Raw genomic sequence first — 141997 nt, 5'->3', positions numbered from 1 at the left:
GTGGTAGCACGCACCTTTAATCACAGCACTTGGGAGGCAGAGGCAAGCGGATCTCCATGAGTTTGAGGCCAGCCTTATCTACAAAGTGAGTTCCAGGACAGCCAGGACTGTCACAGAGAAACTCTGTCTCAAAAAAACCAGAAAAAAAGATACATAACTTTGAATATATAAGTAACATATATAATGTGTTTATAAATTATAATAAGTATGGTTATAATTACAAAAATAAGTTGGACTTTAAAAGTTATCAGCTCTAACATATAAAATAAAACATTTCTTTAAAACAGGATGCTTAGTGCAGGCTTAGAATGGCTTGCCTGGTGCCTCTGGTCACGTGACTAGAAGTGGAGCTGAATTCTTCACGTGGTGATGCCACAGCTTTTATTTGACTTTTATCCATTTCCCAGACTTTAGCTTCAGTACTTAGGTAAATCTGAACTTCATGCTGTCTTGAACAACTCGTTGCAGGAGATTACCAAGTTTATGTTTCTGGTCCAAACCTTTGCAGGCATTATAAACAAAGAACAGCCTCGGAGCAAATGGTGGATGATCAAAACAAATAAACCACACACACACACAACACACACACACACACACACACCTTGGCACACACACACACACAGACAGAACTGGGAGGCCAGCAATGCAACACAGTTCAAATCAGAGCTATTGCTAGTCCCTCGAAGGACTCACGACATTTAATACTCAGGCTTTGTGCCAGTCCTGTTAAAAGCAAACCCTCTAACGTGGTGAAAAGAGAATAACAAGCATGGGTCAGTCTGTGAGGCAAATGAAAGCAGAAGTGGCAATATTGAGAAATACAAAAAATATGTGCTTTTCTCGGGATGTATCATTATGTACACAAGCTATGTACATACATAGAATGAATGCACTATCAACAAACACAAGGGGATGTGTAAAAGTTTTTTTTTTGTTTGTTTTGAGACAGGGTTTCATGTATACCTGGCTGGTCCAGAACTTGCAATGTAGGACTGGCTGAGAACTGGCTGTCTTTGAACTCACATAGATCTGCCTGCCTCTGCCTTCTGAATGCTGGGATTAACGGTCAGTTCTCCCTTCCTTCCTTCCTTCCTTCCTTCCTTCCTTCCTTCCTTCCTTCCTTCCTTCCTTCCTTCCTTTTCTTTTTTTGGTTTTTAGAACCCTGATTGTCCTGAAACTCACTTTGTAGATCAGGCTGTCCTTGAATTCATGGAGATCCACCTGCTTCTGCCTCCCGAGTGCTGGCATTAAAGGTGTGTGGTACGTGTTTTTAATCCCAGTATTCCAGAGGCTAAGGCAAGTGGATATCTGAGTTGTAGCCCAGCCTGGTCTACAGAGAGTTCCAGAACAGTCAGGGATACACAGAGAAATCCTGTCTTGAAAAACTAAATAATGATAATAATAATAAATTTTTGAGATTATAATGAAATTGCATCGCTTCTCCTTCTCTTTCCTCCCTCTAACTTCCATTGCTCTCTTTCAAATTTATATCATTTTACTTCTTTGTTGGTGTGCATGTGTTCCTAAATATATAAATATAACCCATTTAGTCTGTATGTTACTTGTATGGATGCTTTCAGGGCTCACCATCTGGTATTGGATGACTAACTGGGGAAGACTGTTTCTCCTGCTCTCAGTATTCTTTAGTTGTGTGTCGTTCTTTGGGTAGGCTTGAGGTCTCATGAACTTTCCTCCGTCCGTGCTAGCATGACTAGGCAGCTGTGTTGGTAAGACTTGATGGGTGTAGCTCCTGACATGTCAAGCAGACACCATCTGACAAACTCCATGCTCCTCTGTCTCTTACAAAACTCCTCCCCACTTCCACAATGATTCCGAGTCTTAGGTGCAGGAGCTGTGTTACAGGTGTATCAGTTGGAATCAGTCTCCACAACTCTGCAATTTGGTTGATTATGGTTTGAAAGGAAATGGGGGAAATGGGTAACTCTAATTAGGGAGGGGGAGGGAGATAAAACAGAAGATGAAGGAGGGTAAAAGAGCAGAAGGATGTCTGAAAAGTTAAAAGGATTTATATTATTAACTATCTCCCTAAAAATTATAACTCAATGTATATCTATACGTATATATACATATAAAGTTTAAATGAAAATTTTCTAGGCTCTTGATGCTCCCCGCAGGAGCCACAGACCATTTAACAAAAACCCCAACACTGGCCTTGAGAAGCCCTCTTTTAAGTTGTTGGCCAGGGTTGTCCGAGAGACTTCCAAACATTACAAGCTATTGCTATTGCCCTTGATTACTCCTTAGAGGTGGAAGGTTAAGTCCTTATTGTTGAAGAGAGTGTGCACTTCAGACACAGGGCCCAGGGGCCCCTGAGCTGGCACTGGCCTGAAAGCCTCCTCTCTGAGGACTGGCCATCATGGTACCAGAAAGCTCCATGAAAGCATCCAAAGGAAGGAAGCCACCAGCAGTCCTAGCCAGCTGTGACCCACAGCAATGATGAGCATGACAGAATAGTCCTAACGGTGCAGTAGAGGCACGCATACCTTGGCGGTAACCACCAGCTCTCTAGTTGAACTTGAGACCCACTCAACAAGAGGGAAATCAGGCCTGGCCCTGGAAACCTAGTCAGCTACCCAGGGCTAGTGATGGTTAGGGATCTTGGTGGAGAACATACAGCTACCATTTTACTAAACCAGCATAATCCCTACCTAAGTACTAAATATTTATCCTTTTACCCATTGTTGTCCTCACCCCTATTCAGGAAACTTCTCTTTGTGAGACTCAGACCATTTATAGAAAGTGCACATTTCCATAAAGGCAGTGGAGGAAAAACAATGTCTGCCTTACTTATTTTTCAGGAACTCTGTATAATTTTCCTGGTTTTGCTTATAGCGTTGTCTCTCTTACCTGAGATTTTGCTTTCCACACTTTTAACAGCTGGATTTCAACTTGATCTAAAAACATTCATTGGGATCTAGAAATAAGCACATTTTCAGTTTGAAACGGTGTCGCTTTCACTAACCTGCCACATTCTGACCATCCTGGGACCTGAGTCATCTCAATGACCTGAGTGTCCACACTGCATGCACAACCCTCCTGATGGTCACTTGGCCATCTCGGTCATTGTGCTACTGTTTCAGTAGTGCAGGGCTTGTGCAAAGCACAGGTCCTTAAGCGTGGGGCCATGACCTCCCACGGAATCATGGAACTGAATGCTTATATTCCAGCTGACATCGATGCCGGGACAGCTGCTTAGAGGCCAGCTGTCATAGAATACGAGAAGTCTTCATTTCTCCCCGACTTTCACTTTCTGCTAATGCCCAAGACCTCACTTTGAGTCACACAAGGCCTCAACCCACCCCTTCCCATTCTTCCTTTTCCCCAGCTACCTGTTTCGAATGCCAGAATTCTTCTAAACTCAAAACTCATTATTTCAACTCTATTTATTTGTCTTTGCATCGCCAAAAGTTTCCCCTCCCATCTCTCTTCCCCGCCCCAACTCCATACGCTCTTCCTCCTCTCTTTCTCTTCAGAAAAGGCAGGCCTCCTATAGATATCAGCCAGCATAGTATAGCAAGTGGTAGTGACAATAGGCACCTCCTCTTCTATTAAGGTTGGACAAGGCAATCCCATGGGAGGATTGGGTGCCAAAAGTAGGCAACAGAGTCAGCCCCTGCTCCCACTTAGGAGTTCCATAAGAAGACCAAGCTACACAACTGTAACATATATGCAGAGGACCTAGGTCAGTCACACGCAGGCTCCCTGGCCGTAGGTTCAATCTCTGTGATCCCCGATAAGCCCAGGTTAGTTAATTTTGTGGGTTTTCTGGTGGTGTCCTTGACCCTCTGGCTTCTACAATCCTTTCTCTCCCTCTACTGCGTATCACCTAAGCTCCACCTAACATTTGGTTGTGGGTTTCTGCGCATGTTTCCATCCGTTGCTAGGTGAAGCCTCTCTGACGACAGCTGGGCTAGGCACCAATCTATGAGTATAGCAGATTAAACATTTTGATTGACTTAGTTGTTGTTGTCAGTTGTAATTGGTTCTATCCTAGGTCTCTGCGGTAACCCTCCTCTGAGTTCTGGCCCTCAGGGGTGAGCTCCCTTTCGTGGTGTGGGTCTCAAGCTAGGCTACTCGTTGAGTTGGTCACTCCCACAGTTTCTGCACCATCTTTACCCCAGCAGATCTTGTAGGCAGGGCAAATTGTAGGTCAAAGGATTTGTGGCTGGGTTGGTGTACCAGTCCTTCCCCTGCAAGTCTTTCCAGGTTACAGGAGATGGCCAGCTCAGGCTCTGTATCCAGCATTGCTTGAAGTCTTAGCTAGGGTCACCCTCATAGGTTCCTGGGAGTTTCCATTGCATAGGTCTCTAGCACATCCTAGAGATGCCCCCAGATTCCACTTGTCTCTACCTCCATCCTGCCCAACCTGGTCCTTCCTATTCCTACCACCCCACATGCATTCACTGGTAATGATTATTCTATTTCTTATTCACAGTGAGATTCATGCTTTCCCTCCTTGATTCCTCCTTGTTACTTAGGTTCTCTGGGTCTGTGGATTGTAGCATGGTTGTCCTTTATATCTAACATCCACTTATGAGTGAGTACGTACCATGTTTGTCTTTCTGGGTCTGGGTTGCCTCACTCAGGTGATCTTTTCTAGTTCCACCCATTTGCCAACAAATTTCATGTTGTCCTTGTTTCTGATAGCTGAGTTATACTGCATTGTGTAAGTGTACCACACTTTAAAATCCATTCTTCAGTTGAAGGACATCTAAGTTGTTTCCGGTTTTGGTTATTATGAATAAAACTGCTATGAACATAGTTAGGCAAATGTCTTTGAGGTGTGGCGGGATGTCCGTTGGGTGTATGTCCAGGGGTCGTATAGCTGGATCTTGAGGTAGATTGATTCCTAGTTTTCTGAGAAGCATTAATTTCCAAAGTGGCTGTATGAGTTTGCACTCTCACCAGCAATGAAGGAGTGTTCCCCTTGCTACACATCTTCTCCAGCATGAGCTGTCACTTGTGGTTTTGAACTTAACCATTCTGACAGGTGTGAGATAGAATCTCAGCGTTGTTTTGATTTGCATTTCCCTGATGGCTAAGGATGGTGAACATTTCTTTAAGTGATTCTCAGCCATTTGAAATTCCTCCATTGAGAATTCTCTGTTTAGATCTGTACCCCATTTTTAAAATGGATTATTTGGTTTTTTGATGTCTAGTTCATTGAGTACTTTATATATTTTGGAAGTCAGCCCTCTGTCAGATGTGGGGTTGGTGAAGATCTTTTTTCATTCTGTGGGCAGTTGTTTTGTCCTTTTGTCCTACAGAACTTTCAGTTTCTTAGTGCCAGCTCCATTGGCGTTCTGTTCGGGAACTTGTGCCCTGTGCTAATGTGTTCGAGGCAATTTCTCATTTTTTCTTCTGTCAGGTGCAGTGTATCTGGTTTTATGATGAGGTCTTTGATCCATTTGGACTTGAGATTTGTGCAGAATGATAGATATGGATCTATTTGCATTCTTCTGCATGCTGATATTCAGTTAGACCAGCACAATTTGTTGAAGATGCTTTATTTTTTTCCATATAATTTTGACTACTTTGTCAAAAACCAAGTGTCCATAGGTGTGTGGATTTACTTCTAGGTCTTTAGTTTGATTCCATTGATCAGCCTGTCTGTTTTTATGCCAATACTGTGCAGTTTATATTACTATCACACAACTCTTTTTAGAGACATTTTTTTATGGCGTCTCACCCTAGGAGTTAAGTTGTATCATAACCCTGTTGTCAGTGGCTTTCTTTAGACTGAGCTAGGTGTTTCTAGGCTCTTAGTGTCTTATTCAGATAATTAATAAGAGCACACACAGAGTAAAATAGCAAGAGGTTTTATTTAAAGAGACAGTGCAAAGTATACTACAAGGAAACTAGTGTGTCCAGGAGCAGTGGTTATTGTCCCTGACTTCTTTTATGGGCCTAAGAGGAAGAGGAGAACAATTAAAGAGGAGAAAGATGAAGACAAGGAGGAGTTGGTTTCTAAAGGTTGTAGTGTGTGGGTGGCTCTCTGTTTTGATTGACAGGTTTGGGTTCTGTAGGTCCTTTCCTACAGTGCATTTAGTTTTAATCATATGCACACCCAATTATGCAGCGGCAGAAAACAATAAACAGGATTCCCCCCCTCCCCCCGCCACACATACACAAAGGTTTATTCAGAAGATACAGTTTGCTCTACTGTACAGACATCCAAACTGGTTCATGCTAGAGCATCCCCTGTCTCTAGTTCCCATTTGTGTCCTGGGTCACATGTGAAATGAAAGTAATTATGAAAGGAGAATCACCAAGAGGTTACTAAGGGAGGGGAGACGTCTTGTGGTGTTTGGAGTAGTGTGTGCTCATTTTGATGCTGGCGTGAGATCCCAGGCTGGGCAGTGCACTGTTTAAAAGGGTGCAGGTAGGTACAATTCAAGTCAAATGGACCCTTGGGTTGCTGTTTCCCCACACTTTCCTGCCTCAACCTTAGGTCATCTGTAGGTTTCAGAGTCCTCCTCAGATTGGAGCTTACTTAAATTAAGAATGATTTCCCCCTCAGAGGTAAGCTTTGTTTCACCTCACAGCACCAGGTTTGGGGTGTAAAGGTTCTGCCAGTTCTGGAAAGGTCTCCCTGGCCATGCTGTATCATGGTAGATGGTGCTGCGGCAGGAATCCAGGAGGGAAAGGTCACATGATGAGACAGGAAGCTAGAGGAGGTGGAGGGGCCGGCCATTTAAAATAATTTTCTCTAGAGACTAACTTGGGGTTCCTTGACGATAATCTTAATTCCTTTAAGGATGGAGCCTCCAATGACTACCACTAGGCCCCAGATTTGATTTAATTTTTTTAGGTTGTGTATGTGTGTGTGTGCCTGTTATGTGTATCTGTGCACTATGTGCATGCAGTGCCCTTGGAGGCTTGGGTTCCACTGGGATTTGAGTCACAGATGGTTGTAGGCTGCCATGTGGGTGCCTGGAATTGAATCTGAGTCCTCTACAAGAACGCCAAGTGCTCTTAATCAGTAAGTCATCTCTCCACCCCATAGACCCCACCACTTAAGCATCTGACCCCTCTCAGTGCCACCTCACAGACAACCAAGCTTCTGACACACGAGTCATTGTGGGACATGCTCAAATCGCGGTCAAACCACAGAACCATTCTATCCAAAGTTTCTTATCTCCTTTCTTCCTCTATTCTTCCCCCCGCCCCCCATGTTTTCCTCTGCTCCTCAGTCAGTGCTGAGGTCAAATGCTAGGTCATATTTGCATAAACTTAGAGGTGAACTCTCCTTTAAAACTTTCTGTGCTGGCGCCATTGCAGTTTAGCATCCTTTGGTGCTCACTGTGGGCCTCAAAGTCTGGCTTCTCTTGCTGGCAACTGTCTCTCTCTGGCTGGGGTTTCTCTAGCCAAAGTCACCTGAGTGATACCTTTGAGAGCCATGTCTGTTTATCCTAGATACCCAAGCCCTCCAGATGTATTGCCCAGTGTGTGTGTGTGTGTGTGTGTGTGTGTGTGTGTGAGAGAGAGAGAGAGAGAGAGAGAGAGAGAGAGAGAGAGAGAGCAGGGACCTCCATCTTCACTATCATTAAAAGACTGACCCATTTTCTCTAACAATGTTTCTGTAGCAGTCCAATCCTTTGTTTGCTTTGTCCAGGAGCCCTGCGGCTAGTCTCCAGTTGTCCTGGGCAGGCTTTAGCTGCCTGGAGGAGTCTTTGCCTGTTGGAACAAAGCTTTGGTGTGACTCTCCAGTGACATCTCACCCTTTTTTTCTTTCTAGAAAATTTTGAAGACTGTGGCTTCCTTTTTCAGGTTTCAACTTCTCTGCAGACAAAAAGTCAACAGTGAACAATGGGAATTCTCTGAATGCATAGGCCCCAGCTGTTAATGGCTTCATTCTGGCCAGCTGGGAACCAGCGCCTGTCCCTGCCCTACCCCGGCACAATCACCATGCAAACAGCAGGCTCACACTCAAGCCCAGCATAGCCCACATTCACTACTAGGAACTAATAGGGGTAGACTGAACATTTGTGTGTGGAGAACCTTCTAAGTCTCAGCAAGTTGAATGCTTTGTTTGTTTGTTTGCAACATTTCATTACACTCAACAAAAACAGCCACTCCATGCTCCTTCTGTATGAGGACCCCTGAGAGTCCCCAGAATGAACCTGGCCTCATTCAGCTTCTTCTTGCAGTGGTGCAGACCTGGTTCCACCACCCGCCCCCCCGCTTCAATGCCAGCATTATGCCCAATATTATCTGTCCTAAATTTATAACAATTGCAAAGCACATATAAAATATGTCCATTTAGATTGAACAAAGAGAATGGCCTATATTGCTAAACAAATGTTGAGAAAACTTGCCTGGATCTCTGTCTCAGGAAAGACCAGATATGGTCACGTCCTCCCCATCATGGGGTCATCACAGAAATAATGTTCCAATTGGCCAAGAGTCAATAAGTTCCGGAAAGCCTAGGTCCTGTGGCCATTACTATTCAGCCCCAGGCTAGATCTGCCATCAGCTACTCACAAGATACTGATAAAAGCCTTGAGCCTCCGTGTTCTCCTCCACAAAACAGAATTGATGCTGTCAGCTCCTTTAAAGGGTTTCTGTTTGTACGTGTATTTGTGTGTTTGCATCAATGCAGGTGTGCACGCACATGTGTGTGTGTGTGTGTGTATGTAGAGACCAGAAGTTGACACCAAGTGTCTTCCTCAATCACTCTCCATTTTGTCTAAGCAGGGTCTCTCATTGAACCTGGAGTCTGCCAGCTCAGCTAGTGGAGCTGGCCGGTTGGCACAGAGGACCCCCTACAGGAGGGCCACCACCCTTGCTTGGCATTTATGTGGATGCTTAGGATGCAAAGTCTGGCCGTCACCCCTGTGCAGCAAGAGCCTCACCCACTGAGTCATCTCTCCAGCCCTGATAAATACATAAAAAGCCACCGTGGTAAAGTACGTAGTATGGAATTGAACAGCTCTTCTAGTTAAAAAAATTTTTTTAATTACTTATTTATTCTTATTTTATGTGCATCAGTGTTTTGCTTGCAACTATGCCTGTGTCAGGTCCCCTGGAACTGAGTTACAGACAGTTGTGAACTCACACGTGGGTGCTGGGATTTGAACGCATGTCCTCTGGAAGAGCAGCCAGTGCTCTTAACTGCTGAGCCATCTCTCCAGCCCCAAGCAATTTTGCTTTTAGGCACGTGGCATTTTGCACAGCTGAGGTTTGGTGCCACCAGCTCAGAAGCAAACACTAACAGCATCGGCCTGTCGGGACAGCCCACATTCAAACCACACCCTTATCCCAAGGGACCAGAAGTGGAATCTCATTATGATTTGATTTGCATTTCTTTCACATATCTATGCTTATGTATATGTGTGGGTGAGTATTTGCTATATGACATGTGTGGAGGTCAGAGGTCAACTTTTGAGAGTCAGGTTTCTCCTTTGTTGGCCCCTGTTGAGGTAGGGTCTGTCTTTCTTGTTTTTCTGCTGCTATGCTGTGTACTGCAGACTAGCTGGCCAATGAGGTTCTGGGAGAACCTTTCTCCACTTCCCATCTAGTCCTAGGAGTGTTGGGATGCATGCTACCACCTCTAGTTTTTTATGTAGGTCCCTGTGAACCAAACTCAGAATGTCAGGCTTGGGCTGGAGAGATGACTCAGCGGTTAAGAGTGCTGACTGCTCTTCCAGAGGGCCCAGGTTCAATTCTCAGCAACCACATGGTGGCTCTTGACCACCTATAGTGGGATCTGTTGCCCTTTTCTATCTGATGCCTTCTTCTGGCATAAAGTTGTTCATGCAAATAGAGCACTCATATTTTTAAATTCATAACTGTGTATTGAAAAAAACATTGTCAGGCTTTACCGACTGATTGCATGGTTTACCCACTGAGTCCTCTCTCGGCCCCTGGACTTGCATTTATTTCTCCAGTTACTAGCACTGACCATCTGTCTTCAAACGACTTGGTCACTTGTAGATCTTCTTTGGAGAAAGGCCTGTTCTCATCCTTTGCCTGTTGTAAACTGGAGTCTTGTCTTGTCTTACCCTGGGGTTGTTCTGAGGACTAAACAAGACAGTTCCTTAAATGTTCATAGCGTGATGTCCAAAGCACAGTGGCTACTGCTAGCCGGCAGTCAGCTCTAAAACTGCCTTGATGAGAAAAAACATCACTTGACAGAAAACAGAAGGCAGAACTTTCCAGCAGGCTCCTGCCCCTGCTCGCGTCATAGGGACCACACACCACTCACTTGACATTTCCTGCTTCTCAAGCTTCTGGCTAGCGCTACCTAGCTTGGCCTCTCCTGGGTCATACAGGGAAGCGTGGCGTGTCAGCTTAGGGTATGATTTGCCAGAGTCAGAACAGATAGGAACTTTTGAAACATGGTTAAACTTTGTAAATAGTCTGAGGATACTTCAGCCTGCTCCTCTGCTCAGCACAGTATATACAATACACTTGATTTTGTTTGAATAAGAAAATAAAAAAGCGAGAGTAAACTAAAGGACTCTCAAGTTGCTTATCCTGGGAGGTTCATGGTGACTCCCACATTATCTGGCCCTGGGAGACTGCTTGCCCAGGAAGGATTTTAATGGCTCCTTTTAGATGGGGGCTGTGTCGTCATTCTCCCTGAGGTTGCCCAAGCATCCCGGACCTTACTGCTCTGGCCCACCTACCCATCTTCCTTTCCTTTTGCCTATGGGGTAGGCTGGGAGATGCCCCAACAAGTCTGCTTATCACCCCGGAAACACACTCAACATTCCCTTTCTCTAATACTTGATTCTTGAAATCAAATCAGTATCATTGCAGAATGGAAACAACACTGGCGAAGATTCAGGAAACGCTCCCCACAGTATCCAGCATTGACGTAAACAGGGAGCTCTACCTAGGAAGGAAATCGGAGTTCCATCTTTTTCATGACTGGTGGCCATTTGAGAATGCTCAGTCACCATAGTCAAGAGTATTCCCTCTTTTCAGATCTGGAATCCAAAGCTCCTTCCTGCTTTGGTCCACCTTCACATGCAGCTGTGTGATCCATTCCGCTCCAGATCCCTGGGTCCTCGCTGCAGTCCTGTGTGTTATTTGCCTGGTCCCGGAGTACCAGCAACCCCTGAAGTACCATATCTGTTCTCTGAGCGGACCCGGAAGGTCACAGAGAGATTCTGCTGGGACTTGACTCTAATCTTCTGCTGGAGTAGGAGAAGGGGCTGGGCTCTGGAATAGTCACGATCATCTTGCTGTCTTTGACAAAAAGGAAAATTTCCGGTCTTGCCTAAGAGTAGGCCACCTGCAAAGGCCTGGCTCTTTGGAAGAATCAGGGACATTTGCCTAGATATTCTCTACCCAGTCAAAGGGCCCCATGGCTTCTCAGTTGAGAATGTGTGCTTGGAAGAGTCCCCCCCTCTTGGAGGTGAGAATTCAGCCTTCCGGGAACTCCACTACCTGGGAATTAATTTTGGATTTGATTCTCCGCCAGTTCTGTTTTGCGGCAGCAAGTCTCTGTGCTGTCCTGAAGGTCTTCAGCTTCTGTTGGTCTCCTCAACAGAGCAAGGGAGAGCAAAGTCCTTTCAAGTAGTGGAGATGGTGCCCCCTGCTGGCAAGCCGCCTAACTTCACGGCAAGGAAGGCTACCCTTTTTGGGCCTTAAGTCTTAACTGTCAGTTGTCCCTTTCTGAACCCTTGGTGGTGATTTAGCTCTCAAGCCTCATTTTAGAGTCTGCTTCCTGAAACAACTTTTGGTAGAAACTTCTGGAAACTAAGCTTTCATTCCACCATTTTTTTTTTTTTTAAATATAGGCTCCCTGGGGCTGTGGGACTGAGAAAAACAGCATTGGTCAAGACTCCCCAGAGAGGAGACAACAGAGGCCAACACTCCTGACAGTCGTGGAAACAAGGGCTGTGATCTTAGGGGGGTATCTGGTGACATGCCATAGGATCTGCCAGGCCTCTGTTCAGGACTCCTTCTCTCCCTCCCTCCCTCCCTCCCTCCCTCCCTCCCTCCCTCCCTCCTTCCAGCTGATTATGTCTAGGGCGTCCTGAGTAGACATCCAGGGTCTCAGTTGCCTCCTGGGAGCTGCATTCTGGAGACAGTACAGACCCTGAGAGAGCCAACACAGCAATGGGAGCATCTGCTCAAGGCTGTCTATGTGGGACCACGAGGTCAGCAGGGCCGGAATCACAGGCGTCTGGGAATGGCAGGTAGGGTTATTCAGGCAAGAGAACTCCCTGTGGGCCTGGGTAGCCGAGGTTCAGATAAGTCTGTGGAGTACATGGGAAGATAGGAAGGCCAAGGGCTCCCCATTGTGTCAGAGGCTCCCCAAGTCTTGGCATTAGCCTGAGGTGTGTCTTCTGATTCTTGCCTGCCAAGACTTCTCACTCCGGCAGACGTCTCCAAGCTGTCTGTGCCCTGCCTGACCTGTGGGCCTTGTCCTCACTTTTTTTCTAAAAGGGCAAATAGTGCTTGACTTTGGAGACCAGTCAGCTAGACTTTTATGGTGTTTGTTTAGGACTTAAGCACAAGGAGATTTTTTTTCCTTTTACCCATTATTTGAGAAATAGGATACATGACTTTGTTCCTCCCTCCGGCAAAGTGTTGTTACCTGACATGATCTAGAATTACCTGGGAAGAGAGTGCCAATTCGGGATTGTCTAAATTAGATTGTCCTCGGGCCTATCTGTGGGGGAATTATCTTGATTCCGTTAATTGACATAGGAAGACCCAGCCCACTGTGGGCGGCACGGGGTGGGGGGACTGAGTGAATGAGGGTGAAGAAATGAGTTGCGCAGGCGCCTGTGTCTATTAATCCTTGCTCTTTGCACTTGACTGTGGATGAGTTGTAACCAGTTCTCTCATGCTCCTGTGCCCGGCCACGGGAGATTGTAACCTGGAACTGTGCGCCAAATAAACCCTTTCTCCCTCATGTTGCTTCCGTCAGTGTAGTTTATCACAGCAATGGGAAAGAAACCAAGGCATGTGCTCTGCGCGTGTCTAAGCTATTCCTTCAGATCCCCAGGCCTAGGGCCTCTCTGTCTCTGTCTCTCTGTCTCTGTCTCTCTCTCTCCTTGAGACAGGGTTTCCCTGTGAAACAATCCTGGCTGTCTTGGAACTCACTCTGTACACCAGGCTGGACTCGAACTCACAGAGACCCATCCACCTGCCTCTGCCTCCCGAGTGCTGCAATTAGTCATGTGCCACCACCGCCCAGCCCAGGGCTTCTCATAGGAAAGACTCAGGTCGAGCTGCTGGGCCCTGACCCTGCTTCAGGGAGGGGTCTTTCAGGTTTCCACACAAGGTGAGATTGCAGGGTTCTCCGAGCTTCTTAAGTACAAATCCTTCATGAGCCGCTAAGGCGACTAGGGACTTGGAAGACTAGATTTGTCTGCCACTGTACAGCTGTCTCCCTAATTCCAGGCTCTCTCACCAGTTTGGGGTAAACTTCAGTTCCAGACGTGATCGACAGAGAAGACAGTCACCCAAAAATGAGAAATCAGAGGGTGTATGGATGTGTTTCCCACAAAGGCATCCCAATTTCTTTCCCAACGCTCACAGTTTCAAACTTAAAAAAAATTGATACTATTTATTGAGGAATAGATCTAGATTATAATGGAGTATAGAAAACTAGAACAACTATCCTACAAACCACAACACCTGGAAATAATCTCTGAGAGCCTGAAACTACTGGAGTTTTTCATAGTCACACACACACACACACAACCACACACACACACACACACCATTACTGCCACATTATATAAGGACCATTGTTAACACTCCCTTTTTATTAAAACCATGGTAGCTTTTAAATTATAGTCAGATTATTAAGAACCCTTTGAAAGAACATCTCTAATCATAATCTAGTCATTATTCAACAAGGAGCCTGTGAAGATTAATGCTATCACTGTCTTGGTTAGTTCTGTGGGGTTGTATTGTTTGTTATTGTCAACTTGACACAAGCTAGAGTCATCTAAGAAGAGGAAACCTTAACTGAGAAAATGTCTCCATCAATCTGGCCTGTAGGCAAGTCTGTGGGGGACAAGGTCTTGCTTTACATTGATGTGAAAGTGCCACCCCTGTGCGGGTAGTATACAGAAGAAAGGTAACTGAGCCAGCCACAGGGAGCAAGCGGTAAGTAGTGTTCCTCCATGGCTTTGCTTCAGGTCCTTCCTCAGGTTCTCGCCTTGGGCTCCTGCCAAGACTTTCTTCAATGATGGACTTCCTCCCCAAGTTGCTTTTGGTCATGGCCTTTATCACAGAAAGAGAAAGCTAGCTAGGACAAGCTCTATATCTACCTAGGAGACAAAATTGTGAGCACGTCCATCGGGGAGTTTCTAGATTAGGTGCCCCAAATGTGGGCAGCATCCTCCCACAGCCTAAGGTCCTGGGCTGAACAGAAAGGAAGATGGCAGCGAAGGTGCAGCATGCATTTCTCCCCGCATCCTGACTGTGGACACAGTGCGACCAGTTGCCTCTGGCTCCGTGCCATCCTTGCCACGAGGGACTGGACCCTGCAAAAGCGAGCCAGTATAAACTCTTGCTTATGCTGCTTTTGACAGATGTTTTATGGCAGCAATGAAGGAAGCCAAAGTGCCTGTGTGTCTGAAGTGTTGAAGGTGGAAGGGACTGAGGACCAAACAAAGCAACTGGGCCTCTGCATCTACGCAATTTACTTTTTAGGGGCCACTGGAGAAGAAAAAAAGCAAGGGTCATGAGTATTGTCTTGCCTTATTTCAATAAAACAAATACTTTGATGAAAATGATATAAAATAACAGGCTGGGGAGTTCAAGTGTGGTCTACTTTTAAACAATATTTATTATTATTATTATTTGGTTTTTTTGAGACAAGGTTTCTTGTAGCTTTGGAGACTTTCCTGGAACTCACTCTGTAGACCAGGCTGACCTTGAATTCACAGAAATCCACCTGTCTCTGCCTCTTGAGTGCTGGGATTAAAGGTGTGCACCACTACCGCCTGGACTATTATTATTTTTTAAAGTTATTTATTTATTTATTATTTATACAACATTCTGCCTCCATGTATGCCTGCATGCCTGAAGAAGGCACCAGATTGATCTCATTATAGATGGTTATTAGCCACCATTTGGTTTCTGGGAATTGAACTCAGGACCTCTGGAAGAGCAACCAGTGCTCTTAACCTCTAAGCCATCTCTCCAGCCCCTATTTTTATTATTTTTAATTACAGTGGATGTGTGTGTCTTCAGGTGGGTGTGTACAATGAGTTCAGGTACTTGTGGAGGCCAGAGGTGTTTAATCCCCTAGATTTGGAATTACAGACTATTATGAGCTACCTAACATAGGTGCTGGGAACTAAACTCAGGTCCTCTGGAAATGCAACAAATGATCTTAACCCCGAGCCATCTTTCCAGTCCAAACACAATCTATTTTTGAGGCTCAAAAGATGGCAAGGATGTATCCATATGAAGATCAGGAATACAAGAAGTCTGGGCTCTTGCTGGCCAAGGCTGACTCATGACTCAAGAGTCCAGTGGAGGTAGGATCACAGCTTGGGTTGCTATGCCAACAGACCTATGTCTCCCAGGCTGCACATAGTTTGTTTACTTCTGCTGATCAGCCCATGAGCTATTTGTTTGCCATCCTTCTCCTCCTCTGACTTCCACAATGGACATGTGAACAGAGACAGCCATTGTGGTCTCGGAACACGATCTGGAAAATGAAAAGAGTGGTCCCTCCACTGGCAGGTTTGGGCAGGTCTCAGAGGCCAAGTATGCATGGGCCCGGACACACAGCAAGGGCCAAATAAACAGTGAGCATTTATTATGCCATATTCATTCATGTGGGATGCATGCCACAATATTTGCTGAGTTCCCAAATGAATGGACAATGCGTCCTGTCCTAAGCTCTGAGTTCCTTAAGGGCTGGCTGGGCCAGGTTCCTGGCAAAGTCTCACTCTGTGTCCTGGGGCAGGTAGGTTTGGCTTCGCTGAACATGCTGCTCTTCTATTGTCAATAGCCAGTGAGTCCCATGGGCTAGCTGTAGACCAAAGACCATGGGCCACACAGAACTTATTGGGGCACGCTAACTTAAAGAGGTTGTGACAGCCTGCACCATATGTTTGGGGGCTCAGTTTTGTAAGCTAGACATCTAAAGTTAAAATGTTGATGGGGTTGGTATTGTTCCAAGGAGTTTCTCCTTGGTTTGTATATGTTTGCCTTATTCTTGTGACCTTACGTGATCATCACTCTGTGAGTGTGTGTGTGTGTGTGTGTGTGTGTGTCTATCTGTCTGTCTGTCTGTGTCCTAATCTCTTAAGAGCACACCAGTCAGATTGGATTTGAATTCAGGTTCACTCTAGTGACCATTTAGTTATAAATCAACTCGTTAAAGTTTCTGTCTCCAAACTGAGTCATCTTCCAAGGTACTGGGGATTTGAGCATGGGACTTTAGAAGGATGCAATTCAGCCCATAAGACAAAGGTTTGGTTGTGACAGAAAGCAAATGGGGATTATGTCATCAAAAAGGAATATGAGAGGCTGGAAAGAGGGGTCAGAGGTTAAAGGGCACTGGTTACTCTTCCAGAGGATCCAATTTTAATTCCTGGCCCCCATGTGGTGGATTACAACTGTCTATAACTCCAGTTCCAGGGGACCCCAAGCTCTCTCTGACTTCCGTGGGCACTGCACACACAATGGTGCACAAACATACATGCAGGCAAACACTCAAATACAAAAAGTAAAAATAAATAAATCTTTTGAAAAGGGCGATGATGAACAAAGTCTTCTACAGAGCCAGACACCCCTAGGGAGAGCTGGTGAGGAGGAGTGGAGCAAAGAAGAAACTGTTGGTGGGAATGTGAAGTGGCAAGGCCATTGTAGAAAGCAGTGTGCCCTTGAAAATCCGAAAGAGAACTACCCCATCTGACCTAGCTATCCCATTTCGGTTGTACATCCAAAGCAAGGGAAATCCGTGTCTTATAGAACTACCTGCATCCCCAAGTATATTGCAGCATTGTTCAAGATATGGAATCAGGGCTGGGTATTCATCTTGATTGCTGACCTAGTATGCACAAATCCAGATCCCTGGTACACATAAACACCAGGAGTGGAGGCGCACACTGGTAATCCAGTACTTGGGAGGTGGGGGCAGAAGATCAGGAGTTCCAGGTCATTCTAAGCTCCATAGTGATTTTGAGGACAGCCAGAGGACCATGAGAGCCTGTCTAACAAAAACAAAACCTAAACTAAACTAAACTGGAAAATCCATGGGCTTCAGAGATGACTCAGGGATTAAGAGTACTTACTGCACTTTAGAGAACCCAAGTTTGGTTCCCAGGACCCATATCAAGTGGCCCACAACCACCTGGATTCCAGCTCCAGGGAAACTAATGGCCTCTCCCAGCCTCTGTAGGCACCTGTATACACAAGTCTCAAACACACATAGAAGCATAAATCAATAATAAGCTAAAACAATGCATAATCATCCTAGGTTCGCTTCTGTTGCTGTGACAAATACACAAACCCCGTGCAGCTTTGGGACAGGAAGGTTTTACTTGGCTCACGATTCTGGATCACAGTCCAACATCAGGGGAAGTCGAGGCAGGAGCCTGAAGGTAGGCCTGGCTGCTATCCAGTAAAGTATTTCCTTTAATCAGGGAAGTCACAGCCAAGGAAATGTGGCAGGAATCAAAAAAGATATTGCTGTCAGGCAGGCCATGATCAACCTTTTCTCTCTCTCTCTCTCTCTCTCTCTCTCTCTCTCTCTCTCTCTGTCTCTGTCTCTGTCTCTCTGTCTGTCTCTGTCTCTGTCTCTGTCTCTCTCTCTCTCTCTCTATATATATATATATATATATATATGTCTCTCTATGTAGCCCTGGATGTCCTGGAGCTCGCTATATAACCAGGGAGCCTCGAACTCACAGGATTCCTCCTGCTTTTGCCTCCCTCCCAAGTACTGGGATCAAAGGTGTGAGCAACCACATCTGGCTCAGCTAGCTTTCTTATACAGCCTAGGACAGTTTTGCCTATACTGGGTTGGTCTATACTGCGCCAATCAATCATCAAGAGAATTCCACATAGACCCACAGGCCAATCTGATCTAGGAAATTCCTCAATTGAGGTTCCCTTTGTGACTATTGTAGGTTGTGTCAACTTTACAATTAAAGCTAACTAGGATATTAATCAACCTACGTAGCTATTGATAGATGAACGGATAAGCAAAATATAATATACACAGAAGAATATTCTGCCATAAAACAAGGAAACCAACAATGAGTATAAGCCTAGAGGGCATTATGTTAAGTAAAATAAGCCAGGCACAGAGGACAAATGCCACATGCTCTCACTCACATGTAGAACTTAAAGTTGAACTCGTAGAATGAGAGAGAGTGAAGGGTATTGGTAGGGGCTGTATGAGTTGGCTGACTTTCAGCTGCACAGGGTGAAAAGACACTTCGTGTTTACAGTATAGTGGCTATGGATCATAACAACACATTGCATCCAAAATTACTACTGAGAGAACAGATCTTAAATAGTCTCATCATAAAATGACACACATTGGAGGCAATGACACGATAATAACCTAAATTTAAACATTTTACCATACATACAAATATCAAAATGTCATATTGTATGCTACAAAGTTATATGACTTATATTTGTGAATTATACCCTAGTAAAGGAAAGAAATATAACCGCATAAATGACATAGTAAAGAATAAAGCAAATATACAAACTATACCTTGCTTTGAGAGGAAGGTGGACGGCAGGAGCGTAAGTAGGGGCTTCCCGAGTCACCTGCAAAGCATTCCTATTCCTCTTGTTCTGCAATGCTGGTCATGGAACCTGGAGCCTCACACATGCTAGGATTTACCGCTGAGCTGCCTCCATCCCTACACATCAGTTTCCCTAGGAAGGCTGGGAGCTTGCTCCTACCTGGCTCCTCCCCCAGAAGTGGGCAGGGCTTGTGATACCCCCAGATTCGCTTTCCTAGTGGGGCTTTTGACCCTTACTCTGTGTGCCCACAAAGGAGAGCTTTCCCACTCCCTGAAGAGAAGTTGTGGTCAGCAGAGCTGAAAGATGTCGGGAAACTGGGATGATTATTAGCTCAGAGGCCTTTGGGGGTGATCGGACCCAGACCCCAACCCTGTCAAAGTCCTGAAAACCTCCAGACAATGCCTCTCCTCAGTTCCCTCCCTCACTGTGCCTCCCTCCAGCTTCCACCAGACTGACTGGAGGCTCAGCAATGGAGGTGCCAGCATCCGGGGCTGGATGTTAGTAGTGGGCTCCTTGCTTTGTACTCCTGACTAAAGGAGTGGAGGCAGCAATGACAGGAGAGGCTTACCTCCTGTGGGAGGTGCCTGCTTCTGCCATGTGCTCTGCTCTATGAACATGCTTTGGGTGCCACAACCAGGGCTTGCTGGCTTAGAGAACAAACTGCAGGCTATTCAGTTTTGAATTGCAAGTAAAACAATGGAAAGACCATCTGCCATAACGTTATGATAAAGACTGTTTTATCTGTGATTCATATGGAGTCGACATCTTGTCTTGTATCTATCGGCGAGGCTTGTCTGTCCTCAGCATGATTCCTGCTCTTTACCCTGGTACCCAAATCTAGGCACTTCCCCAAACCTGACCCACATCCTGGGCTCTTGGCATCCACAGGTCTTTGTCTCAGGGAATGTTTGCCTCCCAGCTGGGGGAGGTAGGGCCTGGAAGCCACTTTGCTTTTGTGGCTTCTCTTTCCTGGGGTGACTCACAGCCATGGTTATCTCATTCGTTGCCTCAGAAACTGCTCACTTTGAAGCCTCCCCTGCCAGTCTTTTGTGTTAGAAACATTTTCTTTGCTGTTCTTTTTCCATACTTAAGTAGTTACCTTTTTCATGAATGACTCTTCACTGTTCTCTGGCATATCTTGGGGATGGGGGGGTGATTTAGGCTAATGGCCCTACTCTGTTGACCCTTCAAGACTGCTGGCTCCAGTTGGCCTCTGCATTCTTTCCCTGGGAGACTCTGGATCTAGAGATCTTTCTTGGAGTTGGGAATCAATGGTTACATCTTCTTGGACCTGCTTTCTCTGTGACCCGAATGTTGTCCAATATCTCACCAGTATGGAGGGGTGGGATGGACTAGCGGCTCTGGAAGATGGAACTATACTCTTCAAAGGCTACCACATGGTTGCCTCCCCTAGGTCAGTTCTCAGAGGGGCTGGTTGACAATACTTCCTGTCCTGGATCCTCTCAGAGACTTTGAACTTAAGTGGGTTGGAGGCTCCTTGGTGGCTAGCGCTTCCAAAGAGCAGTCAAACCCTGAACTCCGGACCTCCACAGGGCCTCTTGGCTCCATTTACTGTCCTGCACTCTACAGGCTGAGAGAGGATCAGACTTCACCTTCCCTTTGTATGGCCTAGGACCCAGGTCCTCAGTAAACTCCAAAGGTCGACGGTATCTCTAATTTACCCCTATGTGTATGTGGGTCTGTTCTCAGGGACAGTGTTTAGAGAGAGAACCTCTGCTTTCTGAATTCTGCCCACCCAGAGACCAACTCGAGCTGGGGTTCAGGATTGAGAGTTCTCTTAAAGAGTTTCTAACCCCCTTGATGTGGCCATGGAAGGCAGATTAGGGACAACGTCTTAGCTGGGGTTCCTTCAATCTGGGAGGAGGAAGAACTCCAGATCTCAGACACAGCAGCATCTGATTCTCAGGCGGCATCTGGGAGGGTCATCACCGGCGAGAACCACAGGCTTCTTCCTACATCGCCTGGGGGCGGGGGCGGGGGCAGGGGCGGAAGGCTGCAGCGTCCTCGTTTAAGGACCTAGCCACTTCACAGCTTTGGGCCAGCTCTGGTGAACTAAGTACACAGAAAATGTGGAAGGACACAGTTTCCCCACGTGCCTCCCTTTGGCAGCATTTTCAAGATTACCCAAGGCAGAGGGTGCTGGGTAGGGTACCGGAATGAAGGGATGAAGGGAGCCAAATCCGTTCTCCAGGTTAATGTGAAGTGTTATTTTCCTGGTGGGTGTTAATTTAAACATGTCTCTTCCTACGCTTTCTTTAGAAACGATCGCTCCTTTTTCACACAGAATAGACAGGTCTCTGGGCAGCGATGTGCAGCTCCCTGGGGTGCGTGGGGCGGGCGGGGCAGCTCTGGTTCAAGCCGCCACCGAGGCCGAGCGCGCTTGTCCTCCTGCGCAGCTAGAGAGGCCGGAGGGGTTGGGCCGAGCTGGCGCGCGTCCGTTGCCAAGGCCGCGCGGCCCTAGAGACCGGGCGTGAGTGGCGCGCGCAAGCGTGGTGGCGAGCTGCGGTGCACTGTGGGATGGGAGACCGGCGCGCCGGGACGGCGGGCATCTCGGGGCACCGGGCGGAGGCGCGGCGCGCGAGGAGGGGTGCGGGCAGTCGCGGGCGCCAGCGCCATGAACGCGGCAGTGGTGCGGCGGACGCAGGAGGCTCTGGGCAAGGTGATCCGGAGGCCGCCGCTCACCGAGAAGCTGCTGAACAAGCCGCCGTTCCGCTACCTGCACGACATTATCACTGAGGTGGGCGCGGGCTTGGGTGCGGGTCAAGTCAGGCTCAGGTCGAGGTGGGGTGAGGGAAGGGATAGAGTGCGGGACTGGACGAGGGCGGGGGTAGGGTGCCGGACCGGTTAAGGGTCAGGGTAAATGTGGGACGGGTTGAGGCTTTGGGGTAGGGTGTGGGGCTGGGTGAGGGTCGGGGTTAAGGTTAGAGTTGGGTGCGGGACGAAGTGAGTGTCCGGGTGAAGGTACGGGTGGGGTGAGGGTCGGGGTAGGATGCGGGTCTGAATAGGATGCGGGTTGGGGCGAGGGTCAGAATAAGGGTTGAGTCAAGGTGAGTGTTCAGGTAGAGTGAGGGTCACAATCAGGGCTCAGGTGGAAGTGAAGATCAGTCTCAGGGTGCAGATCTAGATTGAGGTGAGTGAGGGTCAGGCTCCAGGTGCTGGTGGAGCGAGAGTGGGGTGAGGGTGGAAATGCAGGTCCAGGTGAGGGTGAGGATCAGTGTTGGGCTTCAGTTGGAGTCAGGGTAGCATAGAGGATGTCAGTGTGAGGGTCAGGATTGGTTGCAGGTTCGGGTTGGGTTGGAGGGTCAGTGCCAGGCATGGGTCTGGGGCCAGGCTGATGGGGAGGGTGCTGTTCAGGGTCTGGATCCAGGGTCTAGGGTTGGTTGTAGGTTTGGAGGGCCAGGCTTGGCTGGCCAGTTACAGGCCAGGTTGTGGGCCCGGACCAAGGTGAGGGTCCAGGCTAGTGGCTGGGTCAAGTGGTCTGTGTGGAGATCTAAGGGTCAGGGTCACGGTCTGGAGTCCAGGGTCAAGCTGTAAGTTAGGAGTTGCTGGGGCCAGAAGCTGAAACTGGGGTGGGGATGGATGCCAGGGCCGACATCAGTATGTGGGCCCTGGAACAGGTCTGGGATCCAGGGTCAGGGTGCAGTTAGGAGCTGGGGTGTATGTTGGAGGCCTGGAATTGGGTTCTGTTTATAGTTGAGTATAAGGTAGGGTGGAGGTCCTTGTCTGGGGCCTGAGTGAGAGCTTGGCAGGGCCATGGTGGCTTCCATTTTGGAGACTCAGGCCTACAAGGTCTTGGGACCTGCCTTGCTTTGCCACCTCTTACAAGGAGGCTTCTGGGCTCCCCCAAAAAACACTCATATTTTTTCTTCCCACTTGCCATTGTGTCTCGTTAGAGCATGTCTTCCATTTGTTAGCGAATCTCCTGGGAGCTACCCTGGATGAGGTACATAGCATTGTACAACAGTCACAATTGTGTGGAGTTTGTCAGGGCTTCTGGTAGCTCCAGAGTATCGCTGCAGGGTTGAGCACAAATGTCATGGTCCACAGGGTACTCTGGAACTTGGGGTGTTGTTGGGACTTACTAGTCAGTCTCCAGAGCTCAAGGTCTCCCCTGGTGTTGTCCCTCCTCCTCTCAGCTGGTTGAGCATCTTTGTCCACCCTTTGCTTGACTCTTTTTGGCCCTCCTACCTTAGCTTGTAATGGGTGCTGTCAAGGAACAGGGCCCCGTCTGTTAGTAGTCTTAGGTGTGCCCAGGAATACTCTAGAATCTACTCACATCCCGAGGAACTCTGCTGGCTGGTCAAAGAGACTGGGGCTGTGGGAGCCCTGGGAAGCAGGCAGTTGCTGTCCTCCAACACGAAGGAGCCAGTCTGGCACCGGCCTGTCACAGTGGAGAGACTGCCAAACCTGTGCTTTTTTTCCCGTACTGTCAGCCCATGGCTTTCCGAGTGCACCTCATCCTGAAGTCACTCAGGAATGGAGTGGGGCTGGTGGGAGGTAGGGAGGGAGAAGCAGAAGAGATATGCAGGTAGACAGATAAGGTGTGAGGTACTTTTCTTCTAGACTTTTCTGGATCCAGTTGTGAAGCCAGTATGTTCTGATACAAAGATAAGTATACTAGCTGTCACCTCCTTGTTAGAGTTGACCTCCTTGGAAATATTTTCAGATCACAGGTAGAGAACCTCCTGGTAGGTTCTTTTCTCTCCCTGAATATCACATTCAAGTCACCTTCATGGGTTAGCTGCGGCTAGCTGGCTGTTTCTTCATTAAGTAAGCCTCTTAATGGATGTCTCTTGTCACAGTTACTGCTCACAGTTTAAACTGCCGTTGTCCTGAGGGTGGTCCCCATGGCAGCTACCTTTGCTAAACCTTAGATCAGGATGCCCTGGTGGTCCCCATGGCAGCTACCTTTGCTAAACCTTAGATCAGGATGCCCTGTGGTCCCCATGCCAGCTATCTTCTCTAAACCTTAGATCAGGATGCCCTGGTGGTCCCCATGCCAGCTATCATCTCTAAACCTTAGAGCAGGATGCTCTGGTGGTCCATGTGCCTGCTTTCTTCTCAAAATGGCCCGGCACAAGCCCAGCCCAGCAGAGTAGTGACTCTCCTGTAGTTTGTTGTGAGATGGACTCTTCCAGATTAATTAATAACTAGTACAATGCAGCCAAAGTAGCTGTAGCCCCATCCCCGAGGAGGAGGTGGCATTCACATGGGGCTGTCTTGCTGCCGATTTTTTTTTTTTTTTTTTTTTGGAGCTGCTGATGTTTTTAAATCTGCCTCCTGGTAACGTGTTACTGTGTACCATTTGCCTGGTCATACGAGTCCTTACTAATCACCACCTTCACATTCCTGATGGCTTTTTATTTTTTTACTTTTGTTTTAAATGCTGTTGCTACCTGTCTTACTGACTGTCTAGTAACTTACTCCTCCGAGAACCCAGGACTCTATCCAGATGTCGGGGCATAGAGGAACAGAAAATCATAGTGCTTTGCTAGAGGTGACTAGGTTATAGGTTACCTGTGGGGAGGGGCACGATAGGGAGAGAACACATGTGATTGGATGGAGGAAAGCTCCATGGTGGTGAGAAATTACAGACTGTTCTGGAACTGGTTTTAGATACCCAGGCTAAGTAGCTGCTTTCTGGAGTTCATTCCACCAGTGTGTTCTAAGTGCCCTGGCGAAGGTTTGTGTGGTCAGGTCCTCTACTACATAAAAGCTGTTTGTGTCTCCTTGAGTGCTTCGGTTTGTAGTCTCAAGTTGCTGCAAAGAGACTGGAGTCAGGCCTGCTGTGACCGTGGCCTCAGGCTCTTGCCATCCCACGTAACTTTGGTCTCTCTGATGGAACCTGTCAGCCTGGACTTGGTGGTTGTTTTCTTTTCTTTTTTTTTTAATATTTATTTATTTATTATGTATACAATTCTGTCTGTGTGTATGCTGCAGGCCAGAAGAGGACACCAGACCCCATTACAGATGGTTGTGAGACACCATGTGGTTGCTGGGAATTGAACTCAGGACCTTTGGAAGAGCAGGCAATGCTCTTTAACCTATGAGCCATCTCTCCAGCCCCTGGTGGTTGTTTTCTTTTGTTTATGTGTACATTCAAGCTCTTCCTTGCCAGTCTCTGGCCTCAGTGGGAATCTGTCCCTGGTACCTCTTGGTCTCCCTTCTCAGTACCAGCTCAGCGTTGGTAGTCTTTGCTGTCTCTATAACTGACTATTCTCTGAAGCCTGGGCCCCAAATTTAGTAGGTGTCAAACCTTTGTTGAGGAAGGGGATGAGGCAGTTAGAGCTGTAGGTGTGACCGGGTTCTTACCTCTCCTGGAAGTGGGGTTCAGTGGGTGAGTCAGTGCAGGGGCTGTCCAGTGAGTTGCATATGATGGTTCCTTCTGCCTTCTGCAGGTGATCAGGATAACTGGCTTCATGAAGGGCCTCTACACAGATGCTGAGATGAAGTCAGACAACGTCAAGGTAGGTTCTGCTGTGAGTTCCTTTTCTCCACACCCTTGCCTTCGGGAGTAGAGCATGTTTCACAAGCTGCACACCATTATACAGTTTGATGGGTAGAACGCAATGCTGATTTTGAGTTACGTAGACTTCTCTTGTTTCATTTTCTCATTCGTGGTAACAGTATGCTATACTAAATTGATCTTCTGAAAAGCAGAATTGGGGGCTGAAGAGAGAACTCAATTGGTTAAGGGCTGGCCATGCAAGCATGCAGACCGCTGTTATATCCCCCAGGACCTGTGTGAAAAGCTGGGTATGACAGTGTATATTGGAATCCCAGAGCTGAAGAAATGCTTGGTGACCAAGTAGCCTAGTGAGCAACACCAAGTAGATATATCCTGAAGAATGAATTGGCACCCAAGGTCGATCTCTGGCCTCCATATGCGCACACACACTTGTGCTTGTGCAACAGCCCCAACATTTATACCCATGTGTCTGTGCACTCACACATCTATACACGTACAGGAAGAAAACAAAAAAACAGAATTACAGCCAGCTTTGCTGGTGCATAGCTATAATCTCAGTACTTAGGTACTGAGTCAGGAGGACTACTGCAAGTTCAAGGCCAGCATAGACTACGTAGCGAGTACCCACAAGGCAAGGCTACAGCAAGTCCCTATCTCAAAACATAAAAGTAAAGCAAGGGGGGCTGGAGAGATGGCTCAGTGGTTAAGAGCATTGCCTGCTCTTCCAAAGGTCCTGAGTTCAATTCCCAGTAACCACATGGTGGCTCACAACCATCTGTAATAAGGTCTGGTGCCCTCTTCTGGCCTGCAGGCATATACACAGGTAGAATATTGTATACATAACAAATAAATAAATATTAAAAAAAAAAAGAAAGAAAGAAAAAAAAGTAAAGCAAGGCAGACTCAGTCGCCGGACATGGTGGGGCACACCTGCTTTCCTAGCACTTGGGTGGCTGAGATGAGACATGAGTTTGAAGCTAGCCTGGGCCACACAGGCCATATCTCAAAAACAAACAAAAGACCCAAAACAGATGGAGTGTTTTCTAGGTTAATGCTAGCCCATTAATGGCACCGAAAGCTTGAATGAGTAGATTTTGTTGTAAACAATGAAAGTTCATAAAAGCTTATAAAAAATCAGAAATCCTGAACTTGTCATCCATCTAAAAATAGTTTTTCATGTAAAGAGGAGCCATTCTATGCCTATTGAATATACCGAGGGTAGTACAGATGCCTCAGAGTATTTATTTCAAAATCGAAGTTTTACTTTAAAATATTTTTTGAAAATTTCATATATTTTTACAGAGTATTTTGTTCATATCTGTTTACCACTGCCTCCCTCCTACTCCCCTGGTGTTCCCTACATTCCCTCCCTCCCAAGTTCATGGCTTCCTTTTTAAGGAAAAAAAACACAAAAACTTCTCTGTGTGTGTGTGTGCACGTGTGTGCGCGCGCGTGTGTGAGTATGTGCACGTGTGTGTGTGTGTGTCGTTAATGTGTGAGCACAGTGCCTGTGGAGTCCAGAATAGGATGTCAGATCATTTGGAGCTAGAGTTACAGGTGGTTATGAGCCACATGATGTGGGTGTTGGGAACTGAAACTTGGGTCCTCTGTAACAACTTTCTACACTTTGAATTACTGAGTCATTTCTCCAGCCCTAAAATATTTATTTTAATATTTGTCTCTTACTTGGAAATATTTCAGGATAAAGATGCAAAAATTAGCTTCCTACAGAAGGCCATAGATGTGGTCATGATGGTCTCAGGAGAACCCTTGGCAGCAAAACCAGCTCGAATCGTGGCTGGGCATGAACCTGAGAGAACCAACGAGTTGCTTCAGTTGATTGGCAAGTGCTGCCTCAACAAGGTAGGGGGAAGCCTGCCTCTGGGAGCCTTCCTGGTAGGCAGCGTGTCCGAGACTGGTGGAGCTGGTGGGGAAGCTTTCCTCGTCCATGCTTGTGGAGCAAGTGGAGCAGCTGTGTGAGTGAGCAGGTCCTGTGCTGCTCTCTCTGGTTATTTGAGAATTGGTTGATGGGACAGAAAAGTCCGCTTACAGAGAGTTCTCCAGTACCCTGGAAAACTGGGAGGGCTGCAGAAGCCAGAATCTGTGTTTGATGAGACTTGAGGTAGCTTTCTGTTGTGTCAAATCCAAGTGGCAACCGTCCTGGTCGTCATGCATTTGAGTGTGTGAATACATTAGTGCTCTAGTTTGAATACATTAGTGATGTGTGGCGTCACTGTCACTACGCTTTGTTTGCGAAACTAACGTTCTGTGCCCATCAGGTAAGAATGTACTCTCCTGTTCCTCCTACCGCAGTAACAGCTGTCCCCTGTGTCACCACGAGTGTGACCGTCCACGTCTCTCATGGATGTGGTAGTATTTGTTCTTTCAGTAGCATGGCGTTCTCAGAGTTTACCCGCTTTATATTGGGGTCAGTTTTCTTCCCACCTAGTTAGCAATACTCTGCTCTGTGGGTAGACTACATTGTTTGTCCACTCGTCTGTCAAGGGACGTCTGTGTTGCTTCCACTTGCTGGCTGTCGCAAACAGTGTCTCCCTGGGCACAGACCAATTTTTTTATTTTTTTATTTTTTTTTTGCTGTAAACCGGGAGGGTGGTGGCCAGGTCATGCTGATTATTCTATGTCTGACTATGAGGAGCCGCCTCATTGTCTTCCGGAGGATGGCACTACACTCTCTGCATCCCCAGTGACTCACAGGCTTTACTTTTCCCTCATCGTTCTTATAATTTAAATTTTTTGTAATAACTGCACTAATAGATGTGTGGGGATTAGATCCTGGGATTCTGTTTGAAGACATTTATAGTGCTGTGTGGGTTACTGGAGCCACACACATGTCCACACTGACAGTCCAGGTAGATGGGTGACAGGATTATTAGCTTGGGTGTCCTTAGTAGTGGCTGTCAAATGGGGGGGCTTTGTCACTACCGTTTTATGTTTTATCCTCCAAATGTCCTTTATGTCGGGAAGAAAATCTGTCTAATGAACTGTCCTTGAGTGCTGCATTTTCATTGGTTGTCCGTGCTGACATCATTTCCCCTTCCCTAACATGGCCAACAAGCTCTCCAGTGATGAGGCGGTGAAGAGAGTCTTAGCTGGGGAAAAGGGAGACTCGAGAGGACGAGCCGTACGGACCTCCAAAGCACCCGAGTCCGACAACAAGGGCGTGAAGGAAGAAGAGTCCAGAACTCATAAAGAGGTGAGTGGTAGGCAGCGCATCTTCGAAACAGCAGGTCTTCATAGTTTAAGTAAAATGTGAAACTGACGTATGTGTCCATACGCTTTTCTTCAGGACAAAAGGAACTCTGAGGTGAAGGAGAGAAGCACAAGCGCAGAGCACAAGCACAAGGAGGAACTGAAGGATGAAAACAAACCACGGGAGAAGGAGAGGGACAAGGAGAAGGCCAAGGAGCCTGACAGAGACCGACACAGAGACTCTGACAAGGACAGAAACAGAGAAGGAGAACGGGAGAAAGCCAGAACGCGGGCCAAGCAGGACAGGGACAGAAGCAACAAAGACCGGGACAGAGAAGCCGAAAGGGACAAGGAGAGAGACAGGAGGAGTGAGGGCGGGAAAGAAAAAGAGAGGCCGAAGGACCGAGACCGCGACAAGGGGAAAGACCGGGAACGGCGGAAAACAAAGAACGGGGAGCATTCCCGGGACACTGACAGGGAGAAAAGCAGAGATCCAGACAAGCCAGAGAGAAAGGCATGGCCATGATTGCGACTTCCTTTTTCCTTTTAGATGTGTTATTATTTTTATGATTATGTATGTGCTTGAATGAGTGCATGGGCACCATGTATATGTAGGAGCCATTGGGCCTGAAGGGGGCATCACATCCCCTGGTGCCGGAGTAACTGGAGGTTCTGAGCTGCTGTGTGGATGCTGGGAAATGAACCCAAGTTCTCTGCAGGAGGAGCCAGCTCTCGTAATCCTCCAAGCCCCGAGGCCCACTCAGGGAGAGAGTGGCTTGCTCCCTAACACAGCATCTGTCCTCTTGCTTTTTTAAAGACTTTGTTTTTATTCTTAGTTTTAAAAAATTGTGCGAATGCATGTAACATTTGCAGGAGGCACAGGTGGTTGTGAGCCACCTGATGTGTAGGTGCTGAGAATCGAACTCTGCGTCTCTGCAAGTGTTAGCAGGGACTGCTGAGCCATCTCGCTGCTGCTGAACCTGTCATCCTAGGAAATTTAACACTGAGTTGTAGCTGCCTTTGGTTCCTTGTAGTAATTCAAAGAGATACCTGTTTTGTGTCAGGTGTCTTAAATTTTTTTTAAAATTTATTCATGATTTATTAATTGTTTTGTATGGTGCATGAAGTGGTTGTAAACGTGGGTGTGTCCGTGCCACAGTGTAGAGGCCAGGGGACAACTTTTGCGGAGTTGGTTCTCCTAACCTTTATGCTGGGTTCTGGAGATCTAACTTAAGGTGCTAGGTTTGCATGAAAAATGCTTTTACACACTAAACTGTTTTACTGGCCTAGTTTTTAAAAAAACTTTAAATGTTTTTGCTACTTATTAATAGTAGTTCAACCATTTAACTCAGCATTATTCAGGAAGTTTTCAAACATTGAAAATACCCTTGAGCACATACTCTGGGCGGTACTTCCGTTCACCGTTGAATTCCTGGTCTAGTTGAGTGCTGGCACATAGTAGGTGTGTAGTAGACCTCAGGTGAAGGAAGGAGTCAAGCATGGAGTAGGGAATAGAAGGCTCTTCTGATCTTGAATCTTTGGATGGTGCTGATGAGTTCATAGCAGCTTTTGGAGTGTCTGGGAATTCAGAGAGGGAGCCAGGAAACACTGCTGCCAAATGTCTCCTGTCCTCAGAGTATAGCATTTGACAGTTCCCTGCTGGGCCTATGGAGAAAGCCTCTCCCTGACAGTGAGCTGATGTGCTGTTGGCCTTGCTTTGTCTCGCTAGATGATCCCAAGGTCCCTTGTCTGCTGCCGTTTGCAAATTGTGTCATTCGCCACATATCCAGGCGTGGTCTCCCCTGGAGTGTGGACATGACTGAGCTTATCAAGGATTCGAGCTACTTTCAAAGTTTCTTTATGCATTATAATTGTCTTAAGACTCCCATTTTCCTATACTTCCTGTTTAATGACATTTACAGGTAAAATCGAGGTTGGCCAGGAAACAGTCCTGCTTCTCATGGCTTTCGGAATGCAAGTGCCTAGTCAGTTCTCTCCGCGCTGTGACAAATAGCTCACAAGAAACGGTTCTAAGAAGGTTGGGCTTCTGTTGTTTGTGGCTCCAGGGTGTAGTCTGTCCCAGCAGGCCCTGGAGAATGGAGTCCCAGAGTAGTTTGCCTTCTGTCATAACTGTTTTGGGACCCCAGCCCGTGAGTGATGCTGCCCATGTTCTGCAGGTCTTCCCAGTTCAGTTAAATCTAGGTCGTCCTTCATTGCGTGTCCAGAGAACCCTCTCACAGGTGGCTAGAGCCCAGTGTGCATGAAGCATCCTAGAGAGGCTGAGAGTCCACCTGCTTGCAGCTGCTGACCGGAGGGCAGCCAAGATGTAGGCTGGCCCGAAACCAACCTGTGGCAGTCATCTTGCTCTGTGCTGCAGCGAGGTGACTCTCTGGGGGAGGAGTGGACTTTGTAGGACCAGCCGTGCCGGTGTCCTGTGACTGCCTGTCTGGGTGTCAGTGTGTTCCGTTTTCTAGATCTGGTGTGGTAAGGCTGTGTCACTTTGTCGGTAACTGTGTTTCGTGTTCTGCTGGGCACTTACTTGGGTGTTTGCTATTTAAGTCACATTTTAACTTCCCACACACATCCTGGAATAACGTACCCAGTGTCATAATGTACCCGTGTCATGGTAACCTGGGTTCCTTGATGACTTTGGGAAATGAGCTGTTTCCTCTCATTACCTCTTGTTAGTGGCCTAAGGAAGTACTTTTCACTGAGCTGTGTTTTGAGAGGCACAGGTGTATTCTGCTGTTTTCCAACTATGCGAGGCAGTCCCTCACACAAACAGCCTTCCTCGGCCTGACTTCAGATCAAGCATCCACATGTCCTGCTCACTGAAGCTGCTGCTGTTCCAGAGAGGAGTGTTTGTGTAAGAGCCAAATGCAAGTGATGGTTTCATTTCAAAGGATGGAAAACCACAGTCAAGTGAAGTTTAGTTTGCTGAGATCTCCTGGTGTTTCTTTTCGCCTGACTCTTTTGCTATTGATCTGGGGGTGCCTTTATTGTGCTCTGTGGGTCTGGGAAGCCAACAGTGAAGTTTCCTGTGGCCAGAAGTGCCATGCAGATGTGACACCCCTCACAAAAGACCCCCTGGGGTTTTGCTGCAGCCACTCCTACTCTGGCCAGTTCCCAGACTTTTACTGTCTAGAAATCTCTCAGGCTGCCTGGTGGACTTCTGTGAAGAAAGGTGCAAAGGTGTGCAGTCAGCAGGGCTCCAGGGCGGGTGCAGTCAGTGGGGCTCCAGGGCGGGTGCAGTCAGCGGGGCTCCAGGGCGGGTGCAGTCAGCGGGGCTCCAGGGTGGGATTCCGTTCTCAGAGAACTAGTTTAAGGAGTAAGATGGAATTTACAGTACTCACTTGGTTCCCCACAGCATTTTCACTGTAGCGGTGAGGAGTCCTTCCATTCTTCAGTTATTCCATTATCAGGAGACACCCAGAAGACAGGAGTGGGTTTACAGTCACGCCACTCCTCACTTTTGGATCCCGGGTGTCCTGTGTGATTTCCTGAGAGGCCGTACCTACCTGAGGGTGTCTTTAGATCTCTGTAGTTTTTTTTGGAAGACTCTGGAACTTCTCGGTAGAATAACATGGTTCTCAGACCTGGAGCGGCAGTGTGCTCCTGTGTGAGAAATCTTGTGCCATGTGCTGTATTTCGGCGCTTTGCTTTTCGTTGTTAATATTACAGATTTTCTAGTTCCAGGACAGGCTCCAAAACCACAGAGAAACCCTGTCTCGAAAACCCAAAAAAAAAAAAAAATTACAGATTTTAACAGTTCTTCTTTTTATAGTCAGCAAGCTCAGGGGAGATGCCTAAAAAGTCGGATGGATTCTTCAAAGATGCCAAAGCAGAGATGGAGGTAACGTTTACAAACCAGACTTTCTGTCTGTCTGTTAATGTTTGCTTTTCTGTTGCCACGCTAAAACACTGACCCAAACCTACCCGGGGGAGGTAAAGGTTCGTGTGGTGTATACTTCCACATCACAGCCTATCATCAGAGGAAGCCTGGAGGCAGGACTGCAGCAGAGAGCAAAGGAACACGGCACACTACCTTGCTCCCAGACTCAGTCGGCTTCTCTATAGTCTGGGCCCACCTGCTGGGGATGGCACTGCCCACGTCAGTCAGCAGTCCAGAAGGTACCCCACAGACATGCTCCCAGACCATCTGATGGTGCTTCTTTCTTTCTTTGCTTTTTTGAGACAGGGTTTCTCTGTGTAGTGCTGTCTGTCCTGGAACTTGCTCTGTAGACTAAGCTAACCTCAAACTCAGAGAGCAGCTAACTCAAACTCAAAGCACTCTTTGCTTCCTGAATGCTGGGATTAGAGATTTGCACCGTTACACCTGGCTCTTGATGGAAGCAATTATTTTTATTTCTTTATTTATTGAGCTCTACATTTTTCTCTGCTCCCCTCCGTACCTCTCCCCTCCCCCCTCCAGCCCTCCCCCAAGGTCCCCATGCTCCCAGTTTACTCAGGAGATCTTGTCTTTTTCTATTTCCCATGTAGATTAGATCTATGTAAGTCTCTCTTAGTGTCCTCATTGTTATCTAAGTTCTCTGGGATTGTGGTTTGTAGGTTGGTTTTCTTTGCTTTATGTTTAAAAACCACCTATGAGTGAGTACATATGACAATTGTCTTTCTGTGACTGGGTTACCTCACTCAGATGGAAGCAATTCTTTTTTTTTTTAACTTTTTTTTTTTTTATTTTTATTCTTTTTTAATTAAAATTTCCACCTGCTCCCCATTTCACATTTCCCTCCCCTCCTCCCAAATATTGCCCTCCCCCCACTTCCCTCCCCCTATCCCCACTCCTCTTCTCCTCCCCCCACTCCATTCCCCCTCCCTCTCGATACTGAAGAGCAGTCCAAATTCCCTGCCCTGCGGGAAGACCAAGGTCCTTCTATCTACGTCCAGAAAGGTGAGCGTCCAAACAGGCTAAGCTCCCACAAAGCCAGTTCATGTATTAGGATCGAAACCTAGTGCCATTGTCCTTGGCTTCTCATCAGTCTTCATTGACCGCCATGCTCAGAGAGTCCGGAATCAACCCATGCTTATTCAGTCCCAGACCAGCTGGCCTTGGTGGGCTCCCAATAAATCAGTTCCACTGTCACAGTGGGTGGGTGCATCCCTCGTGGTCCTGATTTTTTGCTCATGTTCTCCCTCCTTCTGCTCCTCATTTGGACCTTAAGAGCTCAGACCGTTGCTCCAAATTGAGACTCTGTCTCTACCTCGATCCATCGCCAGATGAAGGTTCTAAGGTGATATGCAAGATATTCATCAGTATAGGATAGGGTCATTTCAGGTTCCCTCTCCTTAGTTGCCCAAGGTACCAGCTGGGGACATATTCCTGGACACCTGCGAACCCCTCAAGAGTCAAGTCTCTTGCCAACCCTAAGATGGCTCCCTTAGATAGGATATATACTTCGCTGCTCCCGTATCCATCCTTCCTATATCCCAACCATCCCAATCCTCCGAGCTCCTCCCATCCTCCCCTTCTCATATTTCTCATCCCATTTCCCCTTTGCCCCATGCCACCTCACCCGCAAGTTCCCAGTTTTTGCCCTGGAATCTTGTCTACTTCCCCCTCTCCATGCGGATGACTATATGATTTTCTTTGGGTTCACTTTCTTATTTAGCTTCTATAGGATCACACATTATATGCTTAATGTCTTTTATTTTATGGCTAGAAACCGATTATGAGTGAGTACATCCCATGTTCCTCTTTTTGAGTCTGGGATACCTCACTCAGGATAGTGTTTTCTATTTCCATCCATTTGCACGCAAAATTCGAGAAGTCATTGTTTTTTACTGCTGAGTAGTACTCTAATATGTATATATTCCACACTTTCTTCATCCATTCCTCCATTGAAGGGCATCTAGGTTGTTTCCAGGTTTTGGCTATTACAAACAATGCTGCTATGAACATAGTTGAACAGATACTTTTGTCATTTGATGTGGCATCTCTTGGGTATATTCCCAATAGTGGTATTACTGGATCTTGGGGTAGGTTGATCCCAAATTTCCTGAGAAATCGCCACACTGATTTCCAAAGTGGTTGCACAAGTTTGCATTCCCACCAGCAATGAATGAGTGTGCCTCTTTCTCCACAACCTCTCCAGCAAAGGCTATCATTGGTGTTCTTGATTTTAGCCATTCTGACAGGTGTAAGATGGTATCTCAAAGTTGTTTTAATTTGCATTTCCCTTATCGCTAAGGAGGTTGAGCATGACCTTAGGTGTCTTTTGGCCATTTGAATTTCTTCTGTTGAGAATTCTCTGTTCAGATCAGTGCCCCATTTTTTTATTGGGTTCATTAGCATTTTAAAGTTTAGTTTCTTGAGTTCTTTATATATTTTGGTGATCAGACCTTTGTCTGTTGCAGGGTTGGTGAAGATCTTCTCCCAGTCAGTGGGTTGCCTTTTTGTCTTAGTGACAGTGTCCTTTGCTTTACAGAAGCTACTCAGTTTCAGGAGGTCCCATTTATTCAATGTTGCCCTTAATGTCTGTGCTGCTGGGGATAAACGTAGGAAGTGATCTCCTGTACCCATATGTTGTAGAGTACTTCCAACTTTTTCTTCTATCAGGTTCAGTGTGTTCAGACTAATATTGAGGTCTTTAATCCATTTGGACTTGAGTTTTGTGCATGGTGATAGATATGGATCTATTTTCATTCTTCTACACGTTGACAACCAGTTCTGCCAGCACCATTTGTTGAAGATGCTCTCTTTTTTCCATTGAATACTTTTAGCTCCTTTATCAAAAATTAGGTGTTCATAAGTTTGTGGGTTAAAATCAGGGTCTTCTACTCGGTTCCATTGGTCGACTTCTCTGTTTTTATGCCAATACCAAACTGTTTTCAATACTGAGGCTCTGTAATAGAGTTTGAGGTCAGGGATGGTAATGCCTCCAGACGATCCTTTATTATATAAGATTGTTTTGGCTATCCTGGGTTTTTTGTTTCTCCATATAAAATTGATTATTGTCCTCTCAAGATCTGTGAAGAATTTTGATGGGATTTTAATGGGGATTGCATTGAATCTATAAATTGCCCTTGGTAGAATTGCCATTTTTACTATGTTGATCCTCCCTATCCAAGAGCAAGGGAGATCCTTCCATTTTCTGGTATCCTCCTCAATTTCTTTCTTCATTGACTTAAAGTTCTTGTCAAATAGATCCTTTACTTCCTTGGTTAGGGTTACCCCAAGATATTTTATGCTATTTGTGGCTATCGTGAAGGGTGATGCTTCTCTGATTTCCATCTCTGCTTCCTTATCCTTTGTGTATAGGAGGGCAACTGATTTTTTGGAATTGATCTTGTATCCTGCAACGCTACTAAAGGTGTTTATCAGCTGAAGGAGTTCTTTGCTGGAGTTTTTGGGGTCGCTTATGTACACTATCATATCGTCTGCAAATAATGAAAGTTTAACTTCTTCCTTTCCGATTTGAATCCCTTTGATCCCCTTATGTTGTCTTATTGCTATTGCTAGAATTTCAAGCACTATATTAAAGAGGTATGGAGAGAGTGGACAACCTTGTCGTGTTCCTGATTTTAGTGGAATAGCTTTGAGTTTCTCTCCATTTAATTTGATGTTAGCTGACGGCTTGCTATAAATAGCTTTTATTATAGTTAGGAACGACCCTTGTATTCCTAATCTCTCTAAGACCTTTATCATAAAGGGATGTTGAATTTTGTCAAATGCTTTTTCAGCATCTAATGAAATGATCATATGGTTTTTTTCTTTCAGTTTATTTATATGATGGATTACATTGATAGATTTTCGTATGTTGAACCAGCCCTGCATCTTTGGGATGAAGCCTACTTGATCATAATGGATAATTTTTCTGATGTGTTCTTGGATTCGGTTTGCCAGTATTTTATTGAGTATTTTTGCGTCGATGTTCATGAGTGAGATTGGCCTGTAGTTCTCTTTCTTGGTTGTGTCTTTGTGTGGTTTTGGTATCAGAGTAACTTCAGCTTCATAAAAGGAATTTGGTAATGACTTCTCTGTTTCAATATTGTGAAATACATTAAGGAGTATAGGTATTAGGTCTTCTTGGAAGTTCTGGTAGAATTCTGCATTGAAGCCATCTGGACCTGGGCTTTTTTTGGTGGGGAGGTTTTTTATAACAACTTCTAATTCTTCGCGACTAACAGGTCTATTTAGATTGTTCACCTGGTCCTGGTTTAACTTTGGTATATGGTACTTATCTAAAAAAGTGTCCATTTCTATAACATTTTCCAATTTTGTGGCATACAGATTTTTGTAGTAAGATCTAATGATTCTCTGAATTTCCTCTGAGTCTGTGGTTATGTCTCCCTTTTCGTTTCTGATTTTGTTAATTTGCGTATTCTCTCTCCGCCGTTTGATTAGTTTGGATAGGGGTTTATCAATCTTATTGATTTTCTCCATGAACCAGCTTTTTGTTTCATTGATTCTTTGGATTGTTTTCTGTGTTTCTATTTTGTTGATTTCAGCCCTCAATTTGATTATTTCCAGTCTTCTACTTCTCCTAGGTGAGTCTGCTTCTTTTTTTTCTAAAGCTTTCAGGTGGGCTATTAAGTCTCCAATGTGTGCTTTCTCCGTTTTCTTTAAGTGGGCACTTAATGCTATGAATTTTCCTCTTAGCACTGCTTTCATAGTGTCCCATAGGTTTGAGTATGTTGAGTCTTCGTTTTCATTGAATTCAAGAAAGACTTTAATTTCTTTCTTTATTTCTTCCTTGATCCAGGTGAGGTTCAGTAGTTGACTGTCCAGTTTCCATGAGTTCATAGGCTTTCTGGGGATAGCATTGTTGTTGAATTCTAACTTTAATCCATGGTGATCTGATAAGACACAGGTGGTTACCGATATTTTTTTGTAACTGTGTAAGTTTGCTTTGTTACCGAGTATGTGGTCTATTTTCGAGAAGGTTCCATGAGCTGCAGAGAAGAAGGTATATTCTTTCCTATTTGGGTGGAATGTTCTATAGATGTCTGTTAAGTCCATTTGATTCATTACCTCCCTTAATCCTCTTATTTCTCTGTTAGGTTTCTGTTTGATTGACCTGTCCATTGGTGAGAGAGGAGTGTTGAAATCTCCTACTATTAGTGTGTGTGGTTTGATGACTGCCTTGAGTTTTAGTAACGTTTCTTTTACATAAGTGGGTGCTTTTATATTAGGGGCATATATATTCAGGATTGAGATTTCATCCTGGTGAATTGTTCCTGTTATGAGTAAAAAATGTCCATCTCCATCTCTTTTGATTGATTTTAGTTTGAAGTCAACTTTCTTAGAAATTAGTATGGCCACACCTGCTTGTTTCTTAGGTCCGTTTGCTTGATAAACCTTTTCCCAGCCCTTTACTCTGAGTAGATGTCTGTCTTTGTGGTTGAGGTGTGTTTCTTGTAAGCAGCAGAATGTTGGATCCTGTTTTCGTATCCAATCTCTTAGCCTGTGCCTCTTTATAGGTGAGTTGAGTCCATTGATATTAAGTGATATTAATGACCAGTGGTTGTTAACTCCGGTCATTTTTCCTTTCTTTCTTTCTTTCCTTTGGTAGTAGAGTTTGTGTGTTTCCCTTCTTCAAGTTGTGCTGGTGAAGGGTCTTTAGATGTCTGAGTTATTGTGGGCATTGTTGGACTCCTTGGTTTGTGATTTTCCTTCAATTACTTTCTGAAGGGCTGGATTTGTGGCTACGTATTGTTTAAATTTGTTTTTATCCTGGAAAACTTTGTTTTCTCCATTTATAGTGAACGAAAGCTTGGCTGGGTATAGTAGTCTGGGCTTGCATCCATGGTCTCGTAGTTTCTGCAGTATATCTATCCAGGACCTTCTGGCTTTCATGGTTTCCATAGAGAAATCAGGTGTAAGTCTGATAGGTTTACCTTTATAGGTAACTTGACCTTTTTCCTTTGCAGCTCTTAATATTCTTTCTTTATTCTGTATGTTTTGTGTTTTGATTATTATATGACGAGGAGATGTTTTTTTTTGATCCAGTCGATTTGGTGTTCTGTATGCTTCTTGGACCTTCAAAGGAATATCTTTCTTAAGGTTGGGAAAGTTTTCTTCTATAATTTTATTAAATATATTTTCTGGACCATTGAGCTGTACTTCTTCTCCTTCTTCTATCCCTATTATTCTTAGGTTTGGTCTTTTTATTGTGTCCCAGATTTCCTGAATGTTTTGTGATGAGAATTTGTTGGTTATGCTGTTTTCTTTGATGAGAGTGTTTATTTTCTCTATGGTATCTTCAGTGTCTGAGATTCTTTCTTCTATCTCTTGTAATCTGTTGGTGGTACTTGTCTCTGTAGTTCCTGTTCGTTTATTCAAATTTTCCATCTCCATCCTTCCCTCGGTTTGTGTTTTCTTTATTACTTCCACTTCGTTCTTCAAGTCTTGAACCGTTTCCCTTACCTGTTTGATTACTTTTTCTTGTTTCTCTTGGTTTTCTTGGGTATCTTTGAGATATTTATTCATTTCCTCTACCTTTTTGTTTGTAATCTCTAATTGGTTGTGGCAGTTTTTCACCTCCTGTTTAAGGTCCTCTATTATTTTCATAAAATTCACTTTTGAGTCGAATTCTTCTAATTCTTCTGTATTAGGGTTTAGACTTCTCATTTCGGGATTCCTGGATCCTGGTGATGTCACGTTGCCTTTCAAGTTGTTGGGGGAATTCTTGCATTGGCGCCTGCCCATCTTTTCCTTCAAATGGAGCCAGGAGAGGCCTGATGTCTTGGACCAGTCCTTGCTGTGACTAACTCTCTAGGTGTATCTCCTCAGTGTAGGGGCAGGAACCGTTCCCTTCCAGGTGAACTCCTCAACACCAAAACATGGATGCGTGGTATTCCAATGACCCGTCCCGATGAAACTTCTCGGCACCTACACAGGAACTCCTGGATGCCCCAATGAGCCAGGGACTAAGGGAAGTAGGGCGCAGGCAGAGCAGGTCCAGCAGATCACAGCAGAGACTGCAGCCCCAGCAGCAGGGGCCCGCTTTCCCTGGCGGGGACCTTGAGGCCTGCCCTCTGGTCAGGGACTCACTGCTCTGGGTTGGTAGCCTTAGTGAAATGGCAGGAAACTGTTCCACAGCTAAGGACCTTGCAGACAAGGCAGGTTTGGGGGTGGGGGTGGGGGCGGGTGTGTAGGAGAGCAAGCCCTGCAGCAGGAGCTGGGGGAGGGGTGTTTGTGCTCTCTACCGGGACAGTCCGCCCCAGGATAGCACACACTCACCCGTCCCGATGAAACTTCTTGGCTCCTACACAGGAACTCCTGGATGCCCCAATGAGCCAGGGACTAAGGGAAGTAGGGCGCTGGAAGCAATTCTTAAACTGAGGCTTCCTTTTCTCTAGTTTCTCTAGTATGTGGAAAGTTGACAATAAAAGCCAATATTGTATGTGTGTGTGCACATGTGTGTGTGCATGAGTATGTGAAGCATGCGTGCATGCATGCATGTGTGTGAAGCATGCGTGCATGCATGCATGTATATGTATACATGTATGCAAAATGTGTATGGTGTGTGTGCATGCGTATGCGTGTGTGTGTGTGTGTGTAGCCATTTGTCTGCCATGATGTGTGTGGAGACTGGAGGACACTCTTGGTGTCAGTCCTCTCTTCCACCTCTTTTGAGACAGGATCTTTGTTGTTTTTCTGGTTTATGCCTGCCATGTTTCCTGAGGTTCTCCTGTCTTCACCTTTCATCTCTCTGTAGGAAGAGGGGGATTATAGACACATGTGCCATGCATCCACCTTTTCTGTGGATTCTGGAGTTCCAAACTCAGACCTTTCTGCTTGCGTGATGTTTTAGTTACTTTTCTGATGCTGTGATGAAAATTCCCTGACAAAAGCAACTTCAGGGAGAAAGGGTTTAATTTGACTTACAGTCTGTCATAACAAGGAAGACATAACCACAGGAGCTTAGGGATCTGATTAGCTTCCAGCCAGTGACTGACTGGTCCCACCAACAGTGAGGTGGGGGTGTCTTTCCATCTCATTAATCTACCCAAGGTGACCCCACAGACACGCCCAGAAGCCCAATTCCCAGGTGGTTGTGGATCTATCAGGTTGGCAAACTGAGCTGAATAGTCATTGGCAGCCAGCACTCTGACCCACTGAGTCATCTTCCTAGCCCCTGAGGAACAGTTTTAAGAGATGTCTGTTTAGACTTGCATGAAGCTGTGGAGTGCTCTGTCCTCTCTGGTCTGCTGGGCTTGGGTGGAGAGGGTGTGTTTAATACCTGTTGTGCCACCTGCGGTGTGCCTGGCTTATCACCTGCTGGGCAGGTGGGATGGTGTTCTGTGGGCCCTTCGAGGATTATGCACATCTTTGCATGACAAGGCTAGTATGTATAGTTCATTTGGGGGAGATGGTGGAGGTGGCTTCTAGGGATAGCCAGGTAGAGGGATCCATCTAAACTTTGCCTGGTGAATTTCAGACCCTACAATGTTTCTTCTGTGGCTGATGCAGAATCATGGCGTCATCCCTTTGTAGGCCATCTTGGTCTACTTGGGGAGGCTGGATTCATCATAGGTTTTTGGGGTTTTTTTTGTTTTGTTTTTTTGAGACAGGGTTTCTCTGTAGCTTTGGTGCCTGCCCTGGAACTAGCTCTTGTAGACCAGGCTGGCCTCTAACTCACAGAGATCCACCTGCCTCTGCCTCCTGAGTGTGTGCGCCACCACCACCCAGCTTCATCATAGGTATTGAGGAACCATTGTAGAGTTGAAACCAACTTCCATAATTCATCTTGAAGTATTCAGAACCAGGAGATGCAGGGAACTGTAGCAGGGCTGGGGAGGCAATGGGGCTATTTGGGGATGAGAGTGGCAGACTGTGCCAGGCAAGGCGGGGGTGGGGAGTTTGGGGGAGGAGAAGGTAGAGAGAATGAGGAAGGAGGAGGGGTGAAGGTTTGAGAGGAGGAGGGAGGGAGGGACTGAGGGAGAGGGCTGTACTGTGTTTTAACACCCCCCCCCTTTTAATCTGATTGTTGTTTTTTGTTTTTAAACCATGCAAGAAGGTTTTGCTTACAGAGTTCTGTACAAATCCATTACCATAATTGAGTGTGGTCATGTACCGTGTGTGACATCTTGGGCAGTGATGGGCTGCATCTAAGAAGGGGGTCCTGCAAAGCTATATTGCTGATTAACCCTATGACATCTTAGCCTGTGCAGATGCTACCCCCTGAGGTGTTGAGCCTCTGAGGAAATCACCTGCTGCACAGCGCAGTAGACAGGTGTCTTGTCCTTCAGCCTGGGACTGTGTAGCAGCAGAGATAGGCTCCTCATGGGCACATCTCAGTGTTCCCAATCAGTGGCACAGACAGATCTACATGCAGGGCGAGGAGGTTTGATCTCTACTTCTCACTTCAGGTTCGAGGCTATAGTCACATGGGCTGGTGTGGTCCTTCAGGCCAAAGGATGTGTCCCGTTACACTCTTCCAGTAGAGCGTGAAAAATAAGTTCTGATAGAATCGATGTGCAGTGCGCCAAGTAATTCCTTTCCTTCTCTTCTTTAAGGCTGAGGTTTCTGCGGGAGCATCCAGGTCCTTGCCATCAAAAGCATCAAAACGGCGATCCAAGAATTCACTGGAAGGTACTGTAAAGCTGCCTGTGCACGTAGCTGGGATGGAGGCCGGCCTTTGTGTTTGGCCAGGGGGTAGTAGAAGGGAGCCTTGGAGAGCACAGCACTGCCACACCTGGAGGGGGGGGTGTAGACGCTGAAACTGGAGATTGTGGCTTCTGCACATATCCACAGAGGGGTGTGTATATATACATGCAAGCTCGTGCTGCCCAGGGCAGGAGAACCTATTGAAATCTGATGGGTGCGTTGAACTTCCTTTCAGAATTACTTGTCAGCCATCTTGGTCTCATTGGCTCTTCTGCTCCGGTGGAAAGAGTTTAACCCTGTTGCAGATCAGACACAGAGAGCCCCCAGGCAGATGCTGTTGCACTTAAAGGACTCTTGTTGAGAAATGGCCTCACAGGCCTGGACTGGGATTTGCTTAGCAGACAGGACAGGAGAGCTTGGGGATCCTGGTACAGCCGCTAGTGTTGGAGGCTTACGAACTTCACTGAAGTACAAAGTGGCTTTGGCTGAGCAATAGTAGTTTTGGAAGAATTACCTTCTTTCTAGCCTGTGGCAGGAGTATGGTGGTTGGGGTTTTCACTCAGCAGTGACGCCTTGCCTAGTTCTCATGCTGTGGTGACATTTTATGCTAAAAGGCCTTTTCCGATGTGTGCTGTCTGTGGCAGAAGCCCGCAGGGGCAGTTACCGGCATAAGGGCAAGGGTGATGTTAGGCCTTAGCCACAGGGCTCCATGGACAGACATCTCCTTCATCCCTTCCCAGTGCTTCAGAGCTTTCCAGATGTTCCAAGTAAATGTGGGGACGCGTTTTCCCGCGGTGGTTACTTGTTGGTGGCTCTGGCGCACCTGCGTCAGTGGCCTGACTCCTCTGGAATGCAGTGGTGGTCGTTGGCACTCACTCCTTGTGAGGATGTCTGCAGTGTTTAAATGTTCTCTTCTGGTTTCTTAGTTCTTTTCCCCTTTGCTTGGTTTCTTACTTTCTGAGCACTTAATATTTTAGCTACTTGCAGTTCTTGGAAATGTGTCTAGAGGTTCAAGACATGAAGATTGGTTTTATCAGACATTTTTACTATTTAGTCTTTTAAGTAAATTCCTCATTGTAACTGACGGTGTGGCTGACGCTCTGGGTTGTTAGGATGGCATCCTGGTGAACTGCCCTTCCTTGGTCTCTGGGACACATGCCTTCTCTTACTACCTGCCTTCTGCTGTGGTATTTTAAAAGATATTTTATTTAAATTGTACCGTTTTTGATTTGTTTATCTTTACAAATTAAAAAAAATTGTTTTGAGATGAAGTCTCACAATATAACCCTGGCTGGCCTTGAACTCAGAGATTCCTCTGCCTCCCAACTCCTGGGATTAAAGGTGTGCATCACCATGCCTGGGTTGTTTTATTTTGTTTTTTTCTTCAGTTAAATTTCTTCCAGATGAATGAACTTAAATCACTCTATCACTTATGCTTACCCTGAGGTAAGCCAGGAAGTAGGTAGATTAACTCATCATGACTTATGTTAGCTGTGTTTTCATAGTTTGGGAAGTCCTGGCTGTGTGTGTGGTGTGCTGGAGAGTCTTTCACTTGAGGCAATTGGTGATACCTTGTATTGTTTTAATTTTATTTTTGGGAGCTCTGTTTTCCTCCTCATCCTGCTTTTTCTTGGTGGTTTTGTTTGAGACAGAGTCTTACTATGTATCCAGCCTCAAACACACTTTGTAGCCCAGCAGGCTGCCTCAGCCTCCCAAGAGCGAGCATACAGGTGTGCATTCCCCACTCTCTCTTCCAATACCTGTTCCTTTGTCAGCGCTTAGTGACACTGTCTCTCTTTTCCTTTTCCTCACCCTACTCTGTGTCTCCTCTCTTCTATGATCCTCGAGAGAATTTACCATCAGGGACTTGCAAGAATTCTGATTGTGAGCGTCACTGAGCCGGCAGCAGCTTGGTTGATTTTTAGCTGCCCAACCTCACTGGCCAGGCACTGACTCACTCACCGGAGGCCCTTCCCTCAGCAAGGTTGGCACCACACCAGACATTCTGCCTTTCTTGAGTGGGTCATCTTTGTAGCAAATGTCCAGACTCAAAGGTGCCCAGGACACAGGGCTTGGGTGTTTGGTTCACAGGGTGAGCCTTGCATGTACTACAAAGAACAAGGGATTCAGGAATGAATAGACTCTTAGGCTCTTCTGGAATCACTGTAGCACTTAAGAGACATAGGAGAATGTGACACTTTTACTTATTCCGAAACAGTTCAAAATATATATGTGTGTGTATATATACATACATATATCTGCATATATCCATATATCTGTATATTCAGAACTTATTGAATTCATCTTAGTTCCTTTGCTTGGTAACTGCAGCATTTGTAAGTTTAACACTTATTTCTATTGTGCAATTTCATGTCAGGAAGAAGGGCCTCTAGAGCCAGTGAACATAGCCTTTCCCCTGAAAAAGAACATAACGCTTCCTACCATAAAGCTAAGAAGGACCATAGCATGAAGCAGCTTGGTAAGATCACTCGAGCAGTAGTGAAGCTGGGAGGGCATGTCTGTGCGCGGAATAGTCAGTGTCTGGTCCTTTGTTCTCAGTGATTTCTGGCCACAGAGGGTGGCCACCCAGCACCTGCTCCTGTATGATATCAGGCCTCATCTCCAGAGTGTTTCCCGGGTTACAGTAGATGGGGAAGGACTGTGGGCTCTGCCAGGCTTTACGTCAGCCATGGACTGAAGTTGCCCACCTGAACCTTCCTTTCTCTCCTGTGCAGAATCTAAAGTGTAAAGAGCCTGCTGGAATGCAAACCTGGGTAAGGGAAGGAAGAGGAACCCAAGAGAAGCAGGAATAAGGGACTCAGGCAAGAAGAGCCTCAAGGAGCCAGGGCATCAGCTCAGAGCTGCCTGGGGAGAAATAGGCCTTGTAGCAAGCAGGTCCCGAGGAGAGACTGAACTGCTGCAGGCTTGCGTGCCCACATGGCAGAAGCCCAGCAGTAGACTAGAGTGGAGAGAGGGGCAGTGGTTGACTAGAGCCCACATCAGCTGGCAGGACCCTGAGAAACTGTCCTCTTGACTCTATGGGCTGCAGGTGTGTGCAAAAGGCCTGGGTGGATTTTATACAGGGTAAGGATGAGATTTGGCTCTGGAGGGTGGGAGTGGAGACCAGAAAACATTGAGAGTTTGTAGCACTGAGAGATGGTGGTGCATGATGAAATAATGGCGGCACAGCCCCAGAGCCATGGTGGGGAGCAGGGAGGAGTCAGGGATTTGGCAGTACAGATAGATGATGGATTGGATGCCACTAGTTAGAAAAGAAAGGACTCAAAGGGAAGACCCACCTGGGAGACTTGGGGCACAGGTGCTGGTTGGTGGGTTAGATGGCAGCAATCAAGTTTGCGATGTCTGAAGCAAGCGGAGGTGCGCATGTGTGTGTGCACAGACTGTGAGTCAGTTAGAGCGTGTTGAGGGAGTCATAGAAACAGGAGACCACAGACGAGTGCTCTTAGTCTGCAGTGATGGCCACAGTGCAGCTTTAGATAGTCCTGAGCCCAGGTGCATGGAGGAGCTCTCTAGCCTGCCAAGACTCAGATGGGAAGACGGAGCAGAGGAAAGGTTGGACAGGGTGTCCTGAGTGCCAAAGGAAGGACACTGGGGGGGCTTTAGTCTCCTAAGGGGTGCCTGGGCCAGCTGAGAGTTGAACACTGGACACGACAGTCTATTGGTGACCTTGGTAGTAGGCCCTGTAAACTCCAACTAAAGCAGCCCAAATACAAACGCCTCTCAGCATTTTAATCTGCTGTTAACTGTTTTATGTCAGGAAGGAAAGAGGATAATATTTCAGCTAAGATTTTAGACTCCATAGTGTCGGGAATAAATGACGAACCAGATCAGAAAGCGACAGCTTCAGAAATAGGTAAGAGAAATGCACCCTTTAGTTTGACTCCTCTGGTTTTGTACAAAACAGTTCCACTCGGTAGCACTGTTAAGAGAGACCGTCCTTCAGTCTAAATTCTTTATGATTTTGATACAAAATATTTACGTGTCAGTGTAGCCATGGATTATTTTTATTCTAAGCACTTTAATTCTCATCATAGTTTCCTCCTATGTACTGAGCATCAGATATGACTTACCTTCCAGTTTGATTTAATTTGCTAAGTTACATGATAATTTTATTAAGCAGGCATGAAGTAAATAAGCCCCCCCCCCCCAATATTTCCGTTCTTTTGAGACAGCATCTCATTCTATAGCCCAGGATGGTCTCAAACTCATAGTGATCTTCCTATCTTAGATGCTGAGATTACAGATGTGTGTCACACTTAGCTACATGCCTTTCTGTATATTACATGCATATAATATTACATGACAGGCATGATGTACGTGCATAACATGTAAGGTGTAAGTCAAGACATTTTGCTCATCTTTTTGTTTTGTTTTTTAAGACAGGATTGCTTTATGTAGCCCTGGCTTTCCTGGAATTCCCTCTTATAGACCAGGCTGGCCTCAGAGATCCACCTGCCTCCACCTCCTGAGTGCCAACACCACCCTTCCCTTGCCCATCTTGATGCTGAAGTTCAGTGGGATTATTGAACTCTATGATGGCTCCAAAGAGATACATTTTATATCCCCACCGGCTCTACTTTGTTTCATTCACAATTCTCTACCATTAAGGCTTTAACAGGTGGGTCAGTGAGCTGGCTCAGCGGGTAAAGATGCCTTCAGCCATTCCTGGCAACCCGAGTTTGATCCCTGAAACCCACATGGTAGAAGGAGAGAACTGTCCCCCACAGGTCATCCTTTGACCTCCACATGTGTGCTGTGGCCCACACAGATACACATATGCACACACCACACTCTAAATGTATAAATTCTTTGAGGCCTTAAAGAGCATGTCTGCAGGCATTGTGACAGTCATTATAGTTAAAGCTGAGAGGAACAGAGTGTACAAGGTCACACTCACTGCCAGGCACTCTAGTTTCCTGTAGCTCTAAAGCACATTGTTTAGAACTAGAATCTTTAGAAACAGAATCCTTGAATTACACTCAACGAAAAACATGATACCAATTTTGATTTTAGAAGATAACATTTTTCTGGGTTTAAGCTGCCTCATACCTACCAGATTTTGTACAGTTTGTTTTTCTTTTGTGTGTATTGTCTATATATGTGCACATGTGTGCTTGTGGGGGCAGAGGTCTACATTTGAGTATCTCCTGCTGCTTTTTCCCTCTTTTTTTGATTTATTTTTATTTTTGTGTGCATTGGTGTTTTTCCTGCATGTGTCTCTGTGTGAGGGTGTCGGATCCCCTGGAACTGGAGTCACAGACAGCTGTGAGCTGCCATGTGGGTGCTGGGAATTGAACTCTGGTCCTCTGGGAGAGCAGCCAGTGCTCTTAACTGTTGAGCCAGCTCTCCAGCCCCTTTATTCCTTGTTTTTAAAATAGGGTCTTCATTTCTTTCAGACTGGTTGACCAGGAGGCTCCTGGTATTGGCCTGTCTCCACATCCCTGGTGCTGGGATTATGGGAATGTGCCACCCTCCCTGGCTTTTTATGTAGGTTCTGGGTATCCGGGCCCAGGCTTGCATGCTGCACAGCAAACAGTACAATTCTGAAAATGTAGATGGCAGGCTTATCTGTACATGGGGTACTCCTGGAACTCACATCTTTAAGAGGGATGTTTGGACCATTTTGTTCCCTTATTGGTGAGAAGATGCAATGGGAAAGACGTCTGTGGCTTCCCCAGGCTGCCAGTCTTGATTGGTCAGATGCAAGACTCTGAACTGGGGCAGTCAGTGTTCTTACTGACACTGTAACCCCATCTTGTAATAATGTTTATTTTGTAAAGAGCTTTTCCCATCTGTCAATGTGAAGGTGAGAGCTGGGAAGGCGTCTTTGCTTGTTGAGCTGTGACTCCTCACCCGAGACCAGTGGATAACCCCCACTTCTTCTGCTTATCCCCCCTGGCCTGGAGCAAGCTGTCAGGTGGTTCCCTGAGCCATGATCTTGAGCCTTGGTGTTCCTCATTGCTTTGGGTCTGGAGAAAGCTGCTCTCGGAGTGAGATGTAATCTATTTAAGACTGACAGCTCTGCTGGACCGTTGATTTAAAATAAACCGAAACCATTCTTAGGCTTATATTGAACAGGTGTGAAATCATAAGTTCTGTCCTTAAGAAGTGCAAACTGTACGGTTGAGAGTTCAGTAGCTCAGAGTGAAACCTGATGCCCCCTGCTAGGGTGGCGTGTTACTCCCATACTGCCCCCTAGTGGGGTGGTCAGGGTGCGACTCCTGTGCTGCCCGCGGGTGGTAGGGTTGATACTGTGGATTTAGATAGCAGTGGTCAGCAGCAGAGCCCTGGTGTGGAGGTGCCCCAGGCATCTCTTTCCCCAACTTGTCTGCCATTGAGTCCTGCTGTTACACAGCCAGGAACTAGCTCTGTGCCACCTGCCTGGTTGCCATCACGGTCACTAGCATTGTCTTACAGCACAGTTGTTTTGGAATTGAGAATTTACCAGCAGCTGTGGATTCTCCAGTGCCTTGCGTGAATATGATTTCCAGATCCAATGTCCCAATGTCAGCTGAAGGGTCCTTTCCCTGTGACAGACTTTTATTCCTAGTTCTTCAGAGAGGAACTTAGCCCAGGCTGGCTGGGGACTCAAGATCCTTCTGCTTCTGCCTACAGGAGCTGGAATGGCAGGTGTGCCAACATGCTTGCCTGTGTTTTCAAAGAAAGCCGCCATCTGCTGGTTGGCCGGTCCATGAACATGACAGTTCTGCTGTGGCTTGCCAGAAGGGAGTGGATGGGTTTTGTTCCCATTTCGCTTCTTCAGGTGTGTTGAGCTCACCGGAGTCTATCCATGAGTACCTGCTTCCTGCATGCTTGCTATAGTGTGAGCTTGCACCATGTGTGCTAGTCTCTCTAGTCGCACATTTCCTGGTTTTTCTGGCGCATTAAGCCACCGTTTATTTTGCTCACTTTACCTCACTCATTTTGTTTCATTGCTGTTATCAAAAATACAGCAAAGTACAGCTGCTCACCCAGTGCCTAGTGAAGTTTAAACTCTTTATGCTTTCTTTACCTTAGCTGTGGATTTTTAGGAATGGTTACAATGTACAATAAAAACATCATGATAATTTTTTGTAAACACTTCAGGATGCAGCTCCCAAATCCAGCACGACAAAATAGACATTCTCTGACATAACAACTTTGGACAGATTTATTTTCTTGTTTTTGTTTTTTGATTTTCGAGACAGGGTTTCTCTGTAGCTTTTGGTTCCTGTCCTGGAACTAGCTTTTCTAGACCAGGCTGGCCTCGAACTCACAGAGATCCGCCTGCCTTTGCCTCCCGAGTGCTGGGATTAAAGGCGTGCGCCACCACCACCCGGCCAGATTTATTTTCTGATTATCATTTAAAATCCAAGCTGTGTTCTAATTTTTTAAAAATTATTTTCCATTGTTTAAAAATGTGGTTATGCAATCAGATTTAACAGCAGCCCAGCATGCTAGCTAACACCTGTGCAGAACCACTAATACAGCATTGGAGTAGTAAAGACTGTTAAGAACACCAGGAGAGTGCGGCTGTAAGCCTGACTGGAGCTGAGTCCTCAGGACCAGTGGAGAGAACTGACTCCAGAAGGTCTCTGACTGCCACGTGCTTGTCCACACCCGTGGGTTACATCTCTATCTCTCACCCAAATAATAAATACAATTTAAAAATCTAAAGAGTGCTAGTGGAAGCTGAGCATAGTGGTGACTGTTTGTAATCCCATTACTTGGTGGGGGAGGCAGGAGGATCTGGGGTTCAAGGCAACCTTGGCTGCACGTTGAGTTCAGGGGCAATGTGGGCTACATCAAGCAAACTTGTGTCTTAAAAGCAAAGCAAAATAACCTCACTCCAAAAACAGTAAAAGCAAACAAACAAAACCGAGCAAAACCAAACCAGTGGAGCTTGAGAAGGCTAAGTTTCTAAAGTGTCTGAGCTGAGAGGTAGGATGCTGGCCTGGAACATACCAGGCAAGGCCGGGCTTGGATCCCACCACCACCCCCAAAATCAATAAACTAATAAAGGCAGGCAGACAGACAGAACAGAGCCCCGGTGCTGTGGGCTTCCCATAGACAGACAGACAGCCGTGTATTTGCCCTTTCCCTGTGATGCTGGGTTTGGTAGACCAGAAATGCTGGCACTTACCAGGGCAGTGAGGCAGCTTGGCCTGAGTGGGGCTGGTGCAGTTGGCAGTCCACAGCCGCCGAGCTTGCTTGCTCTTAGGTCTTAGAATCTCATGCTCACTCTTTGGCTGTGCTCTATGAAACGTGTGTAGTTCTTGGTCACTTCATTCAGACTATTAGGGTAGTATTTTTTGTTTGTTTTTCAAGACAGGGTTTTTCTATAGCTTTGGAGCCTATCCTGGAACTAGCTCATGTAGACCAGGCTGGCCAGATTGAATGGTTTTAAGAAGTTACACAGTTGGGTTTTAGGAAGCAGACTGTTTTCAGGGGCCCTTGAGTTGATGGGTCAGTTTAAAGTTGCGCCCGCTGCCATGCACAGTCTGCTCTCTGAGCCCCTCTCTCACCCTTTTGTTTTTAATATGGGAAGTATTTACCCCACACTATGAACTTTTTCCATTTTTAAGACTTGAACATTAGTGATCTGGGACTCTTTAGTGTGTCGAGGGATGTGTACCACAACACATTTGCTCTTTCTTTCTTGATGTGCTGGCTGTGCGAAGCGTGGCTCTCAGGCCTGGCTGGTGGGAGCCGGTATAAGTGGTTCGAGGGTGGGGAGGTAGGGCCAGTCTGCTTGGGGGGGCGTTCCCTGATCCCAGCTGACTTGAGGTCCAGGCCACGCTCACATCCCAGAGCCGCCTGTTCTCAGAAGCCACCCTTGTCATCCTTGGCCTGTGGCAGGTGTGAGAACACAGATGTGCAGGTCCTGGGCAGGCCGGTAGTCTCTGGCCCTGCAGGGCGCAGTCTCCTGCCCAGCTTTGAACTCTTTATGTCAGGATCTCAGAAGCCAATACTAACTGAACTAGTATTTCAGATGATAACTCAGCTAGTCTGTGGCGGGAGAGCGCTGAGCCAGAGCCAGCAGTAAAGCAGAAAGGTAAGAACGACCCCTTCACAGCTCTTGGTGGGAGGAAACTAAGTGGCATAGAGGAAGCCAGCTGCCAGGCGCTGGTGTCCTCTCAGGGTACGGCCCGGGCTGATGTGACAAGGGAGGCGCATCTGTCTTCCTCATAAAATAAGGTCATTGCTTGGTAGCACAAGCAGGACTTTCCAACGGTGTCATGAGTGATCTCTAAAACAGGTTCCAGGGCCACTGGTCAGAGCTCTGCAGGCCACTCCTGTTCAGAGGACTTTAGACCCAAAACTGTGGCTGCTGCCTGGTCTTCTTCTGTGGTTCCTGCAGTCTCCAGATGCACCTTTTGGAGGACTGCAGGGGAATAGCCCTCGGTTTGTTCCCGAAGCCTGGGGGCCTCCAGCAGGCTGGGCTTGTGCTGGGGCTGCCATGGTGGGGACAAGGGTTGTCAGCTAGGTTAAATGCAGAATATTTGTCTGAGAGCAAATATATGTCAGGACCAAGGCAGGAAATGCATGGGAGAGAGAGTAGGGCCACAGGGGCCACCTGTCCTGGCATTGGTACAGGAACTGAGGTGAGGCTGCGAACATGGGGGGAAACAACTGCACAGGAGGTGATGGAAGGAGAGGGAGGGGAGAGCCTGGGGTGACCTGGGAAACAGGAGACCCTACCAGCCTTCCTGACAGGAAGTGCTGAGTTGGCTGGCCTGGTGTAGCAGAAGTATGCAAAGCAAGATGTAGGCCTAGGAAGGAGAGGGTGCAGCCAGGTTCTTCCCGACTTCAGGTGGCCTTGTTAGGAAGGTTAGGCTTTGGTGTAGAGCAGTGGGAGACAGTGATATTTATGGTGATTTCAAAGGCCCTGTGTTGATTTAGGCTTGGAGAGCGGGGCAGAGGTGAGCAGAGCACAGCGCAGCCTGCAGGAGGCACTGGGTCTGTGGGCACCTGAGGACCTGAGGGTCCATGTGCCTGCTTCTGGGAGTCCCACATGCCTGTCGCTTGTTGTTCTGGGTCCCCACTGCTGTTTTATACTGTCCTTCTGTCTGGAGTCCCTACTGTCTAATCCCTGACCACTTCCCACTCTGTGCTGTGACACTGGGGTCTCCTGAGGCCACAGAGAAAAGATCATAGGTTATCTTCCCTTTCTGTGGCCCCAAGACCTCTTATCTCCCTAAGATTACTTTGTCCAGGAACTCTGCTGTAGCGCTCATGTTCAGATCAGATTCCAGGGGCCATCACCCCGTGCCCACATGTTGGTCCTCACCTTGTGCCTTTGAGGACAGGACTGCTCTTGTGTGGAAAAGGGCACATGTGAATGTGTATTTCTTCCCCCAGTCAAGGTGCCCCAGCCCTCACCGTGTGGACCTTGTGTAAAGGTGTTCCTGGGTGTGACACAAGGATTTTGTGCCTTCAGTTCTGTTATCTGGTGGTGCTGGGATTGGAACCCAGGGATGTATAGTTGTTTGGCAAGCTCTGCCACCCTCCGTATCTCCAGCCCTCAAAACTTTGGTTTGAGTTAACCCTATGGGGACATTAGACATAATGGGCATGTTTGTGCCCAGAGCGCAACACTTGAAGAGAAAGGACCCTGGGTGAAGGTGCAGTCTAGGCTGCAGGAAGCTGGTCGAGTTAGTTCATTAGGGTGGGCTGGGCTGCTGGTCCTGCTGGCCCCGAGCTGTCACAGCAGCTTGTTTCTCATGGCTTTGTGACTTCAGGATTTGTGTCACTTAGCTCTGTGGCATAGTTTCTTCACAGTTCCATTCTTTCTTTCCCATCTGTTTTTTTAAGACAGGGTTTCTCTGTGTAGTCTTGGCTATCCTGGAACTCATTCTGTAGACCAGGCTGGCACTGAACTCAGAGATCCACCTGCCTCTGCCTCCTGAGTGGTAGGAGTAAAGGCATGCACCACCACTGCCCAGCCACAGTCTTGTTTAATGTGCAGTGTTGTGGTTCTTCTGACCACAGCAGACTGGTGGTGAAAAAATGCTAGAGAAGCGCCCAGAGGACCCTGTCCCTAGCAGGTTCCCAGTTATTGGAGGTGTATTGTCTCTGACTGTTCAATGATTCACTGTGCTGTGCTTCCCATACACGAAGGCTGATTTTCTGACGCTCTTCTCTTCTAGGTGACTCTCCCAGTGACGCAGGTGAGAGCGGTTCTGATGCATTTGGTATTGTGTGCAGATGTCAACATGGGCTCTTATTTCTGTGCTTATAAAATATACCAGTGAGCCGGGCGGTGGTAGCGCACACCTTTAATCCCAGCACTCGGGAGGCAGAGACAGGCGGATCTCTGTGAGTTCGAGGCCAGCCTGGTCTGCAAGAGCTAGTTCCAGGACAGGAACCAAAAGCTACGGAGAAACCCTGTCTCGAAAAATAAAATATATATATATCAGTGAAATACTAAGGAAATATACCATATGAATTTGAATTTACGTTAATTTGCTGTGTTTTAAGTTTCAGTCTTAGATTGGGTTATACATGTTTGTTTTTTGTTTGTTTGTTTGTTTGGTTTTTCGAGACAAGGTTTCTCTGTGTATCCTTGGCTGGCTTGGAACTTGCTCTGAAGACCAGGCTGGCCTCAAATTCACAGAAATTCACCTACCTCTGTATGTTCATGTATTTTAATCTTGAAAAGGCCACATTTCAGGGTTCTTTTCAGAGTATAAAGTTTATTTCTAATGTTCAAATTCGAATTTACCTTTACTTTTTTCTAAAGTATAAATTTCTTTTACTTTGAATACTAGAATAAATTCCATTGTCCTAGTAGTTTGGGCTTGTAACTTTTTATAAAATGAAAAATCTGTGTTTTAGCCAAGTGGTCCTGCATGCTTTTAATCTCAACACTCAGGATGCAGAGGCAGGTAGAGCTCTCTGAGTTTAAGGCCACCCTAGTCTATATAGAGAGAACTAGCCTCTTTGGGATTACATGGCAAGACTTTGTCTCGTAAACAAAAACAAACCCATTTACTGACTATGAAAAGAATATAGCACCTACTATAGATAATTTAGAAATGCAGACCAGGGCAATAAAATGCAAGGCACTTGGTGACTGTGTCTTTTACAACTGAACCTCACACACTTCTAGGGCCCCCCAATGTGTGTGACTTTGATGTCTGTCACTACTCTGTGGTTAATTAGATGTTAGAATGAGGAGTCCAGCGTGTGAGCGGACTGTGATTGGCTGAGCGATTGACTGTCTGTCTAGCTGTGCTGATTCTTTCCTGGTGTTAAGTTGTTGGCTGGATCCATCCATCCCTTGAGTTTTACTCTTTGATTAGTTGGCCAGTTTGCATTAACAGAGCTTGTGTGTGTGCATGCCCCGGATGTCTGCATTTAGATGTCAGACCCCTTCTGTTTGTCTTCACCAGTGATGGATAAAGAGTTCATTGAAATTTTCAGTCATTTGATTGATGCCTTTTATATTTGAATTAGTTGGTATTTATATTTGAGTAAATTTTTTTTGTTACTGTTGAATTCTTTTTGAATTGCTGATTGGATTGTCACCTGTTCAGAAGGAGAAGCTGGACCTGCTGGCCAAGATAAGCCTGAGGTGTCAGAGAATGCAGAAGTCCCCAGTGAACTTTCCTCCAATCTCAGGTGTGCCTTCCCCAGTGCTTGGAATTGTGACCACTCCTGTGACGAGCTGTGGTGCTTCCTGCCATAGCTTCTGCTGCACTCAGCACTTGTGCTCCACCGTAGCTTCTGCTGCACTCAACACTTGTGCTCCACCGTAGCTTCTGCTGCACTCAGCACTTGTGCTCCACCGTAGCTTCTGCTGCACTCAACACTTGTGCTACACCGTAGCTTCTGCTGCATCCAGCACTTGTGCTACACCGTAGCTTCTGCATCCAGCACTTGTGCTACACCGTAGCTTCTGCATCCAGCACTTGTGCTACACCGTAGCTTCTGCATCCAACACTTGTGCTACACTGTAGCTTCTGCTGCATCCAGCACTTGTGTGATGTCATAGTTATCTGTACACAGTAAGCGAAAACTACTTGTCCAGTTTTCTTGTACTTGGATTACATGACCATGTTTGGAACATTGTAGCAGTTTGGGGAAGTCTCTAGTAATGGCGAATGTCTGTCATGCTCTGACGGATGGCAGCCCGTCTGCAGAGTGTGTCTGACTGTCATGCTAACAGTGGCGTTGGAATGAGTACTAATGTTAACCTAGGTTTTTATTTTGTCCACTGTGAGATGATTGTGTGTTTCATGTCTTATTTTTTCCTTCCAATACTTACTTAGAAGAATACCTCGGCCTGGGAGTGCACGACCAGCACCTCCCAGGGTCAAACGACAAGAGAGCACTGAGACCCTGGTAGGAGACAGGTGAGGCTGCTGGGCTGCGAGGTTTTAGAGAACTTGACCCGTGTTCTCTAGTGTGTGGGTCCTGGGATGCAGGGGTCTTGGGCTTGTGCTGAGAGACTGGGTGGGGTTGTAGGAGGTAGCGCTGGGAAAACTTGCTTTAGAGGAAAGGTGGATTTAGGTCATTGCCTTAAGCCACAGAGCAGCATGCATTCCAGACTGGCAAAAGAGAGAAGTGTGTGTGTTCACGGGCTCTTTTTGGGCCGTGTTTGTCTGACCTCTAGATAGAAGACTTCCAAAGCATAAAAAGAGAGAAGAGTTGAAGGCTTAATTGCACTAAAGTTAGAAACAAAAGGGGTCCCCAGAGCTGAATATGCCAGAAGGGTAATGGATATAGTGGCTGGGCCTAGAGAAGCTGCCCTGTGAAGAGAAGTCCTGGGTCAGTGTGGCCTGAAGGGTCACATGTGCCATCCTGTGTTTATCTTAGAGCCAATGTCAGGGAACAAGGAGGTCCCAAGAGCTTTGTGGAGCATAAGGACCAGCAAGGCTGGGATAGAAGGCTGGGGCCGAGGGGTGGAGTGGCAGCTGGAGGCTTTGGGTGGTGAAAGGTGGCGTTCTCCCTGTCCCCACTGTTTCCTGAATGTTTCCAGACGCCTGGGGCTGATGACAGCTGGTGGCTGAAGGGCCGCTTCTAATGTCAGTGACTCTTGTCCTGCTTAGGTCAGGAAGTGGTAAGACTGTCTCCAATGTGATCATCGACTCACAGAATTCTGACAACGAGGATGATGAGCAGTTTGTGGTGGAGGCCGCCCCTCAGCTTGCAGAAATGTCAGAAATTGAAATGGTTAGTCATCAGAGGGTCCTGTTTTCAGTAAATATAGTTAGAAATTAGAACTTCAGCTTTCAGTTTATGTAGATACAGTTTTTTCCCCTAATTTTTTAGTAAGCTGTCTTATTTCTTTAGGTTTTTTTCTGGTTTACATTTGTTTGTTTGTTTGTTTGTTTAATGACTTTGAAGCTCAGCACACCTGATCTTTCTCCTTTTCTGCTCAGGTGCAGGCAGGGGACCTGGAGGATGAGGAGAAGCACGGTGAGTGCTCTCACAGAGATGTAAGTGGCCATCCTGTGCCTAGCTGTGTTCTAGGGTGGGCATTGTTGCTGCCACCATGCGGACCTGTAGTATGGGCTCTGGTCACAATGCAATCATGTTTTTTCTGCCCAAGAAATTAATGCCTGTATACACACATAACACACATAAATTTTCCTGAGAATTGAGTTTGCTATGTAGCCCAGGCTGCCTGGAACTCTCCATCCTCCTGCCTCAGCCTCCTAAGTGCTGGAATTATAAGCATGTGCTACCACACCCAACTCAGTTTCATTTTCTATTCATATAAAATATTCCCATAGCTTTAAGGTTAAATGAACACAGCTAAATGCGTTAAGAAGTAGAAGTTTGTTGTTTGTTTTTTCGCTGTTGTTGTTTGAGGCAGGGTCCCATTGTGTGGCTCTGGCTGGCCTAAAACTGACCGTGGGGACCACTTTTGACCATCCTCTGCCTCTGCCTCATGATCACTGAGATTGTAAGTGTACACCGCCCCACCCAGCACTGAGGAGGTAAGACCTTAGGTCTTGTTCTTTCTTCCTGTACTCCCCCTAGGTGCAGGTAAAAATATGAGTATTATTTCCATTTTAAAAAGTGTGTGTGGCCGGGCGGTGGTGGCGCACGCCTTTAATCCCAGCACTCGGGAGGCAGAGGCAGGCGGATCTCTGTGAGTTCGAGACCAGCCTGGTCTACAAGAACTAGTTCCAGGACAGGCTCCAAAACCACAGAGAAACCCTGTCTCGAAAATCCAAAAAAAAAAAAAAAAAAAAAAAAAAAGTGTGTGTGTGTGTGTGTGAACTTGATAGTCTGCTGACTTTCATTCCAGCACAGAGGCCCAGTTTTGGCCTCGAGACAGGATTTCTCTGTGTAACAGCCATGGGTATCCAGGAACTTACTTTGTAGACCAGGCTGACCTTGAAATTACAGAGATCCACTTGCCTCTGCCTCCCAAGTGCTGGGATTAGAGGTGTGCACTATCACTGCCTAGCAAAAAAAAAAAAAAAACACAACAGAACACCCCAAAACACTTTTAAGTATAGTATTTTATTAATTGTTTGAGAGTTTCATGAAATGTATTTTGAGCAGTTGTGAGTTTGTGCATTAGCCACCGTCCACTGCACAAAGAAGCTTCCCTGATGAAGTCTGAGGGCTGATTGTGGGTACAGACTTCCCTGATGAGGTCTGAGGGCTGATTGTGGGTAGAGACTTCTCTGATTAGGTCTGAGGACTGATTGTGGGTAGAGACTTCCCTGATTAGGTCTGAGGACTGATTGTGGGTGGAGATACAAATTTAGAGGGCAGTTTAATGCTCTGTCCAGTTAGCAGAAGAGGAAGAATTCTCTCCCGGGACTGATGAGCTTTCCAACCATCAGGGCTTGGCCAGTTTTCTTCTGTGAAATAGGTCCTCAATTCAACCAGAAAGTGACTGTCACCTCTGTAGCATTTGTGCCAGGGTTGCCCCGTGGTGGCCCGTGCCGCAGTGGTCCTTGTGGCTCACAGGGTGTGCAACTCAGTCATACCGCTGATGACACCGCCCCCTGCAGCCCACACGGCACAGTAAAGCAGTATTTCTAAGGGAATGATATTTCCTAAGCTATTTACACCATGGAGAATTCTAAAATGACTTTAGTCTTCTTGCCTAATCTAAAACAAACAGCAGCTCTGAGGAGCCATTAGAACTGCTCTGTTTGCAGTGGGTAGTACATTTGGGTTGTAAATCCTCATTTCTTTTTAACTTGTGGAAGAAGAAAAAAATAATTTATATCTAAAACTCCTCTGTGACACTTTGTGACTAGCCTCTGCCAGCAGCAGGTGGCACTGTGTCCTCTTTTAGCGCACAATAGGAAGGATTTTTGATATGGAAAGAGAAAGGATGAGAATTCAGCCCTTTGTCGTCTTTCCAGTGAGGTCTAAGAATAATAAGTCACTTCTTGGGGGAATAAGTTTAGATTGAAAACTTCTGATTTTTAACAGGTGGACTTGTGAAAAAGATCTTGGAGACGAAGAAGGATTATGAGAAACTGCAGCTGTCCAAGCCTGGCGAGAAGGTAAGGAGCAGGGCTGACCTGGGCATTTGAAAACTCCTTTAGCCATCACGGTGGTGAACAGGTGTGAAATCAGTGATCTTGTTCATGTGCTTAAATGCCCTCCCCCACCCCAACAGCTGATGTCTAGAGAGCGTGGGGCTCTGCTCTGTCTGTGGGTGCTGCTGTGGACTGTCCGGCCTGTTGTGTGAGGTAGCAGCTGCGTGGGTAGGCTGTTCTGCTTCCACTCCACAGCTTCCCTTCTGGCCTTGCCTGCTCATTCTCCCTGGCAATTGTGGGGAGTGGACAGGCTGACCACTGACCCTGGTCATTGCAAATTAAGAGCTGGGGGTTTTCAGGCCTGGTTCTTACTGTGAGTTGAGTTCTATGTTTGTGCGACTCCTAGGATCTTTTTTTTTTTTTTTTATTCTTTTTTAATTAAAATTTCCACCTGCTCCCCGTTTCCCATTTCCCTCCCCTCCTCCCAAATATTGCCCCCTCCCCCCACTTCCCTCCCCCTATCCCCACTCCTCTTCTCCTCCCCCCACACCATCCCCCCTCCTAGGATCTTTCTTACTGGTGTGTGTGTGTGTGTGTGTTTTAAACTGTTTGTGATACAGTCCTATCTGTTACCAGCCTCCAGCAAGGTCAGAGGCGAACACATGAAAGCTCCCACAAAAGAAGAGCTAAGTCCCATTAGTAAGAGGATAGAACACAAAAATACCTTGCCTGCGGTAGTTTGAATGCGAATGTCCCCTGTTGTCTCTGACATGAGGATACTTGGTGCTCAGGTGGTGGCACTGTTTCAGGAGGTTTAGGAGGTGCAGCCTTGCTGGAGGAAGTGTGTCACTGGGAGGCAGGCTTGGGTAGTTTAAAGACTTGCCCCATCACTCATTTGCTCTTTCTGCTTCCTGCTTGGTGGTTCAGGATGTAAGCTCTCAGCTTCCTCCTCCTGCTGCCATGCGTTCACAGTGCCATCATGGACTCTGGACCTTTGGGCCCAAATAAATAGTCCTTCCTTTCATAAGCTGCCCTGGCCATGGCATTTTGTCACAACAGTAGAAAAGGAACTAGTGAAGTATGGAAGCCTTTCCCTCTCCGGAGCTTTGGGGATTTGAACTTGCTGCTGTGGCTGCCTCCCATCATCACCCTTGCCCTTTGATGTCTTCTTGTTATATGTAATGCCTGTCTATATTGTGGCTGCTTGCTTGGCATACATCTTGGGATCAAGCTTTGAGTCTCCATATATATAATCTTTCCAGTCTGTTACTTACCTAACTTCGTGCTAAAGAAGTCCTATTTTTCATTGTTTAAATTGTTTTAAAAGTTCTCTGTTGTGGTACAGGCTTGAGCTCTTCTCTGCACCCAGCATGCTGTATTTTATATTAGTCCTACCTGCTGTCAGGTCTTCATGGTCTTCTTTCTTATATCAGTTCTATCTGCTGTAAGGTAGTCGTGTTACTCTTTCTTGTACCTGAAGCATCTGCTTCCCCCTCAAATGTCTGTTCAGTCCGGTCTCGGTACTGCGTGTGGTGATCTGGTCCCCTGCCTTGTGCAGAGCCAGTTAGTGATAGTGATAATCATCCTTCACACTCGGGTGTGCATCTGACACCATCGTGTTCCTCCTTGCTTTAAGCATTGTGCTTTCTGTCTGGCAAGGTCATTCCAGCTGTTCTCCTCTCCTCTCCCCTGTTTTCTGTGTTGTCTCTGCCCTTACTGAGTCTTGGGCTTGTTCATGTGGCCCTTGTAGTGAGACTGACTTCATTGGTTCCGTGGAAAGTCTGATCATTTAGCCAGGTGTGGGTCACATACCTTTAGCCTCAGCACTCAGGAGGCAGAAGCAGGTAGATCTCTGAGTTTAAGACCAGATTGGTCTACAGGCTGAGTTCCAGGCCAGCCAGGTTTACACAGTGAGACCTTGTCTTAAACAAACAAACACAACAACAACAAAAGTCCAGCAAAAGTTTGGTAATTTAGATTCAAATTGTGTTAGTCTCATTCATCTGTGTGTTCATTTAGACAGGGTATTGCTGTGTAACTCAGACTGGCCTTAAACTCGCCTCAGCTGGAATCACTGCTCTTGCCTGCCTCTGTTTACTTGTTTGGTTTTCATGTCTTTTCCTTATGTTGATAACTGGTATTTGTGTATTGTTGTGTCTGTCCCTGTACCCGACTTAAGAGACAGAGCACTGCAAATGCAGTCGGAGCACCTCGGTGCCCGTCAGTGGCCTACGGCCCACACTCAGTCCTCAGGTGCAGCATCTTCCTGCCTGAGTTTGCTGCTTCTCATCCTCCTGTGTGCTGGAACAGGCTTTAGATGTGCATTCTACGCAATGTGTAATAACTCTCCATTGAAGAATGGCGCATAAATGATCCCATAGTCGGTGCCTCTCCGCCACTTGCTTTCTAGTCTCAACACCATGGCAAAGCACTTACTTACCATGTTGGTGGGTCTGGACCCAATCCTTAGCATGTCAGAAAAGAAAAGAAAAGAAAAGAAAAGGAAAGGAAAGGAAAGAAAAGGAAAGAAAAGAAAAAGAGGTTTGTCTGTGTTTATACATTCTGGTTCATTTACTTTTTACTACTTTATAGCATTCCAAATGCAAACCATACTCTGCAGTCCTTTATTTCGTTCTTATGTTTTCATATTACTGCTTGGTTGTCTGTTTGATGTCTTGCTGTGTGACGCTAGCTGGCTAGAACTTGCTGTGTAGACTAGGCTAGCTTCAAACTTGTACTACTGTGCCCGGCTCTGCTCTGTTCTCTTTGCTTTTAGCATCTCTGTGTACTTGTGTGTTTCTGCCTGTTCCTGAGGGTGAATCTGCCAGATGACATCACTGGCTCTCTCAACAAAGCCCCTGGGAGAACTCCACTGTCTCCTTGCTGCCTGTCTTCTTCAGGCTGAATCCATTGCAGGCCTCGGCTCACTCCCCTTTCCCTGCCTGTCCTTCTCAAGGCCCCTGCCCTCTCATTGCTGTTCTGCCCACTGTTTGCTCCTGCTCTGTCCTGGCCACCACTGTGTCCCTTGCTAGTCCCTTTCTTTGCTGTTTTCTGAGCATTGAAATCTCAATCTTTTCATCTTTTATTCTCTCAAAGCTTTTTGATTTAATGAGTCAATTTCTTTAATAGTTGCATACATTTTTATAGTTCTTCTTAATTTTGAAGTAACCATAAGTTCAGTGAGGTCAGAAGAATTTTGTTTGATATGTCAAAGTCTGGAGGCTGAAATCCAGCTGGCAATGGCCTACTCATCCTTCTACCTGCCTAACCTAAAGTTAGGCGTGGGATAAGATGGCTGCCCCAACTCAATTCCCCAGAACTGCATTCCAGCCTGCAAGAAAAGATGAAGGAGAAGGCGTGCCCTGCACTTTAGCATGCTTGCTGGCAGTTGGGTTCATAACTGTCACAAAGAACACTAGAGAGTATTTTGGCCTCTGTTGGCTTAGTTAACTACAGTCAGATTCCATTACCCTTCGTGAAGCTTGGGGCACAGTTTTTAGGCCGAAGCCTTGACAGGTACAGTGTTGGGGAGGGAGCCCCTTAGGTGGGCTGAGGTGGTCTTCCATGTGGGCATTTATGTTAGGAAGCTTGGCACAGAGGGAGATGAGAAATGGGGTCCTCCAGTTGTCTCTTCCGTGACATTTCCTGGGGAGCTGTTTACCCCATCTGTGCTTGCCAGGCTGTTCCAAAGTACGCCTCTCCGACTTCAGGGATTTGCCTGCAGTTCCAGGCCTCCTCTGCTTGCCGGGCTGCCTTCATCACCCTCTGCCCCCCATGATGGGAGTTGCACCAGCTTCAGTTTGGCAAATGCCTCTGTTGTCATGCCATTACCACCTTCCTTTTTTCTTTTGGACTCCCTTGAATATTTAGTTTTATGTGCTCATCTAGCAGCCTGTCCTTTGTTTGCTCATTAAGTAAACCCGGGGCTAGAAGGTGGCTCAGTGGTAAAAGACCTTGCTGTGCAAACATGAGGACTGGAGTATGAATCCCACACAAACTTGGACCCTAGCACTGTGGGAGGTGGAGACGGGGGTTACTAAGGTGGAAAGTGATGGAATACCCCTGACACCTTCCTATGGCTTCAAGTGAGCATAGGCGTGTGCATCTGGACACATGCATGCATGTTCATTACATAAACACAAAATCAAATCAGTACACTTTAAAAGGTAAACAGGTAAGAGACTGTACATTTTCTTTTCAGCATACTTTATTCTGGGGTCAATGCAAGTGCGTGTGTGTATTTGGTGGGTGAGGAGTGTGGAGGCCAAAGGTCAACAAGGTCCTCAGTTGCTCTTCACCTTATTTTTTGAGGCAAGGTCTCTCACTGAACCCAGAACTTACTGCTCTGCTGCACTGGATTGTCAGCAAGCCCCAGGAACCCTCCTGTTTCCACCTCCCCAGCATTGGTAGCACAGGCTACACTGCCGCTGTGGGTGCTAGGGACTGAACTCAGGACCTCATGTTCAGCAGTGAGCGCTTTACCGTCTGAGTAAATCCTCTTCCCAGCTCCATGCTGACACTTTGACCTAAATGTACATCCCACTCAGCTCCATCACAGGAGCTACCTGTTGCCAGCAGACTGTGTTCATCCCTACTCCCTCTCCTCCATCTAAGTGCTTAGCTAAGTGCTTCTGGACCAAACTCATGAATCAGGCGTACCTTTTGTCCTGTCACTTCTTTTTGGAGGGAACAGTTTTTTTGATGCTAAGGAAATACTATTTCTAATATTTCTAATCTGGGTATTCCTCCAGCCTGGCTTTGAAGTTCATTGGAAGGAAAGAGATTTCTTGCTAATGGGCTTGAACTACATGTGATAGAATAAATACATAGATCATATTTACTGTATTATTGATTTTATTATTGTATGTTTATTGTATTAAATGCTTTATGCATTTTCTCAGTTATATGCTTGCTTCTTAAGAGGTTATACACTAGTACTAGCTTCCACTGGCACTTTTTCCTTAGTTAAAATTCATGAAAACTTTTTGAAAAGCTACTCGAAATTTAATTTTCACAGTGTCCTTTCCACTCTAACAGTTGTTGCTTCCTGAAGTTGGTAGGTGAAGGCGCTGTGCACTGTGTGAGCAGTCACAGGAGAAACACATTTGACTGTTTCTCTCTTGAGGTCTTCAGGTCTTTTTTTTTTTTTTTTAAATCTTGCTGCCTCTTGACTCCTCTTTATTTCGGTTTGCTCTGATCAGATGTAAATGCTGTGCGATTTTCCTCCTGTTCAGAGGTAGCTACTGAGACATTCTTTCCATGGGTTTTGTTCTCACTGGGTTGATTTAAAGTCTCTGTGATTTTGCTTTTTTGCCTCCTGCTCCTGTGAATCAGGTCCTGTTGGTGTTTGTCACCTGTGACCTGCTTGTATTTATTGAAAGAAAAAGATAACAACTGTCAAGAAATTATGGGAGATATCACAGAGAAGCATTTAAAACAAGAAATTATGGGCGATATCACAGAGAAGCATTGAAAACAAGAAATTATGGGCGATATCACAGAGAAGCATTGAAAACAGGGCATGGTGGCATATTCCTGTAGTCCTAGGGGTTGGAGGCCAGCCGGGCTGCATGAGACGGCAGAAAAAAACCAGGGGAATGTAAAAAGCTGTTGTATCTTCAGATGCCTCTTAATGAACAAAATAACTTTCCCGTGTTATATTTTAATTTAGGTAAATAGCCTTGCTCAGTCTGTTTAACTGAATCTCCTGTGAGGGATTTAGGTTCCTTGTTTGGTCATCTGGGCTGCTCCTCAGATTCTTACTTGGCCGCCAGGTGGCGTGGTATCATCAGCCACATGTCAACTCCCAGGGAGCGATTCTAGAGAATGCCCTTTTCTGAAGCTCAGTTCCAGACACAAGTGTTTTTATTTTGGCTTTGTTTACTTGTGATTCTTGTATTGCTTGAGTTGATTTCTTAGGGACATTGTTTCCATTGATATTCTGTGAGAGGGGCAGAGGGGACATACTCAGTGCTGTTTCCTCAGTGACCTTAATAGCAATAATAATAATAATAATAATAAATAGTATAATAACAGCAGCTTTATTGTATAATAACTACTATTAATACAATAACAATATTAACTATTATTATTATTATTGCTAGGATTGGTTTCCTTCACGAAAACTTAAGAAGAGGTCTGTTAGTTTGGGGAAATTTGGATTTGTTTTTTAATAGAGAGGTTTTTGTCCTTGAGTCTGTGGCTCTGCACAGAACATGATCACAGTGTCACATGGCCTGTGCGTTCTCACCTCATCAGTCTTGTCATTCAGGAGAATGAGCCTCAAGAATACGTGTGCAGGGTCCAGGTGAGCTCAGATGCCTGTTGAGTGTCTGTGGCCTTGAAGCTGTGTTGGTTCTGATTCAGAATGATACTGACATTGTTTCAAATCAAGTCACAGCAGTTAGAAACAAGGCCACGGTGGGCAGGGGTGGTGGAGTGGATGGTACCTGTTTCTCTGAAAAAGACCAGTGCAGAGGCTGGCTGCTAAGATCTGGTTGCTGAAACAGGATCCCGGAGTGTGAGACTGATCTGTGGGGTTTCAACAATGCAATGAAAGACTTCTACTTAAAAAAATTATGACTGAAATACTCTCCTAAGCTACGCTTGGTGGCACAGTCCTGTTATCCTGATACTCAGGAGGTGGAGAAAAGAATCAGAAGTTCAAGGTTGTCCTTGGCTACATTGCAAGTTTGAGGCCAGTTTAGACCCCATCTTAAAACAAAACAAAACATGAAACAACTAACCAAAGACAGACATGCTTCCCCCAACCCCTGCCTTCCCATTGCATCGCTAGTCAGTTGTCCCCCACCTGTGACACTCCCTGTTCCCCAGCCCCCAGGCTCCCCTGGGCACGAGCAGCTCAGTGCACCAGCGTGCTCCTTCCCAGAGACTGCTCCAATTCTCCTTCCCATCTGGACCCCGCCTTGCAGGAGATCTGCTCTTGCCCACTGTACAGGACCCAGTTTGCTTTCTCTTGCCCAGGATCATGGTAGCTTGTGCCGTGCTCGACTCTGCTTCCTGATAGAGAGAAATGGTGCTGTAAGCGTATGGCTGTTCCACGTTTGCTCAGCTTCTGCAGCAGCAGACGTAGAGAGGCCTACTGATTTGCATATAATATACTTCATTTTCCCCTAGAAGTAGTTATTACTCCTTTTAGTCCTTAAGTGTTTTAGTTTAAAAGGCTTTATATAATCACTCCCTCGTGTGTGTGTGTGTGTGTGTGTGTACGTGTGCGCATGCACGCGCGTCTATATACATGTATAGTGCCCTGTCTATGCAAGTGCAACCACGGGTATCAAGTTCTTCAGGCACTGTCCACCTTAAAAAAAGTTTTTTTTTTTTTATGTATATGGGTGTTTTGCCCATATACATGTCTGTGTACTGTGTGTGTGTCTAGTGCCCATAGAGCCAGAAGAGGGATTTGACCCCTGTAACTGGAGTTACAGATGTTGTTAGCTGCCATGTGGGTGCTGGGAATCGCACCTGGATTCCTGAAAGAGAGCCAGTCCTTCTAAGCACGGAGCCGTCTGTCTAGCTTGTCTGCCTTTTCTTACCAGACAAGGTGTCTCACTCACCTAGTAGGCAGGCTGGTTGGCCAGCAAGCCCACCTGCCTGACTCCACTTCTGACTCCAGGATTACAAGCATGTGCCATCATGCCTGGCTTTCCCATCTCTCTTAACAAAAGCATTTTAATTTGAGGTACCCGTGGATCTCTCTGAGCTGTGGAAAGCACTGGAAATGTGCTCTGAAGCCCCCTAGCTCGCCTGTGGGGTTTCTGCCACACCCCAGTTACCAACACTAGCATTGTCAAGCTCCAGAACGTTCCTGTCACACGATCCTTCTCAGTGCCCTTTTATAACTTAACCGGTTCTCTCCCACTCTTTGTTCCAGGCTGTCACTAGTTTGCGTGGCCCCCACTTTTGTCATTCTGTCTTTTCAAGCTTATATATATGAGAGGACTCAGTTTTATAGCTTAGCAGGGTTTTTCCTTTGGCATAGTTCTCCAAGAGTTGTCCAGGTGATCATGTGTGTGTGTTTGTTGCTGTATGTCTTCCATGGTATAGATATACCATAGTTTATTTAACATATGTGGGCTATTTCTAGCTTGTGACTACTTTTTGTTTGTTTGTTTGTTTGTTTTCCTTTATTTTTATCTTTATTGTGACAGATCTCAAGCTGACCTCAAACTGGCTTTGTAGCTGAGGATAACTTTGACCTTCTGATCCTCCTGGTTCTACCTTTCAAGTTCTGGAATTACAAGCATATGCCACTGTGTCCAGCTTGTAACTAGCTTGAATAAAATGTCAATGTTTGTTTATACATAGTTTTTTTTTTCCGAGACACAGTTTCTCTGTGTAGCCCTGGCTGTTCTGGAGCTGGCCTCGTGCTCTCAGAGATTCGCCTGCCTCTGCCTCCTGAGTACGAAATTAAAGGTGTATGCCACCACTGCCCTGCTATGTATAGATTTTATTGTGAATGTAAGTTTAATTTTTTCTGAGTAAATGCTTGGCTGTTCCTTTGCTAGATTGTCTGTGCATTAATCGTCTCTGTCACTGCGACAGAGTACCCGAGGAAAACAACTTCAGGGGAGAGAGTTGTGCTTTAGTTTGCAGCTTCTGGGGTTTCCACCTGTGCTGAGTCAGCTCCATTGCTGGAGGGGCAGGGGTGGGTTGGGGGCACGGCGAGGCTGAGCATCATGGTGGAGAGGGTGTGCTGGCAGCAGAGCACTGCTGCTCACCCCTGCAGCTGAGGAGCAGAGGGAGCGGAGATGGCAGGAGCAAGCTGCACTCTCAAAGGCAGCTCCTGGTGCCGGCTTCCTCCAGCCAGACCCCGCCTCGTAACTGTGAAGTTCTCAAGGGTGAAGAGAGACCCTCTGTTACCCAGTCACCTTTCAAAGGCCCTTTCATTATTCAAGCTGTAGCCTGGGATAGCCTTTAAAGACACCCCAGAGCTGTAGCCTGGGATAGCCTTTAAAGACACCCCAGACTGCCTCACCAGCAGTCACTAGAGACCCCGTTTCTTCTTCCTGCACCTGGCATTGCGTTTCGAGCCACTGGTGTTCTTAGACACACTTTCATGGCTTACTGCTGGCCACGTTTCACCTCCAGTGAACCCTCTGTCTCTTGTCCCTCTTCATGTTGGTTTGTCCGCTCGCTGCCACTGAATTTTGTGAGCTCTCTGTGCTCGCTGACTGTCCGTGTCTTCTCTGTACAGGGTGATTTGTGCACGCGTCCTCCACTTGTCTTTTTAGCTTCTCGAGGAATCCGCAGAGTAGACACTTTAGTTTCTGATAAGTTCTGGTCCTCGGGTTTTTCTTCTGCCGCCTCTAACTTGCCTAGCTCACTCCTAAAGACTTTCTCTTCCTGCTTCCCCTAACTGAAGGAGCGCTCACTGGTCTTTGAGTCAGCCTGGAAGAAGGAGAAGGACATCGTGTCAAAGGAGATAGAGAAGCTCCGCGTGTCCATCCAGACCCTGTGTAAGAGCGCACTGCCCCTGGGGAAGATCATGGACTACATCCAGGAGGACGTCGACGCCATGCAGAATGAGCTGCAGCTGTGGCACAGCGAGAACAAGCAGCATGCCGAGGCCCTGAGCAAGGAGCAGAGGTGGGGGCTGCAGGAGGGGAGGGAGAGGTGAGGGCTGTGAGTGAGATACTGATGAGCTCGTTCAGAATTGTAACTAAAGAAATAGACTAGCCACTGAGAAGTGAGATTTATTTAGACAGTTGTTTTATTTAGAGCAGATTTCTTTAGAAAGGTGTCCTGTGTTTGTAGTCAGTAATCTAGAAGCATGTGGTTTAATGTGTGACCCCTTTTTCCCCCAGAACATATGATATGGCTGAATGATAAATTTGTAAATTCATGTTACGAAAAAGCTGAGTTAGAATTGGTTCCCCTCCCTCCCTCTTTTTTTTTTTTTTTCTGTTTGTTTTTTGAGACAGGGTCTCACAGTGTAGCATGGATGGCCTAGACTTCACTATGTAGACCGGGCTGGCCTTGAACTCACAGAGATCACCCGCCTCTGAGCACTGTGATTAAAGTTGTATACTGCCATGCCAAAATGAAACTGTACTCTTTTCTTTTTTCATTTCTTTTTTCACAGTAATTCTACTGTGAAATTAATTTCAACAGCCGGGCAGTGGTGGCGCACGCCTTTAATCCCAGCACTAGGGAGGCAGAGGCAGGCAGATCTCTGTGAGTTCAAGGCCAACCCTGTCTCGAAAAACCAAAAAAAAAAAAAATAAAGAAAGAAATTAATTTCACAGTAGAATTACATATCACTTTTATCACTTTTCCTATTTTCTTTCCTCCAGCCCATCCTAAGTATTCCTCCAGCCCCTCTGATTCCCCCACTCTCCAATGGATAGCCTTTTCTTTTTGATTGTATATGTATATCTGTGTGTACACACATGCATAAACACTCCTGCTAATTCTGCTTTTATTGTGTGCATATGGTTTTAGGACTGACCACTTTGTATTTGTATTAGACAACCAAATATGGGGGTTCTTTCTTTATATTATGTTTAGTCCCATGAATTTTTAAATATGCAACATGATGAAATCTAGAAAATCACCGAGACCACTAGTGCTGATTCAAGTGTCAGCCCTGAGAGCCTTGCTTGTAAAACCTGACCGTGCTCTACTGCAGCAAAGGGCTGTTATAGGCTTTAGCAGCCTGCAAAAGGTTACGTTTGACTCCAGCATTCTGAGGCATAGTCTGTGCTTGGTCCAGTGCTCTGCCCAACAGTGAAGAGGTCACCTGTCCCTGCTGAACAAATGGGGCATGGGCAGAGGGAGCCCCTCTAAGTCCTGTGAGCCTTATCCAGAGGAGAGGTGTCTCCTGGCTGGTCCAGGCTGGGTCCTACTGTCTGTGGGGACTCAGTAGCCCACTTACTTCCCTGTTGCTCCTCACTCCTTTTTGTGTATCTACTTTAAGGACTTCAAGCCTGTCACTGAGGAAATATTAGCTCCTTCTCATCTTACTTTTAAAGGGAATCTCCCGTGGGCTGGGGAAACAACTCTCTGGTAGAGTGCCTAATCAGCATAAAGCCCTGGGCTCTCCTGGTTTTGTGGGGTTAACAAGCTTGGCATTCTCAGGTTTGCTTGCACTGTAGGCCTGCCAGTTATGAGTGGTGCTTGGCACCATTCTTAGGGGTCTGACACTTAACTCTTGGCTTTTGGGTTGGAGGAAGCGTCACAGACAGAACCCTCAGGACACTGATGAGCTGCTGGTTGTCTCCCCGCAGCATCACAGACAGTGCAGTGGAACCCCTGAAGGCCGAGTTGTCTGAGCTGGAGCAGCAGATCAAAGACCAGCAGGACAAGATCTGTGCCATAAAGGCCAACATCCTAAAGAACGAGGAGAAGATCCAGAAAATGGTTCATAGTATCAACCTGACGTCCCGAAGGTGAACAGCCAGCCCTGCAGAGATGGAGCCCTCATCCTTATGATGGGAGAAAAGGCAGGAAACTGTCACTCTGAGCCCTGGTCTGTTGAGAAAATGGACTGCAGATGCCTGGACCCAGCTAAATACAGAACTTTGGGTTTAGGCGCTGAACTTATTAAAAGGCCGTGTTTTCTTACCTCCTTCCAGCTGCAGTGCTCGCTTCTTTAGTCTTCAGCTCGCCTTTGTGGGAGGGCTTGTTTCTTTGTTCTTTGGCAAATATGTTTTCTGCTGCAGCCTGTTTAATCCTGCCCCTGCATTTTCTAGCAGGTAACTTGTGTCATCCTACTGGGGAAACAGCAGGCCTTTATTTCTGCTTTTGAGTCTCCCAGGAGGACATCCTACCAGCACCGAGCAAAGAGTGATTGTGTACTTTTTGGTGGGTACTTAAAAATAGGACAAGGCTTGAAATGATTAAGTTACGTTTTTATTTCTACCTGAAAGGGGTCATTTCAACTTGTGTCCTTATCACCTGTGTGGGATTGCTGCCCTCTTACTATCGCCCATGCTTCGGGGCAGTCCCCTCATGGCCCTGCTGTCTGCTTTTCTGACCCTTGAAGTTCAGATGCCGAAAGAGAATTCAGTCTGGCCTTTATGGACGTTGTCTGATGGGAAGCTGTCCCAGGCCGCCTCCTTGGCTTTCTTCAGCCTCTAGGGTACTCCCCATGGATAAGCAGTCCCCCAGGTCCCCAGACCTTGTAGCGTGAAGGGCAACACAGTTCTTTTCCTCCGTGTAGGTGCGTGCACCGAGAGCTGGGAGTGCAGAGAGACCATGGAAGAGAATACACCAACTTAGAGTTTGTATTTGTTTTCCTTTTTTAAAGGTGCATAGGTTATTTTTTTATGGTTTATATTCAGTTTTTCGCCTACATAAAGTACTGTAAATACTTCCTAAGGTCTTGATTTATTGTATAAAGGGTCTCACTGTCTTTGGAGGTTCTTACCGGCTTAAGGTCTGAGATGCCCCTCATGTTTCTGAGTATTTATTATGTTCCCCAAGGTGAGCCCTGGTAAGTGTGAAGACTGCTTGAGCACATTTTGTTTCCTAAAGACTTGCACACATGGCACAGCTAGTGTTTCTCAGTCAGTGGAAGGTAGCAGCCGAGTTCTCAACTGGGGCCATCGGGCCAGTATGTAGACTCCCTTAACTGGTAGGAGTTCTTCTTGCTGGAACACACCACAGTACTCTGCCAACCAGATGCTTCTGAATAGTTTGAGGGGGAGGGAAGGATTGTTTGTCAATAGTCTTTTGTATGTTCATAATCTCTTTTCTAATAAATTGAATGACTTAGCCATAACCCTAAGTGAACCCTATGCAGCCCAAGTTAAGATATATATATATATAAACCTTTTATGAATTTGTATATATGAATAGAATTTTTATGTTGCAAAATTATATACACTGTATGTGAGTAAATTTTATATTCTGTAGTCTATCAGATTGTATCATAAAGTTTTATTTTTCTTTTATACATAAATCATTAAAATAATCACCTATTTTTCCTATAAGTGTGCAGGTTGTCAAGTTGATGCAAAAACGGTTGTAAGCTTTTGGATTTTTAATATTCAGATGTGTTCAGGGGAAATAACTTCTCATCCATACTGGGACGCACTGCTTTTCCTGTGGTGACTGACACTTTATGAGCCCACTCGTCCTCTGCTAGAAGGTTTAGATCACTTGTGACATTTTTGAAGGCCTGTGTGTGTGACTGTCTGTCTTGAGATATACAAATTAAGCCCTGACCTTATTTTAAGAGAGAACAGAAGTGGAATCCCTAGTTGTTTCTGTCCTGTGGTTCGTAAGTTTTCTAGAAGTGTGGAGTTACACGTTAGGGTCTTGAAGTTACAGACTCAGCCAATGCTAATCTGGGCTTAGAGGAAGTGTGTGGAAATAGCCTGGGTGCAGTGGGTAAAGCGTTAACTGTGCAAGTGTGAGGACCTGAGTAGGGACCCCAGCACCCACGTAAAACAGCCAGATGTGGTTACTCACATCTGCAGTCCCAGGGCTCCTCCAGCAGCATGGGAGACGGAGACAGGTAATCCGCAGGGTCTGGACCAGCCTGGTCTCTGCAGCAGCCAACAAGCCCCTGCCTCAGATGAGGTGGAAGGTAAGGCCTGAGTTCCCTTCTGCATGTGTACTCATACACAGACCCAGACACACAGTTGAAGCAGCAGCTCAGGGCTAACCTTCAGACTTGTTTTCCTCTCAGTGGTCAACTTTACCAAAAGTAATAGTGAAGTAATGTGAAGACAGAGTTACCCTCCCTGTAAGTGCCAGTGAGAGTTTGGGGTGGGCAGGCGTCTAGTTAGTGTTGACAAAGGATTTGGTGATCTTCACTTGCTTTTCCAAGCTGCCTGAACTAGCCAAGTTCACCCTCTATTTTTGATGGACACAAATAAGCAAACAGAGAAACTCTTTAGCTACGGGTTTTAAGCATTAAGTTGGTTCACGTAATTTGAAAGCATCCTGGCAGTGCTCCATGTAGGCCCTGCGGTCAGCAATGCTGTGCACAGATGGCGTTTCTTCTGGGATCCTCACAGCCACTGCTCCCCAACCCTCTCAGAGCCTCACAGAGGGACCAGGCGCAGCAGGCTGTCCCTCCGAGAGAGCTCTCCTGTTGCCTCTAAAACTCAAGACCTCTTCATTCCTTTATTTTTAAACCTGTCAAGACATCCATCTTGCTGTTAAAATACTTGGACTCCTAAGTGGTAGGAAGGTTACAATGTCTACAGAGCAAAGAGGCCTCTGGAGAGAGTGGGCAGGGCTCCAGTCACCTCCAGACCCTGCTTGCTTATTACTTTCTTGACCAAGTATGAACCAAAATTTGAATTTTCCTTCCTTCTGTCTGTAGTTTGTGATTACTGGTCTGTCTGTCCTCTGATGTGTGTGTCAGATCTGTCTTTCTGATGTGTTATGCCTTCCCTAACAAAGGGCCTTGCTTGGCATTTATTGAGAAAAGGTATTACCGCAGAGTTTAAGAAGGTACTTTTTACTTTGTATATGGTATTCTAGCAGTTTCCATTCCGAGGATCAGTCAGGTATCTAATCCGTGAAACTATGTAAACTCTGACTTCTGGACATCTCTTTTCTAACTATATCTTGACACACCCCCCCCACACACACACTGTGACATCAGAAACATTTTGTGTAACAGAGAGAAAATTTTATACAGATAAATGAAGCATTAAGCTCATGACAAGGGCTGGAGAGATGGCTCAGGGGTTAAGAGCATCTGTTACTCTTGCAGAGAACCTGGGTGCAGGTCCATGGTGACTTAGAACCATCAGTAACTCCTGCTCCAGGGGCTCCGTTGTCTTCTGAACTCCTTGGGCATACACATATACAAACATCCATAAACATAAATCTAAAAAATTTAAACTTATGATAAAAAAGAAAGCAAGGAGTGTACCTATATACCAAGGTCACAATTTTATATGTTTGTAAGGACATGGGCAACGTGGATTATTTACGTACGTGTGTGTGTTATTTGCATGTGTGTGCATGTGCTCATGCCTGTGTGCAGAGGCCAGAGAAGGATGTTGGATGTTCCACACCCTTTCTTACCCTTTAATAAGAGTTTCACTGAACTTGGAACTCCTTTTTTTCCCCCAGCTAGGCTGGCTGGCCAGCAAGACAGTGATCCTCCGCTCTTGTCCCTTTCCCTCCCCCCAGCACTGGTGCTGTAGTCCTGTGTGGCTGTGCCTGTGCCACTTCTTATGTAGGTGCTGGGATCCAGACTCAACCCTTCATGCTTATACAACAGGCCCTCTGCCCTCTGAGCTGTCTCCTCAGCGCCTGAAAGTGGGCCTGGATAGGACTGAAGTATCTGGGAGTTGAGGTTGTGAGAAAATAGGATTCCATCTCAAACCTGTCTTTGTTGTCCTCGTCCTACTAACCGGGAGGGGTCTCACCTGGGAGGACAACAGTGCCCAGCATGCAACCGTGAAAGCATAGCCCCCTTCGTTCTCCTAAGAATAAGTCTGAATTACTGAGTGCAGAACTGAGAGAGTCATCTCAGGGGCAAAGAGCAAAGGGCACAGTGGCCCCAGACACCACCCCCTCTGGGCTGTCAGCAGGCTGTTCTGGGTCCCCTGTCTTTGTGCCCTTAAGCTGGGATTTAAACTAAACAGATTTCCTAAAGGAAATGCACACACAACCACACTCTGCTAAAGCTGCTTTTATGGACATTTCCCCTCAGAAATATTTCTCTCTGGAAAAATAAATTCACAGGATGTAATTAAAGCCATTATGTGTGTATGTTGGCTGAGCCTGTTCGTAAGTGCTTCACCAACGGGCCACCAAATCAAGAAGTGAAGGCGGGTTTTGTTCCTGTCTATCAACAATGATATTTATTAATTGCAGTGCAGGGCATTAAGAGCCTTTATGGCTTCAGAAATAGCCTTCTGCTGGTTCCCTGCCCAAGGCAGTGCCGTTGATTCTGACCCCGGTGTGGCCTCTGCAGGAGCCTCAGCTTCCACAACAGCCCCGCTTTGTGCTGTGGCCTTTGGTTTGGGACCCAGGTGGAAATAAATTCTAAGCATGAGAATAATTAACTTCTGAAAGAAAAAGTCCCCCAAATGGTGCTTGTGGGTAGCACAGCTAAGAGCAGTTACACGCTGTGACTTCTTTGTCTTGTTTTCCGAGTCCTTTAGGGGAGCCTATCGTACACCACACATCCTGGCTGGGGATCCAGCTGGACTTGCTCCTGGTCCACAAGGGAAACCAGAGACAGTGTGGGCGTGTGGTGAGAAGCGCTCCTTTAGTTGATGAGTGAGGAGCTGGGTAGCCCGCTGGTGAGGCCACAGAGCAGTCTCTCAGTTTTTGAGTTGGTGGCAAGAGCAAAACCACTCACTGCATGGGCAGGAAGTAAAGAGAATGAGGAAGGTCTGGGTCCCACAGTCCCACAGTCTGATGGTACATTCCCAGTCACCCCAGTTTCTGACATTCGGCTCCTCCTAAGGGTTCCACAGCTTCTAATACCAGGACTTGGGACCAGGCCTGTGATATCTGTGTCTTTTGGGAATAAACTGTCCTAGGAGTCTACGCTACTCCAAGTGGCTTCGCGCTGAGGTTCTACACTGACATTTGCAAAGACCCTTGTGTAGCTGGCTTGCATTCACAGGGGTCAGTTCTCTTGGAGGTCACTATTCGACGCTCTACTCTGGTCCATTGTCCCCGCATTTCTGGATCTTGTTGGCTCTGGCTGTTGAGGGAGGTTGATCCACTTGTCCTCATAAACCCAGGCAAGTTCCCATGAGAGAAACACACACTCATCCCAGTAGAGGGAGAAATGAATGTCTGCAGGAGATAACTTCTCGGGCAGCTGTGAGGTGAGGTAAATGCTAGGGGTCACACAGGTAGAGCAGGCCTGGAGCCCAGGGCCCTGATGGGCAGATGGGACACCTGGTGAACTGGAGAAAGCGCTGTTGGGATGGTGTGAGGAGGCAAAGAAGCCACATCCATGTGTGTACAATGGGAGGTAGGGGGTGGGGTAGGTAGCTGGACTTGCCTAACAAAGGGCCTCAGATGTCTGCTTAAGGGACACAAGGCTGGCCTTCAGGGGTCATTAGCAGATTTATGAGTCCAGCTGAGAGAAACCAGGCTTTATGGGAGGAAAATGTTACCTGGCAGTGAGGACCGCATAGCGAAGGGCAGAGTCCAGAGTGTGGAGGGGCTGCAGCCCCAGCCTACCCTGCTGTGAAACTGCAGTCCTGTGTTCTGGAGCCCCCCCCCCCCCCCCCCGTCCTGGATTCACTTCCTGATCTGGGCTAGGAGTCACTCTCGATGGTGTGTCTGAATTACTGCTCCTCTGGTCCTCTCCCACTTCAGGCTGAGGTTTCTTCAGCTCTAAATCTCCCACGGTTCCAGCACCCAGGAGGCACCATACACAGGCAAGTGCTGTCTCTGCCACCCCTGCCTCCAGCAGCTCATGGAGCACTTCCAGACTCTGCTCAGGTGAAGCTAGGATTCGTCACTGCAGGAAAGAATTGCAGTGTAGGCCAATGTTGTGTTTACTTAGAAAAAACGTTCACAAATATTGAAGCATGGGAATTAAGAGAGACGACAGGATGGTGCAATGGCTAAGTGGAGAGGAGTGCTTGCCACTTTTTCAGGGGACCTGTAACTCCAGCTCCAAGGGCAAGCAATACTGGAACCTCTTCTGGCTTCCTTGGGCACTGCATGTATGTAGTATATACAAATAACATTTTTTTTTCAAAAGAAAATAAGGACAGTGGTCACACTCTGGAGTGGGCACAGTTTTCTCAAAAGAGTGTTGCATTCCAGGGTCCAACTGTGGACAGATTTTGGGTTTTGAAATTGTTCAGCTTTCTGTGCCAATATAACACCTGCCAACATGGTGAACGTTCCTAAGACCCGCTGGACATTCTGCAAGAAATGTGGCAAGCACCAACCCCACAAAGTGACCCAGTACAAGAAGGGCAAAGATTCTTTGTATGCCCAGGGAAAGCGGTGTTATGACAGGAAACAGAGTGGCTATGGTGGGCAGACTAAGCCTATTTTCTGCAAAAAGGCGAAAACTACAAAGAAGATTGTGCTGAGACTGGAATGTGTGGAGCCCAACTGCAGATCCAAGAGGATGCTGGCTATTACGAGATGCAAGCATTGTGAACTGGGAGGTGATAAGAAGAGAAAAGGCCAAGTGATCCAGTTCTAAGCTGACCTTGTTTTGAAGACAATAAAATCATGAGCTTTCACTCAAAAAAAAAAAAAAAGAAATTAAATTGTTCAAAAGGTTTAAATAGGAAGTAAACATGTTTTAACTGGGTGTGGTGACTCATACCTATAATCTCAGCACTTGAGAGACCGAGGCAGGAGATTTGCCATGAGCTGGAGACCATCAGAAAGGAGGGGAGAGGAGGGAAAGAGGGAGAGGTTTTGAATTGACTGACTGTTTTCACGGACTTCTATGCCGGAGCCCCGAAGCCCTGGCGATGGGGACAGCTGCAGGATGTCTCCCATTGGCTGCTGTATGTACGTGTGTACATTCCCTGCCTGGAACAGTGTTACAGGCAAGGGCAGAGAGAAGCTGAGAATTTTTCTCTTTCCACATTTTGCCGGTACCTGGCTCTTCAGGAAAGCCTCTGGTTTAGGTAACAGAGGACCTCATCAGCTTTGGAGCTGTGACACTGGCTACAGGGCCCCCACCTTTGAAGGCACAGAATTGCTGTGATTGAGGACCTAGCTTTCAAAGACTGGGACCATAAGGCTCTAGCTACTGAGGCTTGAGCTGTCAGCACTGAGGGAGCTACCTCTGTGTGTGATTTTTATTTGAATGGAGTAAAATGCCCCTCAGCCAAGTGTTATGACAGGAATATACATAAGGGCTGCCCATAAAGTTCTGAGGTTTTCTATATCCTCTGGTACATGGCACTCATGGAATTTGGGGTCACTTCCCAAATTTGGGTTATCATCCAGTGAAGTGGCACTTCCCACCAGCTACAGTGACAGGGATAGATCTGATCTGTGGAGGAAGTGCCCCATTTGGGGTCCACCAGCAGGATGTGGACTCTGCCTCCCAGTGCTCTAGGGCTTGGGTAGCAATGTCTGTTGAGCAAGCAGGGACAGGAAAAAGTTCTGGACTCATTGGTGAAACCTGAAGAATCTTTCCACCTCCACCAAGGATGGAGTTCCAAACATGCTGCTTTAGAAGAGAATAGTAGATGTGCCCAACACTGCCCAGGGCTCAGGACCAAGAGAAATGTCCGTTTCAGGCCCCCATTGATTCAATCTATTGCCTGGTTCTCATGCTTCAGGGCAGGAGCCATGGAGGGTCAGCACACCTGATTGAGGGGCAGCATCCTTCCCTATATGCAACTGGGGGACTCAGCCTGGCGTCCCTGCTGTGTTTTGGGAAAGCCCTCTACCTGCCTGCAGTGGGAAAGGGCTGAGGTGGGATGAGGGGCTCCTTCCTGGATTCCTTTCTGGGTAGGTCTTCTGAGCTCAGAAAACCTGGGAGAACTGGGATTTTGTAGGGGAGAGATATGTGGGGATGGGTGATCTTTGAGAAAAGGCTTAACCCAGTTTGCTGTAGGCTCTGAGGTCTACAGCACTAATCAGGTTCCTGACCTTGGGGTTCTGACCTTGGGGTTCTGACTTTGGGGGTGATGGTAATGTGTGGGTCAATGAGAATGTGCCCTTCCATTTGCCTTACTCCAGGCACAAAGAGTGCTGCCATGTGTTGGGTATGAGAGACCACCTTACCTTTAGGCAGCAAGAGCTGCTAATCTTTTTACAAGAGCAGGTGACCTCCCCAGGGGAGCAGTAGAGGCAGGTGAGGGGCATGATGGTGCGAGAGGAAGGCTCTGCTCAAGTCGCATCACCTCCATGCAAAGGCTGGGAAAAAGAGGGCAGCTCCTTGGGACGAGGAAAGGTGGCACGGCGGAACCCGACTGCATGCTAGAAACTTTGACAACCTGACCCAGGCAAGATGCACCTCTTATGCTATTTAATAATTTTTATACAATGTATTTTGGTCATATTCTTTCCCCTCCCCAACTTCCTAGATTCTCCCACTGACCCAACTTCATATTCTCATTCTCTCTCTCATACACACACACACACACACACACACACACACACACACACACTAAGCCAAAATAACAACAAAAAAGAACACAAAAATATACAGTCCCAGAATCTCTTTAATGACTTTAATCCCAGCAGTTGGGAGGCAGAGGCAGGCTGATCTCTGTAAATTCAAAGCCAGCCTGGTCTACTGAAGAAATTAGCCATTTTAACCTTTTTAAAGTCATAAGCAAACATAATATAATCAACCCCAGGCCTATTTATTTATTTATTTATTTGTTTGTTTGTTTGTTTGTTTGAGACAGGGTTTCTCTGTGGTTTTGGAGCCTGTCCTGGAACTAGCTCTTGTAGACAAGGCTGGTCTCAAACTCACAGAGATCCGCCTGTCTCTGCCTCCTGAGTGCTGGGATTAAAGGCGTGCGCCACCACCGCCCGGCCCCCCAGGCCTTTTTAATCTTTCCAAACTGGTATTGTTCCCATTAAAATACTAACTTCAGTGGTCGAGCAGAGTACAGTTTCCGACACTGGCTCACAACTGCCTGTAACTCCAGCTCCAGGCTGCCTAACCCCCTCTTCTGGCCTGGAGGCAACCTGCACGCACAAATGCTCAGAGCACACATGCACGCGAACACACACACACACACACACACACACTGAATAAAGAGAAAAATCAATCTCACCAGGTATGGTGGTTGGTGTACTTTCCCAGCATCAGGGAAGCAGAGGCAGGTTGATCTCTAAGAGTTCAAGGCCAGACTGGTCTACGTAGTGAGCTCCAGGCCAGCCAAGGGCTATAGAGCAAGACCCTCTCTCCATGCACTGCCCCCAGTCTTTAAAAAGTTTTCGCTTTGGTGGCTGGAGAGATGGCTCAGAGGAATAGAGCACTGGCTGCTCTTCCAGAGGTCCTGAGTTCAATTCCCAGCAACCACATGGTGGCTCACAACCATCTGTAACAAGATCTGGTGTCCTCTTCTGTACTGTAGGATACATGAAGGAAGAAACCTATACACATAACAAATAAAAATCTAAAAAAAAAAAAAAAAAAGTTTTCGCTTTCCCTTCCTCCTGAGGTAGGATAGAGAGGGAAATTATGGGGTTGTGAGGATGTGGAGCTCCCCATCCAGGAATTTGGTTGAAACCTCTTGCCTACAGAGAAGCAGGAATTTCGGCCCAATTAATGGCTCCAGGTCTTCCCTCCTTCCCAGAAATAAATCTGCAGTTTTCTAGGACTCTCACCAGAAACTTTATTTATGGGAAAGGACATGTGCCAAACTCCGTACACAACCAGTGGCTTCTGATTTTACCTTTTCAGATTATAATTCCATCCAAAGCACGTCTGAAGCCACCCTACAAGCTCATACACACACACACACACACACACACACACACACACACAGAGAGAGAGTTTTGGAGCAACCTTTTGAGATCTAAGTTGAGAGCCATCAAAATGGTGTATGTAGCTAGTGCTAAGGTTTGGGACTCCCTTGAGCAACACTTGGGTACGTCTTAATACTCTCTTCTAAGTCTTGTGGTTAAATCTATGTTAAAATATCTTTAATAAAACCTCAGATTTGCTTTTACTAGTTCTAGAATTCTTTTTTTAAATATTTATTTATTTATTATGGATACAACATTCTGTTTGCATATATGCCTGCTAGAAGAGGACAGCAGACCTCATTACAGATGGTTGTGAGCCACCATGTGGTTGCTGGGAATCGAACTCGGGTCCTTTGGAAGAACACACAATGCTCTTAACAGCTGAGCCATCTCTCCAGCCCTAGTTCTAGAATTCTTGTCTAAGTCAAAGCCATGAATCCAGTTTGGCCTGAGTTGCAGTCTCTAAGAGAAAAAAGGGACATTCTCTGGCTCGGGTGACAGTAAGGAGTTTTATCTGGCTACAACCTAGTATCCACTATTCCGTTTCTGTTTCTACCAAGTTGATTCCTTTAGTGACCTCCTACGAGTGCACGATTTCTTCTTTATAGGTGGCTTATTTTACTGAGCACAGTGTCCTCCAGGGTTGTCCATACTGGAGCCCGGGACAGAGACTTTTTAAGGCTGTATGGATGGTCCACAGGGCCACATTTTGATGTGTATTTATCCGTCCGTGCACATCTGGGTGGTTTTACACTCGAGACATCCGAGCTAGGGATTTGCGGTTGTGGAGTAGAGCGGTAAGGCTGGGCCACCTGGCTCTCTTCCCTGCAGCGTCACTGGTGTCACCTGTATCTCATGCCAGCGGCGCTCTCTGCTGTTATCAAGCCCAAACACCACCGCAGGAATCTCTTCTCTTTCCCTTCAACACCCTCGATGCCCGTGACTCCTGGCTGCCCCACCCAGCTCTACAGACCTGGGTAGCTGGGCCAGCCTGGGCGTGAGGATATGTGTGTGTGTGTGTGTGTGTGTGTGTGTGTGTGTGTGTGTGGAGGTACTTATGGGTTACTATCTCTCAGCTGGTGTGCCATGACCACACAAAGATACAGACAAGTCACAGCCACCGTGACTCGCACGGCAGGGCGCTTCTGTCTCCTTAAGGCGCTGCCTTCCCGGCTCCCTGGAGTCCTTCCCCTGCAAGAGACTTTTCCCTAAGTCGCGAGGGAGAGAACGGAAGTACCCGATGGCGTCCATGCTTAAGAGCTGTTCAGAATGCGACGCCCACGGTGCGACCGGGGTAAAATCGAGAGTGCTTGGGGAAAGTCACTCGGTCAACACGCCTCGCCAGGCTACAAGCACTGCTGGCTCCATGGAGACATTCTGGGCTGCACTCGACTTACACCATTTTACAAGTCACCGACTCGGAAGGCACCGTCGGGAGCCGCACCGTAAGGACGGGTGGCGGGCGCTATCTCGAGTCTCTACACGACTTTCAGTCGCCGCGGGAGGCCAAGAACGTTCCGTTCTACTCGGCTGCAGCGGCCACGCCCACGTCCCGCCCTTTCTCCGTGGGCGGGGACAGACCCTACCAATCAGAAGTTCCTGAAGCATGCAAATAAGCCTCCGCCCCCAGGGGAAAGGCGTTTCCCTACACTTGCAGCTTCCTTCTCAGAAGCAGTCACACAGTTTTGTCTTCCTCCCAGCATGGCGCTCAAGTCCGTTAGCTAGGCCGGAAGTGGAGACCCGAGCACCCCGCTGGCGGAGCCGGAAGTGCGCTAGCGAGGCGCATACTGGCCGGAAGCCGAGCCCCGGACACGCCCACCTGCCGGTGGCGTCGCAGGTGTACCTCAGACAGCTTTGCTCTTTGACGGCGTCGCCGAGGAGGCGGACGGACCACCGTGGGGTCCAGGCGGAGGCCGAGGGCCGAGTCGGCATGGCGGAGGGCGGGAGCCCCGAAGGGCGGGCCGGCCCGAGGGCCGCAGGTAACGTGAGCGGCGTGGGGTGGTGAGGAGCGGGGGCTGCGTCTCCTGGTCAGTCAGAATGGCCCTCGGGCGTCCAGGGCCCGTGTCCTCCGTCCCCGCCGGCCAGGTCTGCGGAGCCGCACCCGGGGTCAGTTAGTGGACGTCAGGCATCGTGGGGCCCAGGGCGCGACCCCCGCTCTCGGCCTCCCGTGGTCAGCCCTCTCCAGGATTGTTTTCTTTCCAGAGTTGGTCTTTTAACTGCTACCCTGTTAGCTGATCCTAGTCAGTGACCACAGCCGTGGTCCTCTTCCAGGTCTGAGCACACTGGTCAGGAAAGGTTCTCAGAGGTCGGTAAGGCAGGCTCCTTTTCCTCATCCCGCCCTGCCAGTCAGCGCCTCGTAGCCACTGGACACCCCCTGCCCCCCTTGACGACCATGCTGTCCCCAGAGAGCCTGCCCGTGACACAGCGCTTACAGCGGCGCTTGACCCACCTACCTGCAGAGAAAGACTGACACTCGCCACTTGCCCCAGGATCTCCACTTTGCGGTACTGCCACTATGAAACCGAGAATTCCCAGGAGAGGAACTTTCTGGTGCGAAGTCCCACATGGGGTCTTTCTGAGATTGCCACGCGTGTGGTAGGGACCTTGTTGTGCCCATCTCTGGTCTTGGAGAGGCGCTTGTTTTGTTCAGGGAACTCTTTTAGGTATCAAAATCTCAGAAGGCCACACAAATGACAAAGTCTTGTCCTCCCTCCCTCCATCAAGTCAACAGACTTTATTTATTTATTTAATTTATTTATTTACTGTTGACTTGGCTCACGAGGTCATCAGGGTGACCTGAAGAGGCTAGACAAAGCCTTTGCCACCGAGAACTTTGGTTGGCTTTGACTTTGATCTCAGGGACAGACAAGATCTTGAGTGGGCTGCCCTGTCATGCAGGAGTGTCGTGGGAGACACTCAAAAGAATCTGGTTTTGGCCTTTCAGTATCTGTTTTGTTAGTGTCTGCAGCTCGGGGTGGAGGGGCTGGTCTTGAGTGCTATCTCGGGGGTAGCTGTGTTGTCACTGGAGTGGAAGATCTGAAAAACACAAACATGAAGTGGCCTTTGACTCTAGAATTGGGGGAATTTCTGAGGGTGCCTTGGCCCTGGGCTGGTAGCCTTGAAGAGAGATGAGCAAAGGGAGGTCCAAAGACCTGATCAAGTCCTCTGGTGCCCACTTTCTTGACACATCTGTTTCTTCCCCAACTTTGGCTTTGGACTTGTATATCCATCGGTAACTGCAGTGTACTTGTAGTGGGGGGCAATGATGGAGGAGGACCTGGATGGAGCCTTAAAGAGCAGTTTCTGGGCTTGATGCCCACCTGTTGATCCGCTGCACTCAGGTTGTGGGATCCGAAGGAGCCAGGTAGGTGTTTGTGAACCTTGTGCTGCCATTAGCCTTTTTGTCTTCCCCGTTCAGTGGACTTTTAGATCCTGGAGGGCAAGGATGCCCACCTACTCATCAGCACACTGTCCCTTTAGGAGAGTCTTGTATTCGGTAGGGACTCAAAGGACATTCTGGCTTTTCCTCCGCGGGGTCGCCGTGGCTGCCGCTGTGGTGCCTGGCTCCCTTTGCTATCCAGTGCCATCCTTGTCGCTCCGGCGACACTCGCATCAGCCACAGCCATGACCGAGCAGATGACCCTTCGTGGGACCCTCAAAGGCCATAACGGCTGGGTAACCCAGATCGCCACCACCCCGCAGTTCCCGGACATGATCCTGTCTGCGTCTCGAGACAAGACCATCATCATGTGGAAGCTGACCAGGGATGAGACCAACTATGGCATACCACAGCGTGCTCTACGAGGTCACTCACACTTTGTTAGTGATGTTGTTATCTCCTCTGATGGCCAGTTTGCCCTCTCAGGCTCCTGGGATGGAACACTGCGCCTCTGGGATCTCACAACGGGCACCACCACGAGACGATTTGTGGGCCATACTAAGGATGTGCTGAGTGTTGCCTTCTCTTCTGACAACCGGCAAATTGTCTCTGGATCCCGAGACAAGACCATAAAATTATGGAACACTCTGGGGGTCTGCAAGTACACTGTCCAGGATGAGAGTCATTCAGAATGGGTGTCTTGTGTCCGCTTCTCCCCAAATAGCAGCAACCCTATCATCGTCTCCTGTGGATGGGACAAGCTGGTCAAGGTATGGAATTTGGCTAACTGCAAGCTGAAGACCAACCATATTGGCCACACGGGCTACCTGAATACAGTGACAGTCTCTCCTGATGGATCTCTCTGTGCTTCTGGAGGCAAGGATGGCCAAGCCATGCTGTGGGATCTGAATGAAGGCAAACACCTTTACACACTGGATGGTGGGGACATCATCAATGCCTTGTGTTTCAGCCCCAACTGCTACTGGTTATGTGCTGCTACTGGCCCCAGTATCAAGATTTGGGACTTGGAGGGCAAGATCATTGTAGATGAGCTGAAGCAAGAAGTCATCAGCACCAGCAGCAAGGCAGAGCCACCCCAGTGCACCTCCCTGGCATGGTCTGCTGATGGCCAGACTCTGTTTGCTGGTTACACAGACAACCTGGTCCGAGTGTGGCAAGGGACTATTGGTACCCGCTAAAGGCTCATATCAGTCAGAGTATTAGAAATAAAGCTGGCTTTTCTGAAAAAAAAAAAAAAAAAAAAAAAAAAAAAGGACATTCTGTTTGAATATGAAAACAACATCTAGAAAAAGCCTGCTTGTGAAGGGTATGCTTTAGAATGACGCCTGGTCACATGCTAGGACATCATCACAGGGTGGGAGACTTGTATCGCAGCAGTTAGAATTTGTGCTGTTTTTATAACACCTTTTGATGCAAGTTTTTATAAAACATCAGTCTCCTGGAGTTAAGTTTAGAGCAGCGATATGAGCAGCGATGCAGATGTTTCCAAGCAGGTGATTAATTGTACAAATACTCTCCATTGACTACATTTCTCTCTCTGCTTTTGATGCCTGATTTTGTGTTGCTATTGTTTTGTTTTTGTTCAGTTTGGTGAGAGTTTTGTTATCTAGTGTGATAGAGGTTTTTTTTCCACCCCATTATTTTGTTTGTTTGTTGTTTTTTAAGATAGGGTTTCTTTGGCTGTCCTGGAACTCACTCTGTAGACCAGGCTGGCCTTGAACTCGCAGAGATCCACCTGCTTCTGCCTCCCAAATGCTAGGATTAAAAGGAGTGTGCCACCACGGCCTGGCCCATTATTCTTACTAAAACAACAAAAAAAAATCTCCCTTATGTATATCTACAAATAAATTTTGGAATATTTTTGGCATATCCAGTATCAAATTTCTGAAGAGACTGGCTACATTTTATTTATGGGTAACCTTGAGAATTCTTTTATATTGAATCTTCTCACTCTAGTACATAATAATATGGTTTTTCTATTTAGTCCTCTTTATTTTTTGTTATATAGGCTGTACTTGTATTTATGCATTTATTTTTTAGTTTTTTACTTAGTTATAATTTTTCTATTTCTCTTTGTGTCTGTGTGTGCACATGTATATGTGGAGATCAGAGGTCAACATTTAGTGTTATCCACCTTATTTTTGAAACAAGGTTTCTCACTGCATATGGAGTTTGCAGATTTGGATTTAGCTAGACTGGATGCCAGCCACCCAGAGATCCACAGCCCTAGGGAGCCTCATGTTTCTGCCTCCCCTACTCCTGGTAGAACTATAGGCATGTGCAACTGGTCTTGGCTTTTTATATGAGTGTTGGATCTGAGCTTAAGGGCTGGTGTTGGCATGGCAAGTACTACTAATTGAGACATCTTGAAGTGTAATTTTTATACAAAATGTTACATTTGAGACTTTTCCTGTTATTTTCATTGCTACAACAAAATACCTGAGATAGGATAACTATAAAGAAAAGTGATTTATTTAGTTCAGTCTTAGAGCCTGAATTTCATGGTGCAGGTTCTGATGTAGGCACCTCGAGGCAGACACCAGTGGAGGAACTGTGATCTCCTGGCTAATCAGGAAGCCAGAGTCTAGGTGGGGCAGGTTTCATGTTCTTATAATTACCCTCTGATAAGACCTCTCCAGGATCCCAGGAGAAATTCTGCAGATCTGCAGGAAGACACTTTCCCACTGACCCTGTGACCCATGTGATGCCACACTGGTTAAAGGGCTGTGTTGTCTCTCAGCACTACCATACTGGGCAGACCTCTAACACACAGACCTCTGTGGATGCAGTAGGATTCTGCTGAGGTTTTTCTTCTCTAGACACCTTTGTTGTTGTTTCTCAGAGCAGCATGGTGGGAAACTCACCTACCTTCTATATAGCAACTCTTGTTTGGTCCTTGGTTTTTAATAACCAGCTGTCTTTGTAGTAAAGGAGATGGCTGCCATTCTCCTTTCAGATGCCCCATTTTAAAGATGTTCTTACATACTTGGGATAAATTAGAGTAATTACATGCTAGAATTTTTGGCGTAATATTTTCAATTTTAATTTGGCAGTACTTTATGTAGAATCTTCTATGCTATAAAGTCCTGTTGGCTCATTGTTCCATTGTTCCCCAGTCGATCACATGGACTAGGACATTTTTTTTTCTTTTTAGAAAAATAATTTTATCAGGCTTGGTGTCAGGGATGGCTAGTTTGATAAGGGAAACCCTACAGGTTTTCTGGGAATTTGAAAGTTCCTGTGTGGCTGGGCAGGAAGGAGCCTCTGCAGAAGGCGTCCTATTTGGTTGGCCTTGCTAACGGTTTCCCACACTGCTAGGAGCCCCTCTCTTCATGCAGGTCCTAATCTGAAGGAGTGGCTGAGAGAACAGTTCTGTGACCATCCACTAGAGCACTGTGAAGATACAAGGCTCCATGATGCAGCCTATGTAGGGGACCTCCAGACCCTCAGGAATCTACTGCAAGAGGAGAGCTACCGGAGGTGAGCATCCCTGCTGGGGCTGGTAGCAGGTATTGACCTGTGGGTCTTCAGGAGACTGAAATTTGTGGTTTGGATTGCTGATTAAGACTGATGCTGCAGGAATGCCTTTTGATTTTAGTGGAGGGACAAAAGGAAGAGTTATTGGTGGCCGGGTACTGTGGGCAGGTGTCCCTGGGTTCAAGTCTGGCTCTGTGATTGACCTTTGTGTTTTCTGGTAACTTGTCCTATCTAGGCATTAGTTTCCTCAGTGTTTTTCTTGAAGGCAATGTTAGAGATGTCAGTAGTGGCCTTGCCCCTCCAAGTCCCCTATGGCTCTTTAAAATAATAATAATAAAAAAGATGTTTTATTTAAAACAGGGTCTTACTATGTAGCCTTGGCTGGATCAGAATTTATTATGTATACCAGGATGGACAGAGATCAGCCTGTCTCTGTCCTCTAAGTGCTGGGATTAAAGAAAGGTGTGCACCAACCACTATGCCTGACTATTTTATTCATTTAAATTATGTGTGTATGGGGGACGGGTGGGTATGTGCGTGTAAATACAGGTGGCCACAGGGTCCTGAAGAGGGAGATCATCCTTTGAAATTAGGTGATTGTGAGCCACCTGATGTGGGTGCTGGGAATCGAACTCAGGTCCTCTGAGAGTATCGCATGCCCTTAACCTTCATCCTTTCTCCAATGGCTCTTTAGCCAGAGTAGTTCTTTTTCTTCAACTACTTTATTGCCATTCCTTTGATCTCGTTTTTACTTCTCAGGTCTGTAGTGATCAGCCATAGGCCAGCTGACTTCCCACTATAGGGATGTGGTGGCTGCTATCTCCTTTGTTTTCTTTTCCTGGCCTCCTGATTACAAAATCCTTCCAGTTACTGAGTCCTGGATCTTCTTTTAAAGCTGAGAGTCTTGCCCTGTCTCCCTGTGCAGGATGCTAGGAGAGAACCCATCATTTTCTCTGGGGGCTCCTTGAGTACTTTGTCTGAATGATATTGAATACAAATGAAACTGGACTTCAATACTTCTGTGTTTTTACTTTGCCTGGAGGAGTGGACGCAGTGGATTGATGGAAGTCTCTGTGGGAGGCCTACACTACTGCCTTTGTGTAGACAATTCCCAAGTAAAGGATTCCTAACCAGCCAGGAGTGTGCTCCTTTCTTATCCTTCTGATGTCTTAGCATTATTTCATAGAGCACATGTCAGTATTTAAAAACCAAAACACAGGACTGGAGAGATGGCTTAGCAGTTAAGAGCACTTGTTGCTCTCACAGAGGACCCAGTTTCAATTCTCAGCACTCACATGAGACATCCTCTTCTGACTTCTGCAGGCACCAAGCATGCATGTGGCACAAAAACATATGTACAGGCAAAACATTCATATGTGAAATAAAATGAATAAACCTAATAAAACCAAGCACAAAATTTAAATTTATTTAATGTGGCTCAATCCCCTGAAAGACTTAAGCATACAGATAGAGCAGTAGAATGAAAGAGTTCAGTGAAGTTCCTATTGTGCTCCCCTTCCCTCTCCCTGTCCCCTCTTCTCTCCTTGTCCTCTTCTCTCTCTTCCCTTTTTCTCCCCTTTTTCCTATTTCTTCCTTCCCATTTGGCCCTTATGTAGCTTTATAGCCTAGGCTGGCTTTGAACTCCAGACCCTTCTACCTCTGCCTCCCCCTCCTGAGTTCTAGATTATTGGCCCATGCCACCACATTGGCTCCTTTCTTAAACTCAGGGTTCATGAATGTCCTTTTTCTTTAACATTTTCTTTTGCTGTCCATGTCTCTGGTGGTGAGTTCTGGAGGGTTCCTGGACTTTATAGGCCCGTATCAGCCTATATATGACTGGAGGTGGAACACCAGGACTGGTTTAGAGAGACACTGCCTATGGGATGGTCCTTAGTTTCTGCTTCAGTGTGGAAGCTGAGGTTAAACACACCTTGGTTGCTGACCTGGAGGGTCAGTGGACAGCATATACTTTTCTGGTGGTCATACTGTCTGAGAGCTGTGTCTTGACAGTTGGCTGCCACTGCTGGCCAAGAATGCTGCCCCCATAATCTTAATGATCTCCTAGACTCTCAGTTATTCTGGGTCAGAGTAGGAGAAGATAGATTATTACTATTGATTGTCTTTATCTGGAGAGGATTCCAGCATTGGACCTTTATAGGTGGTCACTAGTAAGAGGGCATGCATGGCCCTGCCTGTCCTGCCCTGTGTTCCTGATGGATCTATATAAGTATTGTAGAGGAATAGGCGTTGAAATATAGGTTAGGTATCTAAGAACTAGACATCTCAGTTTTAGGGCTGATTATTTTGCTGAAGCCCCTAATTTCCTTGTCACTGGACCCCGAATGCCTATTTTCTCTGCTCAAGTTCAGCAGGGCAATTGTGGAAGCATTTCAGAACACAGAACACAAAGGGCTGGAAATGTAGCTCAGGGGTAGAGTGTTTGCATAATGTGTACAAGATCCTGGGTATGATGCTCAGCATACAGGTGAAGGTATTCCAAAACTGGGGATTGGCATTGGCTACCTAAATAGCTGTCTTTCTTGGGAGCCTCTGCTAGTGTGAGAAGAGGGAGAACCGTTCATTTGCCTGGGGTGACTCTTATTAGCTCCCTGTGTTCCCCATATAGCCGCATCAATGAAAAGTCTGTCTGGTGCTGTGGCTGGCTCCCCTGTACACCACTGAGAATCGCAGCCACTGCAGGCCATGGGAACTGTGTGGACTTCCTCATACGCAAAGGAGCCGAGGTGGACCTAGTGGATGTCAAGGGGCAGACTGCCCTGTATGTGGCTGTAGTGAATGGGCACCTGGAGAGCACTGAGATCCTTTTAGAAGCTGGTGCTGACCCCAACGGCAGCCGGCACCACCGCAGCACTCCTGTCTACCATGCCTCTCGCGTAGGTAGGGATGACATCCTGAAGGCTCTTATCAGGTCAGTACTGCCAGGTCTGTAGCCTTTCCTGTTTCTGTATTTGTTTTTTTCTACTTTAAGAGTGTGCTTGTTAGAGGACTTGGAAGGACTGCTTCATTAGTGCCCTTCACTGCTTTCTCACCCACTGGTGCCTTATGCTTACTGTTATTTTTCTTAACTTTTTGAGTTGTGTGCTTATTTATTTTTAACAATGTAAACTTTTCTTTTATTTCTGTGTTTCTTTATTCAGTGTTCTGCCTGCATGTATCTCTGCAGGCCAGAAGAGGGCACCAAATCTCATTACAGATGGTTGGGAGCAGATGTGGTTGCTGGGAATTGAACTCAGACCTTTGGAAGAGCAGGCAAAGCTCTTAACCACTGAACCATCTCTCCAGCCCAACAATGTAAACTTTCAATGAAATTTACCTTCATTTATAGCTTTGGCCATATCCTCTAAAGTCCCTTACATTTATTTATTAATTTAATTTTACATACCAGTTCCAAGTCTCCCTCCCTCTTCTCCTCCCGCTCCCCCCATCTTCCCCCCACCCTACTCCCCATCTGTTCCTCAGAGAAGGGTAAGGCCTCCCTGGGAAGTCAACTAAGTCTATTCCATCACCTTGTTGAGACAGGGCCAAGTTGTGCCCCACCCCCAGTGCCTAGGCTAGCAAGTTATCTCTCGTAGAGAATGGGCCCTCACAAAGCCAGTTTTTGCATTAGCGTTAGATCCTTATTCTTGAAATATTAAAAAAAAAAAAAAAAAACTTTGTGTGTGTGTGTACCATGTGTGGGTACCAGAAGGGGGTATCAGATCCCCTGGAGTTGTTACAGGTATTTGTGGGCCATATGATGTGGGTGCTGGGAACTGAACTCTGGTCCCCTGCAAGTGCAGCAAATGCTTAACTGGTGAGACATCTCTCCAGCCTCCAAAGCTCAATTTTTTAAATAGCTATAGTTGAAGTTGATTTCTTCTTTGTTCTTAGAGTTTTGGAAGAGGATTCTGTAATAACAGTGAAGTTTTTCATTATTGATGCCCCTCACACACATTGTTATGAATGCTTGCATAGTATGTTAACCTAAGTTCTCTTCTTCAGGATCCCCATTTTTTTCTTTGCCATCAAAGCAGCCAAAATTTAGAGAAATGTGTAAGTCTGTAATTACTGTTGTGACTTTTGTCAGTTGCCTCTGCATTTCAATTAGGTTTTGAACTGAGTGTTGTGATTTAATTATATTGATATTACATTTCCTTTTGTTTGAACCAGCTTTTGTTCTCCCTTTTCATACTTTCAGTAGCATCTTTCCACCCTAGATGTCTTGTTCATCCCTTAATGTGGAGGCCAGCTAGTTCTAGGGTGGGCTAGTTTAGCTTAGGTAGCTAGCTTGCTCTTAGTGAGAGTGTAGTTGTCATTATAGAACCTTCATCTAGTAACTGAGGGAAGCAGATGCAGAGATCCACAGCTAAGCACTGAGCCAAACACCTGGAATCCAGTCATAAACAGGGAGGGGCGATGTTATGAGCAAAGGGACTGAGACTGTGATGGGGAAACCCACAGAAACAGCTGACCCAAGCAAGTGTGAGCTCACTGACTCCAGACTGACAGGTGGGAAACCAGCATAAGACAAACTAGGGCTTCTGAATGCGGGTGACAGTTGTGTGGCTTGGGCAGTTTTTGGGGCCACTAGCAATAGAACAGGATTTATCCCTAATGCATAAACTGGCTCTTTGTATTCTCCTCTCACTCCTAGAGAGTCTCAGAGCACAAGTAAGGCTTTATTTGTAAAGGAGCCAATAAAGAATATTTGCCTTCTGTGTCCCCAGGCCTGGGATGCCCCAAAGAAGCACTTTTGATTCCAGTTCCTTTAGACACCTGAAGTGGTAAAGAGAGATTGTGAAGCAGGACTGCTGGCTGAGACTGTTGGCTGTCTGTCATCCAGGCAGGGAAAATGGTATTATTCCATCTTTTCTGGATCCTGAGTATCAGTCCCCACAAGTTGAGTCCCTGTGTGTTGTCATTTCCTGTTTCAAGTGAAATACTCAGGTGATGACACAGTTTATGAGACGGGCCAGAGAGGGCTTAAGTAGACAGGTGACTGAGGTGACAGATAGGTAACTGGTTTGCCACTTTAGAGGATCCTATTGGGCACGAATCTTGCAGAAGTAAGTCCTGCTAACATTGATCCTGTTTCTCCTGCCTTTCATTTTGATTCTTAGATGATAGTGGTGTCTGCCAGGTTTTTCATTGTAAAGCTGCTCTTCCCTTTGTAACTAGTATTTTGTGGGGAGTCATTTTGCAAATATATATATATGCCGTGATGGAGGAAGGTCATTGGTTAAAAAATAAAGAAACTGCTTGGCCCTCATAGGTTAGAACATAGGTGGGTGGAGTAAACAGAACAGAATGCTGGGAGGAAGAGGAAGTGAGCTCAGACGCCATGCTCCCCTCTCCCGGGCAGATGCAGGGCATCTCCTCTCAGGCAGATGCGATGAAGCAAGCCGCCAGGTCAGACATGCTGGATCTTTCCCGGTAAAACGGGTGCTACACAGATTATTAGATATGGGTTGATCGGGATATTAGAATTAGCCAGTAAGGGCTAGAGCTAATGGTCCAAGCAGTGTTTAAAAGAATACAGTTTGTGTGTTGTTATTTTGGGGCATAAGCTAGCTAGGCGACCAGGAGCTGGGGCGGCAGGAACACAGCCCGCAGCTCCCACAACAATGCCGTGCGTTTCATTTTCAATTTTTATTTATGTTAGTGTAGACTTATGGTTTCTTGTCTAGTGGAGTTACACTACATCATTGTTACTTTGATGATCACATTAATGTTACTAGTGGCTTAGGCCAGCTTTGTGTGCTTTTGACATGTCCTTACTGCTTGGTGAACACATCCTTACTTTCTCACATAACAGGATAGTCTAAGCTCATTGTAGACTTTCCTGAGTCAGTCCTGGAGTAAGTCCTACAGACTCTAGTCTACTTTCAGTGAAGAATCTGTGCAGAAACAAAGACCTAAGCTGGGCAGAGAAGCAGACGTCTGTTATATAGTTATTTGAAAGATTGCCACCAGTTTGTACAACATAATAAAACCCTGTCTCAAAAATGAAACCAAGACCTAAAATGAAGTACTTTTAGGATTGTGTTCTACTCTGTAAGCATTGCTGTTCCTTACCTGGAGCAGAGGGTGTGTGTCCATATTACTTCCTGTTCCCATCATATGCTGTCTGTAGTTAATCTGCATCTCTTCCTGCCTCCTGCCTCCCCTCACTTCTCCTTGCCCCATTTGGGCTCCACTGCCTTATGCCAAGCCCTTGTCCTTAGCCGGTACCTTGCTTGCCTTGTTAGGACTCTGCCCCCTGAACCAGGCTACCCTCCCTGTTGCAGCTGGCTGACCCCTGGTTAGAGTAAAAGAGATAAGTAGTTTGCACTTGCCCTCAGGCAACTCTAAATGCCGTATATTTGGGGGTTTGTGAAGCATGCCAAGGGCAGGCAAAAAAGACTGTCTGTGGGTCCTCTCCTATACCTAGTGAGAGATCTTCATAACATCTAGATTGCCCTTGGGAGTCAGGAATGGTCAGCTCTAGGAAATCGCTTTCTTATTGCTGTGCACCTACCTTCTGGGCAAGGCTGCATGATGCTACCCTGCTGGGAAGCTATGCTTCCTGTGTAGGTCCTCAGGTCCTTGCAATTGAATCTGATGCTGGGATTATCTCCGCTAATCCTGTCTAGACTGTCTGAAAAGAACACTCATCATACTGGGGAGCATAACGTGGTTGACCAGTTATGGATGTACTTGGGTTTGTTGTTCCTTTTTGTTCTCATGTTTTAGTGGTTGCTTCACCATCTAAAGTGTTTGCATGGTTCCAACTGTAATCTACACAACAAGGTATATTGGAAAAGGTCTAACTTCTAACCTTGTCTCATTGTCCTGATCTCTCCTTTCCCTCTAGGTAAACATTTACAAAGGTCTATGATTTGTCCTTCACTTTTACAAATGAGTAAATGTATGTGTGTGGCTGAGTATTCTATATTTGCACATGAAAACCTGTAAGATCAGTAAAAACTGCACTTTTTTTTTACTTTACCTTTCTCACACATCCATGTGCTCTGGAGGACAGTCCAGAGCTGTATCGAGCAACATTCCTCCTTCCCTTCATAGCTTCCCTGTTCTGCTTCCTAGGGATAAACCAGCCAGTCCCTGTTGGTAGTTTCCTGGCTCAACTGTTAGGAACAATTCATTAGTGCTCTAATGAATTGCCTTGTGCACACATCATCTTAGTTTTGCAAATGTGTCTTGGGAACAAGTCCCAAGAAGTGTGGCGGATGGGTTCAAGGGTAAGTGCGTGTGTAGTTTTGATAGAAGTGCCAAATGTCTCTCCTCAGGGATTGTTCCAAAGAGTGATAGTTCTGTTTCTATTAAAGCACAGTCAGTTAACATTGGACTTTCCCATCCTACAGACACTTAGGGTACTTTTCAATCTAACAAAATTTTGTTTATCTTGTGTGTGTGTGTGTGTATGTGCACTTCCATGGCATGGGGCATGCATGGGTGTGGTGGTCAGAGGACAACTCACAGAAGTTGGTTCTCTCTGTCCAGTGTCTTGGTACCAGGGGTTGAACTCAGGCCATCAGTCTTGACAAGGTTCTTTACCCACTGAGCCATTTCACCAGCCCCAGCTGGTAAATTTGATCAAAAAAAATCTTTCCAGTTTCCATATGGTTTTATAGTTTATTTGTAAATTCTTTTTTTTTAAATAAATTTCTTTTAAGATTTTATTTATTTATTATGTATACAACATTCTGCCTCCATGTATGCCTGCAGGCCAGAAGAGGGCGCCTGATCTCATTACAAATGGTTGTGAGCCACCATGTGGTTGCTGGGAATTGAACTCAGGTCCTCTGGAAAAATAGTCAGTACTCTTAACTGCTGAGCCATCTCTCCAGCCCCCTTTATTTGTAAATTCTGGTCTGTTTGGAATTTATCTTGGTGTGCACTGTGATTAATGGACTTAACTCTCTCTTTTCCCATATGGATTTCCAATTGTCCTGGGAAAAAAAGTATCAAAAAGTTTAAGACCAGGGCTTGTAACATGTGGGCCTGCTTGTTGGGGTTTCTGTCCTGCCCAGTTCCCACAGCCGGCAAGGTCCCAAAGAAAAATCACACAGAGGTCTACATAAGTAATAAACTGATTGGCCCATTAGCTCAGGCTTCGTACTCTTATAACTTATATTAACCCATTATTCTTATCTGTGTTAGCCACATGACTCAGTACCTTTTTCATCAGGGCAGATCACATCCTGCTTCTTCAGTGGTCTGGGCAGGCCTGGGAGGAATGGGCTTCCTTCTTCCTAGAATTCTCTTGTTCTCATTGCCCCACCTCTACTTCCTGTCTGGATGACCCGCCTATACTTCCTGCCTGGCCAACCAACGTTTATTTAAAACATGATTGGCAGAATACAGACAATTCTCCCACACCAAGGACTGGAGAGATGGCTCAGTGATTATGAGCACTTCCAGAGGACCTGGGTTCATTTCCCAGCACTCAAATGAAAGCTCACAACTGTCTGTAGCTCCAGTTCCAGGGGGTCCAACATATACATGTAGGCAAAACACTAATGTACATAAAATAAAAATAAATCATTAAAACATTTTTAAAAAGTTCAAGACTACTCTTCCCTCTTAAGATAGTTATTTACTGTATATACTTAATTTATGCTTGCAGTTGGGTCTGTTGTAAGATGTTTTATGAGTTTACATGGGTCTGCTGGCTCATCCACATGCTTGTGTTATAGTTTTATAGATCTTTATACTAAGCCCTTCTTATGGTGGCGCTATCTCTTCTGCGTGGTTGCTTTGCTTTTGATCTTGTTTCATCTTCCAGTTGAACTTTAGAACCAGTGTATTAGTTCCAGGGGTACTATTTATTTGTAATTAGCTTCAGTAGTTCAGTAGTTAAGTTGATTCATAAAATCAACTTAAGGAAAATTTGTGAGATTCTGAGCCTCTTCTAGTGTTTGATGTGTCTTATTTCTTAGGTCTGTTCTTATAACTCTGATTTATTATGTTTATGTTTATATAGATCATTTAAAATTATTTTGTTGTCATAATGGCTACTGCTTTTCTAATTAATCTTTAAGCTGGGCTTTTGTGTGTGTGTATATATATGCATATATATGTATGTATGTGTATATATATATATATATATATATATATATGAAGGCTGTCATTTTAGTCTGTTATGTTAGTGAATTATCTTATTGCTTGTTGTTTATTCATTTCTTGTAGACCTTTTTAGATTTTGTAATCCTTTCCTCTGAGCATAGAAAATGGTTCATTTCTTCCTTTCTAGCCTTGTTTATCTGATCGCCTTTGCCAGTTACACTCCTCATGCTTTCAGCATCGGCGTCACAGAGGCCACCATGTGGAGGGTCTGTGCTGTGCTTCCCTGTAGCAAGGGGTACTCTGGTACTTCCTGTGAAATAAGATGATGATTTCTGGCTTCAGAAAATGTATTTTATCACTTTAAGGAAATGGCTATCACTTTCTGTTTCATAGTATATTTTAAAACATGTATAACTCTTGCCTTTTTGCATTATTAGTGTTAATCAGTATTTTTCCTTGAGATCCATTAATACAGTATATTCTGTTAATGGGATTTCTAATATTGAAGTTAATTTTTAATTTTTAGGGTAATCCCATGAGTTTTTGGTATACTGCTTTCTAAATATATATTTGGATTTTCTTTGTTTTTATAAGTTTTTGCTTATTGTAGATTTTAAAATTGAGTTGGGTTATTAGTTTTATAATGAATTTGAAAGTTTTTTTTCTCTTACCTCTGAAATTGTATAGTTTTGAATTACTTTATTTTGCAAAATCTGAAATACTTCCCTTTGGAATGTGCATGAATGGATTCCATGTTTTTACTTGTTGCTTTCTCTTGCTGGAAGTCATCCCTTGATACAACAGTAGAGTTTCTGCATGTAGTCTTGGCACATAGACAGCTTAAAATACAATACTACTATAGGTGCTGTACTGTTGTAATCTATTGTCTAGACAGTAAGGACAGGAAAGTGACTGCACATGTTCATTATTGGCTGAGTTTTCCCCTAAATATTTCTGAACAGTGGTTAGTTGAGTCTTTTTGATATGGTTCCTGCAGGTAGACTGTGTGTTACCTGTGGAGTCTCCAGAGGCTTCCTGTGTGACCGTCAGATGCCTTCCTCAGAGTACTAGACAGGCTCTATGGTGTGAGTTTGACTTATAACTTATTTCTCTCTTTCTGTAGGTATGGGGCGGATGTTGATGTCAACCCTCACCTGTCTCCTGACACCCAGACCCTTTTCACAAGGCGGCTTACCTCCTTGGTGGTCTGTCCTCTATACATCAGTGCTGCCTACCATAACCTTCAGTGTTTCAGGCTCCTTCTGAAGGCAGGGGCAAATCCTGACTTCAATTGCAATGGTCCTGTCAACACACAGAAATTCTACAGGGGCTCCCCTGGGTGTGTTATGGATGCTGTCCTGCGCCATGGTTGTGAGGCTGCCTTCGTGAGCCTGTTGGTAGACTTTGGAGCCAACCTGAACCTGGTGAAGTGGGAATCACTGGGCCCAGAGGCAACAGGCAGAAGGAAGATGGACCCTGAGGCCTTGCAGGTCTTTAAAGAGGCCAGAAGTAAGTAGCCTGAGCTCAGCACTGTCTTGTGATATGGAGTTGCCTGAACCAGAGCACTGATTCCTCTTTCAGAGGGCCTGATTCCCAGCTGTCTATAACTCTAGTTCTAGGAGACTCTCCTCTGGCTTTTGCAGGCACTTCATGCATATGGTGCCCAGACATACATGCATGCAAAACACCCATACACATGAAAATAAATAAGTAAATCTTAATAACAAAATAACAATCCCCGCCCCCCCCCAGCCGCCAAGAAATTCCAGTTAAAGCACTTAATTAAAGCCTTCGGTTAGGACCAGTAGTTCTCCAGAGTGGCTGTTCAGAGAGAGAGAGAGGAGAGAGTGTAGGCTAGAGGACAGCCTTGGGTATTTCCCTCAGGCTAGCAGAACCGGTTGCAGGGATCTGCTCTCCCTGGCTGCCCAGTGTTGGGATGACAGAATGTACACTACTCGGTTTCTCTGAGAGGTGAGTCCCTGTTCTTTCAGGGCAAGCTCTTTACCGACTGAACTCTCCCCAGCTCCAAATGGTTATTTTGCCATTCCCAAACACCTGAAACTGGTGCCAGAAATCTATAAAAGTAGATGTATGCTTTCAATGTTCTTAGAATTATGTTCTCTACCATTTTGCTCTGCTTTTTGACCTCATTCTTAGCTAATGGTTTCTTTTTTACATTTTTCTTTTTTACTTCTTTTTTTCTTAGTTTGTTTTTTATTTTCTTTTTTTTCTTAATTTGTCTCTTAGATCATTGTACCAAGTGAGGGGTTTCATCATGTAATTTTCTTTAAAAATATTTTTAGTATATTGATTTATGTATATGCGAGGGAATCATGCACATGCCATAGTATGCGTGTAGAGGTCAGAGGAAACCTTACAGGAGTCCTTTCTTCCTGCCACATGGGTCCTATGGGTTGAACTCAGGTAATTAAGCGTGGAAGTGGCATTCTTACCCTCTGAGCCATCCTGTTGACCCATCATGGTGTTCTCATTCATGGGTCATTTGTTTTATTCTTATTCATCTTTGCTTTCTCCCCCCTTTTTATATCTGACTTCACATGTATTTATTAAACAGTTATAAGCTCATTTTTTAGAGTTCCTCTTTTTTTTTTTTTTAGTTCCCTTCAAATAGCCTTAGATTGAGTTCTGTGATAATCCAGTTTTTGTTAAAAATAAGATCTGGAGTTTGTTTGTGTAGAAGAAGTTTGCTAAGGAATTAATAAGTGAGTGGCAAGAGAGTTTGAAATTTATCTATGCTTGGGTTTGCTGTCAGTGCTCTCTGGAATTCAGAAATTGTCCTGTGTGTCTATCTTAATTCCTGCCTGGTGCCCTCTCCCCGTCACTCCTGCCATCCTGTCAGAGGACATCGGAATTGATAATCTTATATTCGGTCTCTTGTAGGAAGAATAATAAAAACCCAGTGGCCGATATTGGGGTTCAAGCTGAAGATCAGAAAAGCAAAGCAGCCAGCCACTGGCTCTTATCTTTACCTCAGACTGAAACAGGAGAGATCCTATCTCCACGAATCCTCAGTCTGAAGACTGAGTCTAAAACCTGTCTACCCTTGTTTTATAATCCTCTCTTGTGCTGGGATTAAAGGCGTGCACCACCACCGCCCAGTCTCTATGGCTAACTAGTGTGGCTGCTGGGATTGAAGGTGTGTGCCACCACTGCCAGGCCTGTATGACTGACTAGTGTGGCTGCTTTGCACTCTGATCTTCAGACAAGCTTTATTTATTAAAACACAAATAATAGGCTCCTGTAGTCTCTTATTTCCCAAAGAACATTAATACCAGTGTATTTCTGTTGTCTATATCCAAGCCAGTTCATGGAAACATTCTTGTTTAGCCTTCCTCCAAGTTGCTGGCTGACGGCCAGGTGGGAAACAGGCTGATAGAATGAAGCTGCTTGCATTCACAACGGTTTTCTTGTCGCCTTTTCTTCCTGAAGTAGGGCCTTGGCTACTTGTTGATTTGGGGCAGGACTGCCAGCCTAATCTCTGAATTCAAGTACTACAAACTTGGTGTCCCCAGGCCTCCTTGCCCCTGCTGGGACAGAGCAAGAGTGTGGGTCATTTGCTCTCATCTGTGGGGTCTCCCATGGGCAGCCTTTTTTAGGGCACTGAGGATTGCAGAAGGTGGGGCCATCAGATGCACACATGCCTGGTTAGATGGAAGCAGATAGCAAGGCCTTCCTTGCCTCCAGGGCCTCCTTGGCTCTGAGATTAGGAATGCTATGTTAGTGCAGTTGTGCCCACTATAATCAGCTTTGGCCATTTAGAACCAGGATGGAATAAACCTTTTGCCTTCACACTCTCCAGGTATTCCCAGGACCTTGCTGAGTTTGTGCCGTGTGGCTGTGAGAAGAGCTCTTGGCAAATACCGACTGCATCTGGTTCCCTCGCTGCCGCTGCCAGACCCTATAAAGAAATTTCTGCTTTATGAGTAGAGTTCAGATGCAGCGTTGACTGCAGTGAGGAAGCCGATCATCTGCAGTGAAAGTTGACTCTTACATCCTGTGAACCATGTCCTGCGCTGCCAACTTGTTCCCTGACTGTCAGTGAAGAAGAAACAGCCATGTTCTCTTGAATTGTGATTCTGTCTCAGGTGCTTGGGCCATCAAACACTCCTTGAGTCACTGTCAACTGAGAGGGGCATACAAACTTAATTTTGTTCTTCTTCAATATCTGTTCTGGATTTTTACTGTTACATATTAATGAAATGGGTTGTGAAATGTGTGCAGTATGGGTTGAACCTGCAAGCCTCGTGGTAGCCCTAGTGGGGAAAGCTTGTATTTTCCAAAGGTATTTATGTTCTTGCTTTGCAATTAATTATTCTTTTAAGGCTTAATATCCAAACAAGAAGAGAGTTTTGATAAGAAAACATGTAGGAAACAGACACACAGTTCTTGCACTTGCTGGTCTGTTTTCCTGCCCGGGTTTGTCTGTATGTGCGGTTAGGTGTGCTTCCCTTCTTACTGCTGCAGCATTCTCTCTTGGAAGTGTCTTCATTCCAAGATGGTTTCTTGGCTGCATACACTGCCTGCTATCTCAGTGCATGGAGGTCCCAGCACAGTGTCCACAGTACAGTACCTGTCCTGTCAAAGGTTTTCTGACGGATGTCTCACCCTGGGGATCTTCAGACAATGATTACCTTTAGGAGGCCCACCTAGAACTAGCCAGGAAGTGACTGCCCACATTTAGACCAGGGACCATCCCAATAGCACTCACTGCCACTTCTCACAGGATAAGATGACACTGGGGTGTTCTATACAGATCCTCCCATACAGAAAATGGGAACTGTATGGGCTACCTGGGTGGTTCCAGGCTAAGCAGTTCCTGCTGCTTGGTGCCCACCAGAGGCTGTGTCTCCCTCTTTCCGGTTCAGTGCCTTTGTGGGCAGTCCTAGAGATCTTTCCCCGTCCTGCCCAGGGTTGTTGGTGAGAGAGATGACTCAGTGCAGGTGTGAGGGTCATGGGCAGTTGGATCAGGAACTATGCATAGCCTTGAGCATCCTTGGATTGCTCCTGTTTGGTGAAATTGCATTTTGTCATTTTGAAACTCTTAGGACTATTGTGTGGATCTGTGGTGATTGTAGATCTGAGAATGTTTAGGGGCAAGCAGGTGTTAGATCTGTTAAAATTTTGACCATGAAAGAAAACTAACTTGTAATGATACTTTACTGTTGAACCATCGTGTGGTTTAGTGACCATCTGTGGATGGAGTTCCAAACCTCACCCCAGTGTCTCAGAATGGCCCTGTGCAGCAACACCAAGCTGGTCAAAATGCACTACATGGAGTTCTAGTGGGCCTTGCCCCAGCCCTGGCCAGTGAGTATTGTGTCTGGGGAGGGAATGAGCTGGGCCAGAGCCTGTTCCTCCCCAACCTCCCCCAGCTGTTCTGTAGGGGGCCCAGGCCACATGAGTAGCGTCCCCTGCGCTTATTATTTTCAGAATCTCGGCACTGTGAGGTTCTGCTGCTTGTTCAAAACTTCGAGCTGGCAAACCTGAATGCGAAATAGCATTGGTGCTGACTGAGGACACACCTCCTTGTTTCAGTAGCTCTATGAAAGTACTGCATTTTGTTGCTCTCAAGGATGAGGTACAGGTAGGAAAGAGCAATGCTATCGTGAGCACTCCAGGATCATGAGAGGCACCACGGGGAGCTGATGTAGCCTTGGTGAGGACTGCTGTTTACTTGACAGACTTCTGAGAGCTCTGGGTGTCTCCTTAGTGTGGAAGTGTGGTAGGCCTGATGACACTACTACCTTCTGGCTGAGCTGGCCCTAGCAGAGGAGCCCAGTGGCCCAGAGCGAAGGAGCCTGAAGCTGTCCCTGCTCATCCAAGGGGGATCTGTGTGATTGTTGTTATTCCTGGGGCAGTCACTTGATTTAAACAGAGGTTTGTGCCTTGAGTCTTGGCCAGGCAGGCTGGAGTTTAGCCAGTGCTGACGCCTTAGAATTTATCTTGGTGTGTGCTTTTAGACATATTTCCAGAAACCTACCAATGTCATACGTTTTGTAGCTATTGTACTCGTGATGTTTATCACTTTTATTTATTTTCTTATTTATTCACCCACTTATTTATTTGTTTATTTATTTATTTATATTCTTCTTCCCTGATTGTTTTGTTTTGACATTAGGTAAATTTAGGCAAAAATACTTTTTAAGTAGGTAATTAGCAATTTTCAAATGTTGGCTGTTTCTGTTATCAGGCTTAAGGACCATCAGTTTGAAAGTTTTCCCTCTATTCTTTCGTGCATGATTTAAAAATTTTGTTGTTGTTTGTTTGTTTTGAGACAGGGTTTCTCTGTGAAACAGTCTTGGCTGTCCTGGAACTCGCTCTGTAGATCAGGCTGGCCTCGAACACACTGAGATCAACCTGCTTCTGCCTCCTAAGTTCTGGGATTAAAGGCATGTGCCACCACTGCCTGGCTTCACGTATGATTTTTTTTAAGATAAAAATTTTCTGAAAAGAAAAGTACTGTATATGGGCCTGAGCAGAGATAAGCATGCCCTGACCTGTTTCAGCTAGTTCCTGGAACTGTGGAGGCTCCACTGCAGGCAGGAGGACCTTTGTGCTCTGCCTTTCAGTGGACTCCAGTGACGTCCTGTGAGAGCTGACACAGGCAGGTCCTCTGGGAGTGGTCTCTGTCCCGTGGTCTTAATGGAAGTGCACTTAATGGTGGTAGCAATGTTGAGAGCCGGCGCTGTAGTACTGACCTTGTGCTCTGGTGGCACAGTGGGATCATTGCAGCCCACTGTGCAGCATTTGCAGAGAGCTGTGCAGTGGGAAGGAGAAGGGCAGCATGTAATGCTAGAGGAAATCCAATTTCCTCAGCTGATTGGCTTGTCTTATTCGGTCGTCATGTCCTTCCTGGCAGATACTAGAATGTTGGCTTGAAAGTGATGGTGCGGTCTATGTCTTTGCATTTAAAACTCTCTTGGTTGAAAGTGATGGTGCGGGCTATGTCTTTGCATTTAAAACACTCTTGGTTGCAGTTCACAGATTTTTTTTTTCCAGTTTCCTTGTTACTGATATCCTGGCACCAGTCCGGTTATAGTGGATGTTACAAACTAATGAGACATCTTGGATTTTTAATAGCCTGCATGGTGGTGAAAGGCTTTGCAGCTTCCCCATGCCTGGGGTCCAAGAGTATTCTCTAGGGTCACTGCGCATGGCCTAAGAAGTCTAGACATGCTTTTGATGTACCTCTCTACTACCCCAAATTCATGAGGCCACCCACATGGAGGATTGTTTGTCCCCCCACTCAGGCCTTGGGAACCAGTGGCACCTAGGGTGCTGGTGATGGCACCAGTGGTGGTCCACAGGTCCTTTTGTCTCCTTCTGTCTGCCCAGTAGGCACTGCCCTGCAGGGGTCTAATGACTTCATCAGCACTGAGAGATTTCTGGAAGCCATCTCTTTGACTTGGGAGCTCCTTCCTTGTCCTTATGCTCCCCTCTCCTTCTCATACTCCTCGGCATGCAGTAAGTAGTAGGTCCATGTGCTTTACTGTTAGGGATTTGCGGTCATTCCAAGAAAGCCCCACAGATGGGGACATTCAGGTCTTCAAGTGGACAGTGATTTGTGGAGTATTTGCTCTACACTCTAGCCTGACAAAAGATGATGAAGTGAGAAGGATATAGGGGGACCTTCTCGAGCCTCAACATGTGTTGGACACAGAGCTCTTTTCAGCCAGTCCTGGGGACTGAACCATGATCCTGTGCATATGAGGAAGCACTCTACCACTGAGCTGTGTGTTCAGCCTCTTTGTTTTGTAAATCTGACTGGAGATTGGCATTTATGAACATGAATTTCTTGCACACGCAGTGTGACTGCTCCTGACGGCTAACCGGCCCTGCTCTCCCTGTAGTGTCTGCACGGCTCCCACTGCTTCCATTGGTGTTGGGCGTGTGTATCATGCACTAGGCTTTGTGTGCTTGTGCTGGAGACATGCTCACTTCAACCCCCTCTTTGCTGTTTGGGGATGAGCGTGTGCTTGTTTGCGGTGGTCAGGACAGATTGTTTTTTGCCCTTGTGCCTAGTTAAGAGCTTTCAAAAGTACAATGACATTTTTGATATATTGTTATAATAAGTGCTTTTTGCCCTCTGATTTCCCTCCAAAATGCCTTAATTTTGTGGCCTGTATCTTACTGGATAGAAGCTTCCTTCATGTGCAGTCTTTTATTTTCATTCATTCATTCATTCGTTCATTCATTCATTCATCATTCATTCATTCATCCATCCATTGTGCGTGATGTGTATGTTTGTGTTTACATGCATTCCCATGTAAGCTATGGTGTGGATATGGAGATTGAAGGACAGCTTAAGGGACTTGGTTCTCTCCTTCTACCATTCGGGTTCCAGGGATTGACTCAGATAGCTGTATGGTGGAAAGTGCCTTTATCCTCTGAGCCATTTTATCAGCCCCCATGTGCGACTGTGTGCACAGAGAAAGTAGAAGGGACTGGCTCCTGCAGAGTTCCCTATGACTGAAGAGAAGGCTTTACTGGGGGAGTTTACAGCTGTTGAGGATTCTGGGGCTGCAGGGTGGAGCCCATAGTGTTGCCCAGCATTTAACTACCTAATAGCCTGTTTTGCCTAGTGGCTTGAGTTCCTGGATTGAAGAGAGTTGCATCCACAGCTTTCTAGCCAGTGACAGTCTGTGCTGTGGGGAGGAGGTGAACACTGCCATTTTCTGTCCCATGTTATTTGTGATTTGTTTTGCCATTTGAAGGTAGCGATGTGGCAACTTTGGATAAGCTGGAGGGAATGAACTGAATAAAGTATTTCTTCATCCTGAGTGTGTGGCTGCCTAGTGCCCTCTGTGTCTTCCCTTTTAGAGGTTGTCTCCATTCCTTAACACCGTTGTAATACTGAAAGGAAGGAAGGTGTCCCAGGCTTCTCTCTGCCATCTTTCAACCTGCCCATGGACGGATGGATGCATCGTCCCTCCATCTTCATCTTCCATGTGGAACTCTTCTATGAGACAGGGTCTCGTGTAGCTAAGGGTTACCTTGGTCTCCTGATCTCCTGGTGGGATCACAGGTGTGCACCATTGTGCCTGCCTCATAATGGTACTGTTTAGGTTGGAGTCTGGACCTTTGGTTCACTCCAGCGAGAGCTGCATAGCAGTCACTTGGGATGATTCGGTGTGACTTTGCCATTACTTCTTCCTGATTCCCTTGACATGATGGAGCCTTTCAGGAGAGTGGATGAATGATAATTCAGAACAACCTGAGAAAATACTGCAAGAGAAACAAGGGAACATAGAGAGTCTGAGCTCCTGGAGGTCTGGAACTGACATCTGGTGCCTCCGACATATTTGAGGGAAAGGGTGAAATAGGAGAACTGGCCACCAGCTTTCTAAGAAGCAAGTAGCTCCTGCCTACTACACACTAAGCAGTTGAACCTCTTCAGCCCTATGGGAGACAACATTGAGCCTTCAGTCTACAAGACTTTCTGCTCCATAATGCTCTTCAGGCAGAAATTGCAGCAGCTTCTCTGAAAACTCACCTCAGCCACAAAGGAAAGACATGCAGATAGCCGTGTGGTATGTGGCCACATAAATGACCAAACATGGAGGGCTGGAGAGATGGCTCAGCGGTTAAGAGCATTGCCTGCTCTTCCAAAGGTCCTGAGTTCAATTCCCAGAAACCACAAGGTGGCTCACAACCATCTGTAATGAGATCTGGCGCCCTCTTCTGACCTGAAGGCATATACACAGATAGAATAATATACAATATTCTATTATATACATAATAAATATTAAAAAAAGAAATGACCAAACATGCTGTTCAGAGGACTCCAGGTGAGAGTCCTGAGGATCAGGCTTCCCTTTCCAGATCACCAGGGGAAGCTTGTGCTAATGTCAGGAAGAGCACTGTGATTTCAGACTGGGAAACCGCCGGAGCCAGTAAGCAGTGACTGTAAGTGCTCATGGCACTTTACTTGACTGTTTTTTTAAATTTCATGTGTATTCATGTTTTGCCTGCATTTATGTATCTCTGTGAAAGTGTCAGTTCCCCTGAAACTGGGGCCACAGAAAGCTGTGAGCTGCCATGTCAGTGCTGGGAATTGAACCCAGGTCCTCTGGAAGAGCAGCCAGTGCTCTCAGCTGCTGCTGAGCCATCTTTCCAGCACCCCAATGGCACTTTAGTAATGAGACACAGTGGGACTTCTGCTTCAAATTTCTGAAGGGAAATTATTTCCAGATCAATTAAAAGTCACTCTGAAAGACTTATGAACTCTTAAAGTTTAGGAAATTATTCAAGGATATACTTCAAAATGAAGGAGTAAGCCAGGAAGGAAGAAGGTTTACAGAGGAAATTGAGGCTCCAAAATGAAAAGGTAAAGCTCCAGGCATATGGGATGTTTGCTTGGTCTTCAGCATTGGACACCGAACACCACAATTACTGATCAGTATCAGAACAATGAAAACTAGTTGAGCAAGAAAAAGTTAACACAATAGAAACCATCACACATCAGCTGGGATTAGTGTGTAAGTGTGCCTGATGAGAGGATAATAGTAAGAGCAGTGGTGGCAGGTCTAGCCATGCCAGGATGGATGGATGGAAGGTCGAGGATAGTGTGTGCATGGAAGCTAAACAGTCCCCACTGACACAGAGAGGGGCGAGTAGTCACCCCAGAGGAGAAAGGCTGAAAATTAGTGAGGCAGGAAATAGCCAAGAGAACATAAAGAGGGTAGAAGGGGACAGTAACAGAGAGCAGAAATTTACTAGACATACCCCAGACATAACAGAGTTCAGAATTACTGCCCCTGAAGCAAAAAAGGTGTGCATAGGGTAATCCCAGATAGGCAAGAAGACACACTGTGAAACATTTTTCAAGAGAAAATGTCTCATGTATGGGCTGGAGAGTTGGCTCAGCAGTTAGAAAGTACTGGCTGCTCTTGAAGAAGACCCCAGGTTCAGTTCCTAGCCTCCATATAGCATCTGGTAGCCATCTAACTCCAGTCCCAAGGGATCTGATGACCTCTTCTGACTTTTGTGGGTACCAGGCTTGCTCGTGATACACAGACATATATACAATAAATTAAGCTGGGTGGTGGGAGTGTACACCTATAGTCCCAGCACTCAGGAGGCAAAGGCAGGTGGATCTCTTGAGTTTGAGGCCAGCCTGGTCTACAGAACAAGTTCCAGGGCAGTCAGGACTACACAGAGAAATTCTTTGTCTTGAAAAACATAAAACTAAAACAATTTTTAAATTTTTATTTTATTTTTTTTAAAAGAAAAACTATCTCTCCTAGTTCCCACTTCCCTCCTCCCATTCCCTCCACCTTCCCCACCCCCCTCACCCCCCATTCACTTCTCAGAGAGGATAAGGCACATTGCTATGGGAAAGGTCCAAGGCCCTCCCTACTATATCTGGGCTGAGTAGGGTATCCATCCAAAGAGAATGGGTTCCAAAAAGCCAGTACAAGCAGTAGGGATAAATCCTGGTGCCACAGCCAGTGGCCCCGCAGTCTGCCCCAGCCATACAACTGTCACCCACATTCAGAGGGACTAGTGTGGACCTATGCTGGTTTCTTCCCTGTTCAGCTGAAGTTAGTAAGCTCCCATGAGCTCAGGTAAGCTGTTTCAGTGGGTGTCCCCATCATGGTCTTGACCTCTTTGCTCACATTCTCACTCACTCCTCCCACTCTTCACCTGGACTTTAGGAGCTCAACTCCCCCCCCCCAAAAAAAAGGTTCATGTAGCCCCGGCTGATCTCATTGTGTAGCTGACGATGACCTTGAACCCCTGATTCTCTTTCTAATATCCCAAGAGCTGGGATTACAGACATGTGGATGCCACCATGCCTGGCACTTGCTAAAAGAATATGCACCCATCACTTTGCTAGACTGGCATAAATCCTTACTAAATTCTAAATCTTACACCCACAGATAAGTGTAGCCACCATTACTTATCAGAGAAACCTCACAGTAAGTGGAGACCTCCACGTTATATCACAACTAGACACAAGGCAGAAACCAATGGACCATAGGAAGCCCAGTCACAATGGACACAGCTACATATGGCCCTAGCACAGGCCTAGTGGAAACATGAGTTTTATAAATATGGAGAATGAGCAATCCTTTTAAAGCCCCTACTCCCAATGAGATTGGATTTCTGGTTAAAGGAACTACATCTTTGATGGCACTAGAAGTCAAACTGCTCATAGTAGTGAAACTCAAAATAGTGGGATTTCAGATTCCAAGTTTCACCTGGGCCCAATAAAGATACTGTGGTTCTGTTCTTTCCCTGCCAATGCCCTCACTCTGCTGAGAGAATGAGAAAGCTGTGAGCTCAGCACTGTTCACAGCCAAAGCAATTAGATCTTTCCCGAATCTCAAAGACCAGCCGCCTGCATGTGAATTTAGGGGTGGGGCGGCAGGGGGCTCCTTCATGACCACCGCTAGAGCTCTTTTGTTCTCCCTGCCTCACCATTCTGTGCTGGCTTCCAAACCTATTTATTCCTCTCTGCCAGCTCCTAGTGTCCTCAGAGGATCCAGTCCCACACTGTAGCCCCCGAGGTCATTACCATTGGGACATGACTGGTCTAGCAGCTACTGGGGCTCCTAAGGCCCTTGCTTCAGTTGACTTTGTACCGGTCCTCCAAGGTGACAGCTTGCTCTGATGCTAGTAATCACAGTCAGTTCTGAGCACAGGTATCTTATTTTTCATCGGCTGTGAGCTGAACCCTGCCCACATGTACGACCACAGATCAGTTCCAAAACCTGTCATTGGGAACCCATCTCCACGTCGCCCTTCGTACCAATTCCAGGTGACCATAATTGCACTAGTGTGAGCAAGGAAGGTTTGAGAGAATTTAACTTTCTGTGGAATACACTTGGGAAGAGTACCCAAGGAAGTGGGTGAGCTGTCAGGGGACGAAGCCCTTCCTAAGGCGCGAGTGGGCATCTTAATGGAGAGGTCATGTATAGTTTTAGTTCAACAGCTACCAGAGACATTTTCCTGGATTATCAGAGCAGGAGCTGCTCTGTGTTTATGAGGCAAAGATGAGCAAGCAAGGAACTGAGCTGCCATAGGGGACAGAGCCCTCCCCCCAGCATACCTTGTGGGGGCCTGTGAAAAAGGATGGTACTGTCAAACTCGAGAAGCCTGCCGGCACAGCTGAATTCAAGAGCTAGCTGCTAAGAAACCCTTTCTGGAGCGATTTGAGGGCTGGGGGTGTCTTCAGAATGCTCTGGATGTCTCTGAGTCCCCTATGGGGAAGCCGGCTGAGTTGCCCCTAAACGCACTGGTAAGTGAGCCCTCACTGGGTTATGGCACTTGTAACCATGGCCACTGGGATGGACTGAAGAATTCAGAGCCAGGAAAGGCTGGTACTTCCTCCTCCAGTGTTACTCTGGCGACCTCTGCTGGCGGACAGAGCCTAGCCTTGAGGCACAGGCAACGGAAGAATTAGAACTACAGCAGGGCAACACAAGGGGGAGTTGAAGCAGACACGTGTGCTTTCTGGCAACTAGTGCCAGAAAATTCATGTTAATTGAGTAGTGGTGGTTCACGCCATTAATCCCAGCACTCAGGAGACAGAGGTAGGTGGAGCTGTGTGTGTTCGAGGCTCTATAGCGTGAGTTCCAGGGCAGCCAGGACTATTTCATAGAGAAACCCTGTCTCGAAAAAACAAGCAAGCAAGCAAACAAAAAACCCACCCCAAACAAAAAAAAAGTTCCCCAAAACTCATACTCCCCATCTCACTGATAAACACAGACGCAAAATCCCAAGGAAAACACAGCAAAGGGGTTAGCAGCATGTTAAACACAATGCATTGGGCCCATAGTGGGCATACATGGCGCCAGGTGGCTCTCCACCAAGAAGGGTTGTTCTTCCTTCATGACACACTCTCCGAGCTGTGGCCCTGATCACATGTCCCTAGGAACGCTGGGCCAAGCTATGGCCACGTTTTCTGTTTCTTCCTGCTTTCAGTTAGAGACGACGAACACGCCATGGGATGGTGGAGTGGGAGATGAAAGCAACAGGTTGCAGTTCTCCTGGACAACCAGGGATCTCGCCTTGGCCGGTTACACAAACCGTACCCATACTTTCGCTGTGGAACCAGCATTTGTGTTTCCCACGGACCAGCCTGCACGGAGGTCCGTTTCTTGTTTTACGCACTCCCGTGTCCTGTCCTCTCCCACAGACTCAAAAGATGCCCTTGCCTCCAGAAACCATCTCCAAGTCCGTTCCCCTGAGAAGCCAGGCTGCAGCGGGCAAGGAAGCCCACGCTTGAGAGGCCAGGGGTGGGAGTGTGTCTTTGCTTCATAGCACCCTTTCCAGGTCCGGTCCCCTGAGAAGCCAGTCTGCAGTGGGCACGGAAGCCTGCGCTTGAGAGGCCCGGGGTGGGAGTGTGTCTTTGCTTCATAGTACCCTTTCCAACTAGCTCTGCTGAGACCGTCTCGGCTTGTTTTTGGCTCTGAGACTGGACCGCTTCAGTTCTGACTTGATCATTCCCTTGCCTGACTTTGAGACACAGCTTCAGATCTTCAGGGAGTGGGTGGGTTTTTTCCCCCCCCCTGCAAAGTAGAGTGCAAAAGTGCCCATCTGAAGCAGGGAGTGGTTAAGAAAACTGGGATCAGATGTATCTCTGTGGGGGCTTTGAGGTCTCTTTTGTCACAGTCCACTTCCTGTTGCCTTCTGATCAAGATGAAGCTAGCATCATGTCTGCCTGCACTCTGCCATGCTCTCCACCGTGATGATAATGTGCTGAGCCTCTGAAACTGTAAGCTACCATCTCACTTGAATGTTTTCCTTTATAAGAGTTGCCATGGTCGTGGTGTCTCTTCACAGCAGTAGAAACCCTAACAAAGACAAACATGGTTATCTGAGGTCGGTGCTGAGCCAGGGTTTCCAAGTTAGGCTTTGAGACTAGGGTTTCAAACACCATTGTGAACCCTTGGAAGAGCAATGGAACACCTGAACTTGTCTCTGCATCTACAAGCTAGACCTTCAGGGTGATGTATGGCTATCCCTCTGGATCTGTGGGGGATTGGGTCCAGGACCCCCAAACTAAGAAGCCAAATATCTATGGTGTTAAAGCCTTAATATAAAAGAGGTAATTTTGTTTATTTATTTATTTTTAACTTTAAAGACAGGGTCTCGCCATATAACTGTGGCTGGGCTGGAAAAGATGGAAAGACCAGGTTGACCTCAAAATCCCTGCATGCTGGGATCATGGGTATGCACTATCATGCCTAGATGAAAAGGTGGTAATATCTGCATGTAACTTGCAAGCATGCCTCCATAATCCCTTAAATCACCTACAGATTAGTTGTAATACCTAAACACCTAATATAACACAAATGGCCCGATGGTTGTTATACTCTATTGTTTAGGGAGAAATGACAAGAAAAATGTTCCTTTCCTGGTCAGCACAGAGGAAGTTTTATTTCCTGAGTATTTTTGATTCGTGGTTGACTGAATCTGTGGATGGAGCACCCATGAATGTGGATGGCCAAATGCCCTTTGTGGTGTGTTGGGAAGGATTAACATCTGTGCAGGTTCACTGTTTAGTGGACTGTGTGGCCCATGGTTCAAGTATCCAGGAGGCCTGTGTTGACGGAGGCTTCTCTGAACACTAGTGACAAGCGGATGTGTCATTCACTTTTCAATGCTCCCCGACACAAAGGACAGCATGCCGACGGTGGTGCTGGATGTCCGTTGGTGACTCGCCTGTTCTGTGTGGTGATGGTATGGAGGACTTTCCTGTGTGGCTCTGTCATGTAGGGCTATGACAGACCAGGGAGAGATGTCACAGTTACTTGGAAATTCTTGACGCTTCCTTGCGAGATTGGTGGAGGTCCAGGCCTGACGGAATGAAGGTCTCAATGACTTAACTGCCCCAGATTCTACTCTTGATTTCCCACAGAAAGCTGAAGTACACACGTGGCCCCCTGAGCACCAACTGTAGAAACCTCCAGTTCCCCCACAGGCTTGTGGTTTGATCTCTGATTTCCAGGCTGCTGGCAAGGGTCACGTGATCTCCATGTTCTTATGTCAGGCCAGTAGCTTCTCTTCACTCTCCTATGGAACCACAAACGGGGCATTCCTGACGCGAAAATACAACATTCAAATGCTCCCACATCAGGAACTTTTCTTTTGCATTAACACGATGCTACAAATTTAAAATTTCCATGTCCTAAAAGCCTGTTTCTTTGCTTTTTGCATAGAGTTTTAAAAATATTGTCTAAAATTACCTTTAGATTATGTACATACATAAGGTGTTTATGGGGCATAAATGAATTTCACGTTTAGACTTGGACCCTATTTCCAAGGTACCGTCTCGTTATATCTATGTAAATATTTCCAAAGCAGAAAAAAGAAAATTCAAAGTTTGCAGTATTTCTGGCTCTAAGCACTTTGGATAAGGGATCCAGAGCCCTGTTGCTCTGCTTTTAGAATAAAGATCTCCCTCATTCTCCTGCTCATCTCTGTTCTGCCGTCTGGCTCTCCATAGTCCAACCTGCAGGCACAAGCTTCACAGAGGAGAAGGTAGAGGACTGCCTTCCCTTTAGATTAAGCATTGGGATGGCACAATGGTGGTGGTGGTAGTGGTGGAGACAGTGACAGGCCCTGGTTTGAGGGTTTTTTTGTTTTTGTTTTTGTTTTTTGTCCTTGAGTGGCCAATGGAATTCAGCTTGTTTTTCATCTTCACTGAGGACGTGGATGCTCAGGGTAGGGCAGAGGTGCCGCTGGCTGTGGTCACACTCACACCATGATGGTGTTGGACATGACCAGACTGTTTCCACACTAGGCCCCATCCTCTGGTCCCTGGACTCAGCAATGCCCTGGGGTAGAAGAGAAAGCTATTCTTTGGGACTTTTTAGGCTACATTAGCCTACCAGCTGGTGTTCCCCATAGAAGCCTGTGTCCATAGTCAGGGAAGGAGCAACCCATTCTCTTCCTGTGTACCTTACCTACCCCTACAGAGCCAGCATCCTGTGGGTGCTTTATAGATGCCGGATGGATGAATGAATGAATGAATGAATGAAGAGTGAAAGAGTGAAGGATATGCTTTGACAAGAGTGAATTCATTTTGTAGGTTGAACCTATTTCTAGAGGACCATCTGCCAAGACCACGGGGTACTGTTGTCCTATCCTGGGCCACGGAGGCTCCCTGAGGCAACTCCTTCTCTCCCAGCTCCTGGATCTGGGTCTGGCTTCACACCCAGCAGCCTGATAAGGGACTCATGGAAAATGTGCATTTATGCTTTTGAAAACCCAAGTGGGCTGTTCATGCTGTGTCGGAAGGAGTGACCATGGTCCTCAGCCAAACTGTGGTGAGCTGTGGACTCTGAGCTCAGTTCAGGGGACCCTGGGGACAGCTGGGAGAAATCTCACTCTACCCAAGAACTCGAATTGCAGGGCTTGTGAAATGCAATGGGAATTCCAGGTGTGTGAGAACAAGCTGTATTTGCATTGAGAAGCGTTTTGGGTTGAGTCCTGCCCAGTCCAGCTGGCTCCCCCTTCTCATCCACTGCTGCTGTCACTTGGGAACACATCTCACCCTGTCCTGGCAAAGGCATCCCTGGCTGCTTGCCATCCTCTCCCCCAGCCATATTTTCTTGGGGCTACTCCCTTGCCTATGCCCCTTCTGCATGTTGGTGGCAGCTGCTCTCTACCTCTCTGCGAGGCCCATGCTCCTGACCAAGTCCCACCTTGAGTGTCCGTTACTCGGCTGGAATGTAGGTTGGCCACTCACCCCCTCGAGGGCCTGGGATGGGTGTAGTGTGAACATGAGTGGGCCAGTGTCCTGGTCGCAGAGATGTCCCAGGGTCACTCTACAGGCACCCAGTTGGCCTCTGCCTGACACTTAAATCTTTCGTTTCCTCTCAGAGACCAGAAGGAGCAGATTTGTGTTACCCATGTATGAATTAAAACTTTGAAAAAACCCCCTGAGAATCCTCATGCAAATGTCTTTGCTGTCCCCATTAGTATAACAAATCAATGGAGTATATTTTCCAGGGTTGGAGAGGCAGAGAAATCCAAGATCAAGGCGCCAGCAGTTCTGGCATCTGTGGAGGGCCAGGTCTCTGCTTCTGTGATGGTGTTTTGAGTTCTGTGTCTTCATATGATAGAAGAGACAGAAGGACAACATACCCAGGCTAGTTCCCCCAAGCCTACTTACAAGGATGGAGCCCTCAAGCCCTAATCACTTCTTATTGCATCCCATGGGGTCTTAGGCTCCATCCTGTGAAACTGAGAGCCATCCTACAGTCTACGCTGCACACTGGCAATGGACACTTCTGAGGGTGATTGTACTTGCCATTGCCAGGACTGCTGACTTGGGATGTGGGGTCCCTTGGCGGGTTCCTGGAGGTGTGGGGTTCTCAGTTGTTTCCTTTGACCAGAAGGAATCCCTGTGTCACAGACCGAGAGACTTGCATCCCACAGGGCTGTCAGCCTAGATACACACCATACTCAGTGAGTATCAAGCAGTGACCGGTTTTTACTATGACTGTGCTCTATGCAACATTTAAACGGAATAATCGAGCCTCTTATATTTTTTTATTGGCTAAATCTGGCAGCTCCATTTGGCATAAGCTTGCGATGGAAATTCAAAGTTTTATGAGTATATGATGCTCTCTGTGGGAAATCTAACTTATAAATAAGGATGGGAAATATTTTGAAAAGCAGAGTGATCAGGTGAAGTTGTTTTTCCTAGTGAGACTGAATGAACTTCCAAATTAGCTTCAAGCAACCTAAGGCGACTCAGCAATTTCCCAGATGCTCACTATCTGCCAACGGGAACCTGGAGATGCTTTCCAAGTGTGAAAAACACGAACATTTAGCAAAAGATTTCCCTATAGCCTACGTGATTGTATTGACTGACTTTTAAAAGAATTATTTTATGCGTACCGTGTGTGTGCAGGAGTCCATGGGGCTCAGAAGAAGGCATTGGATCCCCTGAAAGTAGAGTCACAAGTAGTTGTAAAGCCACTGTGTGTGGGTGCTGGGAACCTAACCTGAATCTTCTGCAAAAGCAGTAAGCGCTGCTAACTGTTGAGCCAACTCTCCAGCCCTCGCTGACTGGTATTTTTACCCTTTTGGCCTTTTTCTTCCTGTCACTCCAAGATGCCCTACCACGAGAATGTCTTGATTTCCCCTTTGCTTGTTTTCTCTCTTTAAAAAAGTGTGTGTGTGTGTGTTGAATGTACTTGTTAGTGTTATATGTGCATGTGTGTGCACATGTATGTGGAATCCAGAGGGCAACATTGAATGTTGGCCTTTAATTTTTTGAGTTATTTATTGACTCTATGCATATGGGTGTCTGCATGTATGTCTGTGTACCACACGCATGCCTGGCGTCTGAGGAGGCTAGGAGAGAGTGGAGGATCCCCTGAGACTACAGTGAGCCACCATGTGGGTGCTGGGAATCGAACCCAGGTCCTCTGGAGGAGCAGCCAGTGCTCTTAACTTCTGAGCCATCTCTCCAGCTCTTCTACCTTTAATTTTCTGAGACCATCTCTACTGAACTTGAGTTTATCATTTCAGCTATGCTGACTGCCCAATGAACTTCAGCAATCCTCCTGTATCCATCGCCGCAGTGCTAGGGTTACAGGGCTTATTGTCACAGCATCTCGCTGTTAGTGGGTGCTTGGGACCTGACCTCAGTTCTGCATGCTTGTGTGGCTGGAACTTCACTTCTTCAACCATAGACAGTGACCTGGAATTGTCAGCCATGTAACGGCTTTCCCCCTGTTGGTTTTTGGTCAGGGACGATTTTTTTTTTTGTTTTGTTTTAATTATAGCAATGGGAATGAAACCAGGACAGCCCCTTGTGTTCCCACCCAACCCCCTTTCCTGGTCCGTCTTGGGAAATTTCAGCTGTTTCTTTGCCGTGATTTTTCAATCTCTTGCTCACTCTCGTCTCTCCCAGAACTGAATGAACGAAGCAGATGAACTGGAGCGTGACTTTCCTGGTTATGGTCTCGCAAGCCTCTGAGCTCTGTGTTTCCCAGCCACTTGCTCTCCCTGTTGCTCGCAGTTGGAATATGTGCCTTCTCTCTTCCCTATCTGTGTTCTTTCCTCTGCTATCTGTTCCTGGAGCCCACCCAGCGAGTTTTCCACTTTGGTTTGGTACTGTGTTTTCCCAGTTGCCATGTTGCTGTTTTTCCCCTTTTCTTAGATTCCACCTCTTCGCTGAGACTTTTCTATTTCATAGGTTTCCAGCCTGTTTCTAGGGCCTTGTTGAGCGTTTTGATGATGGCTTCCCTAGAATCCTCACCAGCGACTTCTTACATCCGTGTTCATTGACCCTCTTCTGACTCAAGCCAGGATGCTTCTGTTTCTTGGTGTGATGAGTGCGTCTCAGCTATATTTGGGTATCCTGGTCTTGCTCTGGTTCATCAGGCTTCCTCTGATGTCTCATTACTTGAGAAGGGAGTTGACAGCCTGGGCCTCTCTGTCCGATAGAGAAGAATGGCTCATGACTGCATGGTCTTCTCTGACATCACCTTGGCTATGGGGTTGCTAGAACTAGTTTGTCTTGTTCCCAGTGCTCTCTGTCAATGATACTCAGAGGTCCATGGATTTCAAGCTTTGCCTGTCAGTCTCCATAGAGCACGGAACGAAAGCCAGAGCAGTTATCTGCAGAGCCAGATGGGCCAGGAAGAGGAGAGGTGTGGGCCTGGCTGTGCTGCTGAAGTCCTGCAGGGCCTGGTGTTGAAGGGGCTGGCCTCATTGTTCTATACAAGGCAAGGCTTACTGTGGACAGAGAACCTGCCAGGCAGAGAAGGCTTTAAGTGTGAGACTGGCTGGGTCTCTGCTCTTTTCTGCCTTCGCAGGCCAAGGAGAAGGGCTGGTATCTCTGCAGGGTGAATCTGTGCTGCTTGCCATTCCATTCTTGTCTGCGATGGGGAAAATCAGTAGGGAAGACACGGCAATAGGGAAATTGCATTCACTCTGAATATTAGGTTATAGCGGGGAATTTGAATCTGGTTGTCCCGAGTTAAGGGCACTGTCTATCTCATCCTACCATGGACATTTTCCCCAAAGGCCCTTACAATTGCAGCCTGGGACATCCCTGATGGCAGCCCTCGCTTGCTCACTAGCACAGAGCACAGAAGGAATGGCCCCTCTGATGGAGGGGTTCAGCACAGCCACAAGGCAAAGATGGCTCCTCAGCCATCAGCCATCAGTGTCTCTCCAGGGTGTGTAGGGTCTAGCTGCAGGCTACAGGGGCCAAGCAGGGCAGGCTGGAAGGAGGCGGGGAGGAGGTTGGGAAGGGGCCAAGGAGATTTGTGCCTCGTGTCTGAAAAAGCCTTGGGAAATGAAAACCTTTACTTCAACCTCTGAGCGATTTAATCCCGACCTCAACCAGGGTTCCAACAAGTTAAAGGTGAGCCTCATTCCGGTTTTATTGTTCAGATGTTGGCTCTTATATGTAATTTGGCCTGATGGAGGGCTGGGAAAATGCATTGTCTTATTTCACCCTTGACATTTTTATTATAAGGAATTTTCAAATCTGTGGGAAAGACGGCTTGGGCTGTTTCCTTGGGAAGTACTTAGGGAACGTGTTAGCTACCGAACAGGCGGAGAGTGGCTGTGTGGGGGTTGGAGAGCACACATGCTGTGCTGCCCATCACTTTATTTCTCCTTTCTCTGTGGCACAATTCTCAAGGTGATGTGTGCATTCCCAATGGCTTATTTTTCCTCATTAATCAGTTGCGAACAGAGCCTCCGATTCTTTCACAGGGAGAGGCGCCTGCCCTGGTCTTTGTGACTGTTTCACTATTTCCCTTCGTTTCTCTGGGTTTGTAGGGGGGAGCTAAGAATGTCCCAAAGGTAAAAGGAGTTCATTTGCTTCCTCACCAGGATTTTTTTTTTTTTTTTTTTTTTTTTTTTTGAGCCTGCATGCACTTCTGGGTCCTTGCTGGGAATTGGCTACTGCTCTCTTGAGGTTTAACAGGGTTCCTGAACAAAGTCTCCTGGCGAGTGGACCATCCCTCCAGGCTAGTTAGAGGGCTTCGATGGGAAGCTGCACTTGACTGATGTTTGACATCTAGGAGTAGGTACTGAGGAATGGAGAGATCTATGGGAACATGCACTGGCACCTTGAGACTCAGTGAATGTGTCAGAGGCAGAGGAACAACGGAGGTCACAGTGGCCAACAGGAAAGGCCACGGGGCATCCTTAGTAAGGTCAGTGCTTTGTGAGTCTGGAGAATACACATGACAGTTGGACGGGGATCAGCACAGTAGTCATGGTGGGGTTTGCACTATGGAAAGAGCCGCAGACTGCGGAGTAGCCTTGATGCCTGGGCGCAGCCAGCAGTTGGGTTATTTCTGGGGTCCTGTTGGCCCTGGTCATGTGTACTATGTTGGTGGTGGTGGGTGGTGGAGGGGGTAGAGAAGGCCTGGGTCAGAACTATTAGGAAGGGAGGTGTTCTGACCTTGGAGGTTCAGATAATGATAGTGAGGAAGAAGAGGGTGTCAGAGTGTGGCCTAGATTTTTGGTTTGTGCTGCTGGAAAGGGCATTTTGTTCTCTAAGCTGGAGTGCTAGGTAGTTTGACTGTAGAGATGTTGAATTTGAGGCGTGGTGAGGCACATAGGAGAAAATAGGATATAACATTTGGCACTCAGAAGTGGGGTCTGGCCCCCCCTTTTTATCCATTTTTAGGTCATACTACAGCCTCATACTCTATCAAATACTAAAAAGTCTTGTTAAACAAAACTGCATTTCCTTGCTATAGTTTGAATGTTTTGCCATCCCCCAATTTAGCCCATTATTCCCTTGTTGCATTATATTTGTGTCACCCCAAATTCATGTAGAAAACATGTCCACCAAAGGGGTGGTACCAGAAGGTGGCCCTTCCATGAGGTGATGAAATCATGAGATGGAACATCTTGAATGGGCTTAGTGCCCTAGAGACCTCCAACGGCCTTGCCTCTCCCATCACGTGAGCACACCACAAGGCGGGGCCTGTGAACCCAAGGGCAAGCTCTCCCCAGATACTGACTCTGCCAGCTCCTTTGTGTTGGACTATCACCTTTCCGGAACTGTAAGAGGGGGTTCATGTGCTCATAAGCCCACCACCCCACCACCCCAGCTGATGGGGTTTAGAAACAGCAGGAACAGACTCCAGCGTCCCCTCATCCATCTTTCCCTTTCCTCCCAAGCTTGGGTCAGGCGTCTCCAAGCTTGCTATCACTGGAATACAGTGAAGAGCTTTGTGCCTGCAGTACTGAAGTGATCAGCCCTCTGCCTTGTGCCTCTCTGGCAGAGGTGACCCAGGCAGAGCAAAACCACCCTGAAAACGGAACAAGTCACTGCTCCGAAGGTGTTCCGTAGTCCAGCTAAGCAGATAGGAGAAATGTCTTGGTTGCTCTTGAGGGCTAAATGGTGGCCTTGCCTCTGAGCCCCGGCTTCCTCGGCTCCCTTGGGCCGTCTTTCTCTTCGTGGTGAAAGGTTGCGTGCAGGTGTGGAGTAGTTTCACACCTAGTCAGCAGGGTGTGCAGACTCAAGCTGCCTCCTTTCCGAAAGTGCTAAGTCTCCCCGTCAGTTCATGCTAGGGGTGCTTTTGTTCACATACGTTTCTCAGCAGTTTTCTGGGTCATATGAGTCTCGATAGGGGCGCCCTGCTAGGACCATGCTCATACATCTGCAGAAAATCCCTTCTCTCCTTCCTTTTCCCCATGTGTGCCTGCCACTGCCTGTGCCTGTGGTCGGAGGCCCAAGTATGTAGTTTGTAAGTACGCAGGAGGCCAGAGGTCAGGGCTGTGTCTTTCTTCTTCCATTGCTCTCCAAACTTGTTTTTGAGACAGAGTCTCTCATTAACTCTGGAACTCACTCATTGGCCAGACTGCCTGGATAGTGAGCCCCTGGGATCCTACTGTCCTGTCTTTCAACAGATTACAGACCGAGACTGCCATGCCTTAGTGTTGGGAATTCAAATGCCAGGTCTTCACTGTATCTACTGGGACATCTCCCCAGCCCTTCTTCACTGCTTGATTGCTCCTCTCCTCTCCTCTCCTCTCCTCTCCTCTCCTCTCCTCTCCTCTCCTCTCCTCTCCTCTCCTCTCCTCTCCTCTCCTCTCCTCTCCTCCTCTCTCTCTCTCTCTCTCTCTCTCCCTCTCCCTCTCCCTCTCTCTCTCTCCCTGTTCATGTGTGTGTCATGGCACACATGTGAATGTCAAACGACAATCTTGTCTGTCACCCCTCACTTTGTTTGAGACAAGGTCTCTGTTTTCGTGCCACTGCATCCACCTGGCTAGCTGGCGTGTGAGCTCTAGGGAATTCTGTCCCTGCTGCCTGTCTCATCATAGTCACTGGAGTCGAGGACACTTATTGTCACACTTAGCTTTGCATGGGTCCTCAGACTTTAGGTTTTCACAACTGTGCAACAAACGCTTTATTCATCGAGCCATCTCCCCAGTGCTGCAGTTTTTCTCTCTCCGTGGAATTTTCTCCAGACTTTTCTCCAGGTTCTCTGTCCTTTCAGCTGTGTCCAATCTGCCTGGTAAGTCAGGCCCTGGGTTTCTATTCATTGATTTTGAATAAGGTCTTTATTTTGCGATGAAGTATAACTTGCATATAGCAAAAATGTGTAGGTAGGGCCTCAGTTTTTTTTTTTTTTAACCTGATGAAGTGCTCCGTACACACCTTTCTATTCCTGAGAAGTTCACCCAGTTCGAGATGTTTTTAGTTCCCATGACTCCAAAGTCTTCCCCATATCTTCTGTGTTTGACATCTCTTTGAAAGATAATCAGTTCCTAAAATCCCTACCCCTGCAGATAGGTTTTGTCTGTTTGAATTTCCTGGTAATGGACGCCGCTGCATGCACTCTCTGTACTAGTTTTGTTTACCATGTCTCTTCACACTGTTCCCCAGCACCTGTCCCTGGTTGCTCTTAACAACCCCATGTCTTATTTATCAGTTCCTTTGTTGTTGTTGGACATTCGTTTCCAAAACAGTATTGTGGCCTTTTTCCTTTGGTGTCATGTCCAGTATATCTGACAATGAAAAAGAACCGATTTAGTTTATGTGTTTTGCCTGCCTGTTGATCTACGCACCATGTGTATGCAGTGCCCACAGAGGCCAGAAGAGGGCGCAGGATCCCTTGGAACCAGAGCTCTAGAGGGCTGCTTGATAGCTGAAGTGAACTCTATAGGAGCAGCCCTTACCTTTACCCTTTACTGCTGAGCTGTCTCTCCTGCTAATGTCTGCTAAATGTCGGGCATCAAAATTGAGGTCATATTTTTTGTATCTCTGAATGACGTCACCTACCTCTAGATCAGTGGTTCTCAACCTTCCTAAAGCTGCAACCCTTTAATAGAGTTCTTCACACTGTGGTGTACCCCTGACTGTAAAAATTATCCCGTTGCTACTTCACAACTGTGATTTTGCTACTGTTATGAACCATCATGTAAATATCTGATGTGGAGAATATCTGATATGACCTTGTGGAAGGACCATTCGACCTCCAAAGCGGCTGTGACCCACCATTTGAGAAACTCTGCTCTAGACTCTAGCATCTAGAGAATGTTCACTTTCGCTCACCACAGGCAGTTAGATTAGTGTGGATTGATTTAACCCAAGAAGGTCGTGAGCTGACAAGGTGAAGTTCAATCTTTGTAGGGCTCCTCTGACCCTTAATCATTTCTATTCGTTCTCAGCGGTCCCTGGCGTGCCCTAAACTAAAGACACATGGAGAGTTCTGGATAGCTTTTTCAGACCTTGGCTTTTGCTCTCTCTAGAGTAAACTAGCCATCACCGCGAGGAGCAAAGCAACAACCGTGTTGGGCTCAGTTTGATGAACTGCATTTGGTCCCTAGTGTTTTCAGCTCTTGTCCGACTTACTAACCCTGAACTCACTTTGTTCCCTCTGAGACCAAATAAACTCTGTTTACGTCCTCCCTGGAAATCCACAGGGCTTTTCCAGGTGGCAGGCAAATAGCAGGCTCTTAAGTTGGCACTGACATAGCCCTTTCCCCCGAATGCATTTGAGAGAAGGGGGCTGGGTGCCTGGCACCCATGTGACTGCTTCTCCCATCACCGTTGGCATTTGACTTGCGAGTGCAGTTTTGGAGGACGGGGCACATTTTCTAGAACAGCTGGTATTTGATCCCTACCATCATTCCTCAAGCCTGGGACTCCCTTGGTTCGAGCATTCTGGAGTCTATATGTGACCTCCTAAGAATGCCACTTCTGACCCTTAGCACGTGGTAACATGGCTCCCAGGGTCGTGTTTTCTTCATATCCCATGTAAACATGTTGGCCACTGATGGAGGATCTGGAAGCTTCTTAGTGCTTCTGTAGGTGTAGACTTAGCCCACACATCTGTGTTCTCACATGTGGTTCCTAGAGCCCCTACCAAATGCATTGTGCTTCCATCTCCCACCTCAGCCTCCCAGAGAGGGGTTGGGTGGTGTCCTCCTCTTCCCCAGCATGCCTGGCAGTTCCTTTCTCCTCAGAGCTTTGTATCTTGTAAATACAAGTGTTGGCATTGCTATCTCTCTCCCCAAACTCCCTGTTGCTATGGGTTGAGTCCTCTTCACTGAAAACGCTTACACGAAAGTTCTGGCTCTCAATGAGGCTGAATTTGGAGATGGGCCCCGAAGGAGTAACTAAGGTTAAATGAGATCATTAGGGTGGACCCCAAGCCACTGAACTGGTGACATAAGAAAAGAGACCAGTGGAGAAGCTGTGTGAGGACAGAGTGGGAGTCAACCTTTGAAGCCAGAGGATTGCCCTCACCAGAGGCTGGCCGCACGGCATGCTGGTCTTGTACTTCCAGCCCCAGAACTGTGAGAGAATAAATTCATGTTGCACCATCTGCCTAGTCTGAGATCTGTTGTTATGGAAACCTGAGCTAACACCTCTGAGCACTGACCCGACCCTGAAAGAGTGCCTTCAGTGACCTTCCTCATGCCACCCCGGGGCAGTCACACATGCTTTCCTGGTTTATTTTTGTTAAAAACATGGTTTTGGTTCATACATGCCAGGTAAGCTTTTCACTACCAAGTTACAGCTTCAGCCCTTTTCAGTTGAGCCAGGGCTTCAATCAGGGACTATAATCGGGATGTGTAAGCCCCCTAGGTTGCTTTTCATCATGGTCTTCATCCCAGCCACTGCGAGCAGACCAGGACAGTTGCCCAAGCTGGCCTCAGATGGAAACCCTCTCTCCTCAGTTTCACAGCAGCTGAGAATACTGGCGAGCACCACCATGCCCAGCTCTCCCCTGGTCATTTTTTGTCCTTTTTTGAGATGCTGTCTGTGTGATGTAGGGACTGAGCCAGAGCCTCCTGCATGCCGAGAGGTTAACTCTATCTTCAGTCCCTTTCCTGGCTTCTTAAAAACATTTTTATCTTACGACACATATCTAGTCCTCTACCTATAAAGACTCCTCAAATAATATACATATGAAGATATATTTTGTATATACATCATAGCCCTTCCATCATACTCTGTGCCCACAATCACTCACCAAACCCCATACCCTCCCTACACATACCATATGTACCATGTCCAAAATATCCCCACTCTTGACAGGGTCCCCTACATACACTACATACTCCTCATATACACACCATATGCCACACCATCTCTCTCTCTCTCTCTTACACACACGCGCGTGCGCACACACACACACATACACACACACACACACACGCACGCGCGCACACACACACGGGTTTTACCATGATAACTACACCACATATATACCCACTAAAGTTACTCACTCCCATATCACACAGGACATTTAACTATAACACTATGTACCATATGTATTACACATACAACACATACTCCACAAACCACATACCACATGAACTACACATCTTATAGCTACATATGGCCACTCTTCACTCACACGCCATAAGTAGCATAAAACCACCTCATAGCTCCTATTCCCCAACATATATCACATGCCACATATGGTATCATGTGTATCATATACACCACATACCACACACGACAAATACCATGAGTAGCATGTAAAATATATATATACTCACTAGACCCACCCACATCCATTTACACATACCATATAACGTACTGACCTACACATACCACATACTAATTTCACATACCATATTTACCACACACATACCATATCTCACACACTATACACACCACATACATATATATCACACACATATACATACACACATCATATACTATATATACCACATATATACCATACACCCCACACTCCACCCATATCCCATATACAGTGAACACACCCCCTCTATACCATGCTCCTGTTTGTCCCATTCCTTACATAAGCACACCCAACCCTATGTGTATATTCCCACGGCTGCGGCTTGACTTGTGTGTTTGGGATATGACGTAACTTTGCTTTCATTGCTAGCATCTCGGGTCTGGGCACTGGTCATGATGGTCCTGGTCCCCTACATCTGAACTTCCCTTCCCACGCAGGAATGCTCATTGCTGAAAGACTCGGTGGATTCTTGTGGTGTGTTGACAGTGTTCTCCAGTGGCTATGCTGATGACAACCTGGGTTATCCACATCATCCTATGGCTGGGTGGGACTTAAATTAGCTCGTTATCCCCAGAGAGAGTAAGAAGAGGGGACCTGGAGGTGAGACACATTTGCTCTGTACCTCCAGTGGCCACTGCGTGAAGCTGGTATGATTGCCCTAATGCTCTAGGAGCTGGCCGGTAAAGTAGTATGCCCTGTCCTTCTGGACAGGAGTGTCTTGCTGCAGGGGAGGGGGCTCAGTCATGTGCCTGATAGATTTTGACTCTTTGATTCCAGTGTTCGGAGGCCTGGGCCTCATAATGGAGGTAACCAATGGATTCTAGGATTTTTCCACAACAACACAGACAGTTGGACGTGAGGGAGGGTAGATGGACGGTGTCCTGTACAAAGGCCTCTGGTTTTTGGTTCACGTTCAATGATGTCATCCTGGACAAGGTTTGAGTCAGCTTTTAACTGGCACAGGTTCCCAAATGCTGCTCAGTGGACTGGGGACCTCCCTCCCATGTTGCCCCATGTCCCAGAAAAGACTTTCCAAAAGTTGTTTCTAATTAGCCTCACCTTTGGCCTACATGGCTGAGGCTGGGGGTGGGGTTCCTATTCTTACAGAGTGTTTAGAATGGTTCAGAAGTGGGAGAGGCTGCCCTTTGATCACAGTCTGAGTGGTTATTGCCCTCTGGCCAGCATCATCTTGACAAACTTCTTCCCCTCCCAGTCCTCCCTCCCTGCCCCACTTGGAAAGGCCTGGAGCGAGGCTGGAGTGACCTGGACTGTGGGTCCTCCTGCACTCGGCCAAGTTGACTCACCATGGCCGGCCCTGGCTCTTTTTAAGAGTACCCTCCTTGCAGGACCTATCCCCAGAGGGAATCTGTGGGGCTCCTCTCAATGGGAACTCACCAACTGCCAGGAGCCCTCTGTGGAAGGGCTTAGGAATAAGGGAGCACTCAGGGTTGATACCCCTGTGAGTGATCTGACACTGGGGGGTGGGGAGGTGCTGATCTAGCCCTGGAAATAGTGTAGAAGCTGGGACCCTGGGTGATTCCACTAACTAGCCAGTGTCTCTGCGGGGACAACTAGAGGTTGTGTGTGTGTGGATAAAGGATGCAAGGAATGCATGATGGAAAAGGGTGAGGAGGAATGGGACCTTTGAATTGCACTGCTTTGGGGACAGCGGCTGGGTGTCAGGAGGTCCCTCCCTGTTGGGGGGACTGCTTGTTTGTTTCCTGGCTGCCCAGACTCCTGAAGAGATTTCACACAGAAATCTTTATTAATTGCAATACTGTTTAGCCAATATCTTAAGAGTATTTCTGGCTAACTCTCATATCTTAAGCTAACCCATTTCTATTAATCTGTGTATTGTCATGTGGTTGTGGTTTACCAGCAAGTTTCCAGTGTCTTTGCCTCCTGTGGGTGGCTACTTGGCTTTTCTCTGACTCGACCTACTCCCTCTCTATAGCTCTTTCAGCCTGGATTTTACTTTGTTAAGTCATTGGCCAAAAAGTATTGCATTTAATACAGATTTCTGTGTGATTATTTCGGGAGTCTGGGTGGCCGAGAATTGAACAAGCAGCCTCCCCCAACAAAATGGTACCCCATGTTGGGCACCACTTTGTTGTTGGAGGCTGTTTGTTTGTTCTGACCACTCAGACCCCAAATAATCACACAGACTATATTATTTGCAATACTGTTTGGCCAATAACTATCTCCATTAATCAGTGCATCACCACGGGGTTGTAGCCTACTGGCAAAGTTTCAGGGGGTTTTGGTGAAGACATCTGTCTCCTGTGGCAGCTACATGGCCTCTCTCTGACTCCACCCATTTCCTCTATATATCTCTCCCAGCCATGACCTCATAGTGATGCACAGATTAATGGAGATAGCTATAGGCCAAACAGCATTGCAATTAGTACAGATCTCTGTGTGATTATTTTGGGAGTTTGGGTGTCCAGGAAAACGAAGAAGCAGCCTACCTCATTACCTCCTCTCCTCTTCATATCCTGATTCAAATGTGGGAATAGAGTAGAGTTCCCCCAGGGAGACTTCGGTACAGAAAGGAAATGGTTCAGAGTTCTAGCACTTAGTGCTCTAGATGGGTACCTGCTGGTACCTTGCATATTTCCACCGCCTTGAAGAAGGGATGCCCAGCCATAGGGCACTTGTCTGCCTGTCATCCTACCCTCCATAGCTTGTATCTCCTACTACCATTCCTACCTAGACTTCTTGGGTGGAGTGGACCCCTGAGCCTCCCTGGTCACCCCTGATATGAAGTCATGTCTCATCTCAGGGTCGTTGAGCCCTCTTCTGCTTTGTCTTTCTTTCCTAGTCACCTACCAACCTGACCATATATAGATAGGTCTGATGGGTCTGTGTGTGCCAGTCATTAGAGCCTTGAGGAGTCCCATGCTTTTGTGAGGACTTCACACTTGAAGTCTGTTGTGTAGGGCCATTCTTCATGGCTGAACTGCTACTCTGAGGGCCACTCCAGTCCTGTCCTGGGGCCCAGATAGATCTTTATTCTCTGTCATGGGTAGGGAGATGGCTTTCACATGAGGAGTCTACAGGGACTCCATGATCCCCCAGTCAACACAGTAGGCAAGCAAGGACACCATAGGCCACAACAATGAGCTTGCTAAAGTAAGCAGGTTCTAGTGCCTGGGTAGACCTTTGCATGGAGTTAAAGTCCTCCTTGATGCTTGCCCATCCTACTTGCTGGGTATACCACAGGCTCTGGTCTACCATTGGAGGTCCACCTAGGGGCAGCTCCCTGATACATTCTGGGCTACTTATGTGTACCTCTTGGAAGCTAGCTTTTTATGAGTCATTCTATGTGAACAAACAAACAAACAAACAAACAAACAAAAACCAAAAAGCAAATTCAAAGCATTTAAAGCAGCAGAACACAAAGATCGAACTATCATCTGAGCAATGGTTCTTAGCTCTCTCCAGCTATCTTCTTATGAGCCTTGGGTCCCCTGCAGACCAGAATCTGAGCAGTGACAGTTTGCACTTGTAAATGAAGGACTTACAAGTGCAGGAATGGTATCGCAGCTCATTGGATGATGTAATGCTGACTGAACAAGTGGGATGTCATTGAATCCTCTGTAGGTGACAAGGGGAGTAGCCAGAGGAGATGCTTCCACACCTAGGTGGCCCAGTTCACCCTGGCTTTACAACCTAGCTCTGGAGAAACAGGGTCTACAAGAACATCTTCATGTTCCAAGGTTTACTGATCCCTGTGTTCTGTCCTTGGTGCCTGTGTTCTGTCCTTGGTCCCTGTGTCCTATCCTTGGTCCCTGTGTCCTATCCTTGGTCCCTGTGTCCTTTCCTTGGTCCCTGTGTCCTGTCCTTGGTCCCTGTGTCCTGTCCTTGGTCCCTGTGTCCTGTCCTTGGTCCCTGTGTCCTGTCCTTGGTCCCTGTGTCCTGTCCTTGGTCCCTGTGTCCTGTCTTTGGTCCCTGTGTCCTGTCCTTGGTCCCTGTGTCCTATCCTTGGTCCCTGTGTCCTGTCCTTGGTCCCTGTGTTCTGTCCTTGGTCCCTGTTTTCTGTTTTTCTTGGTCCATATTTTCAGTCCTTCATTACCTGCGCCTTAGCCCTTAAGCTCTTGTATCCTCATAATTAAGTTCCTGTGCTCTTGTCCTTGGCTCCTCTGTTCTGTAAATTCCCTGGATCCTGTAATGTTAGAGATTCTCCAATCCCAACCTATCCATGTTTCTATTATTAAATGGGAATGGGGGTCCCTAAGTGTGTGAAGAGAAGGGTTCTTCTTTGCTTGTCACAAGGATGGCTAGTGGCATTTGCCTCTAATGAATGGTGATGTACTTTGGGCCCATGGGTGCCCTGATTACATTTATTTATTTCTCTCTCATGGACAGATGCTTATTCTGACAGGTCGTGTATTTCATGTTCTACCTGAATTTGTTTCACTGCCAGCATTCACCTCTTTCTGCCTCATGACTGTGGCTGCCACGTGACAGGCTGCCTCCTACGCCCGTTGCCATGCCTTCCCCACCATGATGGATGATACCCTCACACAGTGAGCCCAAACAAACCCTTCCTTCCTTAAATTTCTCTGGCAGGTACTTTGTCTCCCAGATGAGGAAAGAACCACAATGCACTGCGTGCTTTCGGTGCCCACTCTTTCTCTAGCAAAGCCCAACTTGCTTGTAAACCTCCCCAGGAGGCCGAGTTCTCATGGTGTTTGACTATTAGGTTCTTCTTGGGAATGATTGAGCAAGATCTGAGCATCCAGCTGATGATAGAGTCAGCATGAGTGGGACTGGATGTAGCAGATGGGGGACGTGATCCCTGGTCCATCCCATTGCCTCTATCCCATGGGTCTTGTTAGTTCCTCGTACTAGGAATGGGAGTGGTCACATCTTTCCTCCTAAGGCCTGAGAGTGCTGTAGAAGGTAGTCACGGCCTGGATGCAGAGGGCACCGCAGCTCAAGGTCCCTACAGGCTCCTGGCCAGCTACTCTAGGGCAAGAGGCTGAGGCAGCTGGGCTAGGTGGGAGCCATGCATCCTCCAGAGGCCTGGCCTGTTGAATGGGCTGTTTGTGTTTTATGAACAGCTCAGGATCGCAGGAATGTAGCCCAGCCCACAGTGGGTAAGAAGGAGCTGGAGCTGAGAAGTCATAATAAAACAGCATTCCCAGGAGGGGAGCCTTCACATGAATCACGGGGAAGGTGATAACAACCCTTTTGGCAAATGCGTTTTCTCTCCCCCCAAGCCTAACCATGAGCAGAACACAAAGGGCTCTGTGACAGCAAAGCCGCCTGCCAAGTGGACGCTGTAAGGGTCCTTAAGTGGCCATTTCTGTTTGGGGTTGGCTCCGGCCAGGAGTTGAGTGGATGCTGCTGCTGGCTGAAATGTCTTGGGACTGGTTGTAGGTGACAGACATGGGTATTCTTTAGTGCCCTGTCAGAGCACAAAAAACGTGAGAACACCTTGATAGTGATCTCATTTTTTTGTTTCTTTGAGTTTCCATATGTGTACAGGTGCATGGCTGTATTATGTATGTGTGTGTTCACGTGTGTGTGTGCACATGTGTGTGTGTGCACGTGTGTGTGTGTTCCAGTCCATTTGTTCATTCTTTTATATGGGTGCTTGGTACCAGACTCATGTCCTCCTGCTTGTCCAAGCACATTGCCCACATCTCCCCAGCCTCAAGGCAATTCTTTTTGTTGCTGTTTTGCTTTGTTTATTGACCAGAAAGATGGAAACTACCGTATAGAACACCATAGGGGTGTTAAATGGGAGTGTTAAAGGGAGTATATTCATGCCCTGTCCCCACTGCTCTCCCTAAACTTGAGCTGTGATCATCACTGAGGCCTCTAGCTCCAGGCTGCCTGTGAGTCAGAGGACATAAGAAATGAACCAAACAAAGTAGGGCTGGTGACGTAGCTCAGTTAGATGGCTTACCTCACACTGGCAAAGCCTTGACTTCCATCCCCAGTGCACCATAAACTAGGTGTGGTGGTGCAGGTGTGTGATTTCAGCACCCAGGAAGAGAAGACAGGAGAACCTGAAGCTCAAAGTTATCCTCAACTACATCGTGAGTTCAGGTCAGCCTGGGTTACATGAGAACAGGGGGAAGAAAAGGAAGTGCGTGATTTGAATTTCAGAGCAGCTGTGATGAACTTGCCATGCAGAACAAGAGTAGGGCCAGCTGGCCTCAGTGAAAGAGCAAAGCAAAGGTGTAAGAAGGGCATCATGCGTTTAAGTATGGAGCCTGTCTTTCTCACGATGTGCAAGGACCCAGTCTGGGCTCTGCAAGGAGAATGGATGTGGGCTGAATATGGACGGTGCTCACTGGGTATGGAGCCGGTGCGAATGCCTGTGCCTGTGATGTGTCTGTGTGCACATCTGTGGTCCCAGGGATTCTATTGCTGGGGTGAAACACCATGGCCAAAGCAATTTGGGGAGGAAAGGATTTATTTCATCTTATGTTTCCAGGCAACAGTCCTTTACTGAAGGAAGTCAGGGCAGGAACTCAGACAGGGCAGGAATGTGAAGGCAGGAGCTGATGTAGAGACCATAGAGGGGTACTGTCTACTGACCTGCTTCTCATGGTTTGCTCAGTCTGTTTTCTTAGAGAACTCAGGACCACCAGCCCAGGGATGGTACCATGCACAGTGGGCTGGGCCCTCATACATCAAGCACTAATTAATGTCCTAGAGGCTTGCCCTCCTAACAGCCTGATCTTGTGGAAGTGTCTTCTCAATTGATGTTTCCTCTTCTCCGATAACTCTAGCTTGTGTCAAGTTGACCTAGCCAGGAAACCTGTGTAGCTTTGCATATATGTGCACGCACACAGGTATACAGGAAGTAACCGGTTGTACCTGGGGTTTTATTGTATGGAGGCTGGTCTCTGGCCCAGTGCTCATGTCTGCACCTCCACGGGGAGTCTAGGTGAGGGAATGGAAATATATATTCTTATAGAAAGGTAAAGGCTTCTTCTGTGGTTATGCAGCAGTTTGATTGGCAGAGCCAGGAGTCAGAACTTAGTGTCTGTCCCCTGTCACGCCACATGCAGCTGTCCTATTTCAGCTCAGATGAGAGACAGTGTGTGGCTCAGAGAAGGGACAAGGGAGGGCCCATGGGATGATGTCATGAGACTCCAAACCCTTCCTATGCTTTCTTGGGGCGGTCCCTGTGTCCCCGGGGGTGTGCCTCCCACGTGTCTAGCTTTCCATACATCTCATCAGTGGCTGGGAAGTACACAGATGGTCTAATTACTGGAATGCAGCCTGAGCGCTCAGGTCTGCTACCCAACAAGATGGCCACCTAGCATGCTGGGCCGGCCAGGCGCAGCCTTGGGATTGTGAATAGATTTAGGCAGTGTGCATGCGTTCTACCCTTTTTACACACACCGAGGGATTAATTTTTATGGGTAGCTGTTGCGGTGACTATTCATTGTTGAAAATTTGATACATGTCAGAAATATAAAAACTGGAATATAAATCCTGTTACCTATTCTGAGACGCCCTTAAAAACCATGCATTTTCCTGGAGCTTCCTAGCACGTGACTTATTTAAGTATGTCCTGTGGGGTCAATCATCTTCCCCTGGAGGCCCACTGGCCCCCTCAGGATGTCTGGTGCTCCACAGAAACAGCCCTAGACCTCACCTGCAAAGGGACTCCTGTGTCCACAGCCTTTGGAGTCACACTGGCCTGCTTCTCCAACCGCTACTCCCCGGCGAGGGCTCATGTGCTGGGTGTAGCATCTCCCTTTCTGGTTCTTTTATGTTCTGTGGTTGAGTCTAGGACCCTGTTGCTCAATCAGCAAGCGCTTTGCACTGAGTCCTTTTGTGCTTTTCGTTTTGGGTTGGCCTTGAACTTGCTGTGTAACCCAAGCAGGTGTTGAACTTTCAGTCTTACTGGTTTAGCTTCCTGAGTAGGTGAGACTGCTGGCTTTGCTAGTGCGGCGGGGGGGGGGGGGAGACTGAGCGTGGACGTGGGGGTGCTGAGACCTAGGTGAATCTGGGTTATTAGCTTAGTGAAAAGGAGAAACACATTGCTCTTATTTCAAGAAGCAGGAGAAGTTTTTCCTGTGGTTTTTTTTTTTTTCCTTAACAGTTACTGTCATAGCATTTTAAGATTCCTATTTAATGGCATAAAGATCTAGGCCCTTACAGGAATCCAGATGCACTGTGTGCCTTTGTACAGGTGACAGGTGGGGAGTCATGTCCCATCCTCCCTTCACCTGGCCCTGGCTCTCCCATGCAGGCGCTGTGTGTGTGTGGTGGGAACTTGCTATTGGGAGAGGAGTAGCTGTACCATCACTGTCTTTATGATCTCAAGGTGGAGACCATAGAGCTGTCACCACCAAACACAGGGTCTCAGGCTTCAGACGTGGAGGAACCTTGAGGCCCTTCAAGACACGCTTCTGCCCTTGACCTGAGTGTCCCTGTCCCCCCACCCCAGTCTAGGTACATAGAAAAGCAATTCCCCCCAAACTTGTAGATTTACCTGGCCACCCTCTTAATTGTGCCATTTTGTTCCTTCCCAAGGGTGGGTGGGTTTGGGTGTAAATCTCTCTCCCTGGGTAGCTGTCTCCTGATGTTTTGCTTGTCCTCTGCCATGGGAGCAGTGAGCACACAGTAACCACAAGGTTGTGTGAAAGAACCTTCCTCCTGTTAGCTCACCCAGAGGAGGAGATGGAGCAGAGTGTGGCGCAGAGCAAGCGCAGGAGGGAAGGCAGATGAGAAACACCTGTGCCTGGGGCGCTGGGCCAGGCATTGTTGCAGATCTGTGTGTTTTCCTTTCAGTCCGTGCAGACTCAATATAGCGACAAAATTAAGTACATCATCAACAAGAGCTACCAAACCCAATTCATAAATGGGATTTGAAAAGCACAGAATAGCCAGGGCAAGACTGGCCCCTGGCCAGGCAGGAGAGTTGGACAATGGAGCAGTGTGTGTCCTGTGTGTGCACTGGGCCCTGTGTGCACCCAGACCGCAGTCGGGAGGAGTGTTACCACCCTTGGGTGGCCTATACATCTAATCCAGCCCGAGGAAAGGTTCCACGGGGCCCCAGAGAGCAGGAGGGTTGCAGGAGCTCCAACCTGTAGACATGAGCCCCCAAAGCCAGCTGTCATCAGGCAGGCTGCTCGGGGAGTGTGTGGTGTGGGAAGTGGGGGCAGCCAGGATCCAAAGGGGGAAGGCGGAGAAATCTGACACAAATGCCAATGTTTTACCTTTTAAATCACCTTGGTCTTCGCAGTTGAAATCCGTGCTGAACTTCCCACCCCGGTGTCTCCTGGGGGTGGGGGCGGGGGAGCTCAGGCTGCTTCTCGATTTCCAAGGTCACAAGTCATAATTCTTCCTTATTCCATAGCCTCTTGCAGGCTGAGTTCTGAATGTACCGCTGAGCCGGTGTGAAAGTCCTCTGGAACACCTCAGGACCCTCAGCTTCCTCCCGGACTCTACAGAGAAGCACCAGGTTCTGGCTGGATTTTCTGTGTCTGGGATGTTGGGGGGCTTTGCTTTCCTCAAGGCGGTCTGTTAGCCAAGGGATCCAAGGCTCGTACAACCTTAGGTGTGGCTCAAGACCATTTGCAGCCTAACTGGCGTTGAAAGTGCACTATTCAGGGCCGCGAGAATCCCACGTCTCTGCTCTTCTGAGCCAGTGCCCTGGCTATGATATCCTAGATGCTGCTTCTAGACGCCGTGGTGCCTGATCACTTCCACTGGGACAAGTGTGCAGCCTGCTTTAGAGTTCTTCGGTGGTTTTGGTCATCTAGGATCCTGGCCCCTACCCTGACTCTCTCTGGCCTCTCTCCTCTTAGTTCTTACTGTATAGTTCAGTGACCCTGTAGGAAAACTGTGTCCCCAGAGCCATGTCGCAATAACCCCAAGTCTAGTGGCTTGAAACAATGTGCACCTATCCTCTTACAGTGCTGGGGCTAGTGGCCCAGGGTGGATTCTTCTAGGGAACATGTTTTATTTTTGTATCACAGAAGAGAAGTAATAGCTTCCAGAACTACCTCCAACCCTTAGTGCAGAGCCCCTTGACTCAGAACCCCTTCTTTGCACGGCTCTGTCTCTGGCTTCCTTGTTGAGGCTTCAGTTGCCGGAGTCTAAATGGTTCAGTGTTGACTTCTAATATATCCCCATCACAATCTGCAGAACTGTGAGTGTTCCCTTATGTGGCGAAAGAGTATCTTAGTCCATTTCTCTGCTGCATCAAAACACGGCAGGTTGGCTAGTTCACAGGCAGCTGGAGTGTATTTCTCCTGGTGCTGAGGCTGGGCCTTCTCATCCATCGTGTCTGGGGAAACCTCACCTACTTACTAATGCTGTCGCTGTCTTCTCAAATGCAGGACGGACAAAAGGCTCTCAGGATTCTTATAGAACGACGCTAATCCTATTGATGAACTCTGCCTTAGAAGCTTCTTTACTTCCCAAAGGCTCTGCTTTGCATCCCATCACATTGGGGTTAGGATTGTGATGGTTAACTTAAATTGTGAGATTGACATAAATTAAAAAACCCCGAGGAAAAGCATCTCAGTGAGGGATGATCTATACTGGATTGGCCTGTAGCTATGTCTGTGGGTTGTTTAATTGGTGTGGGAAGACCCAGTCCCCTGTGGGTGGCACTATTCCCTAGGCAGGAGGCCCTGATTGTACAAAGTGGGGGGTTTTGGCACCAGATGTATAAAGTAGGAACATGACCACTCGAAGGTATGTTTGAGGGAAACATCTTTATTGTAAATTTAAGGACAGCCAGAGGCATATGGAAAAATCCAGAGCAGGGAGAGGAAATAGTAGATGGACCATGGTCAAGTAGAGTGAACTGGGCCATTGTGCATGTGTGGGTGAGAGAGAGAGAGAGAGAGAGAGAGAGAGAGAGAGAGAGAGAGAACAAAACAGAGGAGCGGATGACTGGTTTATATAGGAATGAGAAGCTGGGAGAAGGAAGTCAGTGAACTGGAGAAGCTTAGGGTAGGGGCAGGATGAGAAGAGCTGAGAGGACCAAGGATGGATGGACTCTGTAACAGGTACTTGCACGGCTGAGGGCTGAGAGAGCCTGGAGCCCAGCGTGTGCTTTGGTATGCTAATAGGCACCAGCGTTGGCTGTTTGTCCCGGGTTTCTTTTGGATTTGACAAGACTGGAGAAATAGAGGTGAGCCCATACAAACAAGCGGCATACACGCGCACTCTACTCTTGACTGCATGTGACTAGCTTGTTCAGGTGCTGGTTGCTGTCACTTCCCTGCTACGATGGACTGGAACCTGGCATCGTAAGCCAAGTGAACCCTGCCCTCCTTCCCCAAACTGCTTTTGTCAAGATATTTTATCACAGTAGCGGAAACGAAACTACGAGCCAGCGTCTGAATTGGGAGGGTGTAGGCAGGCATTTGGGAGCACCATGGCACCATGGCAGAGTCTTTACAGAGTGATTGAAGTCCTGGGTGTTAAGTTAGGAGGGGTCCCCAATGGAGGGTCCTCTAGTAGGTGGGGAAGGGAGAGAGGGACTTGGCTCTGCTGATTCCTTGATTTTAGCCCAGGGAGATGGACTTTGGATGTCTGAGCTCCAGATGGAAATATAATAAACTCATGCTCTTTTTAGATGTGCAATGAATTGTTAGACCAGAGATAAGCAAACACAGTGAGCTTGGAATTTCCATCAAAGAAGAATATGGAAGAGAAAACCTGGCTGAGGGTTAGGGACAAGAGCACTCAGCTTAGTGGTATCTGGACTCACTGCGTGAGCTGTTGTTTCTGCCGTGTTGGGACTGGGGCCAGTGTGGAAGGAAGGCCTGGAGTTTGCCTGGAGGGCAATATGCCCCAGGACACGTGCATCTTCTGCCTGGGCATCTAGTGACAGTTGCTGAAAATTCTCAGTCTTTGTGCTGACTTTACATTGATTTAAAATTTTAATTTTGATTTTTTTTTTAAATCAATGGTAATACAGACTATTTAAAGATCCAAGCAGGCAAACAGCAGGACTCCCGCACTTCTGTCTTTGAGCCAGTAACCTTTTGGTGCTTCCCTGGTATCTCTGAGCGGTGTGTTACCCAGTTCCTGGTTCTTCGCTCTGGCATTGGTGTGATTCACATGTGCGTTTTGTTCCAAACAGTCACGTGCTGGGAAGTTGGTCCTCTGCATGATGACCTTGGAAGGTGCGGCTCTAGGAAGCGGGGCTGGGCCTGGGGAGATGGTGCAGTGGGAATGTGAGGACCAGAGTAAATGCTTCATGGGCGTGGTGGCCTGTCTAGAATTCTAGTGTTTGGAAGGAGCGGACAGGGGATTCCTGGAGCAAGCTGGCCAGCTAGACAGGTGGTGCCTGTGACCTGCGGGTTTCACTGAGAGACTCTGTCTCGAGGACTATGGCGGAGAACGGTAGAGAAAGACTTCCACCGTCAACCTTGGACCTCCACAGCAGTGTGTGCACACATGCATATATACCTGCATGTGGTGTACTGTGTGTGCATGGATAACACAGGCACGTACTCACCACATACAAGTTAAAAAAACGTGAGAGCCGGGAGGTGGTGGCGCACGCCCTTAATCCCAACACTTGGGGAAGCAGAGGCAGGTGGATCTCTGTGAGTTTGAGGCCAGCCTGGTCTGCAGAGTGAGTTCCAGGACAGCCAGGGATACATGGAGAAGCCCTGTCTCAAAAAAACAAAAGCAAAACAAAACAACAACAACAACAACAAAAAAGGTTCAATGCAAAGTAATTAGGTCACTGAGGCGCTGCTCTGGTAAAGGACTAACACAGCTCTTGGGAGACCTGGTTAGTTCCCATGAAAAGAATTTGTTATGAAAAGAGACTGACCCCATCCACCTTCTGCCTGCTTCCTGTCTCACCAGGTGGCTTCCTTTGCATCTGCTCCCACCAAATGCCCTTCCCAAACTGTGTGCCCCTTAAGCCCCTTTCCTCTAGGAAGTGTTTAGCTGCAGGTGTTTGCAGCCTCAACAGGCGTAGGCTAAGTCAGACATCAACCACAGACTTTTCACTATGGAGGGCTTCGGCTCCCTATGGGGGGTTTCAGCTTCCTATGGAGGGCTTCAGATCACTACGGGGGGGCTTCAGCTCCCTGTAAGTCCCTTACTTTTACCTCCTAATCCTTGTCATCCACTTCTCCTTTCTCTTCCTCCTCCCCTCTTCGCCTTCCACCCCTCCCCTCCTCTCTCACACACTTTTAAGCAAGCTTTATATCTCCTCATGTCTTATGGAAGTGGGTGGAGTTATTAAAAAGAGAAACAGAGCAAACAAACCAACCAACCAAAACCAAAACACAGCCTCTGCAAGCTGGAGCCTTTGTGTGCAGGATGGGGGATGGGTTCTGAAACGGAGCGGGAGGTTGGTGTGCACTTGTTGTAAATAGACTGGACTATGGGAACAAGTCCCCGGCCCCTTTCCCCACAGATGTGTCATACTGCCCGTGCCTGCAAAGGCCAGGTTTCCCCACTCTCAGCACCTCATGTGACCGTGTCTCATTTATTGCACTGGGTATTAACACCCAAAGCTTATTAAGGACTTTGCTCGAGAGCCTGCTGAACGTGAATGGATGCTTTGGCGTTTAGGGGGAGAGTATATTAAAGTCCAGAGTGTAGCAGGGAAGGAGACATTCCTCGGATTCCTGGGGATGCTACAGAGCTCCCCAGTTAGGGTTTCCCATCCAGGGACTCTCACCTCCTGCACTCCCAGCCTTGAGGTGACAATTGTGTCTCCCAGACTACAGGATCTTGAAGGTGGATCTTGGCTGGGGTTTTTCTGCCCATATTTGTCACACAGCACAGGCTAAGTTGTACTGAGCAGCCCCAAGAGCTCAGTATCTCTTTCACTGTTGGTCCTGGGGTCACAGTGACTGAAGTGGCAAACATGGGGCCTCTGTGGGTCTTCACCGTATACGTCATGGCTGTTAGCTTGGTGTTTCTGTGGGACTCCTAGCAATGGAAGCAGGTGTGTCTCTCTTTCGCAGGCTCTTGAGACCCTTTTCCTCCTGTTGGGTAGCTTTATCCAGCCTTATCCCCTACTATGAATGCTTTTGCGTTGTCTTACTGTGTCTCGTTTTGTCATGTTTAGTTGCTATCTCTTGGAGGCCTGCTCTTTTCTGAAGGGAAACAGAGGAGGAGTCGATCCGGAGGAGAGAGGAGGTTGGGGATGGGGAGCTGGGAGGAGTGGAGGGAAGGGAAACTGGGGTCAGGATGTATTGTATGAGAGAAGATTCTATTTTCAATAAAAAAGAAGTGTTTTTGTTTTGTTTTGTTTTTCATTTTCTGGATGTAAATCTTCTGTAGTTTGAATCTTAAATATCTCCAAAGGATTAATATGACCAAAGTTCATAAAACCGTGCATGAAAATGTTACAGTCAAGCCCATTACTTTGTATATACAATAAGACAGTTCTCAGGCTAGGATTTGTCCAGTGGCAGGGAGCTTGCCTAGCAACCTCAGTGCCCTAGGTTTAGTATTCAGTATAAAAGCCAGCAAGAAACCCGGCAGTGGTCACGCAGGCCTTTAATCCCAGCACTCGGGAGGCAGGGGCAGGTGAATCTCTGTGAGTTTGAGGTCAGCCTGATCTACAAGAGCTAGTTCCAGGACATGCTCCAAAAGCTACAGAGAAACTCTGTCTTGAAAAACAAAAACAAAAAACGAAACAAAACAAAAAGCCAGCAAGACAGTGAAGGAACAAGCAAGTTAAGCCTGTCTTCCTTCCTTCCTTCCTTCCTTCCTTCCTTCCTTCCTTCCTTCCTTCCTTCCTTCCTTCCTTCCTTCCTTCCTTCCTTCCTCCCTCCCTATCTCCCTTTCTCTTTCTTTCTCTCTCTCTCTCTCTCTCTCTCTCTCTCTCTCTCTCTCTCTCTCTCCCCCTCTCTCTCTCTTCCTCTCTTCCCCTTTTTCTTTTCTTTTTTGGTTTATCAAGATAGGCTCTCTCTATGTAACCTTGGCTGTCCTGAAACTCGCTCTGTAGACCAGGCTCCCCCCGAACTCACAGACTTCCACCTTCCTCTGCTTCCTGAGTGCTGGGGCTAAAAGCATGTGCCATCACTGCCTGACTTGCCTTTTTTTTAAAATTAACTTCATTCCGAACATTTGTTTTCTTAGTTTTTTTCTTCCAGAAGACTCTTTAGGGTTTCCTATTTATGAAACCATGTAGGCTGTGAAGGAAGATAATTTTACTTCTTCCTTATAATCTTGATTTATTTCTTTTTCTTGCCTAATTGCCCTGGCTGGAATCTCCAGTGCAGTACTGGCTAAATGTGCCAAGAACAAATGTCTTTACCTTCCAAGTCATTTTTACCATCAAGTAGGAGAAGCCTGAGAGTTTGGGTGAATGTCCGCTTTCAGGGACAAGTTCTCTTCTATTCCTAGCTTACAAGTTGTCTTTTCCATCATGAAAATGTGTTAAATTTTATCAAAACCTTTTTTCTGTATCTAGTGATGGTCATATATTTTTCTTTTCTATACTACTGGTATGGCCTGACAGCATACCAACTGATTTTCAGATGTTGAACCAACCTTTTAGTCCTGGAACAAATCCTCCTGGGTTATGGTGTGCACAATTATTTCTAAATATAGCAGATGTAGCTTGTTGGTTCTTTACTAATGATCCTGACTCCATGTTCATAAGACATGTTGGTCTGACTTTCTTTTCTTGGAATTTTCATTAAGGCTTCACTCCACAGGAGCACTGAGTTGAGAAGTGTTCCCTCTTATTGTATTTGGTGATAAACTTCTCCTTCCCTTCCTTCCTTCCTTCCTTCCTTCCTTCCTTCCTTCCTTCCTTCCTTCCTTCCTTCCTTCCTTCCTTCCTTCCTTCCTTCTCCTCCTCCTCCTCCTCCTCCTCCTCCTCCTCCTCCTCCTCCTCCTCCTCCTCCTCCTCCTTCTTCTTCTTCTTCTTCTTCTTCTTCTTTTCTTCATTGTACCAGTTTTCACTCCCACCAGCAATGGAGGAGTGTTCCCTTTACCCCACATCCTCTCCAGTATAAGTTGTCATCAGTGTTTTTGATCTTGGCCAATCCTGACAGGTTTAAGATAGAATCTCAGAGTTGTTCTAATTTGCATTTCTCTGATAGCTAAGGATGTTGAGCATTTCCTTAAGTGTCTTTCAGCCATTTTAGATTCCTCTGTTGAGAGATCTCTGTTTAGGTCTATACCCCATTTTTTTTATTGGGTTATTTGTTCTGATGGTGACCAATTTCTTGAGTTCCTTGTATATTTTGGAGACCAGCCCCCTGTCTGATGTGGGGTTGGTGAAGATCTTTTCCCATTCTCTAGGCTGCCTTTTTGTCTTGTTGACATTGCCCTTTGCTTTACAGTTTCTCAGTTTCAGGAGGTCCCATTTATTAATTGTTTCTCTCAGTGTCTATGCTATGGGGGTTATATTTAGGAAGTGGTCTTCTGTGCCAATGCATTCGATGAACTGGTTCTTTAGGTGCCTGGTAGAGTCCAGCAGTGGTGTCTGCTAGCTCTGGGTTTCCTTCTGTGGTCAGGTTTTTTGGTGACTGACTTAGCTTCTTGTTTTCTTGGGTGTTTTAGTGGTTTGTGTCTTTCTAGGGATTAATGCACTTCATCAAAGTTATAGACTTTGTTGTTGTGGGCTCGCCCATCGCTTTCCTTTCTAATCCTCCATGTTTCTTCAGCCTCGGTGATAGCATCTCCTCTTTGGCTATGCCATTAGTGATCTTCTCTTTTCCTTGCTCCGCTAAAGAGTTGTTGGCTGTGTTGCTCTTGTCAGGGAGCCAGCTCTCTGCCTCATTGGTCTGCTCTGGCTTCTTTTATTTTTCTCTTCTCTATTTAGCTAATGTTTTCTTTCTGTTTATTACTCCCCATTTTCTTCCTGAGTAAAAATTTAGTTTTATTTGCCCAGCATCTTTATTTTGTTTGTTTTTTTAAAGATTGTTTTTTATTGAGCTATACATTTTTCTCTGGTCCCCCCCCCCCAGTGTCTTAAGGTGGACAATCAGGTTATTAATTGGAGATTTTTCTTCTTTTGAGACATGGTTGTTTTATAGCTATAGATATCCCTTTAAAGATAGCATTAGCTGCATCCTATGAACTTGGTGTGCAGTGTTTCTGCATTCATACCGCAGTTTATTCTAACCCCTCTCTTTCCTCTAATGCACTGACTGTTTAGGAGTGTATACTTTATTGCTGAAAACATGTTTTCTTCAGAGACTCAGCAGGAAATTCCTTTCCCCTGGTTTCTGGTGGTTTCCTTTTAAAATAGACATGATTGTTAAAAGAGGGCCACATCTTTGACATCCCTCTTGTGGCGAGCTGGGGGATCCATGCCTCTTTCCCTTGAGTCTGGAAGGCAAGGCCCCATTTCGTGGATGGAATGTGGGCACTCGATGCCACACAATTTTAAAAGTCAGATTGGAAGACACATCATAGCTTTTCTTTGCTATCTTGAAATGTTCACTCATGAAGGGTCATCGTGGAGAACCACCGTGGTCCGAGTCCATCTGCACAGATATCACTGCACAACCATGTAGAGAAGCCACTTGTCTCAGTTACCTTTCTACTGCTGGAGACACTGTGACCATGACAACCTAGAAAAGAAAGTCTTTAATCTGTTTTGTGGCTTCAGAGGGTTAGAGTTCATGATGGTAGAGCAAAGGCTCATACCTAGATCCACAACCATGAAACAGGGAGGGAGGGAAGGAGGGAAAAGGAAGGAGAGAAAGAGGGAGAGGGAGGGAGGGAGGGAGAGGAATCAAGGCTTGGAATCACACAAATATTTTGAAACCTCAAGACCCGTCCCCAGAGACATACCTCTTTCAACAAGACAACACCTCCTAATCCTTCCCAAGCAGTTCCACCAACTGGGGACCAAGTATTAAAATATGGGGGCTGTTCTCATTCAAACCTCACACTATTTGATAAGCCCCTGCCTCTTCTGGTCACCCCATACCAGGCTCCAGATACAGGCAAACAAAGCCATCCTGGTAATTATGGCTCTAGAAGATGCTATGGCAGAGCCCGTATGTAAGGCTGGAGTTGAGATGTTTGTGCCATCTGCTACTATGTAAGCCTAGGGAGGATGCAGACAGTGAGGGGAGAGGCAAGTTGTCCTCATGATGCCTGTCCCACTTCCAACTGACAAAAAGCAAGCATGATAAAATGACTTAGGCCTCTAGGTTTTAGGGTATGTCTTAAGGTGACTACTGCTATGTCGAAACACCATGAACAAAGCATCTTGGGGAGGAGAGGGTTTGTTTGGCTCACACTTCCATGTCACTGTTCGTCACTGAAGGAAGTCAGGGCAGGAACTCAAACAGCGTAGGAGATTCAACAAGAAAGAATTCT

General features: G+C 46.7%; 4 protein-coding genes across 5 annotated transcripts; all 4 read left to right on the top strand.

Annotated features, from left to right (window-relative positions):
• The first annotated feature begins 21273 nt into the window (after positions 1 to 21273).
• Traf3ip1 (TRAF3 interacting protein 1) lies at positions 21274 to 71386 on the top strand. Of its 2 annotated transcripts, XM_057757863.1 has the most exons (16): positions 21274 to 21478; positions 25140 to 25208; positions 26912 to 27073; positions 28287 to 28424; positions 28518 to 28934; positions 32205 to 32273; positions 41903 to 41978; positions 50986 to 51048; positions 53144 to 53164; positions 54533 to 54617; positions 55268 to 55351; positions 56048 to 56171; positions 56381 to 56417; positions 58404 to 58477; positions 67839 to 68062; positions 69703 to 71386. In XM_057757863.1, exons 1-16 carry the CDS (start codon positions 21356 to 21358, stop codon positions 69866 to 69868), a joined length of 1932 nt encoding a protein of 643 aa, XP_057613846.1. In that variant the 5' UTR covers positions 21274 to 21355; the 3' UTR covers positions 69869 to 71386. The 2 variants fall into 2 exon arrangements, with proteins under 2 accessions (XP_057613846.1, XP_057613856.1); XM_057757873.1 differs by lacking the exon at positions 50986 to 51048.
• Positions 71387 to 76256: 4870 nt separating this feature from the next.
• LOC130870264 (60S ribosomal protein L36a-like) lies at positions 76257 to 76577 on the top strand. Its single transcript, XM_057762895.1, has one exon. It carries the CDS (start codon positions 76257 to 76259, stop codon positions 76575 to 76577), a length of 321 nt encoding a protein of 106 aa, XP_057618878.1.
• A 4934-nt stretch (positions 76578 to 81511) lies between these two features.
• Asb1 (ankyrin repeat and SOCS box containing 1) lies at positions 81512 to 104561 on the top strand. Its single transcript, XM_057759337.1, has 5 exons — positions 81512 to 81804; positions 86564 to 86705; positions 89329 to 89631; positions 96892 to 97277; positions 99589 to 104561. The coding sequence occupies exons 1-5, from the start codon at positions 81756 to 81758 to the stop codon at positions 99714 to 99716; spliced, it is 1008 nt and encodes a 335-aa protein (XP_057615320.1). The 5' UTR covers positions 81512 to 81755; the 3' UTR covers positions 99717 to 104561.
• Positions 83330 to 84410, top strand: LOC130867393 (receptor of activated protein C kinase 1-like). The gene has a single exon (XM_057759350.1). It carries the CDS (start codon positions 83450 to 83452, stop codon positions 84401 to 84403), a length of 954 nt encoding a protein of 317 aa, XP_057615333.1. The 5' UTR covers positions 83330 to 83449; the 3' UTR covers positions 84404 to 84410.
• Positions 104562 to 141997: the final 37436 nt, after the last annotated feature.

This window comes from Chionomys nivalis, chromosome 2 (genome assembly GCF_950005125.1).
Source record: "Chionomys nivalis chromosome 2, mChiNiv1.1, whole genome shotgun sequence".
Taxonomy (NCBI): domain Eukaryota; kingdom Metazoa; phylum Chordata; class Mammalia; order Rodentia; family Cricetidae; genus Chionomys; species Chionomys nivalis.
The sequence above is the reverse complement of the archived record's forward strand: the minus strand, read 5'-3'. Positions and strand labels throughout refer to the sequence as shown.

Excerpts from the sequence above, each read along its gene's own strand:
- Asb1 (XM_057759337.1), top strand. The coding sequence starts at position 81,756 with ATGGCGGAGGGCGGGAGCCCCGAAGGGCGGGCCGGCCCGAGGGCCGCA. Across the intron at positions 86,706-89,328 it reads CAAGAGGAGAGCTACCGGAG|CCGCATCAATGAAAAGTCTG; the intron begins GTGAGCATCCCT and ends TTCCCCATATAG. Across the intron at positions 97,278-99,588 it reads GGTCTTTAAAGAGGCCAGAA|GTATTCCCAGGACCTTGCTG; the intron begins GTAAGTAGCCTG and ends CACACTCTCCAG.
- Traf3ip1 (XM_057757863.1), top strand. The coding sequence starts at position 21,356 with ATGAACGCGGCAGTGGTGCGGCGGACGCAGGAGGCTCTGGGCAAGGTG. Across the intron at positions 55,352-56,047 it reads GAGACCCTGGTAGGAGACAG|GTCAGGAAGTGGTAAGACTG; the intron begins GTGAGGCTGCTG and ends TGTCCTGCTTAG. Across the intron at positions 58,478-67,838 it reads TGTCCAAGCCTGGCGAGAAG|GAGCGCTCACTGGTCTTTGA; the intron begins GTAAGGAGCAGG and ends CCCTAACTGAAG.
- LOC130870264 (XM_057762895.1), top strand. The coding sequence starts at position 76,257 with ATGGTGAACGTTCCTAAGACCCGCTGGACATTCTGCAAGAAATGTGGC.
- LOC130867393 (XM_057759350.1), top strand. The coding sequence starts at position 83,450 with ATGACCGAGCAGATGACCCTTCGTGGGACCCTCAAAGGCCATAACGGC.